Below are 120,547 nucleotides of genomic sequence, written 5' to 3'. Positions count from 1 at the left end.
TTCTGTCTGTGAGTCAGCCGACCAGAGTTGAAGAGTTTGAGCCATGTTGCTGGTGGTCATTTGGCTGGAAATGAATGTGTGTATGGAATGAAAAGCCAGAAGATGGTGGCCAAGTGTGAGACGAGCTGGCTGGCACACAGTGAACTCTGAGGGTCAGAGGAGGGGTTTAGGTCAGCTCGTGTCATGAAAGTATAGGGCAAAAAATAAAGTAAAACACATTTCCTGTTAATTTATAGTTGCATAAAAAGTATATAAAATGATAAGAAAGATTTCAAATCTATAATAATGTATTTTTTCAAAAATACACTTAACCTTGCGATGAAAATCGACAATGAAAATTACATTTTTTATATGATCTCATTAAATTTAATCTTCTCATAAGACTCGTGACCAAATCACGTCATGCAGAGTGGATTTATAACAATGTGTCTAACATTTTAGGCACCTATTTTAAAACTTATTCTAATAAGTTCCCATTAACTATACTGTGCGTAACTTTTCTTTAATAGACGAAGCAAATGAATGTTTATGATTGATTGCCTCTAACAATCAATTTTCAGTGTATCGCTAGATGGTTTCCATATTTTTCTGTGCGTTCATTGTGCTTAATTGTGTGCATCGTGTAGGAGGTAGTCAATCTAGTAACCTGTAGTAGGCTTTGGAAAATGGCTGGCAATACTTTGATGATCATCGGCTCTGCAGCTGCAGAGCCAAATGTCATACATCACCATTGTGATCCTACTTACAGCAATTTTCTCCAGCAACGTGGATGTAAAACACAATTATGAATATAATTATTTATAAAAATGCTGGCTAAGTGTTTTGCTACATTGTAAAAAAAAAACCCCAAACAACAACCATAGAACGTAGAACGCACAGTCACAACACTGTCATGTAGTTCAACAATCAATCATTATGTATAAAAGTACGCGACCGTGCATCATCTACCAATCTTGCGGGCATCTCTGCGTGTGAGTGTGTGTGAGTGTATGTGTGTTAAAGAGTTTAAAGGTGTGGTGGGAGTTGTAAGCTGAGGTCAGTTAGTTCCGACCTCGAGGAGAGCACGGCCACAACCTTGGAACAGTGTGGGGGTGGTTCACTTCCCCTTTCCCTGCCTCACGGCTTCCTGTGAGTGCTAGAACCGTTAACCACACCCTCCTCCTCTGGCCTACACCCCCACACACCACCATAGCAGGCCCTAGAAAACATCCACAACTCTCCCCTCTTTATCCTTCATTCCCTGGCCAATGAACACACACGCACGCACACTCTCCAACAATAGCCCTCTTCCCTTATACCTCTCCCTGCTCTTGAACTCGACTCTACCCTGGCAACCATCTCTGCGCTTCCCTGGCCTGGTCCGCCTCTGACCCCGGACCAGTTAATTGTCATGAAGATGATTTAGGATGAACGTACGTAGGCACGCTTCTGTTTGAGCCACTGTGGTTCTGCAGGTAGGTCTGCGCTCGTGATCTAACCACACAAACAAGACGCACAACCAGCTCGTTGAAAGGCATTCTAAAGATCCCGTCTGTGCTTAGCAACAGCTGAGTCACCGATGAAAGATGTCGGTGAGCTGATTCTCCAACACTCGCCATTATCAAAAGAGATGAAATGATCTGTTTTATGGGATTTATGACACCAATAAAACAACCACAACAAAGCACAGTCATGTTCTGATCTATTTCACTTTATGCCACCTTATCACACCTACAGCAGCAGCATTCCTACTATGCTCCCATCAGTCATTATGCTGCAGAAGAGGAGAATTGTGAACGAGATCTTCTGTGTCAGTGTGTGTGTATGTGTGTCTGTGTGGGCGTATATAAGCCTGTGGTCTGTGGAGGGACAGTGTGGAAGAGTATGTGTGTGGGGAGAGAGAGGTGTGTGTATATATTATGAACAATGGTAGTGGTGTTGTTTTTTCTTTGGGGGGGGGGGGGGGGGGGGTCTATTCCTCGAAAGGGAGTGCTGTTCCCGTAGGGGGAGAGGAGGAGTGGGGTGGAGCGCATGGTGGACTGAGTGTATGTGGGGGAGTGAGTGTGGGGGCAGTTAGGCCATCTGGACTGTGAGGAGGCTGAAGAAAGGGAGAGAGTGTGTGTGTGTGTGCGTGTGTGTTTGTGGGTGTGTGTGCGTGCATGTGTGTGAGAAAGCAAGAAGGAGGCAGTAGGGATGAGAAGAGAGGAGGGAGGGATGGAGAGCCAGAACTGAGGCTGTAGGAGACAGGATGGAGGTACACAAAGAGCAACAGAAGGAGGAATGTTGCTCATGGTCATAAACATTTCTACAGCATGGTAGTACTCAGCGTCGGCAATATGTATCGATTTCACTTGATAGAGAGACAATAAATGTAAAAGCTTATGTGAGCATAAAGAAAAGACGTGCATCTCAAAGCCTCCACATTCACTTACTGTGTTTTTTTTATATATATATGAAAGAACTGTGCTAAAGAAAAAATTCCATATACATAATGATAGGCTGCCAAAGCCATCCCACAGCTATTCTTGTGCTCACTTTGCTTTACTAGCATATATTAAAATGCAATGAAGGGCATGTAGACTCAGATTCACAAGATATGAGTACAATCTAACTGAAATCATCTGAATTCATTATTTACATGCAGTGACAGCAGAGTCTGTAGTGTTCATACGTGCCTGGAGGAGAACTCGCTATTTAGTCATTTTACATAAGTGGTTCCAGAATTTTACTTGATTTTACTGTTTAAGTTACAATAAATATCTTTACAGACAATTTCGAAGCAGTTTGTTCTTCACTCGGAGACCAAAATGAATCTTTCCCGATCCATTGCAATCCACAGCAAGCACTCTGAGGTATTAGAAAGCCTTCTGGAAAAAAAAAAAATCAAGATGGCATATTCCATGTTTGACTACTGCTGCGTGCACGTTCAGATCAAGATGCAATTTTCACAAAAAGTTCCAAAATTCAAGGTTCTTTCTGCCACTGCAGACACTTTGATTCTGTCTTTCACAGCTGAACAAACATGGCTGGTGCTCTGCAACCCCTGTCAATTCTGACAACCAAATTTGTTCTAATTTCATCCTATATTTATTTTATAGTTACAGCAGAATAACATGCAACACTGGTCCTAAGCCTATATCAAACGGTTACACAGAATGAAATCTTACGGGGTGGAATGCTTCGATTTGCACACCGAGGTGTGTTTACAGATCTTGGGAGGTTATTTCTGTAGATTGCATGCCTACGTGCAGTGTGGACAAGAAGAAAGAAAACATGCTATGGACAGCCTAAAGTGATGCTCCTTGACTCAGTATCAGTTGTGGCCAGTTGTGGAAAGAGGTGAGCTGGCTCTTCATCTCTACTTGAGGCTAGTGGCTGGAGGCCCAACCAAAGATCACACCCAAATCTCTGAGCAAACTGCCAAGAAATGAGTTGCATAGTAGCTAATGTAGATGCCAAGATTTGACAAGGAAAAAACAGTATGGAATAGAAATATATAGATATTCTAATTCTTAGTCTGCTGCAAGGTTTTTGATCCTGTTTGCAAACCCATACATCATGACTGAACAATGTTACAGGAGTGCAGTGCTAAATAAGGTCAAATCATCACGATGCACAACGTTGATGTCTGAAGAGCCACGTATCACAGAAACATTCATTTACTGGTTGCATACATGGACTACCAACCCGACCACGCTGACTGCATTATTATCTTTCAAGAATTTAAATTCAGTGTATGTGCAGCACCAAAAAAAAGAAAGAAAGAAAGAAAAAAGAATTGCTTTGGGTCCATTATTCATTTCCTTTATAACAAATACCACCACTGGGCAACTTCTCTGTCTGCAAAAGCACAAGAGGCCTTTTCAGAGCAGCCGTTTTAACTCATTATAAAGAAAAGTACAGCTGATCCTTGTACAGCAGTGAAACTGAAACAGAAATCCACCATCTTTGATTTGTGTGAAAACATGTGAAAATGCTTCTCATGAGAAAACCTACAGTAGGGGCACTGGGAGACAAACCTGCCTAGCAATCCCTTTTCAGCACAGAATATTTCTCAGTGTCTGTGCAGCAGTAGTAGTAAAGATTTTCATTTGTTGAGCCCTGTGTTTCCTCTTTCAAAGGACTAAACTGGATTTTGAACAGGGAATCATCCTCAAGACAGGGTCGCGTGGATTAGCCAATGATCCTAGGGTACAAACAAAATGTGTGCCAGTTATCCTGGCACACATTTGGAGCTTTTAGGAATGTGAAGTTGTTTATTTTGCTACATGTTAGTGATAAGAAAATAAATGTTCCTGTTATCCAGGTAGATGTGTGACATGCGCAAATGTGAGTGCGCTACCAGAACGGCCTATGAAGGAGACACACAGCTGATGTGAGTATTGAGGTGAACTCAATTTCGGAGTTGTGTACAGTATTCGTGAGAGCAAAAAGAGGAATCCCTACTGTTCCTGGATTGCCAGCTGACCCCCATCCCTTTTGACTATCAACCTCATTCCTCCTCCCATCATTTCCCTCCCCTGATGTTTTGGCCACATCAATATCACCTCCTCCTTTTCCAAACCTCCCACAAGACCTCACCTCATCCCCTCCCCTGCCCTGAGCTCTTCAGGTCCTCCAGGCTGAGAGGTCAGTATGGGTCAGGAGCTCGTGACTCCCTCATTCACGGTCTCTCCTCTCTGTCCTGACCCCCAGTGTTGTTCTATCACAGCTCTGTTCCCTTTTTCTGTCCTCCACACAAACACTCACCCTCTCCACTCATTATCTGACCTACTTTTTTCTCTCTCTTCGCTTTCTCCCGCTTTCTGCGCTCCTTCGTTAGCTCAAGCTGTTCTTGGATGCCATATTGATTGGAGTTTCTATTCACCTTCACTCACATCCTCTTCTCTCCCTCTCTCTATTCCTTTTGTTCCCCAGTGTACTGTAATGCTCAAACCTCTTTGATCCGCGTGTTTGTGTCTGTGTACTGCTTTCCTAAATGTCTCCATTTACTGTAAGCTCTACTACCACGCTATGCACAATTTCTCTCTGTCCAGCAAACGCACACATACACACAAACACACATATTACAGATATATACTGACTTTACTTTGATTTCTCTCTAACCTTAACGATAGCAGGTACTTGGTTAACCCTCACCTTAAACTGACCTTATGCTAAACTTAAAATACGGTGAATGTCTTCACTGTACAGTTTAATAATTTACATCATTGGGACTCCCTAACCAAGACATACCCCCATTATGTGTCTGCTTAAACAGATCCACAACATGAGTAACATCTGGACAACCCACACACACAGAAAAAAACATCATACACATAGTCAGGCTCACATTTTATTTATTGGTCTGTTCAGTCTGACTTTTTTCTTCATTTTTGTGTTTGCGTGCACTTTTGGATGTGTGGGTTTTTTGCACATGATATAAACCAACATGTTTCTCCCAGCGTGTTAACCAGGAGTCTTATGTGGAGCGTGTTTTCCCAAAGGCCACCAGTGTTAAATCTTCATTTTGAAGAAGGACCGCACAGCTAAAAACCTCAGGTACTTTAGGGGATTCACTCACAAACCCGCATGGGCACAGTGCGCATACACATTATATTAACAGAGAAAACACAAACACCGCTGAGGGGAGGGGCTGCACTTTACCCCCACATAGACGAAGGGGGAGGAGATGAGGTGCAGAACAAAAATTAGAAACCAAATTAGAGGAACTGGTCAGGCGAGGAGAGGAAGAGAGGAGATGGAGGGGTGGGAGGGAAAAGGGTAGAAGGAAAGGTGGACTAGGACAAACAGAGCCGGTGACCTGAGGAGGGAGTGTCTGAGAACCTTACCAGCATGGATCAACAAGAAGGCTGCTGAGAGGACAGAAATACAAGTTAAAACAGTGAGCGCAACACACTGAGAGAAAAAGAGCACGAGTACAAATGTCAAACATGTTTGTTGGTGTGAGGCGTCTTTGCCCAAACTATCACCTTTTGACCCTTGTGTAGCACCTCTAAAATGATCCCAACAGAAGCCTCTCTTGTGCCCAACACTCTTTGACCTCACGCTAAACCCCCTCCCACCCTCCACCCCCAACACATGTCATCATCACCCCCTCACATCCCAGTGAGATAAACACAGGTTTGAACACAACGAAGCCTCACAGCAAAATAGGATTTTTTAAAAACTCACACGGCACACTGCGACCCCCCTGGCTCCCGCTCGTGATGAAACCATCTCCTGACTGGTGCATCCCACGCCTTCCCATTCAGCCTCTCCTTATCGAAGAGCGTAAAAAAAAAAAAAAGAAAGACAGAGAGTCAGCAGGGTGGGGCTGGAGAAAAAACACTTATCATATTGTCATTCTGATGACTTTGCCTCTTCCCACTTACAATGCAGCGTTCTAGTCATCACACCTAGATACGTGCAATTTGCACCGGCGTAACGCTTGATGAGTATCCCCCTCACATAAAATAAACCCGTCCTTGATGTGAAGACAGTCTAACTGGGATACTTATACATTACAACCTCCTACAACCGTGACCTCCGCCCCCAACCTCTTCCAATTCTTCCCCATTCTCCCTCTCTCATCCTTTCTGTAGCTTCCTCTCCCTTTCTGTCTCCCTGTCTTCTATTGCCTCATCTCTTTCTCTTGTTGGTGTAAGTAAGCAGCTTAAACACCTACAGGGTGTGACATTGGGGCCCCACGCGCCTCGGAATGCAGTCAGTGCGGGCGGGAGAAGGCAGCGCTGAAAAGGAAAGCGTTTCATCCGTCTATTCTCTCCTCCCCGCTCTGCCTGGCATCGACGGCGCGAGTGTGGTTAAGGCATAGCCAAGGCTGTCCCCTCACATTAGCCGGGGCTGAGCCAGACAAGCCGTCATCCCCCCCCCCTGCAAGACTGTCCTCCACTGCTCATCTTAACACCCCCCCCCAATCAAAATGTTTTTTCTCTCATCCTCTCATCCTCTCATCCTCTATCCTCCTCTCCTCCACTCAGCTCAGCTCTGCCATGGGCACCAGTCCCCAATCTCCAAGGTGATTATGACAAAAACGAACGACCCCCAAGAGACGGGGCCAGCAGAGATAAGAGAGAAAGAAGAGGATGGTGGAGGGAGAGAATGAGGAGGAGGAGGAAGGGATTGGAGATGGATGATGTAACAGAGAATTTTGGCTGTGCATTATGATTTGGGTTGAAAATTTCAGAACCAGCAGCTCATAGCAGTTCATATCTATCTATATCTGTATCTCTCTATCATACTGAAATTAGTTTTGTGCAGGAAGAAAGAAGCCAGTGGTGGTAGGTTGATAGCTGTGGGGGGAATTAAACAAGTACTCTTGTACTGCAATGCATATGGATACCTTTACTTTATGTATTTCTTCCAGCTTCCAGCTTGCTACTTTCTACTTGTACTTTGCTTCATTTAAGAGGGAAATACTTTTTTGGTTTCGAACAACATATGGTCCATTGGTGTAAATTAAAATAAATTAAACTACCCGGCAGTGCATTAAAATCTGATTCAAACCAATCCAATAATATGATCCAATAACAAAGACTATTAAAGGCCATTATGTATAAGGAATACTTCTTAATTTGAATGCCTACAAGGGACTGAGGTACCAGATAGATAGATAGATAGATAGATAGATAGATAGATAGATAGATAGATAGATAGATAGATAGATAGATAGATAGATAGATAGATAGATAGATAGATAGATAGATAGATAGATAGATAGATAGATAGATAGATAGTCATTACATGCTGTATATAATTAGCTAGATACAACAAATAAGATCCTATTTCTTCTGCAAGGGTCAAAGATCATTGCTGTGGTGTGGAATGGGGTCATGACCCCACATGGTCAGCAGAGTCAAATCAAGTAGCAGTGCTGAACTCGAGGAGGTCATTAAAGAGGCAGAGTGTCCTGATGGGGACAAGCAGCATGGGGGGAGGCTGTTAACCCCTTCCTTCGCCTTTCCCTGCTGAAACGAGAGAAAGCAACGAGAAAGGAAATGTAGTGGAGGAGAAGAGATGAGAGGTCATATTATTGTAGCATAGCAACCCAGGTTTCAGTGTGGGTTGAGGCGAGCAATAATATATAATATTGCTGAGAGGTTAGACAGCTTAGAAGAACCTTTCAAGATGGATGTGGAAAGAGAGGTGCACTTTCTGCACAGAAGAGGGGGAGGGAAGGTAGGAGAGGGGGTGGGGGTGAGCCGCGTCGGTAGAAAAAAAATAGCCCAATCCTCCCATCTCCATCCACTCCCGACACTCGTCTCTTTCTCACTGTCTCTCACTCTCTAATACTATGTTAGTTTCCCTCTCTCTATCTTACTTTCCCTCCCTCTTCTTCCGCTCTGTGCATCATTAAAACAAGCAGAGTAGTGTTCAGAGCGTGGGGCTGAACTGAGACGGTGACCTCCACAATAAGAAGATGTTCTTGCTTCGGGGAAGAGAAGGTCGTTTTGTACTCCTCTCTGTCTCTCTCTCTTTTTCTTCTACTTACTTCCATTGGAGTAAATGAGATTTGGAGGGGTAGTATAGTGGAGGAAGGGATCAAGAGGGTAGACATGCAGACGGTGAAAGACGAAGAAAGAAAGATGCAGAGGGAGAGAGGGCTGTTTAATGTAGGATTCATAACACAGAGAAGAAGAATATGATAAACAGGAAAGATCTGAATTCCCCTAAAGTAAAGTGGATAGTAGGGTTAGAGCAAGGCAGCCAGGGGCTGATGCCACAGAAATGGGCATGAAAAGCCTGAATATGAGTCTGCCTGCAGTTTCATTTGGGAAGAAGATCCTCCTTGCTCGGAAATGAGTAAAATACATCTTCCTTGTCCACACATGCCGATGGACAGCATGAGGTCAGCCAGGAGCAATTGTTATCAAAGAAAGCCACGATGTTGGATGTGGTGATGCGCAGCTTGTCCAGGGGCATCTTTTCATCTTATACATACAATAGTCACCAAGGCCTGAGGCCTTAGGGAGGACAGAAATTCCTACGGGTGACACAAGGACAGGCAGTGGTGAACAGCTCCACTGCCCCCCCCCCCCCCCCCCCCCCCCCCCAACTCCACGTGGTGCCTTCACGCTGGCACAAAATGTGTGGGCAGCGAGCACAAACACATTCTCTGAATCCTCCAGATGATTATGCATCCCTTAAATCCAATAACCGCAATTCATTCTGCTTTTCCTGGTGTCATTCTACATTGTAATTCATTCATTTACACTTTCTTTGACAAATCAGCTCATTCTCTGGATTCTTCTCCTCCATTATTAATGCTACCCTTCCTTACTTTCCTCTTACCCCTCATTCCTTTCCTTCCTCCCTCCCATCCTCTCATCAGTGGACTTGGGTCCCATACTCTTAATTTGGCCTTTCTCTCCGAGGGAGGACTCTCTTTATAAAAGGCTTGTCGTTTCCCAATACTGATTTGAGTATCACTAAGCTGCACCTTCACACATATTGTTGTCTCACACCTTGTGCCAAATATTCCTTTGTAAAGCCTTCCCCCATCCCCTGCCTGCACCTGGTAGAGATAGTGTTCTTTCAGCCGCAGGCTCTGCCTTCTATACAAGCAGGGCTAGGATGGCACAAGCAGCACACAGCTGTTCCCCTTGGTAAATTGATAGTGAAGGGTAGTGGATGGGGCTTTGAAAGCGCCTTGTGCTATTTTTGTGACAGTTGTAGATTTTTTTTGCTGTTTAATTCAATGTGACCAATTATGCTCCCGCGATCCTCAGCAGGGGAGCTTGGAGAGCAAATTAATACTTGACTTCAAAAAGTTTTCCTAAAGTGCGTTTACATTCTTCATCCTGTTTTTTTGTCTTTTGTTTTTTCTCTGATTCAAATACAAGTCATTAGAAAGGGACCTGGTCTCACTTCCTGCGCTGAGATCATGTGTGTTCTTTGTGTCTGGCTTTAAACTTCTTCTCTGCCTCAGCAACAAACTGTTAAAGTCTAAACAACAAGCTTACTTTCATTATTTAATAGCAAAACTTAGGTGGGAAAAGCAGAATACAGAAGAACAGTGACTGCCCCTTTGGGTAAACAGCAGCCCACAACACACCCATCACCTTGTGCTTCAAGGACTCTTTGTAAACATAAGTACCACACACACTCACACGCTAAACCCACTGTAATACCGAAATCCCGCTTTTCCCTCACACCACTCGCTCTCTCCTGGGTGGATTGCCTTGATGAGTGCTCCTAGGAGTGAATACATGTGTAAGTGGCCTAATGACGCCTAAACCCATCTATGAGCAGACAGACGGGGAGAGAAAAGAGCGGGCGAGAGACAGGAGGAGTGGGGTTGAGGAGGGGATGCCAGGGTCATGCTTGTCGTGAGAGGCGGATTGGAAGGCCACGCTGGCGTGAGGGAGCACAGCTTTGAGTAAAGCAGCTTGTTTCAGAGAGGGATTGTGTTTGCAGACCCTACTCACAGAGAGTGTGTGTGTGTGTGTGTGTGTGTGTGTGTGTGTGTGTGTGTGTGTGTGTGTGTGTGTGTGTGTGTGTGTGTGTGTGTGTGTGTGTGAGAGAGCGAGAGGGATCTGTGCCTGGGCATTACAGACCTACAGCCTTAATCCACATGGCCTGACATCCTCTGTTATCCAGCCCTCTGCAGCCAACTACCAGACTGATGGAGATACAGCTCTACCCCCTGCTGCGCCACGCCACACATCACTCTCCACAGACACACACACACGTGCATGCACGCACAGTGCATGTTTTGCTGTACTACTCGCTCTCTTCCCCATATTTTGTCCCCACTTCCTCAAACCTAAAATGATTCCTGGTCATAGCCCATATATTCTATTTCCTAAGAAATAGGCTCATACCCAGTTCCTCATTACTATATACATCCACACACAAAGTTCACTATAATCAGTGACACACACAAACTTTAGTCTGTTGACACTGTAAAAGTTCCGAATAAAGAGACAAGTTCTATATTTAAAATATTAATAATAATTAAAGTTTCCTTATGAGTTAATATGCATTTCCCCTCAGTTTTCTTTGTTTACTTTTATACTTGTACTTATTTTAGGTACATCTATTTTATGCTACTCCTTCATCTGCTGGATTTCTGTACATCAAGGAAGGGACCAGTCATAGCAAATGCTTATACACTCACTGGAAACTTTATACACCTGTTTGACTGTTCATTAATGCAAATGTTTAATCAATCAGTCACATGGCAACTGCTCTGTGCATTTAAGCTTTTATGGTGAAATTCTAAGTGAGCATTAGAATGAGGTAAGTGATTTAAGTGACTCTGGACGTGGCGTAGTAGTTGGGTCAAATGGGCTGCTTTCATAAACTGCTGATCTACTGAGATTTTCCTGCACAACCTTCTCTATGGTTTACAGAGAATGGTCCAAAAAATTACAAAATATCCAGTGAGCAGCAGTTTTCTGGGGATAAAAATGCCTTGTTGGTGCCAGAGGTCAGAGGCGAATGGGCAGACTGCTTCAAGCTGACAGGGAGGCAATGCTAATTCAAATAACCATCCATCCATCAACCTGGAGTGGGAGGGTGGGGTGGGGATGGAGGTGGCTATTCAAATAACTACAAATATGAAGAAGAGCATCTCTGATTGCACAACACATGGAAGATGGGCTACAGCTACAGAAAACCACACAGGCTGCTCCTGTTAGCTAAGAACAGGAAGCTTAAGCTCCATCGGCTCAATCAATTTGAACAATAGAGGGCTGGCAAAAGGTTGCCTGGTTTGAGTCATGATTTTTTTCTGTGGCATTCAGATGGTAGTTTCAGAATGTAGGTAAGTAATATGGCATAAACAACATGAAAGCGTGGATGGATCCTGCTTGGATCAGGCTGATGGTGGTGTACTGGTGTGGTTGCTATGTTCTTGGTACGCTTTGGAATCCTTACTACCAACTGAGTGTCATTTAAACACAGCAGTCTACCTGAGTGTTATTCACCAGCTGGGCCCACGTCCTCATTTTAGGTTTGACAGCATTTTAATAGATAAAGGTGAATGGCTTGGACATGAATTGAGCTGCGGTTTGGGGAAGGCCTCGAAGGGGACTGGTGGCTGCTCCCGGGCCTGACAGATCCCCATGTACTAAACAGAAGTGCAGAAGTTAAAGAATTGAAAAGGGGAGGTGGGTGGGGCATGTAAACAAGAATGAACAGCTTGTAGAACTGGAGGAACATATATAGATAAGAACCGGAAGGAGTGTGTTTGGAAACATTGGTCCCACTCCTGAAATTCAGACTTTATCTCCAATTGCTGACCATGACGAACCCTATATGACCAAAGTGTAGCCATGTTTTGATGGCTGGTCCCAGAAGGATAGCACGCCGCGTCACAACGTTCAGATTATCTAACTAAACATGACAATGATTTCACTGTACTCGACTGGCCTCCATAATCACCAGATCTCAATCCAACAGAGAACCTTTGGGAGGAGGTGGAACAGGAGATTCACATCATGGATGCACAGATGACAAATCTGCTGCTCTTGGGCTAAAACTCTCTGAGCAACCTTCCCTCCTTGTTCAAGCTACTTAAGACTCAACTAGGTGCTGGAAAGAATTTATGCAGTTCTGATGGTAAAACGGCGTCCAACCCAGTACTTAATAAAGCGATTAGTGAGTCTATAGTAAAATGCGATGTAAACAGTTCTTGTGTTTGTTGTAGCTCTACAGCATAGAATACCACATGAAAAGGATGTTTGAATAGTGGAAGATGTTGGGATGAATCTTATAACTGAAGCAGAAATACACAGTGTCAGGTTTCAGAGTTTGTATTGTACCAAATGCTATCTACACACCTATGAATGTGAAAGTCAGTGTAATACATGTCAGCCAGTCGGCCAGCACAAGTTGGACTGCGATGCCCTGCCTGATCTTATGACACCTGCAGTTTATCTCAACACCCTTTGGAAGCATCTGACTCCAGGTCCAGCTGGACTAAACAAGAGTTTTCAGATAAATAAATAAATAGACAAACAAGCCCCACCTCCTAAGAGTATGTTCCTCAGAATAGCAACATCTGTGCTTTTGCATTTTGAATGAATTTGTTTTAGTAGTAACAGAGTATTTTTACATTGTTGTATTGACGTTTTTACGCCAATAACAACAGCAAAAAAAGTCCTTCTTCCGTGTCTGAGAATTTTCATCTGTTCAGTCAGTCCATCTGTTGACTCTAAACCCACCGATACAGACCTGTACTTTAACGGGAAGTACACTACATTCCAATAAATGCACTGTTTGTTTTGGACTAGCACAGAACTTCTCACATATGTCCCCCCTACCTTTTGTGTTAAATGTTTGCCACCTCATAATTTTCCCCAGAACTTAAAGGCATGCAATGAGAAGAAGAAGAAAAAATCCATCATGTGTGAAAAGGAGAGCTCAGGCCGAAAGTGGAATTACCCCTGACTTTTTGCCAAAAAAGAGACACTTGCAGGCCTGAGCATCACATGTCTGTCATAGGTGTTTTCCAGTCAAACTGTGTCAAACTGCAAAAGCCACTCTTGTTTTTGTTTTGTTTTGTTTTTGACTGATCGGTGTTTTCTTGTTGTTGCCACAAGAGGGGGTAAGTTACAATAATCCCCCGGTCACTACTGAGCCCTATGGCAACAGACGCACAAGCTAGAAGACCCACGGGGGCTCATCACAGCCCCACTGCTTACATCATAACGCATATTATTATTACTATTATTACTACTATTATTATTATCATCATTTCGGAATCCGTTTCGGAATCATTTCACATTAAATGGATATAGGCTACACACAGTGCATTCACGCTGTCTCATTTCCTGACTGTCCAGAGAGACAGCGAGAGGAGATACGGGGACACGGAGAGAGAGAGAGAGAGAGTGTGTGTAGGGTTAGAACTGAGAGAAGGGGAGAGAGAGCGAGAGAGAGGGAGAGAGATAGACATGCACAGAAGAGGAGGAGGAGGGGGAGGCTCCTGATACCAAGACACGGAAAAGCAGGGGAGGGAAAGAGAGAAAGAAAAAGGGGCTGGTGGAGGAAGAGGAGCGGGGAGTTGGAGAAAACGGGGAATAAGACTTACAGAGAGCATACAGAGGAGAGGAAGGAGAGTACCTAGTGCTTTGGACATCCCCTCCTTTCTTCTCTTAGGCTGTCACACCAGATTGGACTCCGAAGGACCGACACCACGTCCACCCCAGACCCCATGGGGTAACAGGTATGTCTGACTTCCTTATATTACTAGTAGCCCTTTAAAAAAAATACAGCGTTCAGCCTCTCTCCCTTTGGTAACAGGTTTAAGATTTCATTGAGACGCGGCGGATATCGCAATATTTCCATGGCTTCAGGCTCTATCTTACCAACAATTAGTTTTCTGCCTCACGGAGCCATCGCGTCTACAGCTGATAGTTGGTGGGCGCACAGGTTGGAGACATGACACAATGCAACTCTTCACAAATCGTGGCGCTATAGTAGTTGGCCATCGGAAAAGCTACTGTATGAAGGCCTGTCTGTCTGTTTTTTATTTCTTTCTGTTTTTTTCTCTCTCTCAGTGCTTTTTAGTCTAGTCCGTCGGCATCATGTTAGCCACGCAGAGTGCATTTTGACAGCGATATACCCGACCGAGTGAGCAGGCAACAGTCTGAAAGTACGCCTACCTGTTCCATACGTGACAGCCAGCTGTCTATTGCGCTTGTTGATATTTGGAGAAGCTGTAATTTGTTGAATGGATACGCATATTAAAGCCATATTCCACACATTAGGCGGCGAATTATTAAACAGATAGACCAAAAAAATCTATTCCTGTCCACTTTGCTGTGTTTTTCCACATGTGTTTGAATATACTACCAAACTGCTTCAAATCCAAATGAATATTACTAGTATAAATGGGTAGTAAAATATACTTTTTTCATTGTTAGCGCGCAGGAAGAAAATGCAGTTTCCAGTTTGCGTAATTTACGACTGGTTTTGAATAAAAACCATGCACCACTTAGTCAAACGTGTCCTTTTGACTTTTCGAAAAAGCCCATCTTTTAGGTTAGGCAGGTGTATGTGACACTTGCCGACACATACGTAATTTTTCTCTTGGGGTTCGTGTCAGCTCCTCGAGTTTGACGAAACCACCGGATCCTGCTGAAATTTTTTACAAAGTTTTGAAAAGCATGACACGATATCGCCACACTGATTGGGGTGTGGGAGGATTGTGAAGCGCACACGCCGTACCAGAAAATACGAGTGATGCTCCGTACAGCCGTCTGGAGGGGATTCAAAATGAAAGCGCTCTGAGTCTGGAAGACAAGGGCTTAAACCCTCCTCCTTCTCCCCTCGATTAACCTCCGTTTGGGGGATTTCTCCAGCTGGAAATTTCTGCTGCGTCAACACCCAACCCTAGAGTACCAGACAAGACAGAGGGGGGATTTTGTTTGCAGATGGTGCTCTTGGGTATTTTTTTTCTTCTTCTTTTCTTTTTTGTAATTGTTGAGGTACAGCTGATCATCATCTGATCCGCGTTGAGAGTTGAAAAGAGAGTGGCGTCAAGTGTTTTCTGTTTATTAAAGCTGAAGCGTCTCTCCCGCTCGGTCTGTCTCCAGCGCTGTGGGTACAGTGTATGTCTGCTGTCTGTGTCTGCCCTCTCAAACCGGTCAGTTCCGTCTTCCTCCATTTTCTACCATGCTTACCATGTGAGAGGGGAACAACCCCACTTCATTCACGCTCTGTAAAGAAAACGGCGGTGGGCCCCAGCTGTTGTGCATCCCCTGCACAGCCAGGTGAGCGCTCAGCAAAGAGATCTATGCATTGCTCTAATCACTGTCCATTATCACAGGGGATTTCAAACTTTAATATAACATAGGACAAACTTAGACTGACGCTGGGATTTATTCCTCATGAGATTATTTTAATTGTTTCATCTTGTTATGTATAACCTACATCAGTTAAAGCCTGTTTTTCAGAATAGGCAGAAGCAAAGTTACAAGTTACAAAAGTCAGCGAGAGAAGGCTGAGAAGACATACTTGGGCTTTTTTGTGCTAACACAAATCAAACAAAAACACTGCAGATTTAAATCGTGCCCTTTTGGCTTATAGCTTTGTAATGCCAGTTAGATCTAGGTCTTTTCCTCTGTTTGACATCATCTAACTGGATCTCTGGGATTAAGAGACCATCAAGCCATTTTTCCAAATTGTCTTAGGCCTCTCTCTGGATTTGTCTGGTTATTTTGTCCTTCCTACTACTCAGTTAAGAGTTGGCGCTTGATATGATAAATCCTCCAAAGTCTTTTATTCAGTAATTCAATTACTGTAGGCTTGTCTGTGTGTGTGTTTGTGTGTTTGCATGCATGCCATGCACATTTTGCAAAGTCCTCATGAGGAGTTGAAAGCCTAATTATCTTCTTTTAATGCCTACAATCCTCAGCTGTTCTGGCATTCAAACACATTTCAATATGCCATCCATACTGTCACCTTAGCTTCTTCCACAATCCTGTCTGTGGGTCCTGACATGACATCCCAGTGGGGCTGCTTCCCTAAAGTGGGGTTGTGTAGTATCATTATTGAGAACAGTGAATGTCAGTGTTTCTGTGTGTGTGTGTGTGTGTGTGTGTGTGTGTGTGTGTGTGTGTGTGTCTGCACCTCCATCTGTGTGTTCCACGGGGAGAATATAATACAGACCAAGACAACAGTTACAAGGATGAGTGGAGGAGGAGTGTAGGCGAGATCGGCCGAAAGATGGAAAAAATATTAGCTGCGCGTGTTCTTGTGGGACTGCAAAGCAGGATTTGAAGCACTTTACACTTGTGCATTCTCTCATGAATGGACCTTTTGAAGTTGATTAAACAAGATTAAGTGCATCAGCATGACTTTTCTGTCTTTTTCTCGGTTGAAACCAAAGTTTCCCATCGTGTTTGCTGGAGGCTGGCGGAGGTTGTTGCACTGAATAATATCCACACGCCGCAGCAGATTTTGGACATCTGTGGGAAACGGTGAGGGTGTGGCTGTGTGTGAATAGAGGGTGAGAAAATGAGAAGGAGGGCTCTTGGTTTGGGTGGTGGTCAGGTATGAAGCTCAAAACTATGGCCTCTTCATTGTGTGTGTGTGTGTGTGTATGAATGCAAGCCTGTAGCTGTGTAGGTGGTGCTCAGGTTGTGGGCTGAACTGTGTGGTAGCGAGTTGGTCGACTTCAGCTACGCAGACCCTGGGGATGTAGTGTACTACACCCTCACAACATCAAGCGTGTGTTCATATAAACAGTGTGGCAATACTCTAAACAGTAAGTTTATCTAATTTACAATACATTTTCCCAAAAGATAGAAGGATCAGTGCTCCACAAAGACACATTTGTCCCTGTTAACAACCTTGTACTTGATTCATCTCCCTGTCTCTATCTCTCCCTGCCAGTTTTCTCAACCCGATTGCCTCTCAGAGCTTACTTGTTAATGGGAACACCTGTTTGGTTAATTCACTGCAAAATGAACCACTTACTCTGGCATGTACATGTCTTACATGACACAACACATCTCTCTGGAGTTTTGTGACAACTCTGTTTCCTACCTGTTACATCGTGGATATTATAATTCTCACATCTATTTCATTTTTAGACAGTTTGGCACATATTAACCCCCCCACCTGCCCCTACCCATATCTCTACCAGTTCCATCCCCCCATTTCGTAATAGCTCCCGAGGCCCTTTAGCTTAACTGGTTCTATAGCTCATTGTGCAGGGATGAATACAGGTGTTCCTTATCCCCATAGGGTTACACGGATGCTGTGGGGGATGTGTGTGCGTCCATGTATTTGTGTGTAACAGCTGGCTTCCCTTTCTACTCATTTGACATACTCTATCTGCCCCCAGCAGAGAGAACAGGTGAGTTTAATCCATCCCCACCCCAGACCCGCACACATGTGCAGAATTACTCCCTACCTCTCACATATATCTTAATATTTCATAGCGTTGTTTGCGCTCACAGGACGTCAATGAAAATAACAATCTGTTAAGTTCCTTTCTTTCGTTACTTTGTCCCTGAATTTTAAATTAAAAGGTCGTTTCCAGTTTTTAATCTTTTTTTTTGTCTTTTACACTTCAGAAGAAAGATTGAAGTCCTGAAGGAAAATTTAAATTTGATTGCTGCTAAAAATAAATGCAAGGGAATTTTGAAAATTTTTGCTTGGGAGCTGTTGATATTGCAAAACACCTTTTTGGATCACACATTCCTGAGAAAACAGATGACGGATTTCACTTTGCGTGCTCTCACCAGGGTGTGTTTTTCTTTTATTTAGGAATGTGGAGCAGAACGGCTTTTTTTCCAGGGAGCCATCATCACACAATGCTTATCAGCTTCATGAGCAATTTTCTGGAATTGGCAACATTATCTAACAGCAGTTATCAATTGCATCAATGCGTACATTCGGGCCAGCTTGTGAAAACCGATCAGATCCTCTCCATTATTTCGTCACCGCACTTCTAATTGTTGCTTTAATATTCTGTGCGTTTTCACTTGCTCGGAAGCTGTCAAAACAAAATTGCAACAAGTGAAGTGAAGATGGCAGTTTTGCACGTCAGGTAATGCAGGCCGGTTAGATAACAAACACATATTATCTTCCAGTTAGCATTCTGTCTGTTGGTAATAAACAAACAAGAGACAAAACAGAAATTATATCTGTTTTCTTATCCCTTTAAGCTTGCTTATTTACACTACATATTTCTCCGTCTCAGGCAGTTAGCAACTGTGCCCTTCATGTTTTTTTCCATTAACGCCTTTGGTGTTAAGCTACAGATTACCCCATGTTTTAGGATATTCTGACTCAAACTTTTATATCTCTGTGGGAAGTATGAAAAAAATCAGCTTTTTAGAGTTAATCTGTCTTTTTGCATCCAAGTTATTTAAAAAAAAAGGACTGATCACAGTAATTTGCAAAAGAATGACACACAAGAACAACGTCTGCGTTATGAACCTGTGATACTGTTTCATCACTCTCTAGTAATGAGCTGACATGGGACTGATTAGCGTTGTTGTTCGCATGATTTGCTTTTGTTGACAAAAAACATATTTTATCTTACCCAGACTTTCTTACCTCTTTCTAGATGATTAAATGATTTCTGCCTCTTTTGCAAATTGTTTTACTCGTCCTTGAATATTTCCAATTGTCACTGTTTTTGGCTCAGTGTCATATGTATATATGCTGGGTAGGCCGTCCTTAATGCATAATCATTACCTGGCGTGGATGAACTGGTAAACCAGTGAGAAAATACAGTCTGCACGAGCGCGCTCGCTCAGTTGAATTATTTTATCAACAAGATAGTTGGCGTCCTCGTCTCTCCACTTTGCAGAAAGGTCACCATCTCCTTAGTCAAATTTATATAAGCCATTAGAAACTTGAAGGTTTTTGGGCTTAGAAAAACCTCTTTGTTGAGGTCTGGAGTTTGCAGACTGTTGAAAGCTTCATATAAGTACATGGTTGTTAGTTGTTATTTTCCCAGTGAAAGAGTTTGTCTTTTATACACATAGTGTGAGCATTTGATGAGAAATTGAGCGGCTTTGAGCAAATACATCTTTAGAAACAGTCAACTAGCCTCGGGCTCTGGCTGGTGAGAGATTTCCATATCAAAGCTCAGGTGAGAGAACGAGACAGGGGAGGCAGAGCGAGGAAGGAAAAGAGGGAACGTGAAGGAGAGAGAATGGAGAGGGGGGTGACTGTCTTGGAGGAGGGGTGGTGGTGGTGATGAAACAGACATTCATTCCAAAAGCGCTCTAGCCCTTGTTATTCTGTTGCTTTTTTTTGTGCAGCACAGTTTAGTCTGTGTGTGTCAGTGCTGTCTGTCTCAATCTAAACTCCTGCATAAAAAAACACACACACGCAGAAAGGAAGGTTGGCAGGACTCAAATACAAACCAGCACCTTTCTGTACTCAAATAGCACACAAAAACTGTCTCTACAACCTTATGTTGACTGGCTCTGACCGCAGAAACAGTGTGTGGAGCAGAGAATGGTTTTCTCCCACTAATACTGAATAACATCTGACCTGTAAGCTTCTGCCAATATTTGGATCTCAGTTTAATATTAGTACTGTAGCATAGAGCCATCATTTTCCCTGGAACTATTTCTCTTCTTTAGCTATAAGTATCAGACCTGACCCCATGGAATTGATGGCGACACTCTAATTAATGGATAGAGTTTTCGTTTGACGCTTTCAAAGATGTGTGTGTGCCTCCGTATGTGTGTGCGTGTTTCTGACGAACATTATTCAGCTTTGTAGAGTTTTGTAATCCAGCCATGGACTCAGGCTAGAGTGCTAAAGTGCTGCTAACAAGGCCTGTTTAACATTCTCTCCCCTGCTCAACATACAATTATTCCACTTCGCTGCCATTAACATGTACAGTAGGACTGGGCTTTTAATTGGCCTGATATGACTAATGCCAGATCAACTTGGATTTGCTAATTAGTTTTTGCTTTAAAAGTGCCATCAGGACATGAAATATTCATTGATGTGAGGTGGAGCGAGGACTGTGGGTGGTATTAGTGGGATATTAGTGGTATAGGCAGGCTGCTCGAATGTGCTGGGAGAAGAGATTGAACCTACGTTGGCCTGTTGTGGTCGGTTATTCATACTTTGGGTGAGGTGTTAGTTTTTTCGTCATAATTTCAGACACCCACACACACACACACACACAAAGAGAGACACGCACACAGATTCGTTGCGCACACCACCTCCTTTCTCAACATCACAAGGCCACCTCGTCGTCTCCAGCCTCCACCTCTTCTCTCGTTCTCTCCCGCTCTCACTTCCCCCTGTGCCCTTCTCCCCCTTCCCATTATTTCATCTCCTATTTTTTTCTTCTTGCCTTCTCATCTCACATCCTCTTCTCTCCTAACCTTTCTGCGTTCCTTCACTTTGCCCTAGCCCCCCGTCGTCCCCGCGCCCACCTCCCCTTGCTCCGTCCCAGCTGTATCAACCTGACTTTTTTCTCCAGGCCTCTTCTTCCTCATCCTCTCCCTCCACTTCCTCCTCCTTCTCCAAATTCTCCTTTTCTTTTTTTCCCCTCCCACTCCTTAATCTTCCACCTCTCCTCCTCCGTCTCTCCTCCACCACCCCCTCCTCTGCTGTAAGTGGGCCAGGTGCCTCATGTGGCCTCCCCTACTCCATTTCTCATTTTTACCCTCCCTCTACTCCTTTTCTCATTTTTACCCTTTCTCTGTTCCCTTTCTCATTTTTATCCTTCCCCTTGACCCTAGCGCATATTTATACATTCTGTTAATATGAAAAGTTGCAGGGTCCAGTTTTCTGCCAAATACACCAACAGACTTAGCTCAGATGCGGTATTACCTGTGAAGATAAGCCGTTCAACTTGCAGTAAGTTTTCTGTTAGGACTGGAGGAAGTTATTTCACTTCAGAAAGGTTTTAACAAAGCTTTTTTTTGTTGTTCCAAAACCACATCCTTTGTGTGTTTACATGTGAAATTCATAAATCAACGAAACAAGTGGACCTTTGTCATAGTGGCCGTACATTTTATGGGCTCTTCGGTGTCAGTGTAGTTCCCTTTATGAACAAAAGAGGTGAAGCCAATCCACATGGGAACAGAAGTGAGTAGGTTCACATCCCTTTTTCGGTGGCAAGGGGCAAATTTCCCCAACGGCCCTGTCACCACTCTTTCCAACACCGCATTTTCAAACATGTACGGGCACACACACACACACTAACTGAAACATGCATATGTAAGCGTCATTGTTGCTGTCTTTTTGTTCTCTTCTAGCACAGTGAGATGGCATTGAGCTTTTCACCTCTCTCTATTTTTTTTCCTCACTCTTCCTCTTTTCACTCATTGCCATTCTGTCTGCCTTTGTCTGTAGTTGGCTCTATCCCCGTGCCCTCATCTTTTTTACTCTATCTTTTTCACCCCCGCATCCCTCCCTCCCTCCTGTCTTGTATCTCACCTCCCCCCTCCTGGTTGTTTTGGTGTGTGTGCTGGTGTGTCATGAAGGGGGTGGCAGTTGATTGGTGGTTGGTGGTTTGGACAGACACCTGATACTGGCACTGGCTCACAATGTGGGAATGTGTGACTTCTTCAAAATTAGGTTTCCGTGGTGGGTGTTGTCCTTAGCGATGGTGAGCACCATGGTGAGAGTTTACACAGTGGTCCTTTTGTCCTTCCCTCGCTCATTGTGTTTCTTATGCCTTCTTCTCTTTATGAATTTACAGTTCTTTCCATTGCTGTCTGGGGGTCGGGGAGGTGGGCGGGCAAGCAGTAGTTCCAAAAGCCTGCAAGCCATGGCAGCAGTCAACAGGTGACAGTCAGCGTCACGTTCAACTTAACGCTGGCTGAGTGAAGAGACAGACAGATAAGGAGGGAGGGGGTGACAGAAAATGAGGTATCAGGACCGAAGTGAGGATTGAAGTGAAGCGTTTGTCTGATCAAGCCTCACTTTTCGTCAGTCACAGTGGACATAATGGCCTTGAGCCACTCTTCCGTCAATGCAAATGTCCTTTAAAAAGTCCCTTTTTTATAAAAAACAACAACAACAACAACAAAAAAAAACAATTACATTCCAACAAAAGAAACTTTACTTGAAACTTTACCTTAAATCCACTTCTTTTTTTTGCCAGAAGCTTTCGGAGGTATGCCATTAAAATGGAGCAGTTACTCCATGCACAGCACAGCAGCGAAACAAGGAAGACAACGAGTGTAATTGATTTTGTATCTTTGCTGATTACTCTAAGAATTTAGTCAGAAGAGGAGCTGCAGCCTTTTTGTTGAAGAGGTAGAGCCTCCATATCGATGCTATGCATTGACTAATGCCTGTGGTGATACCCTGTGTCATGTACTAAACTCTTAAGTCTTGTGGACTTAACACTAAGTGTTTAGTTCTCCAGAAGTCCACTAAGCAGTGCAGTAGATGAGAAACCTAATGAGTCTATACTGACGGTTTTCCATACTCCCTCCTTCTTCTTTTGCAGCTTGAAGGCTACTTTTTTCCACCTCCTTCCATTTCTGTTGCTTTTGTATTAGTTCCCTGTCTCTCCTCCTCTCTTTCCGTTCTCTTACATCTCCTGTCTCCCTGCCTCTTTCTTACCCTTCACTGTCTCTTTTCTGACTCCAAAATGCGAGTCTCTCTATATTTAGATACTCTTCTCCTCTCCCCTTGATTTCTCTCCCTTTATCTCACCTCCTTTTTTTTTCTGCCGTTGAAGGACAGATTTGCAAAAGCACTCCAAGATTCATCAGTGTTGTATAGCAGCTGCTTTTTGATCAGCTTGATGAGTGACAACACAGCCCCGGGCTATTATATACAAATGTGTTTTTATAAACGCTTCGCTCACTATATGTAAATCCCAGAGCTGCTCAGTAGTACAGTTAGTTTTGGGAGTGTTAGTCACGAGTGAATATTGTATGTGGAGTGCTAAGCTAATACAGTACAATGATGTGTTTTTTTTTTTTAATGTTTAGTTTTATGTGCGCTCCAGAGTGTTTGTGAATAAGATTAGCAGGGAGTAAAGTCTCGTAATATTTGCTCAGGGTGATGCAGGGTATGCCTGTTGAACCTGTGAGTACACACTTAAGCTGTCGTGGGTTTTTTTTTTTTTTTTGCTCCCCTCTTTGCGTGAGCTCATTGTAAGCTGTGGCCCAGTGTGGATTTGAGAAAGATGCCTCTGTTTGCTGTCTGACAGAGCGACAGTCTCACCAAGTTACCCTAACACACACAGACACACTTTCTGGACGCCCGCCTCGGCACCAGATAGCGACTGGCCACCAGCAGTGAGTCACCATCATTCAGTCATTCAGCTGTACATCGAAAAACCACACACTCCAACAAACAACAATTAGCTTTCAGCTGTCAGACATTTCAGACATGTAGTCCTTGAGGCCTACTATACAACGTGATTTTTTTTTCTTTTCTTTTTTTTTTTTACGTTGTCTTCCTCCTCTCCTGGTAACCCTTTGTCTCATTTCCTCCTCACTGTTCACTTGCTTTATGTGTGTATATGTGTGTGCTTGTGTCCTAGTGTGTGTTCTTGCCTGAGACCTTTGGAGCTGGTGGCTGCAGTGACTGTTTTAACAGCTCGGGAACAGCCTGCTTGTGTTCTTTGTGGTGCAGTCATGTACAGTCGTGTCTAGCTGAGTCGTGACAGGTTGCTTTTTTGCTGTGACAGGTTTTGTGTTAAGACCTATGAGAGGGTCTGGACAACCACACACACACACACAGCGAGTGGCTCGCTGGCATGGAGAGGAAGAGAGAGAGAGAGATCAGAGTAAGTGTTAAATGTGAGTTCTGAGCCAGTCCGTAGCCTTATATTGTCATCATCGCTCTGGCCACAAAGCCATTTGGTGCTTTTGAAAACAGAACTGAGATTTGCCAAAATAAGAGAAACTAGAGGAGACGAGATGAGGGGATATAAAAACAAGCCCAGGGGAGAAGAGTACAATAAATGAAAATTATGCCTTTTAAACAACTTGAGTCATCAATTTTGTAATTTTATTTCGTTTGGGCTTTATTGTGACAGGGTGGTTTGAGAGTGGACGAGAAAGTTTAAGCGGGGTGAAGATACGCAGCAAATGGCTCGGGGTAGAATCAAATCTTGGCCTCTGCAGCACATATTTTACCTGCTCAACCCAGTGAGCACCCTACTGTAGTTTTGTTTTTTAGTAGCTGCTGTAGTCCAACTCATTAATGGGTAGAAGTCAAACAGCAGAATCTCTTGCTTCTTTTATGTCGAGTTTTGGCCAAGCTTAACCTTTTGTGCAAGGAAACATACAGTGGGGCAAAAAAGTATTTAGTCAGCCACCGATTGTGCAAGTTCCTCCAGCTAAAATGATGACAGAGGTCAGTAATTTGCACCAGAGGTACACTTCAACTGTGAGAGACAGAATGTGAAAAAAAAAATCCATGAATCCACATGGTAGGATTTATAAAGAATTTATTCGTAAATCAGGGTGGAAAATAAGTATTTTGTCAATAACAAAAATACAAGTCAACACTTTGTAACATAACCTTTGTTGGCAATAACAGAGGTCAAACGTTTACTATAGGTCTTTACCAGGTTTGCACACACAGTAGCTGGTATTTTGGCCCATTCCTCCATGCAGATCTTCTCGAGAGCAGTGATGTTTTGGGGCTGTCGCCGAGCAACACGGACTTTCAACTCCCGCCACAGATTTTCTATGGGGTTGAGGTCTGGAGACTGGCTAGGCCACTCCAGGACTTTCAAATGCTTCTTACGGAGCCACTCCTTTGTTGCCCGGGCGGTGTGTTTTGGATCATTGTCATGTTGGAAGACCCAGCCTCGTTTCATCTTCAAAGTTCTCACTGATGGAAGGAGGTTTTGGCTCAAAATCTCACGATACATGGCCCCATTCATTCTGTCCTTAACACGGATCAGTTGTCCTGTCCCCTTGGCAGAAAAACAGCCCCATAGCATGATGTTTCCACCCCCATGCTTCACAGTAGGTATGGTGTTCTTGGGATGCAACTCAGTATTCTTCTTCCTCCAAACACGACGAGTTGAGTTTATACCAAAAAGTTCTACTTTGGTTTCATCTGACCACATGACATTCTCCCAATCCTCTGCTGTATCATCCATGTGCTCTCTGGCAAACTTCAGACGGGCCTGGACATGCACTGGCTTCAGCAGCGGAACACGTCTGGCACTGCGGGATTTGATTCCCTGCCGTTGTAGTGTGTTACTGATGGTGACCTTTGTTACTTTGGTCCCAGCTCTCTGCAGGTCATTCACCAGGTCCCCCCGTGTGGTTCTGGGATCTTTGCTCACCGTTCTCATGATCATTTTGACCCCACGGGATGAGATCTTGCGTGGAGCCCCAGATCGAGGGAGATTATCAGTGGTCTTGTATGTCTTCCATTTTCTGATGATTGCTCCCACAGTTGATTTTTTCACACCAAGCTGCTTGCCTATTGTAGATTCACTCTTCCCAGTCTGGTGCAGGTCTACAATACTTTTCCTGGTGTCCTTCGAAAGCTCTTTGGTCTTGGCCATGGCGGAGTTTGGAGTCTGACTGTTTGAGGCTGTGGACAGGTGTCTTTCATACAGATGATGAGTTCAAACAGGTGCCATTCATACAGGTAACGAGTGGGGGACAGAAAAGCTTCTTACAGAAGACGTTACAGGTCTGTGAGAGCCAGAGATTTTCCTTGTTTGAGGTGACCAAATACTTATTTTCCACCCTAATTTACGAATAAATTCTTTACAAATCCTACCATGTGGATTCATGGATTTTTTTTTCACATTCTGTCTCTCACAGTTGAAGTGTACCTCTGGTGCAAATTACTGACCTCTGTCATCATTTTAGGTGGGGGAACTTGCACAATCGGTGGCTGACTAAATACTTTTTTGCCCCACTGTATATGGGAACTTGATGCGCAACATATCACTGAAATGAACAAGTCACAAAAGTTAAAGAAAGTCCAATAATAATATCATTCAATAACTCTCTATAGTTGGATTTTTGAAGTTTAAAGTATTTCACCGAGTGCCCTAGAAAGGGTTAACGCTACGGCACCCAGCACCACTTTTGTTATTCTTTTTCTATGTTTGATGTGGAAGTACAGTACTTAACTCCCTGCGCAGAGTCTAGGTTGGATGATATGTTAAATGTTTCCAACTGGGTGGGTGCTGTCAGTTCAAAAACTGGTGACTGCCAATATATTCACAAAGGTGTGAATGTGGTGTGTGTGTGTGTGTGTGTGTGTGTGTGTGTGTGTGTGCGTGTGCAGGGAACCCCTACACCCATATGCACTTGCTTGTTGTAATCAAAGCAAAATCTCCTCTCAGATATTTGTTTGGTTTTAAACTGGACAAAACCAGTAAGCTTTGGGGGTCCAAGTGGAAGCTATAAGATGTTAGGAATCTTTGTACACTTTAACTATACAACCTTATATGTTATTCAATGATCAATATCTCCAACCAGTAACGTGCGGCAGTTGTTGCTTCTGTTAGCTCACATGCTTGTCTGACATGAGAACAGAGACTTTCACACCGGTTCTTTGTTCTGCAGTACTTAACATCAACTATACAATGCCAGGTCTCCGCTGCACTAGATTTGCCATTCAGAATCTCGCTTTCAATCTGTCAGCGTCTGTGTACAACTGCAGCTCGACACAACAAAAAGGAGACACTGCGCAGCTATTCAGCAGTTGCATTTTACAAGTTTGGTATGTACCAAGAGGCAGGCGGCTAGATCGGCAGAATAAAGAGACAAAAGCATAAACAACAAATATCAAGTCTCAAAAAAAGCACCCAACACTAACAGAGCCCTAAATTCAAAGTCATAAAGGGTCTTTGGGATGAGCTTAACCTTCAACAGGGAGTGGTAGTGTCGTGATGGTCGCAAATCATTTGTTTGCAGGGAACAAATCTCCAAAAAGAATTATACATTCACTACATTCATCTTACTGCACAAGCAACTCGTTGTTTTTCTTCCACTTCTCTGTCAAACATAAAATCAAATCAGCGTCACTCACCACCTATGGCCAATGACAGCCAATGATGCATGTAAGGGCATGCTGTAAGCTAGCATATGATTGGCTAAGAATTAAACCTGGGACTAAGAGGATAAGCTTACAATGAATAAACAGGGGCTGAGAGCTGGGAAATGCCAGAAGTGTAGGACTGATGGAGTTGGTGAGTTAGTAGGTGAATGAGAGCCTCAGATAGGCTACCTCTTGGTCACGACAGAGTGAGGGACACATGCTGGAAATAACCACTGCAGTATACCGTATACTGACGCAGTGACAGGAGTGAGTTGGTGACTGAACCACAGCAAATATTTAACAATGCCCCCCTCACAAAAAAAGTGAAATTTCTCCCATCACCAGTAACTGACCTTACAAATTCTCTTTTACCAAATGGAAGTAAATCCCTGCAGCTCGTTCCCAAAATCATGTGGAAAGCCATTTCAGTAAAGCGGAGACTGAGGTGTTCACTAAGAACTATTAATGTTACATGTGTTGTGATCTGGCATCCACATATTTATGCAGTTATGCAGTACAGTTGGCCAAAGTTTAACTTGAAAGTCTGTTAGCAAAAGCTGTCTTCAAGTTTTCGTCTGCATAATTTTCTTTTTCTTTTTTTTTGCTTCAGCTTGTGTTCCTTCCCCTGTATGACACACATGTAGAGATTTTGCAGTGATGGGTGTAAAGTAATTTTTTTCAATAGGACTGAAAATACAGAAATAACCTTGGTGTTTATAAAGAAAGAGGGAGAATTTATCTGTTCCAGCAGTCCAGATAATCTACTACTCTCCCTCATGAGGAAGGTAAAAGACACGATGCATTTGTGATCCATCAGAATGGATCACAAATGGGGCTGTTTTTCTGGAATCTTTTCTTAAATAAAGATTTCAAGAAGCCATGGACTAATCCTGCTATTAGACAATGCCAAACGCTAAAACCTGCACGTCCCATAAATTTCCTCAGACTATCAGGGGTTTGTGAATCAGCAGATGAGTCTCTGAACTATTCCAGTCATGAAACTTGGGTTTCACACCAACAGACCACATAAGGTGATGTGATCATTCTCACAAGTGACCTTCCCCCACCACCCCACCCCCATCTCTAATGCCACACTTACACCACTTGTCTCCACCCACCTAAAAAACCATAAACGAACACTTCCTGTTGGTGATTTCACTTCCACGTACACCGCAAACGTTTTTCACAAACCAGTAGCCTTTTCCCGTCTTTACCTGCACATGCATTGCAGGTGATTGTGGAAGATTCTAGCACTGGCTGTTAGATATTTGAATGAAACCTGCTCATTTGCAGCAATTTATTTATCAGGGTGCTCCCTCTGTCTGGCTAGTCCCGGTCCCCTTTCTGTTGATGACGGCGTGTATGGAAGAAACGACGCACTGTCTGGAGATCTGCTCTCATCCTCTCACGCGCTTCATATCCTCCCTTTCCTTTTTGTCTATCCTTGCTTCCTTTATTTCCAGCTCTCGCTTGTTTCTCCCTGTCCTCTCACCTTTCCTCCCTCCGGTATAGCCCTCTTTCGTTGTATTACAGTCCATGGCTGCTGCCTCCACCCCCCCAACCCCCCAAGCCTTGCGCTTCTCCCTCCCACTCCCCCCCCCCCCCCCCCCTTTCATTTTGGGTTCTCCGACAGTGGTAATGAGATGTTTCATTATTTGCATTTCACAGCTTTTAATAGAGGGAGAATTTAGGCTAAGCCCCGGGTCGTCAGTCAGGGAGTTACCATGGGAGACATAGCAGGCTTAGGGGCCTAGAGAGAAAGATAGCCCAGAAACTACATTCACTCACACACACACACACACACACACACATCTTGGAGTGTGAAGGAGGAAGACACAGGAAAAAGACAACAGAGAGATGGTCACATGGATCTTCTCACCCTTTTTTTAAAACTCTAAAATAATAAGTAGTGTCACAGGTTGCAAGGCATTTAAGGTGAAGCTGAAACCCAGCCAGGGTATTTAAGGTAAAGCACATCAACACCAGTGTGTTTGAGTCACACCTCTTTCCCGGTCACTCCGGGATGATCCCAGTCCATCCTTACTATGAGCGAATTTCCATTAGATCACTCTAGGCTTAACACCTGCCTGGCTGAAGGTGAGAATGCATGGTGCCGGAAAACGTCTGGAGCTGCTTAACCGTATAGATCAGTGGGACGGAATGATGGGAGGGTTGTAGAGGCTGATCTTTTTGGATGTGCAAAAAAAACCCCAAAACAATAAGAAGAAATACAGGTAACTGCATGAAAGTCTTCAGGTGAAAATAAGGGAGGTGCGGGTATTGTTTTTGGTCAGTGTGTGCAAGGTGTGACCAAGGATGGAAAAGCAAGGGATGAAGGGAGTTTTGCTAAGTCTCCCTAAGCCTCCCGGATCCTCTTTGGTCCCTCTCCACATGACATGGCTATCCTTCTTTGAGTCAATCTCTTCCTCCACCTTGGCTCCTTGGATGCCGGCCAGTGAAACAGAGAGTGGGCAGAGAAAGGGAGAGTGAGGTAGAGGTGCAAAATGTGGCATGATTAGAGCTGGTGGGGAAGGTGGAGAAAATAAAGGTGGACAGATGGAGGGCGTGTGATAAAAGAAACAAGGGGAGAAGGGGAGAAAACACAGAAAACCTACAGGGAGATTTAAAGAAGTCAGAAACGGAGATAAAATGACAGACAAGAGATTAGCAATAGTTTTTTTTCAACTGACAATAAAGGAAAAAGCAGCTAAGAACAAGCCAGCTAATAGCTTTGTTGTTTTATTTATTTTTTTTCTAATTGCTTGCATGCCTGCCTGGGCCTGGCTCTGTGTCATATGCATGTGTTTGAGTATGTGTGTGTTATTTTTGTTCGTGCCCGCCTTGTTGATGGACTGCCACCCTGGCTTGTCCCGGAAGGCTGCCAGCTCCGTCGGATTGGGGATTAACCCCGGGATAATGGCCTTGATGCCCAGTTGAGTGGAAGCAAAGCTGTTTAAAAAATATTGGCTGCCTGAGTCACTCTCCCCTCTCTTCCTGTCTCCCCCTCTTTCTATCTTCTCTCTCCATCGTTCTAGCCTTGGCGTTTCTGTGATTCTCTGCTCTAGCTCTTTTTTTTCTCTGTTTTTCAGTGGTCTTTATCTCTTCCATTCTCATCTCTCCAGCTCTACGTTTTTTTCCCTCTGTCTCCCTTTTGACTCTTCACCTTGCTCCGTTTTCGCGTAACCTCGTCCCGCATTCAACGCGACCTCTTGTAGGACCCTGATTTGTAAAGTGTTCGGCGAACATCGATAACACTCATCACACATTCAGTTTTACATTGAAAATAATAAACCTTGAAATTCAATAGAACTTTTTTTGTTTTGTTTTTTAAGTAGTGGAAGCAGTAGATTTGAAACTAGAAAGTAACAGCTGCCCTGTGCCACATGTGTATGTAAGAACAGTGCCTCTATTGTTCAGCCGAATATCATTTTAATTCCCTTTATGCATGTTCTAATTTGTTCCAGTACTTTTCTCTCATTACGCAGAAAAAAAGAGTCCACTCACATTCAAATAAACAAATTCTTACTTCCTCTTATTTTTGTCGGTATTAGTGTCAAAAAGCCACGTAATATAAACAACTTAGTTTTATTCTACTTTGTTTGAAAGGTTAACACAGCACATAATCATTCAGTTCAGACCTGCCACCTCGGTTCCTTTTTCCACAGAAACTGCCTGCTCTGATATGATAGGGTGATGGTGCAAGTCAGTACTAGAAAATATGCAAAAAGGAGCGTGTTGCCTTTTTAGCTTAACTGATAAAATTCTGTAGCTCAGGCATGAAGCCGGGGTGGTTGACAGCATAAATGCCAGCTCTTGGCTACCGAGTCCCGCTTTGATATTCCTCTGCCTACCTCCTTATATTCATTCACTTCTTCAATCTCTGGCCAGTTTCTATTGCATCCTCCCCTGCTGATTGTCAAAGACAGCGCCAAGATAATGATAGGGATGTTAAATGGGGGGAATTCAGTGTAATAAGGCCTGCTTTTGTTTATGAATTAAATGAATTGATCTTGTATTAGTAAAGATAAGAGATCTATTGCAGCACTGTGCCCTTTGGCATGTATTCTGTAATCCGTGCTGTGCTATGTTCATTATTTTGAACATAAGTCTAATATTCGATCTCGTTTAGCTGCCGTTGGTCTCCATAGACTCTTGAAAGAAATATCTGAAACAACAATGTAAATGCAAAACACAGAAAAGTGGTGTAAATGAACCAAACAAATTTTATACGCGCAAAAACAAGTTCACGCTGTACTTTAAATGTTTTTAAAATGTTTTCACTCTCATGATTTGATCAGTTTGTGTTTTTTTCTCTTGATTTATTAATGGCTTTATTTATTTATGTGGCCACTCAAAATGGGGGCTGTGTGAACTCTGTGTTCACTCGGTTTGACATGTCGAACTCATTTTATCAAATAATGAGCTGAATTGTTACATTTGTCGAGCAGAAGGCCACAATTTGAATTTGGAGTGATTAGCTGAGGGTGGCGGTTTTGCGAGCAGCACATTGGCCACTTAATGATAATTTGCCCTGACCAACTGGAAATCCTTTAATTCAAAATAAATACAACTGCAAACTGCCCAGATACTGCTAACATGCACATGAAGGAATTTTAAAGCCAGTTAATCTGTGTACCTGCTGACAGGAATGTTAATGACGGCTGAATCAACAAACACCAAAAGTAAAAGTGTGCTTTTGAGCGAGTTGTATTTGCTAAAATATGTCGTGCAATCCCATATTATCACCCTGTGCGAAGATGTTGCACATGTTGTAACTTCTTCATCCAGAGTGATGTGCGAATCCCTCGTGGAATCTCAGCGTTGGCCTGCCGTGAAAGCTCTGTGTTAAACCCTAGTACAAACAAAGTATCGCTCTGCCTTTGATCCACAAGGACCTTGCGCTCCGTCTCCCCTCGGTCCTGTGCGGTCAAGGAGGCAGAGAAGTGGCTCAGAGGGACAGGCTGCATTAAGAGAAACAGAAGAAGGAGGAAGCCCCATTCTCTCACTCCATCACACGTCTCATCTCTTTAGTCGTCTGGCTGGGGCCTAAAGTGACTTTGCCGTGATGTGACCAGGACAAACCGGTGTGATGCCATGACGGCTCTGCTAAGCGTGTGAACGTGGGTGTTTTTAGTTCTTGCATGTGTATTGTGTATTTAGGGGCAGGGACTGAATGTGTGTGCGTGTTTTGAGGGGAACGGTGCTTTTGATTTTGTATGTGCGCGCGCGCGCGTGTGTGTGTGTGAAGAAAGGAGGGGTTAAGGAGGACAGTCACTTTTGATTTGGCCTCAGAAGGGTGACAGGGACTTGGAGCTCCAGTGGCATGCTTTACTGAAACAATCTTCTCTGACCTCAAACAGGCGCACACACAGACTGTCAGCCTGCCTCCTGATGACTTGTTCCTTGCTTCTTTTTCATTATTTATTTTTCACTTTTGCAGTGAAATTTCATAGAAGGATGAAAAGCTTTTTCTTCCTGCTGTGTGACAAACATTAAAGCCTGAAAGCAGGCTTTAGTTTCTGTAGCCTTGGTGAGACTGCTAATGCTTTGGATGAGACGCAAAAGTCTCTGGCTCGCTCTCTGTATGGCTGATTGTTTGACAAGTTCATTTTACCTTGCCTTCCATTCTTGCATCAGATATATACAGTATATTTGAAAAAAGTAATGATTTAATATAACTGCAGGCTGTACTCATATTGTAGAAGGGATGGGTTTTGGTCTTGGTGATTCTGGGGTAAAAAGGCGGAGACCTTTAAGGAAGAGAGAAGCTACTATGAACACGATGTTTATGTGTAGCTCAGGATTGGTTCCTCTGGAAAAGGAGTCTTTGACTGGAGGGATTTGGACATGCTGAAATTAAACAAGCCAATTAGGCAAGCAAAGAGTTTAGAGGTCAAAGCGCTCTCCATTAAAGCTGCTTTTCTCTACCTAACGACTAACTCAGTATGTCTCGAGTCTGTTGAGGCAATAAATCTGATTATACCTCTCCCTTTCTTTCTCTTTTGCTCTCAGTCACTGCTGTTTGGGGTTTTTTCTTGTTTTACACTCCACTGGTTGCTGCTTTTGGTAAATCTAAGGCATCATTTAACATGTTTTGGGGTGCAATTCTAGCTGCGCGCTCACATTACGTTCAACCAAACTCAATGACACCTTTTTTGTACCTGGTCTATTGTATCAGAGCACTACCACAGGGCCATTATCATTAGATCTATGGACACCCATCACAGCAGAATATGAAAAGTCGCAACTATACGCTGATAAGGATTGTAAGCTGTATTTAAAATAAGTCAGATCAAATTACAATCACATTTTTTTCCCCCTCATCTCGTGGTGCGTAGCACTGATGCACGATATCTGTGTCAGACGTTTCTGACTTCTCTCAGTTATAGATGTGCAATGAATTTTGTTACAAACTGATTCCTGCACAGGCTGTAACTAATGGTTGTTTTCATCACCTGCTAATCTGCCGGCTTTTTCAACTTAGACGTTAATCCCTCTCTCTACACACCATTAAATAATAATGAACATTCCTATAGTGCAATTTTAGAAAGTCCAAGGTGATTCTTAAGATGTCCTTTGTCCAACTTTGATTTTAAAACCCAAAGAAATTTTGGTTAGTGTGACAAAGAAACACAATTTTTTTTAATTTCTTTTCCTTTTTTTCATGTTACTCATTCAGTCATCTTTGTAACACAGACGGAAACAGAGAGCTGGCTGATCCTAAATGTGTGAGCGAAGACATTATTGCTCCACCTAATGACTTGCTATAGCTGACTTCCTCTAAACTACCAACAAATCTATGTCTGAAATCGTGCTGACCGCTGCTGAACGGTGTGTGTGTGTGTGCTGTACAGTGACCCTTTATTTCTCCATCCATGTTGGTTGGGAGAAAAAAACGCCAGGCACAGAAACCACAGGAAGATATCTCAGTGAATAAATGACTCCTTTTGTGTTTTATCTGGCTCTGAGAGCAAGTCTATCTTATAGACTTGTCTATACAATTGGATGTGCCAGTGGCCCTGAGAGAAGAAGAGCAGAGGGATGAGGAGCAGAACAGCTATGTCTTTAAAGCTGCTCGGTTTGTCCTCAGAGGTGAGAGGTGAAGACTCTCAATACCTCTATCAGAGCAATGCAGAAAGGAAAAAATATTTCAAGGTTAAACTGCCAATAGATTTTTTCTGAGAAATGTGTGAGCTGGTGGATAAAAGCATTGCGTCAAAACGTACCTTTTGAGACTTTGAGGGACACTGTTATTCTACCTTCACATCCAACTTTCCTCCTCCTCGCAGTTTTTTTTTCTCTCTGACGAACACCAATCACAGCGAAAGGTTTTGAGCGTGCTTTGCATTGATTGTTTTTTTTTTCTACTTGTGCAAGGCAGGCTTCACTAGTTGTCACCATCACTCCATCCACTTGTCCACTGCTGTTCATAGGAGGTGTGTTTGTCCAAGTGGACGTGGGAGACACTGTGGATTTATCTGATCTTACAAGCCATCAGGTTGAGCAGAGCTTTGCTAAACATGACCTGAAGTGTGCCGGCCCCCGAGCAAACGCTGCTGTCACCTTGGCCAACCCGAGCTGTCATCTCTTAGAATGGCCCATGAGAGTTGACAGCTGTGGCGTTCCCAAAACAAATCACTGCTGCGTTTGGTAACACTCTGCGTCCCCACGATTTAGCCCTCACCGAGACAAGAGCAGGAGCGGCGGCTGCTAATGCTCTGGCTAATGTACTGCCTGCATGTGTGGGTCTTCTTCTTCCTCTCTCTCCCTCTCTCTCCCTCTCTCTGTGTGCATGTACATGTTTGTATTTGAAAAATCTTAATGTGGTTTCTCTTTGTTTTCCTGCCACCTTATTCCCTGGTTCAACATAACGATGTTCACGTCTCCCTTTGTCTCCTTCTTCACTCCCCTCGCTATGGCCTTTTCCTGCAGCGCTTCTCCAGTGTTTGAGCTCACAGTACATCTTATGTGTCACCTAACCTGTGCACAGCAGGCTATACTGTTTCATCTACATTCAAAGGAAAAAAATGATAAAAAAAAAAAACAAAACAAAAAGACAAATCAGAAATTGTTATTTGTGTGGCTAAAAGTAGAATCTCTCTTATGAGATAAGAGATTGTAAACATTCAAGTCGTGAGCTTTTTTATGGGATTTAATTTGCAAGAATAACAATAAAATATGACAGTCTTCCGGTTGTACCACCATGAAAGTTAGATCTTTGTTCCCTGACAGTCAAGCCACTCCACAATTTGTCATTAAGGGTCCTTTCTTTGTAGTTTAAAAAAAAAAAAAAAAAAACCCTCAGTGTTCGCAAACCTTGACTGAACCGTGCAAGATCACAAACACTGAGGTGAAGGTTCAAGAGTGGATTTCTGTCTTAACTAGACAGCTGATTGAATATTCATAGTCAAAGGGAAACGAGAAAAAAAATAAAAATAAAACAAATAGGAACCGAGGCTGTGTTTATTGATATATGTAATGGTGAAGTGGTCCGTACTAAATGAGTCTGTTTGCTCCCTCAACAACTGTTTTGTGAAAGTGTTACACTTTTTAACTGACATTTTTAATGAGCTTACACATGCTCTCTCTCTCTCACACACAAACTCACACACACACACACACACACACACACACACACACACACACACTCGCAGCCACACACACTCCCACACACACATAAATGTACCTGTCAGACACGGTTTAAACACAGAGAATTTTGACTATTTGTTACTGGGCTGTTTTTAGACATCAAACTACGGCATTTGAGATGTGGTTTCCATTGATGTCAGGTTTTTTTGTTTTTTTTATGTCACAGTCATTACTGATATATCCTTACCCTGGCTCATCTATAAAAGAGTGGTTCAGTTAAATTCAATTTTTTTTCTCCCCTCGTTACATGAAAATTAAATAAGGTTTGCAAAAGTGGATTAGATTCTATTGCTGCTATATATACATATTTATCTATTTCTCTGCATTGCAGAAACCAGATGTCCGTACTGTACATTTGAAATGGTACACTTAAAATATTTTGATATGTTTTGCAGATTTAGTTGACTGATTACACGTCGTCTTTAATTTTCCAGCAGATGTTTGGAGGAGAGGCTTTTGTTCAACTACACAGATGAACAACAGGAAGGAGGACATGGAGATCTCGTCTCACTACCGTCAGCTCCTCAGAGAGCTCAATGAGCAGAGGCAGCATGGCATCCTTTGCGATGCCTGTGTCATTGTGGACGGAAAGATCTTCAAAGCTCATAAGAATGTCCTCCTGGGATCGTCACGCTACTTTAAGACTCTTTACTGCCAGGTAAGAGACCTCGTTGGGGCAAAAAAATGATCTTTTACAGATATTTTTCCTTTATAGCATGAGGTAAATATTTTTTTTAAACCACTGCTGTTAATACTCCTTCTTATAACCCTCCAGGTTAAAAAGGGGGCAGAGCCTCACCACCAGACTACTGTCACTCATCTGGATATTGTCACAGCAACAGGCTTCAAAGCCATCCTGGACTTCATGTACTCGGCGCACCTTGCTCTCACCAGTAAGAATGTGATTGAGGTCATGTCAGCTGCCAGCTACCTGCAGATGACAGATATTGTCCAGGCTTGCCACAGCTTCATCAAGGCTGCACTAGACATCAGCATCCGCTCAGAGATGGCTGATGAGCTGGCCGATTTTGAAATGGGCGCTGTGGCTGCTGCTGGCCTAGGTGGAGGCGGGGGCGCTGGAGGTGGTGGAGGAGGAGCTGGTCTACCAGGGGCAGGGGGTGTTGCAGGAGCTGGTTTAGGAGGCGGAGGGGGCATAGTGGGCATGGCGTCTGAAGCCCTTGCTTCCATCATGTCTGGTCGCAGCACCTCTCCTTGGCTGGCTCGCCGGACCAGCCCGGCCAACTCTTCTGGGGACTCAGCCATCGCCAGCTGCCATGAGGGTGGCAGCACGTATGGAAAGGAGGACCAAGAACCACCGAAGAGCCATGAGAGCCAGGAAGAAGCCTGCCATGACTCTCAGCCTGCATGGCCTCACGACTATCGGCCTGGCATCACTGTCAAAGAGGAACAGGTATCCCCTGCCTCCTCCTCTCATCCCCGGGACACTCCCAGGGGGGCAGCCCAAAGCCAGGCGGAGCAAGGGACTGGGGGACCTGGTGGAGGAGGTGGAGAAGGGCCCTGGCAACCTCTGTCAGGATCAGGGCGAAGGAAGAACAGGAAGAACAAGGACACAGTCAGACATATTACCCAGCAGGCTGAGAGGAACTGGGACCGCGAGCGGGACAGAGAGAGAGAAAGAGACAGTAGGCCTGGATCTCCTCTGCCCTCCATGCTGGCTGTAGCTGGATGGAACTACAACGGGCAGGATATCCCAGGTAGGACTGACAAGCTTAGAACACTTTCTCCTATTTGTGGAAAGTTTAAAAGCAGTAATAGTGAAAACAAACCGGGTGTCTTTAGGTCAGAAATGTGGTCTTTAGATTATCAGGTCAACAGAACAGCAGCAGATGGAATTAAATTGGACAGGCTCTCAAAACTGGTAGGATGGAGGGAGGCCAAAGAAAGCCCTTTGTAGTGCTGATTTGATGACTTTGAGGCTTTAGGGTGTCCTGGAGTTGCTAGAGTTTTACAATGCTGGTCCCTACTTAGTTAGTTATCCAGTCATGTAATTAGTGATTACTGGTGAGATAATAAGATCAGGTTATTTAATTGGGTGAGAGTGTCACCTAACACCTAACTGTAGCAAAATCTAATTTATCTTTTAAAAGCCATCTTCTAACCAACAGACCAGTAGATGTGTTGGAGCAATTAAATTGCTTTGTTGACTTTATGTGCATTAGAGTGTGCATGACACTTTACAATACGGTGCATTAGTGCCTAATACTTTCATTCCTGCATGCGTATTTCAATGCATGTCAGCTATCCACAGTTTACTAGTATAAAATGACCTCTTTTCCTCCTCCGGGGTTGAGATTAGCGAGCTTATACACTAACGTGTTAGGCCTAAGATGATTATCTCAAATCTTGGAGGTGTGAGGTGAAGCCTGGGTAAATGCAGATGGATAATGAAATCCTCTCCTTACTGCAGTTTATGTAAGCCACACTCCCACATAAACAAGCAAATGCATATGCAAACACACTCATGAACACATATTTATTTTGAGAAAGCCTGTCTTGATCCTCGGCCTTGTGTGTTTAGTGAATTCCTTTAGACTAAAACTTATACATGAAAAACTTACCTGTCTGTGTGTGTGTGTGTGTGTGTGTTCGTTCACCTCTGTGTGAGTGTGAGCGTGTGTGTGTGTCTATGTGAAGCCCAAGGCGTCGATAGGTAGATCATTAAAAGTAAGGGAAGCTAATCCTGGGCGCATTAAGGGAGTTGGCTGTGAAATGGGCACACGCGTCGCGCAGCGAAAGAAAACAGGATAATTGAATTGACCTGGGTCACTGCACGGATTACCAGCGCGTCCTCGCCATCCCAAGCTCCTCCCCTCTCTCTGGGGTTTAGGGAAGGACCTTCTGGAAAGGGCGAGAGGAGGGAAAAGGAAGAGAGAGTGGCAGATGAGAGGGGTAATGAGAAGGAAAAACGACAGAGACAAAAAGAAACGGACGTTGGAAAGTGCATCGTACCGGGCTTACGAGAGTTAGGCTGTGCATCTCAAAGTCTTCTAAGCAAGGTTATTGCGGTTACTAAAGCTAAAACCGGGAGTGGATATGAAAAACAAAAAAATGTTTTCACAAACTGAAATGGAAATTAAAAATTATACTTCAGAAAGAAGAAGTTTAAGTTAAAGAAAGATTGAATTTGATCAAAAGCATGAGGAGACAGAATTCTTCTTAATTTCTTGCCCTTGGTAAACAACCGCATGTTATAATAAAAAAAAGGCCTTTAAAACTAATTAAACCCACTTTGGAAATCAACAAAAAGTAAACTGATTAAATTAATAAAAATGTCCCAGGTCCCTGATTTTGTGATTGTAGTACGGTGCCAGAACCACATGCACTCACAAGCTGAATGGCTCTATTAAGTCCCTTGGCTATAACCATGGTTCTGAGCTGTGGTGGAAAGAAGAGTTTAAGCCTGCCTGTGGTGAAGCAGCCATTAATAAGAAAGGTGTTGTCTCACCTAAAGGTTAGAGGAAGTCTAGTGTTGCTGCTGGTGTAGACTCGCCTGGTGCTCGCCAAAAGGCAACCATTTATCCTCGCTTTCACCCGGGTTTTGGGACTGGGCTCAGCATGGCGAAGAATGGAAGGATTGGGTCTCCTTCAGTTGGATGCCATTTAGCAGTAAAACATCATGTTACCAGTGGGCTTATTTGAGATTTAACAGCGGCAGTTTATATCAGGATGTGTGACACCATATTGTGTATTGAGTCCGTTTGCAGTGGGTGGTGTCTGTGTGCTCAGTAAAAGTTTAGGGGATTGCTGAACAAGTTTAGTGGCCTGATATTAGTCAGGGAGCCTGTACGGGGAGTGGTGAATTGTTTTGGTTGTGGGAGTGCTCCTCTGCTCGTAATGTGTAATGTCCACAAGTTTGTTTGACAAAGTCAGGGTTAAAAATATACAGGATGTCTGTGAGCTTATGAGAGTTAGTGTTCTTAAGTCCTAAGTCCCCCTTAAGTCCAGGATTTTGTCACCTCCAGGCAAAGATCACAATCAGGAGTGAAGCTGTATGGAAATGCCAAAGAATTAGAAAGTGATGCATGATTCTGTTACAGATTTTTCAAATATAATATTAGAAAGCGTTACAGCGATGGCAAAGAGTTACGTCTGTTTTATGACAGATTCTTTGCTGCTACTTGACAAATAAAGAGCTTATAATAATGGAACACTAAAAGCTCCCGCTGACACATAAATAATATTAATTTAAAGATGAAAACAAACAGACCCAACAAACGTAAAACACGTACATACACAGCCTATTGCTGCGATTGTTATCCCTACAAATAGAAAGCCCACGCTGCATTATTTTGATGATGTGACCATGGCAGGTCTGCTACTGTATTCTTTAGGCAATAAAGTCTGTAATTACTGAGTCATTCATTCTTTACTTCATTAGTTTTACTGACGTGTGGGATCGAACGCAGTTTATCCTACTGCCAATTATATAAATCAGAGCGCATTTAATGTTTGCCTGATAAACGATTTTCAAGTTTTCCAAATAATTGCCTGAGTTCCTGCTGATTGACTTATAGGCTGTTTTTTATTGTTTTTTTGTAGGGATCATTCTGAATGGTCACATCAGTTGAAAAGAAAAAGCATACATGGCAAGTATGCATAATAATGATGATGATTCATTCCATTCACTCTCACAGTAAGCCAAGACACTGCAAGCAGGCGTTAAATCAGTCACGTTGAAATAAAAATGCAGACATAATAAATGTTACTAATACAACAAAGCCTGCTAAATGTGCTTATTGTGAGGTGGTAGGTTAACGGTTTAGAGTTAGTTCGTTAGTGTGGTGAGGGTGTTGTTTCATGAAGTCCAGTTGTTGCTTGTCATAAAGGGTATCCAGGAGAAAGGGCACCTTCAGTCTTAGATTAGCTTAATTGCTTCATTCTTTATTGATGAGAAGTGCCTAGACGCACTCTCTCCCTCACTCCTTCTCTCCCTCTCTCTCTCATTCATTCATCTGTAATCAGTGTCTATGCTTTGCTATTAGAAACGCTTATATGACGCACAACCACGAGGATTTCACTGGATCATTCTCTAATATAAGGATAATGTATAGCTGCGTAAAGGCTCAGTGTATTAGCGTGCATGAAAATGCCATGTGCCCATGTTGACATAAACAGCTGCGGAAATTAGGATTTGTTTTCTTTAGATCCCCTTCCGTTGCAAGCATCTGCTCTGTTCACTTGATGTCATTATTGAGGCCAGTAAGCACTCAGCATCCTTTTCTCTCCCGTGCTAATGCTTGATCTCCGCATTTCTTACGTTCACCTTGTCTGCCGCCACGAATGTTTGAAACATCACACGTGAAGCCAGAAAAGAAACCAGCCGCGCTTACATCTCAGGGAACTGAAACATGTGTATGTTTCTTTTTTACACAACACTATATTAGAGGTGACAATTTTTGAGGAAGAGAGTTTTTAATAGTCTGTACTTCTTTTGCCTGCATACGTCTCAAACCTTTGAATAATTATCCAAGATTATTTTTAGTTTGGCCCCCGCTGCTTCGTCCAGACCTGGATTAGAAAGCTCCAGCAAATCAAAGACATTGTTTTGAATATCAGGAGTCAATTTTTTATGTTTTTTAATCAGTTTAGTATATTCTTCTGTGGGGCCTTGAGTCAGCCTCTCTTTGTGTAATCCACGCAGGGTGTGCAATCAGTTAATCAATTTGATGAATGTGGTAGCTGTGTTTAAAGGAGGTAAAGTTGGTAGTCTGCTAATCTTGGGCCGGTAGCTCAATCCCCGGCTCCTCTAGTCCGCATGTCAAAGTGTCCCTGGGCAAGAAACTCAACCCCAGCCCTGGCTGCCCTCGATGTGTCAGTGTGTTAGTGGATGCGGCTATGAGTGGTCCACAAGACTGTAGAGCTGCTACTTAAGTGCAGTTCGTTTGATTAAACAATATTAAATATTTTTTTATTAACCATGAAAGTGAACCTCAAATGTGCATATGAGCGATAATATTCTTGGCAACTCATGAAACGTAAGATTGTGCACACTACACACAATCTCATACAGTATTTATAGATATCGCCAGATATCAGGAAGACGGCTAAGTTGTGACTATATGAGTGTCATTTTGAGACATTATGTGCCGTCTGTGCTCATTTTACTTATTTTATTAAAGTAGGAGTCACTTCTTTGGTTGGTGGATATGACATTTTGGAGGCAGACGTCACCCTTTCTTCTGAACCTGCCCCCTCAGACTGAGAAGAAGCCAGAGCTGCTGAAAACACGAGTTAACGATTGATTTAAAAAAAAAATTCTTGCTGCTTTTATACTTGGGGCAAACACAAACTTGATCTTTATCCCACATAATAACGGCACTGGAAATACTTTTTGCGTGTGTTTTTGCTGGTATTAAAACACACACACACACACAGTGACCTTTAGTGGCAGCTTGGGGGATTTTGGCAATGGCCGGTGTGATATACACGCTCACATACACACAGCTTAGAGCATCTGATTATGTAGACGTGAACAGTTCAATCACACGTGGGCTGTTCTTTCCATTTCCCTCTAGCTGTTGCACATTGATTACATCGAGAATCTTTTTTGAAATCCAACATCTTTATCTGACTCTCTTCCTCTCTGCTCTGTGGCCTCAGAGTTCCCCTCCTAAACCACTTATTCACATTCGCTCACACATATACCCACAAAGATGCACTAAAAAGAGTGAAATCGTTTTTCCATAGAAACTCATCCTGTTTATTCGCGCGAGCTCTTAAGCGTTGCAGTTGGTGCTGCGTGTTTTGGCGTCCTCGAGTTCACATTTTCATCCTCTCGTGCTCCGGAGCCTCCTGGAGCCACTCGGGGGCCCGCAGACAGGTGCTCTCAAAATTGCCCTCTACTTTGCACTTCCGCATAAACTTTCTCTAATTTTTTTTCCCTCTTCGTCTCCCTGCGCTCCTCTCCCCAAGTCTCGGCAGTCTAAAGGTGAACACTTGAAATAATGAATCGGATCCCCCTTTCGCCCCCTTCCTCTCTGTATTCCAGTTAAGACTCTCCCCATAGTATTTGCACTTCATTAAACTTGAAATAGGTTTAATATTTAAAACACCATGAACAGATTTCAACCCCCACACCCTTCGAACACCTCTCCACTTTTTCCTCTCCCATCTCCTCGCTCATGGTTTAATAATCTACTCTCATATTTCGTCCCTAATTCACTCCTCCTTCATTAAAAACCAAAATAGATTTAATATTTTAGACTGTGTAGACTTAATTTTTAACCCCTTTCTTCATGGCTTAGTGTTTGACACATGACGGGTTAGATAACTACATCATGTTGAGGCCTCTCTTGTCAATCCCCCCGATTCACTTTTTCACTCACTCCAGTTCACTTTTTCTCGTGCCTCCTGGTTCATCTTTCTCATTTTTTCCGCCGTCATTCTATTATCAGTTGTGTCTCTCTGCGCCTTTGTACTGCAGACCTCTCTCTATGCCTCTTTCTGTCTCCTCCACCCTCTGTTTGCTCTGCTGCTTTGTCCTCTCTGACTGCATAGCTGATTTTGGACCTTTCCTCCCATCCTATTGACTTCTACGGCCTGTTCACCCCACCTCCTTCAGTTTCCCCCTTCTCCCCTCCATCCTCTCCTTCCCCTTTTTGTCCTTTGCTACCACACATACACAAACTCATTTGCCCCCTTGTATGGTCTTTTATGTTCTCTGGGGAGTTGTGACAGAACACTGCAATACTCTTTTTTCCCCTTTTGCTCTTTCCATCTCCTTTTCAGTCCCCACTAAATTTAAAAAGAAAAAAAGTTCCATTATCACTGTGGTAACCAATCGTTTCTCACCGCCCACCAGCCCTCTTTGTCATATGACCTCACATCCTGCTGGACATTACGGGCAGTCCACCAGCTAAAAGCCCCTTCTCCTACTCCACCACGGCATCACACCCCACACACACACACACACACACACACACACACACACACACACACACACGCGTTCACACAATTTTTCACACTCTTGCTGTCTGTCTTTTTCTCTCACAGCACTCTCTCTCTCTCTCTCTCTCTGAGTTCTCAATACTGACACCTGCTCTATTTATACTTCTCTGGCTTTAAAAGAACCATTTTGGACAGGAAGCTGCCCCCTCCCCACTCCTGACCGTGGCTTTTTTCCAGAACGTCAGCACCCCCCACCTCTCTACCTCCTGCCCCTGGAACAATCCAGAGAAGGATTGCTGGGTGGAGGAGAAGAAGAAGAAGAAGGGAAGGATATAGTTTGCGTATGTGTGTGTGTGTGTTGTTGGAGATTGGCTGAGGGGGGGTTAAAGATTAGCCATCCCACCTTGAGTGAACTTGGGTCGTGCCAGCGCGTGTGCTTTAGTCAACCACAGCCCACACACAACCTGTAGACTCTCACCCACTAAAGCGCGGGTATGTAAACGCATACACGCAGCAGCTGGAAATGTCTTCTAAAATGTTCTGTAGTATAATCCCAACATCTCACTTCAAAATGTGGCCAAATAGACCCCCCCAACACACACACGCACCACACACAAACATCTTGGCATTGATCACACAGGTCTCAGAATTAAACTACCCAGAATGCATCCTGACAGGATGTCCTGTTGGCACGATGCAGGGGTGGGTGGGTCAAGAGGTTTCTGTGGTTAAACATTCATAGCAGTACCCCCACAGCTAAAACATGGCCCCGGCACATCCACACGCAACTCTTCAAACTTCTTTGGAAGATAAATTTAACGTCTGTGGTTGCGGATCAAAAACACACACCTATGAAGTTAGACATGACGACACATTTGTTATACTCTCAGTTATCAGTTATTTGTTCTAACGCTCAGGTTCATCTTTTAAAAAAGAAGACGATTACTGATTTGTCTTTGCTTTCCTGTTGACTTTTGGAGACGCGTTTTTCCTTTCATATCAATGACCGCATACAGCTTGTTTTACTCTACTTGTTCGGTGCCTAAAAAAATCAATAATACCAAAATCTGTGTCAAACACGATTTTTTAAATAGTATTTGCCTTGCAAGCACACCTCACTATAACCATTCTATTTTTGCTTACCTATCACTTACCTTATCTCATTTTAACTACTCAGACACATTGCTGTGCGCGCCCGTGCGTGTGTGTGTCTGTGAGTGAGTGTGTGCATGTGTGTGTGTCTGAGAGAGAGAGAGACAAAAGACAAAAAATATCAAGATAATGAAAGCACAACATGAAAGAACGTTACTACAACTGGATTTTGACTCTTTGTTATGCTCGATAGAAGGTAGGCAGCACAGAAGGTGGGTATTGTGTAAAGTTAAATGTGGGCTGCATTTATTTACTCATTATTTACTGGGAAATTGATGCAATGTAACGGTTTATTAGCAGTTAGCAGCTACACTTTGAAGTGCACACGTGGATGTCTGTGGTGAAGACACACATAGCCGTGTGGTTTTTAATGCACTTTGGTCCTGTGATTTCTAAGTGGATTTAAAGGCATTTCTTTTTGATGGATTATCAATAATGATGATAGAATGAGTAAGAAGTAAGTTGCCCTGTATCATGCCTGGGTGTGCAGAACATGCCCATCATTCTGCACAGGTTTCAGAATTGCTCAAGGTGTTGCAAGATAACTGACAGGGTCATAGTGTTACAGTTAAAATTAAATTTGGGAACTTCTGATCCTAATTTGCCACAATAGGAACTTATTTACTGTAAATCCATTCTCCTTATACGGTAACATTTTTTCACACATGAAATGCTCCATTTGAATAAGTTCAAGGTGCTGCTGTGCAGAAGGCCAGGCACAGGACAAAACTGCGTAAGAAACATGACAAACTATAATTTCACTTGTAATTAACTTGTTAACTTGCAATTTAATGTTAAAAACAAATTGGTTTTACACATGAGTGATTGCTCCTGCTTCCACTCTTTGATGGAGGATCCATGACAAAGCGCCTGATTTAGACACATGAGATGTGATGTGATGTGCGCTAGGATGCCTCCCTCCTCCAGTGATCTGATATCCAGTAATGGTCCTTGTAGTCAGTGAGCCTGGATAACACTGCTAGCTCATGGTGTGTGACATGGTACCCAAAAATTACCAAGAGTTAGTCAAGCACAAGCAGGGAGGATACTGATACTGAAGTGTGGGGGAGAGCGAAAGAGGGGCAAACACGTACGCCGACATAGTGACGGACATGTAGAAGCAGAAGCTGCAACTTTAGGAAAGAGTTTAACCTTAAAATAAAGTACTTTACAGTAAGTTCATCAAGTCAAATGCATGCGCTCTCTTTCTCTCTCATTTTCAGTCAATGTGAAGTTCCTCTTTCCCAGTCTGTTTATTTTAGAAAGGTGGCTTTGTTCTATTTACTGTACCCACTCCCTCAGCAGCCTCTACCCCTGTCCGACCAGTTAGAAAAGGGGAGCGATGAGGAAGAGGAGGGGGAGGAGGGCATGATGTTTGGACAAACGGACAACCCGAACAGGATATAGAGGTCTACAGCCTGTGGGTGTGTCGGTTTGGCTGTGACACAACTCGCACACAAACACTCAAGCGTGCACACGCACAAACACACACACACACACACACAATCGTGGGAGTGTTCCCGCTGGAGGGCAAAGTCTCCCTTCCTCTTACACATTCATTCTCTCTTTTTCCCTCCTTCCCTTCATTCCCCCTTTCCGCTGTCACACCCCTCTACACCTCCTTCCTTTAGACCTTTCTTTCTCCTTCATCCCTCTTTCCTTCTCTTGTGACACCCCCCACCTCCCACCCCTCTGCCTTTCTTTCAAAAAAAAAAAAAAAAAAAAAAGGAAAAAAGAAAGTGTTAAAGATACAGAAGAGTTGGCCAACAGCAATGAGAAACTAGGAGGGAGAGGCCAAAATCACCACAGGGGACAATTATGGCTTGGGCTGTGTACGTGTGTGTGTTTGTGTGCGGTTCTTTTTGGGTTTGATAGTTACAGTGACGTTGTTGAAAACAGTCCTGGAAGCCACTATCTGTCCTTCACAAATATTCTTCCCCTTCTTCTCTCCTCTATCCCTCCTTCCCTCCGTCTGTTTGGACCTTTTTTAACCATCCTGTCAATTTACGCTGTCACTTCTGTTTTCATTCATCTCGTACACTGGAGCTACAGCCACTTCTTGTGCCGTGCGTTTGTGTGTGTGTGCGCGGCCATGTGTGTGTGTGTGTGTGTGTGTGTGTGTGTGTGTGTGTGTGGTTTCAGATTGAGTACATGGGCTTCAAATAAAGGCAGAGCTGTGGGTTAAACTTCCTCCTCATCAGCAGGATCTGTGTCAGTTTGTTTGCTTGTGTAAAACCAGAATTTCCAGGTTAGGTTCCAAAAGTTTAAAAAAGCAAGAAGAAATGCTAGTGCATAGTCACATTTGTAATAATGCAAATAATTCAATGATACCTTTTGTAATAAAGGTTTTTTTTTATTAAAATCTTGTACTTGCTTGAATTGCTGTAGTGTTTGAAAGGTGCTACAGTGGGGCAAAAAAGTATTTAGTCAGCCACCGATTGTGCAAGTTCCCCCACCTAAAATGATGACAGAGGTCAGTAATTTGCACCAGAGGTACACTTCAACTGTGAGAGACAGAATGTGAAAAAAAAATCCATGAATCCACATGGTAGGATTTGTAAAGAATTTATTCGTAAATCAGGGTGGAAAATAAGTATTTGGTCAATAACAAAAATACAAGTCAATACTTTGTAACATAACCTTTGTTGGCAATAACAGAGGTCAAACGTTTACTATAGGTCTTTACCAGGTTTGCACACACAGTAGCTGGTATTTTGGCCCATTCCTCCATGCAGATCTTCTCGAGAGCAGTGATGTTTTGGGGCTGTCGCCGAGCAACACGGACTTTCAACTCCCGCCACAGATTTTCTATGGGGTTGAGGTCTGGAGACTGGCTAGGCCACTCCAGGACTTTCAAATGCTTCTTACGGAGCCACTCCTTTGTTGCCCGGGCGGTGTGTTTTGGATCATTGTCATGTTGGAAGACCCAGCCTCGTTTCATCTTCAAAGTTCTCACTGATGGAAGGAGGTTTTGGCTCAAAATCTCACGATACATGGCCCCATTCATTCTGTCCTTAACACGGATCAGTCGTCCTGTCCCCTTGGCAGAAAAACAGCCCCATAGCATGATGTTTCCACCCCCATGCTTCACAGTAGGTATGGTGTTCTTGGGATGCAACTCAGTATTCTTCTTCCTCCAAACACGACGAGTTGAGTTTATACCAAAAAGTTCTACTTTGGTTTCATCTGACCACATGACATTCTCCCAATCCTCTGCTGTATCATCCATGTGCTCTCTGGCAAACTTCAGACGGGCCTGGACATGCACTGGCTTCAGCAGCGGAACACGTCTGGCACTGCGGGATTTGATTCCCTGCCGTTGTAGTGTGTTACTGATGGTGACCTTTGTTACTTTGGTCCCAGCTCTCTGCAGGTCATTCACCAGGTCCCCCCGTGTGGTTCTGGGATCTTTGCTCACCGTTCTCATGATCATTTTGACCCCACGGGATGAGATCTTGCGTGGAGCCCCAGATCGAGGGAGATTATCAGTGGTCTTGTATGTCTTCCATTTTCTGATGATTGCTCCCACAGTTGATTTTTTCACACCAAGCTGCTTGCCTATTGTAGATTCACTCTTCCCAGTCTGGTGCAGGTCTACAATACTTTTCCTGGTGTCCTTCGAAAGCTCTTTGGTCTTGGCCATGGCGGAGTTTGGAGTCTGACTGTTTGAGGCTGTGGACAGGTGTCTTTTATACAGATGATGAGTTCAAACAGGTGCCATTCATACAGGTAACGAGTGGGGGACAGAAAAGCTTCTTACAGAAGACGTTACAGGTCTGTGAGAGCCAGAGGTTTTCCTTGTTTGAGGTGACCAAATACTTATTTTCCACCCTAATTTACGAATAAATTCTTTACAAATCCTACCATGTGAATTCATGGATTTTTTTTCACATTCTGTCTCTCACAGTTGAAGTGTACCTCTGGTGCAAATTACTGCCCTCTGTCATCATTTTAGGTGGGGGAACTTGCACAATCGGTGGCTGACTAAATACTTTTTTGCCCCACTGCATATAAAAAAAAAACTCCTCTTGCCTTGCCTCACTGCAGTTTGAAAGCAGTTCCTCCTGATTTTACACTCCACTATTCAATACAATTCATATAATCATCCCATGATGATAACACATGTGCTATTACATTTCTAAACACAAATCAGTGCTAGCGCCATAAAAAATACCCAACATGATTCATAATTCATACTAAAATGTTCATTTCTAAATTTTCTCACTCAGTTACAATAAATGCAATATAATATATTGTTATAAAAGAGCAGCAGGGCCTATAAATGGCCTGCTTTTAGTTGCTGTGTGACTTCTTTCACATGTAAACACACATCAGGGAAAAGCTGCAGAGAGAAAAAAAACAAGTGATGTCACACTGTTGGTGGTTTGTCAGAGGTTACAAACACAGGCCAGTCTTTCCTTTCCCAAGTGTCTATATTCATTATTTTTGTATTAGCATTGCCTTTCTGTGTAACATCGATGGGTTTTTCTCTGACGAACTTACGGCGACATATTTCTCCTGTTAGAACAGCGGTTAGCCCAGAATTGACGTCAGGACTCCAGGTCTCTGTATCCTCTGTGCCTTGCTGTCCCTTAACATAGTTTGATAAAAGGAGGCCACAGTCTCCTTTTGTTCCCGTTGTCTCCCACTCTTCCCCAACCCCTTTGCCCCAGATCACCTGCCTGCCCACACTCCTCATTGTTTCCACCTTCCTCTGCCTCTCGCCTCGCAACTTTTTCCTCCTCGCTACCCTCATGCTCCAGCAGCAGCATGCAAACAATAACTTCATCTGATCCACTTAATCTCCTCTCTATCTTTTTTTCTGCCCCACCCCCAAAACCTTCTTTCTTATATGTCAGTAAATCTGAATCTGAATTGGGTCACGGGCTTGTTTCAGGTGGGCCCCAGCAACTGTACCCGTATCTTTTTTTTCCCTTCATCAAATCCCCCAGTTGACACTACACCTCGCCTGAGTGACCATAAAAAAAAGGTTAAACCTCTCTGATAAAGTCAGAGTGAATGAGAAATTAGGCAGTGGAACATGGTGGTAAATATGTAAGTGAGCATGTGTTTGAGGAGGGCACAAAGAGATAGAGAAAAGTTTGTATATGGTGGAAATGTAATTGTGACCCTGGCTTTTTTTTTTCTTTTCCCCTCTGTGTGGTTAGACTGTTTGGCCTTCCCGGAGTTTATCTAGCCTCAGAGACATCCAACTTCAAGGTTTAGTTTTGTGTGTCTTTGTAGATGTGTGTGTGTGTGTGTGTCTGTGTGCTGTACAGGAAAGAAGAAAGCGAGCAACGGGGGTGAGAGGTAGATTTGATAGCGGAGGACACCCAGACCCTTCTTCCCTCTCTCCCCCTTCATACCCCTCTGTTTAGACCTTGATAAGTGGAGCCGAAGTCTGTGGGGGTTAGGGATTCCTGTCTAGCACAAATGCATGCGTACACAAAGACACACACACACATTGGGATCCGCCCGCTCCACATTCCTGTGTCCGACTAAGGAAGCAGCCTAGCCGTCTTCCCCTCCACTCCCAAATTATCCCCTTCTTCTAAAATCACTACATACTTATCACACACACCTCTTTACCTCTCTCTTCCATTCTGACTCATACATACCTCCTCTATCTTTCTCCATCCTTCCACTGAGCCCGGTGCAAACAGCATGTCTAATCATCTCACAGTGAGCGTAAAATGTTTTACTAGAACAAGTGAAAAAGATCTGGTGGTACAGTGACATAATGTCCCTGTTTTGCAATGCAAACACAAGTTCAGATTATGTCTTGCATCACTCTTAGGATTGCTTTAATAGAAGCCGAAAAACACCAAAATCACTATAAAAGCTTACTGTATGGCCAAATATTAAGTCAAATTGACCTCTCACAGATTTTCAGGTATTTCTGCCACTTACCTATCACTCTGTTGCAGTGGGGTTTCTTTGTCTCATCTCTCACTGCTCACCTCTCTTTTTATTCATTCCACTCTTTTGTGTCCTTCTTCTGCTGTCCAACTCTGTTTATATATTTTGCCCCCTTTCTCTCTCCCCCCTCGCTTTATTCCTCCCTCCCTCCCTTTCAAGGGTGGGTTACAGGGGTTAGGAAGAGGTCATGTGGTCTCACGCTGCCCTTTCCTCTAATGGCTTCTTAATGAGAAAGAGAGAGCGAGGGAGAAGCAGGGAGAGAAGCGCTTTTGAGAAGTGGGGTGAGATATCAGCAGTTCTGCTTGGGGTACTGACTCAGTGTGTGCATGTGTGCGCGTGCATGTGTCTCTGTACGAGGCTGTGCGTACAGCTGAACATGTATTTGTGCGCGCACATAGTCTGCGCTACTTGACCGACCCTTGCTCCATTTGAAGGCCTTTCCTTGCTCTCTGTTCCTCTCTGGGGAAAGAGGAAATGACACGTTTGTAGCCTCGAATAAGCTCTGCAGCTCATCACGCGCAGTGTCCACTGGGTCTGGCACGGGGATGGGTGGGAGATGTTTTGGAGGTGAGGGAGGAGGGTAGTGCGGGTGGGGGGCTGGGCTGGGGTGGGGTGGGGGCTCTTTAATTTGCACAGCTTCTGCTGATTTGATCATAAGCAATTAATCTCAATGGCTCAGCTCGGGTGCAGTGGGGGAAGAGAAATGAACACAGTCCTCTTTATGCAGGCGTCCCTTGCTCTGGTTTTCCCCTCCGTCCATGCAGTGTGATTTTTACACTTCTTATCCCTTATATTTGTATCATAGAGGGAACAAGCTGTGGGGATTCTGCTGTTGCGGTCGTTCCCATGTCGTCCCTTGTGATTTCCCCTGCAGAACAACCCCAGCAAATTTTGTCTTTGCAGACAAATATTAGTACTAAATCCCCTTTTTTTTTCCTTTTTTCACAATCTGGTTTGAAAAGCTTTTAATGAGTCTAAGGTTAGCAAACATATGAATCACTTATATGGATTAGCAAAATTTTGAGTCAAGTATAAAAATACAAGTTGATACTTGGAAAGCCAAACTTGGATTTGCACAGTTAGTGTGTAATCAGCTCCACGCTGGTTACAGCACCACAATTCAGAGCTGCATTAGGACAGATAATCGTCGATTTTGGTTTTCAGACTGCTGACAGGCTCGTGGAGTAGTGCGAGGTTCAAGGTCCAGATCTGTCGTGATTGATCTTGAGATCCATCTAGCTTTTATCAGCTCAGGAGTGACACAGATCCCCCCTGATCCACTAGCACCAAGCTTGCAGCTAGCACAGGTGTATATGCTCATATATAGCTCATCTGTTGCGCTTCCTTCTCCTGTTTAACCCTTTGCTCTGTTCCTTCATTTTCATTCGTATGTCTGTATATGAGCCAAACAGTGATTCCCTCACTCTCCCTTTCTCTGCAGTCACCGTGCCAGCTTTCCATCTCCCTCTATCTTCCTCGCCCTTGCTTTTTCCTCTCCATGGCACCATACTCCTCCCATGCTGAGGCCAGAGCTCTCTGCCTCCATTGTTGGAGGCAGGTTGCCAAGGATACAAGCACAGAGGCACAGTCTTAATGTTATGAGATGGGAGAGATGAGCAGAGAGAAGGGAAGAGGGGCAATAGCCTCTCTGGTCACTGGGCAGCTCCACAGCAAGCTAATGCTCTCCAGAGTACATGTAACTCCCTATGCTTCCCACTTTGTGAAGTGTTCCTGTGTGGATGGAGCACAGTGACACTGGTGGGTTGTGGAGTAACTTTTGTTCTGGTCGCCCGCTCCCCGCTCACCTGTTGTGACTGTATTGTATGACTGCAGTGCATGTGTTGTGTTGTGTGTTTGCACATTTGTCAGGCAGTCACTTGGTGGGAGCATTCGAGCTGCCGTTCTTTGGATATAAAACATTAACCAAATGAATTTAAATGCAATTGTCTGCACACAACCGAGTGCTAAATTTGAAGAAATCTAAAAACATTAAATAAGAGTCTCTGTACACTTGGGTCCAGTGCAAATGATTTATTAATGATTTTTCGTTAATCAGGTGTTTTGAATTATTGGTTTCATGACTAATTGTTTCTGAAATGAAATGAAATAATCATATTGTTGTAATTTTAAGTAGGTAAGTAGGCAGTGGTATCTGTAATCAGTTCCAGAAACTTCCATCACAACTATGTGGTGAGTTTGTGGAAAGGTGAGATATTTTTAAGAAAATATAATATACCATTTTTCCTCACCACTGAACTCTCTTGAATATGTGGACATTAATATGCCATTTATCTCATTTATAGTTCCACAACCTGCTCCAGGATGTCCAGCTGGAAATATTTTTGACATTTGCCAACTTTGTTTGCTTCTTAAACTTGTCTTAAATTTATTTCCACCGAGAAGTAAAAAGATTATACCGGCTGGATAGTTAGACTCGAGCTTTTCTGTTGGTCAGTGTGAGTCAAATATTGTGTTAACCCACACACCAGTAACCCACAGGCTATACCATCCCCACCCTGAGTGTTTGTCATTTTCCTCCTCCACTTTCCATTATCCCTCCTCTCAATATCTCCGTGTCCCAACTCACCCTTCAAAATACAACCCTGACTGGGCTGGACGGGGGCATTGGAGCCGGGTCCTCTCCCATGTATAAATCCAAGACATAACCTCTCACTCTTTCTCAATCTCTCGATCTCGCTCTCTCTTTTTGCTCTTAGCACAAAGCCCTGCGTGTCTGCCTTCCTTCCCCACCCAGCATTCTTTCCCCATGCAGACCTCTCCCCCGCTCTCTTTCGTTCTCTCTCTGTCGACTTCCCTCCTGCCCGCCAACTCACTCAGCCTCACCCTACCTTTCATTAGCCCACTCTTTATCTCACGCACTTACTCGGATCGCTCTCTCTCTTTCCCTATCTCACCAGCTTGTACACTCCCCGCTCTCTCTCTCTCTCTTTTTTGTCTACCCCCTCAGTTGCTTTGGCTTTTTTGTTTCTGATATATCTTCATTTATTTCTCTCTCCCTCTCTTTCCCTGCTGACCCTATTATTTTTATATTCCCTCTCTCTCTCTCTCTCTCTCTCTGCCATCACTCCCCCTCTCTCCCTCTCTCTACCTCCCTCCCACTCCTCTCAGTCCCTCTAAGCTGCATTAACTCCCCAGATTACCTTGAGCCCTGCAATCCTCCATCCCCCACGCACTCACCCGCTCTTCTTTCCCTCCCTTCCTTCAGTCATTCACTCAGACTACGTCCACAGCTAATTTTGACAGTGTGGATAAACAACTGCTTTGTGGCATTTTGTGAAGATCTCTGTCCACGCTCAAACACTTAAACTGTAGAAAAATAGATCTCTAGTCCACTGGCCTTAACAGAACTGTGCCTCACTGACTTGTGTTAAGGAAAGAGGCATACACAGCCGTCTTTAAGATACAATTTCTTTTTCTAATTTAGATATTTTTCTCTTTCTACTGTCCAAAAATTAGCCAAGTAAAAAAAAGAACAGTGATCACAGACCATCAAAGATGAGTCAGATGTGAATACTTAGTTAGGCCTTCTGTACACACAGAGGTCCTTCAAGCCAGTAGTTTTACAAAAGCAAATTAACGATAAAGGCTCATCAAAATGCTTCAGAATTCAGCCTTTTAGAATTATAAATGAAACGAAACTCCACTATGGTGAGCATTCAAATCAACAGAAAATTGCCTTTTGAGCCTTACAGCGTTTAACCGGACGTGTAAAAATGTATTCGGTCATGACCACTGTAGTCAAAAGAAAATTCGTATTTCTATCTGTATTCATTCATATTTAACTATAAAGCTCTGTTTTCAGGTGCATATGTAGAAAGCGTGAGGCGAGAATGCTGGCAGCAAGACCGCATCACAGAACCGACTTTAAGTCTGAAACAAGATCAAAGGAGTTACAGGAGAGGGGGTGGGTTGCAAAGCGGCTTGGAGACAGCAACAAAAGCAAGCCTAAACAGCATGGCCTAAATGAGATTTTCTAATTGGATGTGTAGAAGGATATCAGCTGAGCCATAACCCCATGTCAGCTGACAATGATATCCTCCACCAGCTGGGATTGTTTGACTGAACTGACGCTACCTTTTACCTGTATGTCATTAGAAATCTCTGATACTAGTGGTTCACATACTTTCCATTATGCTTTTACTGGTGGATGAAAGTCCTGTGCATACCAGCATTTAAAAGGGCAGGAAAAGGGACATCAGGTCATTACAAAAAAAGTGCTGCTCGTATGCTGTGTTCTGACATTTTTTTTATTGAATCTATTCTGTCAGAATACAGATTGGTCCACAAAAGAGCAGACAGGTGCGAGGCAGAAGTTAAAGGTACAAATATATTTAGTGTGTTTAAAGAAAGTGTATTAAATGACAGACAAGGTCATTTCCATTTTAAAGGGAAGCATGTGACTAAGTAGATATAAAATGCATGCCAGGGTTGTCACTTGTATACGTAGAAAAACGTGGCACCTAAGAAACAGAGCATGGAGCCCTGCCCTATGTGTGTTTGGCATTGCAAAAGTTTGCAATTCAACCATGACATTTTCCTAACACTAACTACATCATTCATCAAGCTCCATTATCAACCTCAAGAAGAAAATCAAACTGCGAGTAAAAGTGACACTTAAGAGGACCTGGCTGAGACTCATTTGTGTTTGTGCCACTGCCACAACTTACATGGGAGGCTTCAGAAGGTACGAGCTAAACCTCCCATATGGACGCTAACGAGCAACCAATCTGAATATTTAGTCTGAGAACTTCTTGGAACTTAGAGCACTGATCCATTAAGGATCAAGCAAATCCAACTGTTCTCATTTGGACAGCTTATTCTTCTTAAGTCACTCCCTGTTGAATGATGTGATCTACAATGCTCAGCTCAGTGATATTTATATAACACGTAAGCCACAGAAAGGAAACGGTAAGCGAGAATAAGTGCAAAAGAGGCTGGCCGAAGTGTTAGCTGTTAGCTTGACACCTGCGGGTAGGTGGGCCTACGGATGTGTCGATGAATTGTGCTGCACTGCTTTGAAGTGTGACCGCCATTTTAAAAAGGGATAAATCCTACCTAGAAATACACGTATATCCCCCTCGTGAATACAAATGCACTGGAAAAACACTTGAGGAGGTTAACCGTGGCCAGATATTGCACCGTAGCCAGATTACGTGAGATCACATCCTGATTAATTCTGCCCACATGCTTGCATCTTGTGGTTGTTTAGCATTGCCGTCTTCATGTAGACACGGGCAAAAGCACAGAGAAAGGCAAGCGTTTTCAAATTTAGCTGGCTTTCCGTAGCCTACTCTCACACTCGCTCGTTCGCCCCCACCGTCACCACCCAACCCTCCCTCCCGGAGCCTCTGTAACCTCCCCCTCACCTCTCCTCGCTTCCCCTTCACTCACCCACCCACCCACGCTCCATCACCCCACCGTCCACCTCTCACCCCACCACTCTTGCAATCGTTGTGCTCCTCTTCTCTTTTCTCCTCTCCTCCCCTCCACCCACACTCTCTCTTTTTCCTCCGAGCCCCCAGCAGTACCACCATCACTACCAGCACCATCATCTCACTCTCTCTCTCTCTTTCTCTCTCCTGTCCTTTACCACTTTCTTCCCTCTGTCCCTCCCTCCTCTAAAGCCTTCAGGCACTGCTTGATTTATGCTTGCCCTCCCTATCCACCTCCCCACCACCACCCACCCACCCACCCATCCTTCCCTATCTCTCCTGGAGGTTGTGGCCCGGCTAGTCCCTAAAAACAACAGAGAAAGAAAGCAACAGCGAGAGAGAGAGAGAGAGAGAGAGAGAGGATAACAACCTCTTTTACTTTCCATCCTCCCTCCTTTTTAACCCAGCATTTTTTTCATTCTCCTCTCCCACACTGCTTTTTAAATTGCCTCTGAATTCTTGAGCTGTTTTAGTGCCTCACTCCCCCTTCTTAGCTGAAATTACTTTTTTACCCTCTCAAACTCTGGCATGCTGAGGAAGCAAGTTCCACCTTCCCTCCCCTCTTTGTCCACTCGAGGACAAACAGGCACTAATCACAGGTTCAGCGTACGAAACTGTTTGTAATAAAAGGTGAAGGAGAGACTTTCATTTTCTCATTTGGAAGCTTGACGCTGTGACGGCGGCGCGCGTGTTGCTCACAGTCTTGTGAGCAACACGGCTCTTGTAATGCCTTGTCCTTTTCAACCTCAGGCTGGTCAAGCCATTAACCGGGCCGACTTGGGGCAAGGCTTCTTTCTGTATCCTCCGCTGTCTCTCACGCACACATGCGCACATATATGCATGGAGAGATACACATTGAGAGAGTCTTTCTCCTTTGTTTGCGCTCTCTCATACTCAAACATGCACACAAGCCCTACTTTCTTCTCTGACAGCTCTCTTGTGGTCGTCAAGCCTCAGTAACTCGTTGCTTAACCACCCTGGACTTTTTCTCTCCATTGTGTTTGGTTACTGTCTCTGTTGATTTGAAGGCGGGGTGAGTTATGTGAGTGTGTGTTTGTGACTCGAGGTGTTGAAGGAGCGTGTCCATCATTAGCCAGGTCATGTGCGCTTGAGTGCGAAACCTGTAGAAATCTTTTTGGGGGGAGTTTTGTGCCTTTTTTTCTTTCTTTCTTTTTTTTTTTTTTTTAAATCTATTAGAATCTTTATATTTGGAAAATGGAAACTCCCTCCCAAAACAGTGTCAGGCTTCATTTAGAGAAGAGGGAGGCATTTGTAGCGCGAAACACACACAAACACCCGCCCGCACACACACAATCAGAACAGAAGATCAGAGGTCAAACTGGGTCACCCGACCCTTCCCTCCCTTTTCAGGCCTTCTCTCTCCTCCTTTTTACTGCGTCAAAGCGTGCTCTCTAGTAACACAACTCCCCTTGTGAAACACACACACACATATCACTTAGATACAGTGCAGCCTCCAACCACAGCGCATAAAACTCTATCTTCTATCCATTAGCCGTAACTCGCTCAATGGATGATAAATTCAGGATTCCTCATAACACATTTGAAGTATAGTTCAGCGCACACCTATTTTATTTCCAAGGCAAGTCTTATTCCTCCTTTGCTTTTTCCCACTCAAGCCCCTGCATAGCTTGCAGCATCGCTCATGCGCGCGCACACGCACCCAAAACACACACATGAACAAAGAGAACCCACCATTTCCACATATGTGTCTCTCTTTTTAAAAGGGGGTTTTATTTAGCATAAATGTTGAAGCCAAGGGTGCCCGGCTACCATGGCAACCAAATTAAACGGAAGATCTCTTCAGAGAGCAGAAATCTAAATTATTCGGACTCTTTTATGAAGGGGAAAATGAAAATTCCCTTCACTGTATAGAGACCGCTGCACTGTAAAGGCAGAAGAAAAGAGGAGGGGGAAAAAAAAGACGAGGAAAATGCTATTGTTTTTTTTTGTATCTGACCACGCAGTTCAAAGCCATATTCCACGCCATTGAAATTCATAGGTTGCCTCATGACAACCGGTACGTTAACACTCAGCATATGTGCACAAAGGAATGATGTAACCACAGTGTCTCTAAAACTCGGGATAAACCTATTGCCTTTGAAAGATACCACAATATGTGTATCTACAAATCCTCAACCAAACCCGGCACATGTATGATGAAATCCATAAGCTGCGCGCATGGGATTAGGTGCGACTGGTTCTGGTGTGGTAAATGATTTTATCTGTAAGAACAGGATGAGGTTTAAGTAAGACAGCATCTACGCAGGCCCGATAAAGCTTACATAAGTAAAGGCGGATTATACCGTATATTGCGATTATTTAGCGAGGAAGCCTGTTTGCGATCAGCTGAATACTAATTTCTAATATCTCCCGCTTAGTCCCGGATATGTGGGTATATCCTCAGAAAAACAGGATATGGCACTGCATGTTGCAGGCAAGGGAAAGTGGCTCACTAATGCATCAAATACAAAAATTCATTTCACACATTTTTCTGTGCAAGACAGAAGTTAGACCGGCATCTGCAAGGAGACCATGAAGCAATCACTCTTCCATAACCCTTCCATTCAATCTACAATGTGTGACTGAAGGATTGTTACTGTATGACTGTGAGGAGTGCGGATATGTTCCATCTGTAGATGCACGTGTCTAAGGGGATGCTGGGAAACCGTTCTGGGGTCATTCACTCACCCAATGAACAGATGAGTGGAAGGAGATAGGGGTCAGAGATGACCCTCTTTTCCCTCTCTCCTTCCATTTGTCTGCCTCTTCTTTCTCCATATATGTGTGTATTTGTGCAAGTGTGTGTGTGTGTGTGCTGTTGTTGGCCAACAGCAGATCTATGTTATTGATTGACTCCTGTGGCTGCTGGGCTGCCCACTGAAGGAGGGGGCAGAGCTCTAATGAATTCCTGCACCTCATGCCCTGTGCGCCAACCCCTACACCCCCTCCTTAATTAACTTTGTGTGTGTGTGCGGGAGGGACGGGGGTGTGCGTGGATGCACGCATGTGTGTCTTGTGTGTATCATCTGTGCTTCCTCCACAGCTCAACACCCCCGCTTTTACACTCCCTTGCCTTTTTTATTCCTTTATCTCTTTCTACGCTGCCCATGCCTCCTCTTTTTTTCCCTCTTTACTCCCCCTACCCTTATTTTTTTTAATATCTTGTGATACGTTAGCTAGCCGTTTGATGACTACTGATTACTTCGTATGTATATCACTCTCATCTGAGGCGGCCCATCCTCAATATCTCACTCATATCTCTCTACACCTTTCAGATCTATATGTGCAGCCATGCATACAGAACGTGTATCCATCCATCTGATCTGGGATCATTTATCTATCCCGAGCATGAAAAATGACTGACAGTTTCCCTGTGTCTGTGTGTGAGAGAGGGAGAGAGAGAGGGTGGTCAGCATTGACCTAGTAAGCTGAGAAAAAGCTGTATACCCATCGGTATTCCAGACGTGGAGCCAAACTACTGTCTTTGTCACCTTGACTCCCCTGCAGCAGACGGCCACCAGGCTGCACAGGAAACACTTAACACTGCCCAACTGTAGTTAAAATGAACAATAGGGCTATTTTGTTTTCTTGCTTCCATTAAATTTTTTCATGTTTTCTTTCCTCTTTTGCTTCCCCACCCGTTTCTGTTCTCAGTGCCCCCGCATCACCCTAGTTACTGTCCTCACTCTGTTTATTCCCCATTAGCTCTGAGTGTGATTTCAGCTGTCGCTGCATGGGCGCTGTGCAACGGTAAACTTATATATTAGGATGTCAGAAGGTTTCTGTCCAGAACAGTCACACATAATTATGTACACACACCCCTCTCCTTAAGGCAAGACTCAAGTCTGCATTAGCTCTCAGAAGTCTCTGTGTTTGTTTTAGATGTAGACAAGCCATTCTTTCAAAGACTCTAAGCCAGTGATGTGCCTGGTGTGTATTTTTGTCTACTTCTTTGTTGGAGAAAGCAACCTGTCATCAGCTAAATGTCAATTAGGAGGTAATAAAAGTGTGTTTGTGTCTGTATTTGTGTGTGTTTTTGTTTGCGTGTGTGTGTGTGCTGAGCAGAGCTGTCGTCAGCAGTGTGGTCTGACAGTCTTGTAGATCTACAGTGGAACCTCCAGCGACATGTCTACTGCTGACAGCTTCTCTCTGCTTTCAACGAGTCTGATGGCTAAATGCACACACGCGCACACACACACACACACACACAAGCACACACGCTCACAGGCATAGCGCATAAACACGCGCGCACACATGGATCACGTCTGTGTCTGCCATTCGGTCTCACACTGTCTCTTTATGATCTCTCTGTATTTTTGTTGACTGGCGATGATGAGGTATGTTAGGGAGTCGAGGAGAGCGAGGGATGAATCAGAGTGGTGACGTGTTGGTAGTCGCTACCAAAAACACTGGGTGTAAACGATGACTTGGCTGAGAGGGTTGAAAGGATTGGTTTAATATGGTGTTTTTTTGTGCTTTCACTCAGGCTGTTATCACTGTCAGGTGAAACCTAAAAGTGTCAACTTTTTTTCTTGTTTTTTGTAGTTTGGCCATCGCTGTTTATCCCCTTTGGAGATGCTTCACAGTGTCAAAAGTGATGGAATTTTCATCCTATAGAGAAACATATAATCCCTCAAATATATTAAAACAGTGCTTCAGTGATTTAAAACACCAGCTTGAGCTTGAATAGCATTTTAATGTCACTCATTTTTAGTTGTATAAGGACACAAGAACCTCACCCGTCTTCTGTTACTTCATCTCTATTCAGGGGCAGACGTGACTGAACCCAACAGCTCAGACAGCCGTGGCGAACGCCTCGACTTCTTCCTCAAACAGGAAGAGCCTCTTGCCACAGAGCCCAGCTTCCTGGGCACCAACGAATTGGAGGAGGCCGGGGGAGGAGCCGGGGGTGGAACAATCTCATCTGTAGCCAATCTGAAGGCAGCGCTGATGAGTAAGAACAGCCTGCTGTCACTGCGGGCTGAGATGATGGGAGATGATAACCCCTTGTTGTATGAGTACCTGCCCAAAGGAGGACACTCCCTGTCTTGTAAGTCACTATTTACTAACACTGCACTCACCCTGATTGTTATACACATACACACACACACACACACACCTCAATATAACTTAGACATACACAAATTTTCTACTACTTTATCTTTGACTACCTGCTTACGTAGTCACCTGCGATACATAAAACATATAGGCGTGACTGCTTCTGGCATGCGCCTCCTCTGTTGTAGTACTTTCCCTCATCAGCCACTGTTATCTGGATAACTCTGAATCCCTGTGTGTGCAATTGTGTGTGCATATTGGTGCACGCGTGTGTGTGTGCGTATGTGGTGCCACTTGAGTGTGTAACCAGTTTGTGTGGTAATGCCAGTGATGACTAGTCAGCAGTGACTCAGTGAGAGAACATTTTGCTGGGATCGCTCGTGCTGTCTCGAGAAAATTTGTTTGGTTTTATGTGACAGTTTCTTTGTGGGTATCAGTGGGTCTACGGCTGTATTTCACCGCAGCAAAATAACACAACAGTGCAGCAGCAACTGTTCAGATATTTACTTACCGAATTGCTCCAACTACAATATATAAATCTCTGCAAGCTGTTAGAAGGTCTTTCAAAATGAACAAATACATCCAAACTCACCAAATGTCATAAACAAAGAACACAATTACAGCAAGCAATAAAAAGGTGATCTTCACCTATTTGTTCGCTACAAATCTTTGCTTCTTGTTATATATCTGTGCACGACCGAGCAACCAATAATTATTCTTCTCTTTAAAATCTGATATGCTCAGCTAAAATTAGTAAAATAAGCTCTTAAATCACAGAATTTTTCCTGTTACACTGTAATAAATCATTTCCTAATCATATCAATAATAGATCAATAAGCGGCCGCATTGGTGCTTAATTTGTCTGTGTTAACAAGAGATTTTTTTTTCTTTGTTCTGTCAGTTTTTTCTGCCTTCAATGAGGGTGTTAAACTGTGTGTGTGTGTGTGTGTGTGTGTGTGTGTGTGTGTGTGTGTGTGTGTGTGTGTGTCCCAGTGTGAGCATGCATTTGCTTGAGTCCACGTCCGCGTGGGCACATTTGTGTGCGCGCGCATGTGTGTATTCAACTCGTGTGTTTGTTTCTTTAGCTTTTACAGTCTAGTAATTGGATCTTTTGTCCCGAGTTCTGCCTGTTTTTGTGAGCGGAAGAAAAGCAAAGGAAGGGTACAACTCTGTCATGTCTTTTCAGTTGAGCCCCACTCACCTACAAAATAAAAGACAGGGCCAAGACTTAATAGACCAAAACACACATTCGCAGTTGCACGCGCTCGCACATGCACGCCACATCACATCGTTCCTTTTGTGTCAGTGTTAAGTGTGTGGGATTGAGATGTTTCTGTTGGCTTAAAGAGGAGAATCGGATGCTGTCACAGCACAGATAGACAGCCTCACAAGCCTCAGAAAAGAGAAGAAGAGGCTTTCTGATACACACTCAGACTTTACAGATACACTCAGCCTTGACTATATGAATAGGGGATTTGGAGAATTCAGAGAATGTTAATCATTTGCTCTGTGCATGGAAAAAAAAACACATTGAATGAGCACTATATCTGTATTTTAGTTGTCACCAAAGAAACCTCAGGGAGGGTTTTGGTTAGCCAAACCCTATTTTCTATTCCCTACACAATAGGGGTTGGGGAAATGGGCCTGTCGAGATGGCCAACATCCTCCCCTCCCTCCCCAGGTCTGTCCCTGTGTCTAAATGAGGACAGAAAATAAACAAACACTGTACCTCAGATTACTGGGCGGAGGATAAGTCTGCCTGGTTTGACAGATCACTGCTCCCTGCCTCCCTCCTTCCATTCAGCCCTTTCCCCTCCCCTCCTCTTGTTCTCCTCCCGCTTCTCCTTCAACCCATCTTAACATCCTTCCTGTCCTTTTTCCCTCCTGTACTCCCCCTCACGCTATCCGTCCCTCCTTTCCTCCATCTATTTCTCCTTCACCCCTCCTTAACACTCATCCCTCACACTCTCCCTCACTCCCTCCCCTTTTGGCCAGCTCTTGCAGTTCCTCCATATTTGTCTCACTCTTGTCTCTTCCCCCCCTCTTTTACTTCAGCTGTGGAGCATCAAAGCATGTTGGTCTAAAATAGTGGGAAAGTATTGATCTAGGCGCGGAGGAGGCAGAGCAAGGTCACCTGTCCCAATTCCAGAGAGGCTTGCATATAAGCAAAAGGCCTTGACATAGAGCTACCACCTCCCACACCCTTTCATCTTGTTCCTCTTTCTCTCATTCTTTTTTTTCCCCCGACATAACTGACGATTTAATAAACCGGGTTTCTGCTAAACATCCACGCATCCAAAAATAAGATCATACTGGAAATATCTCTCTCTGTATGTAGCAAGTCAAACTGATTCGACCCCCATCTTGTTGACAGGACATGGAATTAAAATGCACAGCTTCTCTTTTTGCTATCCTTTGCATGGGTCACGGACCACATGCCAAAATACAGTGGAATCAGTGTGTATGTCAATCAACCTCCAAAATCCAATTAAGATCAATGGGATTTGGCCCCACTACCCCTCTGTGCGTCAGAGAGTCAATTCCAGACAATGGATTTTGCAAAACCATCCCTGCACACCTGCCCACACTGCCACCATGTACAGGATGTTAGGAACATCCAATTAACTATAGAGATTATACTGACATTATTGAACTTTTCCCTCCATTGCCAGCTCTCATCAATTCACATCTACTTTTAAAAATTGACTCACCTCTGTGCACTAGCTACCATTCATTCCACAGCTACTGCCAAGAGATTTTCAAAATTTATTTATGATTGTGACACAAATTTTGTTCCAAATTTAACAAATGGATCCTATATAGCTTGTCTTCTGGCTCTCTCTCTCTTTTTTTTGGTACTGCAACTGTAAAGGAAGAACAGTGAGGGTTAATTCAAAAAGCAGATGGAAATGAATCTAATCCAGACTTGGATTTTCAAATTGAGTCTACTTTATATATCAACTTTTTTGGATTCAACAGTTCTTACCTGCAAGTGGAGGGATCTAATACGCGGATGTGCACAAAGCTGCCATGAACCCGAACCTGCACGGTCTTTTGTTCATATAGTTTTTCAAATAATAAAAAGTAAACAACACTGTCCAAAGGTTATGACTAGCCATGTGTCATTAAGCATTTTTCCGTGAGGTTACAGAGAGGTAAAATCCAATCCAATCTTGCTATTTTCGCCTAACAAACTTACAGAGCTTTTTAGTTAATTAGTAACCTTGGTCAGTCACCTTCCAGTAATTGCTTCCCTAAAGCCTAAACAGATGTAATAAGTACAGACTCCATTGGGATGGCAGGTGAAAGAAAGGGATGACGATTGTATGTTAGTTCCTATTGAGCCATGTTTAAGTAATGCAATTATTTTACTTTTTTCTTGTCTTTCTTTTTTCTTGCCGCTGTGCAGGCAGTCAGCTGACTGCTATTTGCATACTTTAAAGCTTGCCAGACACAACTGAAATATTAAACTCAGTGATACGACACTGTAATATATTCAGTTACATGTTGCATTTCTGCAAGAGGCTTGAACCAAAACTGATTAACTATTCCATGAAAGCCCTTTCCTGAGAACCGTCTACTGCCAGAACACCATTTGTTAATGAGCTAATCCCTTTCACCTGTATCTCATCCGTTTACTCTCGGTCTCTACTTCCTCTTCGCTGTTAATGCTGTTTCCCCTGTCACTGATGGGGTGGGGAAGAAGAAATGGGGAGTTAAGCATTTGTGTGTGTTCTCAGTGAGTGGGAGTGGGGAGTGTCGGGTGCGGTAGTTTAACATTCCAGGAATCCATCCACGGCCGAGCCTCATGGTTGTGTGATTCTGTCCGTTGTGCAGAGGAGGGCAATGAATGGCTAACCCACTGCATAACTCTGGAGACATTCCCCAAAATGCTGCCCACATTTGCACACGCTTGCATGCGTACACGCACTGTCTAGAGAATCTTGCGATACATTATGCTTTGATTAATACACACTATTAATCAAAGCGAAGAAAGAGAGAAAAAAAGAAATGCGCTCTCAGTACCAGCTAATGGTGATATTAATGTAGCAGAAAAAAGGCTCTGTGTGAATAGTTGTGGAAAGCTAAAGGTTCTGTGAAAAAAATTGAAATTTTATCCAGCGTGTCTTAACTTGTTGCTGGTAAACATCTTACATGGTCGATGTAGTCGTCCTTTACCCTGCGTGCACAAAAAAAAAAATCTTCACTTGAGCTGCAAGATGGCTCCTCTCCAAAACAATCTCCTTCCACGCTACAGAGGATCCTCAAGCCCTCTCCTTATATGCATTTTACTCACACAACATGGCACATACACACTCACAAAACACACACCCGCTGCCATCCTCTGCGCACGCATGTGGGTGGAAGGAGAAGGAGAGCAGAGGAGCGAAAGAAAAAAAAGAGAGAGAAAGAGAGAAGAGAAGCCCTAACCCTTTCCCCTTGGCTGGTGGAAAGTGAAACTTCAGAGTTTTTCTTCCTCCCCCTCTGCATAGTGTTTGATAGTGTAGCACTGGCAGCCTCTGTGTGCCCCCCTGCCCACTCTCTCCCGTTGTGTTCTGGTGGCCAGCTGCTTGCAGAGTTGCAGTTGTACGTGAGTGGGTGGGTGAGACTCGTTTCCTGTGCTCCTCAGGGCTCTACTCCAACAACTACTGCAGCACGCTTCGGCCAGGGGCCACGGGGGCCACTATTCATAACAAACAGGGGGCTGGCTCCTCTCCTCCTCCTCTTCCTCTTCTTCCTCCTCATCTTCCACCATCATCATCACCACTACCGCCATCATCATCATCATCAACAACATCAACATCAGCATACTGCCCACCCACTCCACCCACACCACTGCACCCCTCTGAGCTTCGGCCCCTGGAGGCCCCCGGTCTGAGGGCTGGGGCACCCCTGCTGCACTCAGAGAGATTGGACATGGAAGTTGAAGAGGCCCCTGAGGGCCCAGAGCCCTCCACCTTGCCTGAGGTAAGTGTACCAGAGCCTGGCTCAGCTCCAGGGCACAGGCTGCTCTCTGGGCACTGCTACTCCACTCAGATAAAAGTTCTAACAGTGGAGATAAGTATCCAGGGGGCAGCATCACCCTGTTTCTATACACGCACACACCGAAGTGGTTTGAGAGGTGATGGAGGGTAGGAAGTGGCAAGTGATGTGGTGGGAGCAAGCTAGGAGTTTTTGCAAGAAGGAATTGGGGGTTAATGGGGATATTACCCTTATTTCAGAGAGAGTTCTTTTTAAAATGTTAGCACATCATTGCTCAATTCCTTTCTGTATCTCATTCTCTTTGTGGAATTTGGCATATTTCCTGCTTCGCTGGAGAAGAAATGCTATTTTTTTCCTTTGTTTGCTCTTTCTTTTCTGTATGCTTTGTTTGCTTTTCTCTTCCTTTCAGATTGCCAGTTCTTCGCTCATGTCTCCCTTCTCAAATAATCTTTTAATATAGTTAGACTTGAATTCACCTTCAAGCCAGAAATGTCTTTGCTCAACATTAGTGGTAATGTAGTCCGTAGTAGTTACATTAGTGATGACACGTCTAGTCACAATGGCAGCGTGTGCTTAGAGATGGCAGATAACAGGCAAGGTAGTGTGATGAGAGTGAGTCGAATCAATACAAGTAGACAATGAGAGGTTTGCTCTCGCAGCCCAGGAGATTGTTTGTTCTTCTCAGTGTGTGAGTGAGAGAGTGGGTGTGTGTGTGTGTGTGTGTGTAAGAGAGAGCATGGCAATATGAGCATGTGTAGCAGTGAGTTTTGTGCCAGTCTATGTGTGTGCGCTGTGTGTGCGGGTGAGCATTTAGGAGCAGCATTTGATTTCAGTGGACCTGCCTCCCAACAAGCCTCCCTATCTCTACGGACAAGCCATCTGTTTGCCCAGTGCATGGTGTTCTGTTCTTAGAGAGGAGGAAGGAGGAGGAGGAGGAGGAGGAGTGTAGGGGCTGAGCAAATGGGCGGGGGTGAAGGAATGGCAGGAGCATGGAGTAGAAGAAGAAGAGTGGAGTTTAGTTTAGTTGCCGAAGGAAAGAAAGTGTGGGGACGGGTGTTTAGGTGCACCTTGCTTACACCCAAGAGAGTTTTGAGTTTATGAGTATCTCTCCTGTAATTCATTTATTAACACTGTAGCTCAGCATAACTGTTCATTCTGTGCCCATGAGACAGCTGTAGCATCCAGAAATGATTTACTATTTTTTTCTCTGTTTGCTTTCCAGTTTCAAAGTCGTTGAATAATCATGACCTTGTTTTGCTTTACTTTTTAATTTTCTGCTTCCATGTCTTTGTTTCTCCATTTCTTACAATTATTTTTTAAATAAGCTTGCCTTCACAGCTTGTACCATCTTCCTTCCTCTTGCATGTCCAGACAACATTCCATACAGGCTGTATAAATATGCCTGTGTGACATAACGATATGTTTTGCGCTTACAGGAGGGCACGAAAGACAAAGAAGACACGAAAGAATACAACACAGGTATGGAGTATGCTATAAAAGTTGTCACAATTTAATAGTCGTGATAACTTAAGCTTGTGCTTATTGTACCTCATTATTTCTCTGACTTTCACTCTCACCATCCTTCTCACTATTTCAGCCTTGGAAGGTGACCAGTCTCCTGTCGAGAGGGATCAGATGGGCGAGGGGAGTTGTGCGGGTGGCTTGACTGTGCCTGCGTCAGTGCCCGTGGTTGGCAGAGGGACTAAAGGGCTGCTTGGGCTGGGTGAAGAGGCTGGATTAGGGGAAAGGGTTGTGCCAGAGCACGGTGCCTGGCCCTCACAGGGGTTCGCCTGCTCCCTGTGCAAACGGCTGTTCCGCAGCCTGGAGCATCTCAGGGAGCACGAGTACCGCCACACCCTATCTCTGATGGCCTTGTCCCTTGACTGGCCAAGCATCCAAGGTCCGCACCACCAACCAACCCAGCCCCATCAACATCCGCAAAATCATCCTTTTCCCTTTCAGTCTTTATACCGGCCTGCGGTAGCTGAGCCTGCACCGGCGCGGTACCTGTGCTCGCAGTGCCCCGCCAGCTTCACTCTCAAATCTAATGCGGACCGACACGAGAAGACCATCCACTTCAAGAAGAAGTTGATGCAGTGTGTGTACTGTCTGAAACACTTTAGAGACCGCACAGACCTACACAGGCACCTGTCATCCGTTCACTCCAAAGAGAGAGGGCACACCTGCCCTGCCTGTGCCAAGGCTTTTAGCACCCAGAAAAACCTGGCCACACATGTAAAGGTGTGCTGCCAGGTGGGGTCAGTGCCAGGAGCTATACTGGGAGGCAACATTGGAATGGAAATGTCTCAGGGTGGGACTATAGACCCACTGTGGCGAGTAACGCAACAGATGAAGGTTGACAATCACAATCACAGTATCAATGTGGAAAACTGAGAGTGGAATTACAGGCAGCACGCTACACAATTTCCTACCCATCAGTTAGTCGTGTATCCTCAAATGTGTTTTACGTTCATGCCAAAAAATACTCTGTGGTGTCATCGCAGTAACAAAGTAAGAGTTCCTTTTAAAATCATATGTCTGTTGATTATGGATATAAATATCTAGGGACTTTTTCTATTGCTTGCAAAGTTTTATGTCACTATTTTTTTTTTAATGGTGACTCAAACTGACGACTAATGTGTCAAAACTGCACAACTGCTATGCAAAAAAAAAAAGAGAGATACGTTTAAAACAAACCTTTGACTGAAAATATATGTGGTCTTTTTAGACTGAGCGAATAGTTTTAGTGAGCACTGAGTGTACCCATGAACAGGTGAATTACTTTCCACTGCAGTGCCGGGTTGAGAGATTTGGGGGGGGGATGGGGGTTTCCACCTCCCCGACCTTAACCACTTGTCTCACTCTCTGTCGCCAGCCACCAGTCTGACTAAACTCTTCTCTCCTTTTTAGGCAGAGAGATCTTTATCTTTCTGTCCACCCCTGCATTAGGGGCACAAAGACATTCAAAGATATCTGCCAGGCATTACTCTGAGTCACAGCCCACACAACCACACCACCTGCAGGAATTTTGTAGCATTGCATCATAAGGACAGAATAAAAACCCAGGCGAGAATATGACTGATGCCAGGGGCAGTACGCCTCAGCTGATAGAAGGAACTGTCATAAAAGAACTGAAACACAGAACAAAAACATTCGATTTGAGAATTTGACCCCAAAATCCACCGCTATTGAGCACAGTATCTTGAACTCAGTGCGACATGACAGCTTTCAGTCAAAGACTGTCATATCGGTACAGATGAGGGGATGTGCTGAACGAGACAAAGCCAGCTAAAACAATAGATCAGTAGCAGCTAGGAAGGGGGGGTTGGGTGGTGTCATTTTCTCTTTCTCTGTCCATCTCTTCTCTCCCAGATCTGTAATTCTTGCAACGGCTGAGTGTGGTTGGAGCTGGACAGTAATTGGTCCTTCACGGCTCCGGCCCCTCTTAACCTCTGACCCCTCATCTGAAGAGGAAGTGGGCAATGAAGGGCAGATTCTGGATGATCTTAGTGATGTCACGGCTGCAGATAGATAATGGTGTGGTTGTGAGCACGGGGTAGAAAATGAGAGATCAAGAGAGACAAGTAGGCAAATGCAGGAGAATAATAAGAGAGGTGGTGGAGGATGTCGATGGGCAGAAGCAGGATTATTGGAATCAGCTTGAACACTGGCTTGAAACCCATTGCTAATGTAAATTTACACCAATTTCTGCCAAAATTTTCGCTCTTTCGTTTACAGCAGGCCTTTAACATGCAACAAGATACTGTCTTGATAAAACCCAATTACAGTAAATAGGTTTATTGTGTATACGCATACTGTGATTACTATGCCCAAAGAGAAGCTATTCACCTGTGTTTACTTCTAATTATCACTTGAGCACACTGAGCTGCAACTTCTTTGTGCTTAGAATAGCAGAACTGGTGTCAATTGGGAATCTGTCCGCTTCCTGTTGTGTGCATATCCTGTGGGGAATTCCTAAATGCCAAATCCTTTCTACCACAGAATCCCACATTTTCAGGTAGCACGCCCTGTCCTAGCCAGCAGCCGGGACAGAGCAGCAGGCTCGCAGAAGTCAGGAAATAGTCAGAGCCAGTCACTGAGTAGAAATGAAAAATACTGAAAGGCTGTTTTTGAGTGCTGTTGCAAAATGTGAAAATACTGAAAGATATTTTGTTCTATATTCTAGATTTTCTCATTGACATCCCTGTGTTGTACAAAAGCTGTACTTTTCAAACAAGATTCTACTTGTAGATTTTATGCTGTAATTAAACTATGATGGAAATTTTTAAACGTTGCTGCCGTTTTTATTCTTCAATGAAGCTATCCGTGTTATGTACACATGTGCACACATACACACACTGCAATATTTCTCTCATTACTTTTGCACTTTAACCAAAAAAAAAAACAAAACTGTTGTGCAGTTCATGTGTATTTGCATGCTTTTTTTGTGATGTGCTTCTTGAATATTTAATCAGAGCAGAAGTCGATTTGCAGATGGAGGTAAATATATTGTAAAAGCTTGTAACCCCTACCGTATGTTTGACTCCCAACTATACGTGATTAGTGTTTGTTGTGTTTTTGTATTCGTAAATCCAATTCCAGTCTCCCCGAGTCATATGCTTTGTGTCAGTGGCTAGAAACAGACAAACACAGAGAAACAGTTTACTTCGATGTCTTTTACCTAAGCTACCACTTAAATCTAGACTTTAAATAAAAGATTCACCAGACCCCGACACAACACTAAGACATGGTATTAATATTTGTTGTATTTTGCCTCCCCTTGTGTGACTCAATATTCCTTCTTTGTGTGGGTGATTTTATTTTCTTGTCATTGTCTGTGTTTGTCTTTCTGTCTGTGTTTTTCGCTGTCCATAGTAGAGACCCTCTAGTGCAACTAAGGCAGACTGGCTGTTGTGTTATGTGTTTATAGTATCTCTTTGCCTTTATTACTTTAGTATAGAGGAAGAGCTGTTGCCAGGGCAACCGTAGCTTTGACGGGGATTGGGGTGACCATGGGAATTGATGGTACATTTCTAGACCATGCCGCTAATTAAATGCAGTAACTAAAAAGTGACATGTTGGTTTATTTAAACAAGCTTGACTCAACCTTCAATTCTTTTTTTCTCTCCCCCTTTTTTCTCTCTATCCTCCCTCCCTTTCTCTCTCCTTTCAGTGAATGACTTCACGGTGATCCGCAAAAAGTTCAAGTGCCCCTACTGCAGTTTCTCTGCTATGCACCAGTGCATCCTAAAGAGGCACATGCGCTCCCATACTGGTGAGAGGCCCTACCCCTGTGAAATCTGTGGCAAGAAGTTCACCAGAAGGGAGCACATGAAGAGGCACACACTGGTGAGTGCAGGCCTTCATTTACATGTAGGAGGTAGCAAATTACACCTTACTCAAAGTGAAGATTTAAAGATGTTATATATAAGAGACAGACAAAACATTATATATACATTACCGACTCGTTTGTTAATTCCTGTGTAGAAGCTTTGATTTAACATCAATGCTATTACCATCTTGGTTTTTTTGGGGGGGGGGGGGAGCCATAAGTGATTTGGACAAAAGGCCAGCTTATTTAGATGCTATAGTGCATTCACAGACACCAGCTACTTAGTTCAAAGCAATCTTAGACAGTATAAAAGATGGACATAGCTACCACTGGGTTCTGAAGTGCCCCTTTTGAAGCCTTGGGATTAACGTTTCTACCATCGCCATCTTGTTGCAAAATACTGGATGTGATGTGAGGTTTACCGCAGACTTTAAAACCACTCTCTTGTTCTTAGCAATTTATTGTGTGTCATCACAGAAAATACTCAATTTCGAAACACAGTATGAGCAAGATTTACAAAATAAGCAGAATTTTTTATTCAGTGTGACCCAAAACGAGTGACACAGTGAGTGTATAAACTCTGTGGGAAAGTGTTTACAGAGGTCAAATTAGGAGGCCCTAGATCTCTCTTGAGGTTTTACAGACATTTGACCATCCATCATATGATGTTAGCTTGTCTGCCGGAAATGTTACAATCATGGTCACAACCTAGCTCACAATTTAAGTAAACAAGGCCCCAGTCACAGAGACCTAAAGAGTGGTCCAAAACCATCTCATAATCACCGATCGTGAGTGAAAATATTTGTATTTCCTGACTTGTTATTAGTGGTTGCTGGAGGTTGATGGCAAATGAAAATTGCTAAAGCCCCATGCACACAGGTCTGCAGACTGGTCAATGACCCCCCTGGCAGTCACCTGTTGCCAGCAAATAAATTGTATTCCTCTTCCTCTTTATTTATTCTGTCACTAGCATATTGCTGCAATTGTAATTTGAATGGATTCACATTCAGTTTCAGCTGTGAAGTTGCAGGCTTTTGCTCTTCCACTTGGAATTTAAAAATTTTGCAAAAATGTTGTGTTTCCATCCCACAGGTCCACAGCAAAGACAAGAAGTACGTCTGTAAAGTCTGCAGCCGAGTCTTCATGTCAGCAGCCAGTGTTGGAATCAAGCATGGCTCCCGCCGCCACGGCGTCTGCGCTGATTGCTCTGGCAGAGGCATGGCCGCACTCCTGGACCACAATGGTGAGGTGGGTGGCGATATCTCTCCGGAGGAGGAGCTGTATCCTGGCGACCGTTTCCACGATGACCAAGCAGAGTGTGATGGAGATGGAGAAGGGGAGGAGGAGATGATGGTCGAAGGGGACGGAGAGATGCTGGGAGAAGGGGAGGAAGACAGAGGGAAGTGGAAGGACTCAGGGATGACCGCTGAGACGCACGGAACGCTGGACAATGAGAAAGAGGAGAGTGACTCCTCGGCACAGGAGGGGGAACAGCAGAATGGGAGCGAGAAGGACTTTGCCTGGATCTCATAGAGTCTGTCCGGCTCCTGTTAGTGACCCATCGACCGATCTCTGAAGATCTTTTGTGATCTCTCAGGCAGAATCCTCTGCTCTCTTTACCCATTCGTCCCACTTGGGGCAGGCCTTCCTTTGAGTGGAAATGCTGTAGGGTGATGCGCGACAATGATCTAATACCATTACGAGTAACACTCAAATGCACACATACCGACATGCACACACTTTTACCACACACACACGCACACACACACGCACGCACGCTCTTCTCAACCTTGACTGCCATAGTAGAGGAAGAGATGGCTCAGTGCAAGGCTTTTTCTGCTTACCTCCTTTAATTCTGATGCAGTGTTTTTGTGTTATTTTTCTCGAGGGTTCAGGCCAGAGTCCAGTAGTTTTCTACTCTGTCAAAACAGGAATCAATGGCGGCGCTGCCAAGGACATGGCCAACGCCAGACTGCTATGTATGTTTGCCATCACAATCATCATGGAAATCAAGGATCACTGACAGTGTAGGGAAATAGCCAGGAGGAAGGCTGTCTTGGTCTTATAACTATGACTATAATGCTTCTGGGAAAAGTGTCTCCCTATGAGTGAAGGGGGGGTCTAAATCTATTGCAAAGCTACGTGTGTCAGAGGACCGGGCAGCCCAATGGCACATTGTTGAGTCCTACTGCCACAGACTTGCACTTTAATGACAACTGACTCCTATCAATACCCTGAACCCGTGGTTTACATTTTTGATCTGATCTTTACTTACCTAAACAACTCGGTGACCGCACCTACCTTTAAGGATATACTTTATGTCCTCTTGACTGTTATCACGAAATAGAAATCACTGAATCTTTGTGCAGATTGCTGTTTATATAGCCTATGCCTTTCAGTGGGGTCCTTAATCTTTTCTTCACTTAAGTTTACCGCCTGGTTTCTATTGATCCATTCCAAGAAATACTGGAGTTTTGAGAAATGTACATAAAGTTTTGTTTTGGTTTTGGGGTTGTTTTTTTGGGGGTGGGTGGAAATTTAAAAGGGGCTGTAGGCTGTGCGAGACAGAGAGAGACAGAGAGACCGAAAGATGCTTTTTAGCGTTTCAGCCGTCTTCACCCACAGAGTGGACATCAGTTTCTGCTTCCTGTTTTTAAAATCAATTCAAGCACACAGTGGATGCTCTACACTAATAACTCTTTCCTTCTCTCTCGCTTTCTCTGGTCCAGATTCTCTCACACTGGAGGTTGTGACGATAGGACCTGAGAGCTAAGTCTCTCACACTTAAGGAGGAGCTGCCTTTGTGTAAATTTTTTTTTTGGTTTGTTCGTTTGCCGTGTGCGCGTTTTAAGTGAGTCATGTAATTCCACTTGCTGGAATCAGAATATGCAGACTCTTTCCACGATTCTTTTGCTGATATGCTTTCTCTGGCTTTGCAAGGTTAAAAAAACAAGAAGAATTGCAGAATTGTGCTTGAAATTCAGAGTTTGCTCTTTGCAGAGAGTGTAATTTGACTTTGTTTTGTTTGACAGCTATTTATTGAGAAACCTGTTTGTTTATTTGTGGATTCCTAATTTTCAGAAGTCCTTCCCTTGCTCTCGCCCTCTCTGTACGTGTTGAGTGGAACAGGATGGCTGCTTGTATGCAAGGATGAGTGTCCAGTGGCCAAAAGATATTCTATATTCAGTTCTTAAGATTATTTCCATGTTTTGTTTTGTTTTTTGGTTTGTTTGTTTTCGGCAAAGTTGACAATTCAAGTGAGTCAGATGACATGTCTTATTATTATGAATATCAGAACTATGATTACTTGTCGTTGATGTTACTATTATTAATTATTATTAAGTGCTGGATGCTAAGCTTTATGGTGTGTTCTTTTTTTTTGGATATTTTATATCTTGTATAAGAAAAAAAAAGCTTTTATACTTTGCCTTGTTGTGGACAGCAAGCCATGGGGCTTTTATCAATCTTTCATTGTGCCAGTTTATGCTTTCTCTGTCGTATTTGCTTTTATTTTTATTTCTTCTTTCTTTTTTTTTTACCAGGGGGGAAAACACATTCACTGTCAAACATCTCTGTTAGATATTGATTGAAACATGTATTCAGCACATGCTTTTGCATCACTAATGTACACTAATTGATTAATATCGAACCAAAAACAATCTAGTAATTTGTATACATAAAGTGCTTTTGTTTCACGGTCTGTGTGTGCAGGTGCTTCTGGATTTATTGTTGTGGTAAACAGTTTTGTTGTTGGGTTGTTTTTATTTTTTTGAACCTGTCATTATTCGTCACAGTTTGGAAAAACAAAAAACAAAAAAGTGCACGTTATGGTATTATTGTGAATATGAAGGGCTGTGTGAAAGGACCAGCTAGCTTTTGAAGACCGCATCCTAAAACCAGGCTGATTCTTTTTCCTTTCTTTTTTCTGGCTACTGCTGTGTCTCACGCCTTTGATGACACGCAATCAAGTAGAAATGCAATGTGCAGACGAAACACGTCTATCGGACAGTAGAGCGTTGAGTCCACATGCTGTATTCCTATATGTCAGTGCTTTCCTGGCTTGACCCCAGTTCATTTACATAAAGGGAAAGAGTGCTGCAGTAGTAACTCTGGGAAACATTTTGTTGCCAGTGCTGGTCGCACACATTTGGCCTCTTCTGTAGGTGCCATGGACTGCACTTCCCATCAGCCCCTGCTGAGAGACTCTCAGTACAGTGAGATTTGTGATGCTTTCTTTATGTCTGACAGATATCTTTATTTTATTTGCATTATTTATTGTGCTTTTGTTTGACCCACTTATCAAACAGTTGTACTTTTCTGGGGTGAAAAAAAAAGAAGAAAGACAATGGGGTAGAATATGTTTATGAATGTCAATGGTGGGTGTGGAAGGAGCCCATAATCGGTGGCAAATCTCTGTCCTGTGGTGCTGTTTTGGCCCCTGAGAGGCATCTGGATGTATGTGTGACTCCCCCGGCCCCCGCGCTCTTCTCACGATCTGTACTGTACGTCTTCTTCCTCATTCTGGGTTGTACTTCAGGAAAACGTCTGCCATCAACCCCTCAATATGTGCCTCAATGACATTTCACCTGTGTGCTTGCAAGAGTGTTTGTTTCCAAGAGACGACTGAATATTTGTAACTCAATGGATAGAGATTATCGAGATGCGACCGATCAGATTAGAGGGCCGAAACGTTCGAGGATTTTGAAAACTTCAAAGAGACAAATCATGATGGGCGACCAGATTCTCCTTCCCACTGTGTGTTGATGACCTTTTGTGCCCTGATTCTGTGGTCTTAACTGCATGCCTATGTTCATTTTGTCATACCAAAGCGGCATCTTCGGCATCTGCACACAACTGTCTCATTCCACACGATGCAAAACTGGAATTTTTTGCTCTATTGCAGATGAATATGGGTATTCTTAGACATGTACAAATTGCAATCCTCATTTAGCCTGTATAGCTTGATTCACACGTGCAAATCATGAAGCCATAGATATGGGTATATCTATATTATACTATATTTCAAAATTGGCGCTTTTTACTTTAGATTTTGTTCTTCTACTAAGAGTGATGTGTGTATACCTTCATATATATAAATTTATATTACTATTATATATTATTTATTTTCTCCCTCAAGTTTCAGAGGGTCTCTGATTTGTAAAAGGTCGCACTTGAAGCTTGAGGTTTGTTTATTTTCATTGGGAATATTGTTCAATATGATGCTGACTTTATATTATCATAATCCTGTGTTTGTAACAAAATGTGCTAAATAATCAAAAAAAAAACCTGTCCTGTTTTTACACCTGTTTTGTTTTGGGCAGATTTTAAGTGCTCTTGTGCTGATATTTTTTTGGTTGATAGTACTGATCACAAAACATTTTTACAGTCAACCATGAGCCTCCTGTTTTGATGTTGGGACAGGCCCGCCAGCCGTCCAAGCCTCTTTCTAATTCATGTTTAGTGGAAGAATTAGCTTGACTATTATTTGCAAAAACCAATCAGTCTCAATAAATTTTGAAATTGCTGCTGTAAAGAAGTGACCAGTGTGTGCTGTGCCTTTTGTTTTCATGAACACAGCTAATAGCAATGGTGCTGTCACACCACCTGTTGTCCACAAGGGGGAGGAATACACAAGTCAAAAGACAGCCGAGGTAGCAAAAGCAGAAGGAATGAATCCACTGTTGCCTTTGAAGCTTACACTTCGATAGTCATAGTCATCTTCATATAAACAAATGAACCCGATGACAAGGCTGCTTCCATTTAGGTTTTATTTTCCTTTCTGTCACATTACATCACAGAGATCACATTATCGACATCATACATGTTTCATCCATCTTTCCAAGCTCTCGTCATGAGCTTGACATTCACACAAATACTCCTTGAGTGCACCACTCCTCAGAAAGTGCTTCCTCCATGTGCGTGGGACTGCTGATGAGGACCAGAGGCCAAGCCCACACACAGGAGAAATCTTGCCCTCCAGTGAAGACCCAAGACTGACGTCAAGTTTCCCACAAAATGCTCTTAGCACTGTGTGTTTGTGTGTGTTACGGGTTGCAATGAGCATTTTTACATCTGGTGAAAAACAGACTACATCAGCCTTGGGTTATTGGATACTTGGAGGGGAAATCTAACACATAAAACCCTTCAGTGTTGTATCTCCTAACGAAAAAGAAAAAAAGGGGGGGAAATGAGCGATACTAGACATGCAAAATAACCTCAAACTCAACCAGACAATCAATCAATCAATCGAGAAATAAAAAGCAAAGGTTGGTTTTTATGCCAGCCAGCGTAAGGCTCAGTAAAAACACGAGATGGTACGGGGAAAAAATAGGTCATCGGATGAGAGAAGTGACAGACGGAGTAAAGTCCCAGACAAACAACACAGCAAAGTAGTAGAAGAAGCAGAGAACTGTGTAGAGCTGCCATTGCAATGCATTACATTTGATTTGGAAGGAGATCTATTGGCTTTGCTGCTGCTGGTTTACAGACGACATTCACAAAAGCACCACATCAATTTTGACGTAATTGAAAAAAACAAAAAAAGAACAAAACAACAGCAAAACAAAGGCTTTCTGATGCACATTTCAAGGGTTTAGTTTAGCTTAATATACTGGGTAAAGGCTTGGGTGTGACCACAATAAAGCTGGACAGGACAAGAACAGGAAGTGGAAAAGGTGATCGGGAAAATCGCTGTAGTAAAAAGGAAGTGGAAAGGATATGTTTTTTTGTTTTTTGTTTGTTTTTATGTGAGAAGTTGGAAGACACTAAAAGCATGCCATCTATTGGAATGTGCAAGGCAGGATCAAAAATTTCCATGGTGCCCCATGATGAAGGTTATCCTGCCTAACAAAAAACTTAACATCAAATCCACAAACAACACCTCTGACAATGATAACCACACAGAAAAACAAAAAAAAATGCCAGGGTAAAAGAACAGCAACAGTGTGAACGTCACCAAAAAGCAAGTTAGTTCTTGTTCCATTGTAAAGCGTTTCATTGCACAAAGTAGGATAGTAAAGCAATACTGCAAGGTCGTGCCATTTTATATGATTTAGCACTGCGGCAACAGCTGTCTGTGGGTGTTAAAGATTTGGATACCAAAAATCAGGACATGTTAAAGGTTCACTACAGGCCAATACCAACTAGCCAGCAACTATTACAACAACAAGAACAAAACAAAAAAAAAAGACTTTATACTTTTTTTTTTTATAGGTTTTACATTCAACATGTTTTGTTTTTCTCCCCTTTGCCTCTAAGCTACAATATACATTGAATCTGTTCACTATAACTTCTCAAACAACTTTAAAAATGAAAGAAAAACATTCGGTACTGTAAAAAAAAAATTCCTTTTCATATGACAGTTACAACAAACAAAAGAAAAGCGATATATGAAAAAAAACCCACAACAACCTCACGGTTCTCTTTATGTTGCATATGTACAAAAAAGCCCTGAAAATGCACAAAACCATCTATATCGTCACTGCTTTCCATCTACTGCTAATGTGCACACCCACAAACAGTCAACTTCTATCTCCATCTCTCATTATGTAGCTGAAAAGGGGTAATAGCTGATCTTGTCACCACAAATCTTCTCTTGTCTAACACAAGAGCAATTTTGTTCCCATGTTTTTACCCAAGATTCACTCAAAGAACAAAACTCCTAATAAAACAAGTCTAGGGACTTACCCTCACACGCCAGTTTAGTGCAACTTAAGAAAAAACAAAAAACCTGCCTCTGTGGCAGGCAGAGGGTCATACTAGCTTAACAGGTGCTAAAAGTCCCATTCTCTGCCTGCTAAAGCGCTGGCCTGTAACCACCGTTGGTGGAATCTGAAAGTGCTTGCACTGCGGATGGGGAGGAGAGAGAGAGAGAAAGAGCTAAAATGGGGTGCATTTGACACTAACCCAAAGCTCAGCGAAGGATACAAAATAAAAAAGTGGTATCCAGCACTAATAACATATGTACATGTTACTTTTTTCAGCAAAATGTAAAGAAGCAGGAACTTGTTTTTAAGTAAAGGAAGCACAAGGCTGAGCTTTGTGGATAAAAATTGTACTGTGAAAAGAAACTCCAGGCAATAAAACACTGTAAAGCATTTGTTATCAAGCTGATAATGTGTAGCTACTGGCTAAAACTGGTGTTTTCCCATCACTGAGACAAGGCTGGTGCTGCGTTCATCCCTTGGCACTCTTCCAAGGAAAGGCAAAGTGACTACCGAGTACCTCACTGTACTTCCAGTACCACGCTCCTAAAGCTGGCAGCACTGCCGTGTTTAGTACAACAACTCTGACACAGAGTGCAAGACACTGACTCTCAGGATCACGTGCTAATAATGGGGAACCGCAGAGGTTCGCAACCCCTGCCCCTGACACCCCATTTATTCCATCAGGCAGTGACGATACGCCTCCCACCCACGACCCCGCCCAAAACAAAATACCCCTTTCACTTAAAAAGTTTCGTATATAAAATTTTCAGTTATAAAAACGCGTCTTTGCACAGTGCAACCTAGTGCAACTTGATTAGTTCAGTATATCTTTTCCTTTTTGTGTTCTCTTCATTGGCACTTGGTGAAATGGTTAATTTTCTGACGTTAGAGGCCTGCTGACCTAGCTTATGTGAGATGCCACTGGAATAATGCTTTTCTTTTAAAAGGTGGGGAAATTAATGTTCAATAACAACAATAAGTGCTCGTGTGTGTTTAATGCTAGAAGGGGGAAGTGCTACCATACACAGTGGGGGAAATTATTATTTCATCCCTTGCTGTATTTACAAGTTTGCTCACTTACAAAGAAATAAACAGTGGCTAATTTTTAAGGGAGAATACCAACCAACCAAAAAAAAAAAACAAAACAAAAAATCCCCCCCCCCCCCCAAAAACACCAACATTACATAAACATCATAAATTTATTTGCAATCAGTGAGTGAAATAAGCATCTACTACAACCCAGCCAGAGTTCAGGCTCCAACAGATTGGCTATGTGCCCATGTGGCATACAGATTACAGCCAATCAGTTAGAGATAGTCCTTTATCTCCACTGATTGGCTGCACTAGACCTGCACTAGGCTGGAATGAGCTACAAGACCATCAGTAGGAAGGTTGATGAGAAAGTGACAACTGCTGGTGTGATTTTTGGGAAATGGAAGAAATATAAAATGACTCAATCGCCCTCAGTCTGGAGCTCCTTGCAGGATCCTGCCTCACAGTGTGAGGATGATCATGAAAAAGGTGGTGGATTAGCCCAAAACTACACGTGAAGAGTTTGTTAATGATCTGAAGACAGTTGGGATCACAGTCACCAAAAATACCATTGGTAACACACTAGTACGCTGTAATAGACTGAAATGTTGCAGCACCTACAAGGTCCCCCTGCTCACGTAGACCCATCTTAAGTTTGCCAGTGAACATCTAAGTGATTCACAGCAGGCTTTGGAGAAAGTGCTGCAGTGAGGCATCAACGCAATCTGTCATGTTTGGAGGAACAGAAATGCTGAGTATCACTCAAAGAAAACCATCCCTACAGTCAGAGGTGGAAACATTATGCTTTGGTGCTGTCTTTCTGCTAAGAGCACAGGGCAACTTCACCGCATTAAAGGGGCCAATGGACAAGGATGTGTACTGTAAAATCTTGGAAGAGAGCCTCCATCAGTCAGCCAGAACACTGAAGATGGCTCGTGGATGAGTCTTGCAGCATGACAATGACCCAAAATATACCGGCAAGGCAACAAATGAATGGAGTGGCCTAGCTAGTCTCCAGACCTCAGTCCTAGAGAAAATCTGTGGAGGGAACTGAAGCTGAAATTGAGCTTTAAAGTGCCAAACAGAGGCCAAGAAAACTGAGTGGATTTAGAGTTTCTGTAAAGAGGAGTGAGCCAAAATCTCTCCTGAGATGTGTGCAAACCTGGTGACCAACTACAAGTAACGTCTTACCGCTGTGCTTGTCAGCAAGGGTTTGTCCATCGAGTACTAAGTCATGTTTTACATGCAAACTTTTATGTAATGTGGGTTTTTTGTTGGGTTTTTTTGGTTGATATTCTGTCTGTCTCCATTAAAATGTAACTACCATAAAAATCTGTTCATTTCTTTGTAAGTGAGTGAACTCAGGAGATAAAGTAATTGTTTCTCTCACTCTAATGTGGCATCAACCAACAACAGACAGCACATGCGACTCTGCGATGACAAAGGACAGCACAGGTGTTTCTATGGCGACAAATGTCTGAAGTCATCCTGTACCTCAGTCAAGGAGACAGTTCAAAGATTGCATTCTCATACGGAGGACAGGCACTCTGTTTGTCATACATTTCTACTGAGATCAGGTAAAGGCAGTGTCGCTTAGAGAGTCGAGGGCATGCTGCCGAGCTGCATATAAAATCTGCTAACAATAAACACAGAGTTGAATCTCAAAAAAAAAAAAAAAGAGAAAAGGAAAAATATATATCTGTTTTATGTCTCTGAGAGAAAAAAAAGTTACCAGTTAAAAGTTTTTTCTTCTTAATGGAGTTGGGTTGTATCAGAATTAGCAGTCCAAAGAACAGGAGATATTACAAACTACACAGAAGATCCAGCAACACTTTCAACAGTCACATCCTGACACATGGGTCAACTACAAGAGCTCATGACGCCTTACTCACTTTCAGACTTCACCTTCTTTTCTGTGAAAGTAGGTGAAGTTTTGCCAGAAACCTTTATTTTGTCACTAAGAATGTCGGCACTTTTATTTGGCTCAATGGTTAATGGGAAGTATCTTTAGAAGATTATCTTTCATCTCAGTCATCTAAATCTAAAAAAATACCTCAGCCAGCTCTGAGAAACCTGATGAGAGATGTACACTATGAACGGGGAAGGGGAATATGCATAAATAATAATGCACTCTTAACAATTGTTCCTGATTTTTTTTTTTAAATTAATATCAAAAACAGATCACTACATAGATTACTCATGTCATTTATTTGTCAATTATAAGTGCTTTTTGCCATTGAAGCTCACAATTTAAAGCTAGTTAACCTTTAAACAGGGACAACCTAAAAAATATCTTGTTTTTATTTTGCTCTCTGTTGCTTATTTCAGATAAATGGGATTTTAAGACGTAACCATTTACTTTAAATTTCCAGTAGTGATGTAAAACGTCCTTAAAGGGGCTATGTTGAGCGGGAAAAAAGAACAATAAAGAATTTAACCTTCTAAAAATCTCCCACTTATATTTTATCTAAAGCATGGAAACCTTGGCCTCTCCTTTACTCTTATAGGCCTAATCTGAAAAGTAAGACTTCATTTTGGTAAAATATTGCTACATTAATTGTTTACATAAATCAGTCAATCTACAAAAACCCTGCCCCGCACTGACTTGACTTAATCCTGCTTATTTATTTCCAAATGTTACACCAGAGCAAAAGATAATTTCAGACCTATGAAATTAACTGTGGTGTGCAATGCTGGTTAATGCTAACTATTCCAAATATGGCAGAGTGAGTAACCTGTCCTCTTAAAACTGTAAGAATATGAATTAGAGCGCCTGATTGTCATCATCAGGTGGCAATCAAGTCAGATAATAAGTCAGACTGTAAGTTAAAGTTTCAAAGGGCAGTTCTCATTCACGTATCGTCGTGGTAAACAATCTCTTTAAGAGCATCAGCTGTTAGAAGAAAAAACTATCAGCCTTTCAGCCTCAACTCAACCACAAAGCAAGACAGATGATAATCAATCCTGCAACTCTGCCAATTGCACAGTGAATCTACTTGTTGCGTCAGCAACTCATTGCTGAAAATAAACTACACAGTATAAGAAACAGATGTCCACTTTTTTTTGTTACCGTGACACTTTAAAAGAAGGTGCATATTTCTAAAAGTAGAGAGAAGAACAGAGGGAAATACATATCTTGAAAACATTTTGGTGCATCACAGGAAATATTTTTGTACCACTTAGTGTGAAGGGTTTTTGTGCAGCTTTGCAAAACAAATATAGCTGTTTGGCTACTCTGAATCTGTGTAACAAACTAGTTGTTTGATACTGGACAAAACGCATTTCGACATGCAGTCAGCCAGACTGCTGAAGACAGAGATGGTAGAGCTTACGCCAAATCTGCTGGCTGTAAGTGAACAGGCTTTTTGCACCTGGTAGGTTTGGAGTCCCTTAAACAGTGACACTGAGAAACAGATATGCTACAGAGGTCTTACAAAGCACATCAGGTGTTAACCCATGATCCGACTCAAAAACAGTAGCTTGCATGATGCTCTTCTGATAAACAACAGAGCATGCCCAAAAGCTTATTTGTAGTCTTTAAACAATGCCTTGAGTTGAAGCAATTTGAAAACAAAAACTCAAATCAAAAGGCTTATAATCGAATTTAAATGTTTCTTTTTTTTTCCTTAACTCAACAGAGTGAAAATGTTTCAGTCTTAGAACAAAGTATCCAAACCTGCATAAAGATTTTTTTTCTCTCTCTCTCGAGAAGTTTTTTTAAAATGTTTGTTTTGAAGCATCAGTTTTGTTTTGTCTTTGTGTTTGGAAACGGAAAAGAGTGAAGGCGAAACCCACTGCTGGGCTGGAGGAAGCAGTGCTGAGAACTCCATTGTGAAGAGACTCCCCTTATTTCCTCAGTGGAAGTGTCCACCTCGCTGTCGCTCCTAGAGGGGAAGAGCTCATATCGCAGACCGAGGAAGGGGACTTTATTAGTCGGTGAATCTCTGACAGGCCTTTTTCCAACGACAGGCTGTGCACCACATGTCTCTCTTCTCCATGCCGTACACCTTTCGGCACTTCTTCGCCTCCCCACGGGGTTTCCTTGGTAACAGCAGATGTGACAGCATAAGGACATGCACATAGACATCCAGACACACACATGGGCAAACGGCAAACATGTACGTACAATGTGCTTAAAGGTGAGTAGGTACAGTATCTCTCTTTTAAATAATTCAGTGATTCAGTACAAGAACACCATTTTTGAAGAGGCCGATATTATTATACCTATACACATGTAATATCTGACATGGTTCAGCACCTTGAAGAGTAACACAGGCTTTTGGCGGTGCACAATTATAATTACACATATGATCCAAACGCCATTATAAGAATTTAAAACAGTCAAACTACTTATCAGCAGAATTAAATACCCAGCCCAATAACATCACACAGGTACGAATGTAATCACATTCACGTTTCAGAAAGTATATTAGTGCAAGCAGCAGTTTTATTCATTTAACCTACTGTGACCCACTGAAATGATAATAGCTTTGTAGCTACAATAGCCAAAATTTTTCATTTTAGTTCCCAGCCTGAGGAGTTTGCATGGACTTCCTGCAGACTCCTCTAAGGGAACTAATGGGAAGTGTGTTGAAAGCATAGACAATTAAAAAAAGGTGGACGCAGGTATCATGACGTCACCAACTGGTTTCTGAAGTCCAGTTTTACACCCTCGAAATGAGCGTTTCTTGCCATCTGACAAGGAGGGGCACGTCTGACTGTGAAACCATGTGCTTTGTCGGCTATTGACTTGTGTTTTACAAGTTGTTAGCCAATGACTACGCGGTTTCATACCATTGATAATGCTCCATTTTTTACAGTATGGCCAAGATTTTCAAAATCTTATTTTTTTACTTCAGTATGAGCTAAAACAGGTGAGTGAGCCCATAAACTCACCAGGAAAGTATTTACAAAGGTCAAAACAGAGAGTCATTTCCCCATAGATTTCTATAGAACCATAAGTCTTTTAGCAACCACAGCTTTCGCCATCTGGTGGCCTTTAGATAGAATGCAGGTTTAATTTTTATAACCCAGATGCTACGTAGATGCTTTTTACTGTATATATTTGTAAGCAAAAGTAAGAAAAAAATGCAAAAGAAAGAAAAGATTTCACATTTGATATCAAATGCTGAATCTGCAAACAGAGAGAAAGAGCCAGTCATTCACACTCCCATCCACACCTATAACCAATTTATAACACCTTTAGAACACACATGCACACTTCACACAGAAAAGCACCAGCTGACCAACAGTTTAAAATCCCAAACATTCTTCCTATGAAGCAAAAGTACTTTTAGCACTTTGACTCAAGCAGACTTAATCAGCACTCTAAGTAAATTGTGGATGCATACCTGGCTCCTTGTGTTGATTTAGGCGATGGCATAATCAGTGGGTGGTTCTTGTTAACAATGGCATGTGAGCTAGGTGCTGGCTGCCGCTTTTCTCCAATGCTAACTGTACGAACATGAGTTGTTGCCCCCTGTAAAAGAGTCATTAAGTCAATACTCAAAATCATACTGACAGAGAGCAGACCAGCTTCATCAAGAGAAATGATCAGATATCAAATACTGATTGAACAGACACATGATGTTTATGCAGTTACAACCACACAATGATGACAGCTGAAAAACAGAAAGACACAACCTGGATTTTTCTGCCCCTGTCTTAATGAACTACAGTACCTTAGTGTAGCACAAGACCACATCGTGTCACTCCTGTTAGTTAATAATAGGACAAAAAAAGAACAATTGGATAACACAAGATTTGAACAATGTCAGCTGGTCTGATGATTGCCAATTTCTGCTGCCTGCAGATCGTAGAGTGTGATTTCGGCTTAAACAGCATGAAAGCATGCCGCCTTCTATCACTGGACTCCTGAGAAACTTTTTAAAATTCATCACTTCAACAAAGCCTTCAACCTCTAGACTTTTTGATTATTTATACTCTTTTGTAAAGTGTCCTTGGGTTTCTTGAAAGGTGCTATACAAATCTAAATTATTAATATTAATATTAAATCAACAGTTCAGGCTGCTACTGATGGTGTAATGGTGTGTTGCTATACTTGGGTTCCATAGTATCAAACTAATCATACTAATCATAACTAAAACAGCATGACATGAGTATTGCTGAGTATTGTTTCTGATCACGTCAATCTCTTCAGGATTCTGGTGAACCAATTCTATCATGACTGCTTCCAGTAAGATAATGCAGCATGTCACAAAGGTCAAATCATCTCAAACTGGTTTCTTAAACAGGACAGTGAGTTCTTTGTATTCAAAGGGCCTCCACAGTCATCAGATCTCAATCCAATAGAGGTAGTGGGATATAGTGGAGATTCACATCATGGATGTGCAGCCAACAAATCTGCAGCACCCGTAGGATGCCATCATGCCAATATGCACTAAAATGTCAGAGGGATGTTTCCATCACCTCATTGAATCTATGCCATAAAAAATTAGGCACTTCTACAGACAAAAGAGAGCAACGCAGTACTAGCAAGGCGTACCTAATGAAGTGGCAGGTGAACATACTGTTCAGTGGTCTGAGCACCCTTTGGCAAATTACATATATTTCTGAAGTGAAAAGTAAAAATAGCAGTCTTTTCTTTGCATTTTAATGCAGAATTAATGTTCATTTGATATACCCAAAGAAATTAAAAATACAACAACAAAATACCAATCTAAAAAGTCATTTTTTTATGTCTATGTTTTTCACTGTTTTTGATTACTAAGAGAAACAAGATCACTTTGTGGAGCAGTGTACTGTGCAACACCTATAAAACACACACACACAGGTTTATCACAAATATACAAATGACATTTAAATTTTGCATTTGTTTGGTTCAGACACTGGCACGAGCATGACTTAAAAGTTCTCTGCAACACAACCGTAACAAAACAGGGGAAACTGCCTTTCCATAATTACTCTGCTCCTTCTTCCAGCTCCAATTTTTCCTACCAGTGGGAAAACTACCACTATCTACAGTGGAAGACAAAAGAACTCTGCTTTTCTTTTGCTGGTTGTGCAATCGAGCCTTCATTCAAAGTGGTGGTAAACTCTGTTGGTATCATGTTATAGCCATTGCACTGAGCAAACAAATTGTATTAGATAATGATCATTTGAAACCAACAGAGTCGTCAACTGCTTTAGGTACAGAAACAAAGACTGACACTTCTCTGTATAAAAAGAACATAGCGTAAAGAAGCAAGGACAGGAAAAACAAAAAAGTGAAAAAAGCTTCCATGAAAAGAGCAGTGGAGAAGTTAAGATGAAGTTAAAAGGGTTGTGAGATAAAGCCTCACTCACCGGGATGCCTTTAAAAATGACAGGAGGGGACTGCCACGACACACTGATGCCATTGCCAGTCCCAGTTCCAGGCCCGATCCCATTACCACTGCCTATCCCAGCCAGCTCAGGACCCACTGGGATACTCACTGGAGCGGTGGCCTGGAACATGGACAGCCACCCCACATAGCCAGGAGAAGACACAACAGAAACGAGAAGGGATGGGAAATGAGCAAAGAGAAACAGAAAATAAGAGATCACAGAGGGAATAGGTTGTATAAATTAGAAAGGAAGGCATATCTTCAGCTTTTAATCTGAAAGGTGCCTTAAACTAAATACTGATCACAAATGTACAACAAAACTGCTAATATTTTTAAATTCACACAAATAAAAAGATTTGAGTGAAAACTTTAGTTAACCAAAACTGGCAGGCACTTGCAAAATGTTGCACAAACGGCAGTATAAGGAATAGCAGGAAGAATATGAAGTTAGGATAAATAAAAGAGTACGCATACAGTACAATACAGAGAAAATGAAGTAGTCCTATTCAGTTTCTTTGCATAAAAGAAACATTGCTGTTTCTTTAATATGTGTATTCAGTTGTCATGGCAACTAAAAGTGTGATCCTGCCTGAAGCCAATGAAAAGGACTGAATTCTGTGAATTCCTAAAGTATTTAAACTTTAACCAAACTTCCAGCTGACACCATGTAATTTTACCTTCAAGGACGGGTCAATAGAAACGGCGCATAGACAGGCAAGGAAGGCCAATGAGAAGAGGTTTAAGAAGGCATAGACACCTAAAACAGGACTACACAGGACTTTAACCATGATCTGAAAATCTAATAACTAAAACTTTTCTGATATCAAAATGAGCAAAAACTGGATTCGGACTTCATTCGTCATGTGAACTTCTGTCAATATTTGCCAGAAAGTTTTGCTTCTCTCCTTGTTACATACTCCCACACTGGCGTAGGAGCTAAGTAACTCACCCTGGCCTCTTTATTTATTCATTTATTTATTTGTTTGTTTGTTTGTTTTCACTGATTTGAAAAACTGCCTCTGCACATTCCACATATTAGAATACTGAATCCTGGATTTATCTTTGCTGTACTTGCCAAATGTTTAATGTTTTGTCTTGGTTTATTTATTTATTATTTTTTTAAATGCAGCTTCAGCTATTCTGTGTGTCTTGTCTCGCGCTGAATGTGAATTACCTGGTAGGCATGGTCAGTGCGGATGTGGCAGAGTGTGGAGGGAGCTGACTGACTGAGCAGTGAAGGGGCGTGGCACTGCGAACCATTCATGTTGATGTGCTTGGAGTGAGGGACATCGGTGAGCGGTGGAGGGAAGATGGGCGGCGGACCGGCTGTGGTTGGGGAAGTGGGTGTGAGGTTGGACAAGCCCTCCGTGAGGCTGTCCATGTTGACCTCAATCTCTGAGTAGTAGAAGTCCTCTTCTCCATCACTGTAGTCAGAGTCGCTGCTTCGCCTACAGGGGAAGGTTATATATTCCCGATTTAAAATAAACATTTAAATTGTTTTTTAAGAAAAACTGTAAACATACAAGTGATAATGATAAGAAACCACAAACAGGCTCTCAATACATTACGACGGAATCAAGATAGACACCTATAAATACGGATAGACAAGTTGTTGATTATAACAAAAAAAAGTGTACTCTCTCCAACAGAAGGGGGCAGTATAACCCAGTGTGCTGCAAAGGTCCTTAAACATACAAGCTGGGAATTAAACTAACAAAAACAAAAACTAAGTACAACGCCCACAAGAGAAAATAATCCTTCGAGTAACAGTGTCTCTTTCTCTTAACTTAGAATTGCATAAAGGTATGAAATCGCTTTCAAGCCTTCTGTTAGTGATTTCTGATTACCCAAGGCGTACCTGCTGCACAGCAAAAACAGCCACAGCATGACTCATCAATGCCAGTTGACCATATATAATATAATGTGATGTCTTGCAAAAGAAACAACATCTCCATGCACTGTAATAAATTATGGGTTAAGCTGAGAAAAATTGGTCTTAACTGGGCAATGCACAGTTGCAGTCATAATTATTCACCTCCATAAACTTGTGATGTGAATACAATGTGAATACATTTTTCCTTTTGTAATATTCACCTAACCTTTTATGTGCCCTTTGCTTAAGAATGTAGAATCTTCCTTCAAGCACTGCCTTTTTTGGTGTAATCAATTTAGTCTTTCTATCTTTTGAGACAGATCATTTATCTTTGCTGTACTTGCTTCTTGGCTTAAACACCTGTATTTTCAGGATTTATATCTGCACAGCAGGTCTAAATCCCCTAAAAAAAAAAATCTTATTTTTGAGCAGTTAGAAATTCATGCCAGAAAATGAAAATGTTTTACTTGTAAACCTTTGCATACGTTCCATGGCTGAATGGTTTTTGATAGCAAATGTGCCTGTGAGCACCTGTGCAGAGGCACAGTAATTCAATAGCCCAGTTGGACACCATCCAAACTGTGGCAATGTGTGTCACTTTTCTTGTCTTACCACACTATTTTAAAATCACAAGGTATGGGAGTATTATCTGGAGCTGCAGAAAAGAGATTACTAACACAAACAGAAAACACAGCTTTAAACAATGACAGCTTCACAAAAAAGAATATCCGTGTGATCTCTTGAGATTATAAAACACACGACGGTGGCATGGGTATGTTTAGGTGTTTAGCTAAGAAAAGCATGGTGCTAAGTGCATGATACACACAATATAAAAAAAAAAAAAAACTATCTTTGAGAGCCTACAATTTTCTAATCATTTAATCGTTTTTTTAAACATCTGACAGCACAACATGAATATGCAGCTGTAATCTGGTCATATTTTACACAAATACAGTCTGCTGAGCCCCGAAGGCAGTAACTCAACACTGTGTGGGTTTACTTTGTGATGACTACCAACTAACCCCAGGTGGATGGTGCGGATGTGTCGCTGGATCCCTGAGGAGGTGCTGAGGACCTTTTCACAGTTCTTCCACAAGCACTTGAACATGACCTTCATTGAGTTCTGCAAGAGACGTTTACCAAAAACAAAACTAAAGTTAGCTGGCTGTTGCAAAATCTTAGCAGTTGTGCTCTGGTTTCTGAGTGAGAATCAAGCTGCAATTAAAACAATAAATAAATGAACACATTTTCTGCATAACTCAGTTATGCATGGGATGGCCTGTGTGGCCTCCTCAATAAGAACTGCTCTGTTGAGAAAGAGTAAGAGTACAGTGGGAACTCTTTGGGATGGAATGGGGATATATAGCACAGGAAATAATTCGGTGATTACATAAAAGGCTGGTCACACTGTTTAACAAAACATTCAAGACCTCTCACAAAACTAGACGTGTAATTTGGAAATTTTTCTCATAGCTGATCCTCTTGTTTTTTTTGTGATTTTACCAAAAGAAAGAACAACAAAAGAACAAAACATAAGACCTTAGTTCATTTAAATGGGAAGCTGTTAGTTGATGAGAGATAGATTGCCACTTTTTATTTTGACTTATTTTCTTTTTCCACATATCAGGCCCTGGCAGCTGTCCCTTTAGCAGGCAGGGACTTGCATTGCTGCTAATGAAAGACAGTGGGTGAAAGACAGTGGGTGTGTGCTTTTATTACCTTCCAATAGCCTCTGGAGAAAAAAGGGCAAGAAGAAGAGAACTGAGGGAGGGAGCACGAGAGACAGAGGAAGCAGGGCAAGAGAAACGAGTTTAAAGCAGGTTTTTAACAATAGTTACATTAACTTTCTCCTGCACCGCTATTCCTCTGAACTACTTCTCACTGACTCCTACAGCATACACTTACCCCTAAACCCTTCAAAAACACAAGAGGCCAAACTCCTAAACTCTTTGACTGCTGCTAGCTTTATGCACGTACCCCATGAAGCTGTTTGCAACAAAAAGTACACAGCAAAGCTAATCTGTAATCCTACAAACAATCACAAATCACTTAATTCTCAAAGTGTTTTTCTTGCCTCTTACCACAGTAACATTAAGACTAGTGAATGTCATGTTAAATAATCCTCTTAATTCAATGCCCGCACAAAAATCAGACAGCCTAAAATCCAGTGGGGGTAGTTGCTGTTAAGAGTTTGTGACAGCTATGTCACAACACAAAGCTAACCAGCAAATTAGCCAACCTTTAAGCCCACTTCCACACAACTTGTTTTTCTATACTTGCCCCAGCATCATCCTACTTAATTTCCTGTCTGCTTATCTATAGAATGGCATGTCCTTGGAGTCTCTATGGTTTTCATATATTCACTGCTGCCTCACTCCAGGGAGGCTCAATTGCAAACTCCCACATATACAGTATATGAGCTCTCCTTTGTCACCGTATGGCCGGAGGAAATATTGAGATTGATTTCTCCTTCTGCTGCTACCCTGTGCATCAGTTCTCCTTTCCGTCTTTATACCCTCCAACTGCCCTCATTTTTATGCATCCCTTGCATGCTTACTTCCTGCTGTTCATTCCTACACAGTCTGCCGATTTTCTTTCATTGTTATAAAACCCTACCACCTCTTTCCCTGAAAGGACTGAAAAGGCAATTGGAAGCTACTTGACAGCAAAAACATTTTGCTGTTCTGGACTGCTTCTGTAGTACAAAACGGAGGAGGTGAAGTAAAAGCAAGAATATAATCAATCGTCCACACAACCAGAGAGTGGCAGGCCATATGTAAGAGGTTATTTAACCTGCCTAGTGCTTATGTTTGACTGTTTGTGTTGTGGATTTTCTATCTCCTACCTAGTACTTAAAAATTAGAAAGGTACAGAGCTGTTTGTATACAAGCTCAGCTTGATTTACTATCTTCAGGATGTACTCTATATATTTAGCCTAGACATGTGTTAAATGCTCTTACCCTATAACAGCTGGGATAGCCTCCTGGCCCCTGGGACCCTAAGTTGGACAAGTGGTTAAGAAAATAGATGGACAGATGGGTGGATGAACCACTGATTATTTCCTATTCAAAACTAAAATTGAATCTGCTTTTTCCTCTTTTAAACTTCTCTATGAAACTTTATCAAGTTGACAACAGTCACTTCAAGGGGCTTTATATTGTGAGGTAGAGACCCTACAATAATACAGCAAACACTCCCGCAATCAGACGACCCACTAAGAGCAAGCGCTTGGCAACAGCAGGAAGGAAAAACTCCCTTTTAATGGGAAGAAACCTCTGGCAGAACCAACCTCAGTGCAGCCATCTGCTGCAATCAGCTGGGGGTGAGACACCACTGCCTCAAGCCTCAAGCCGCTTGGATGCCACAAAACTGCCCAAGTTAAGAAAGAAAGTCAGGACGTAAGCGTTTATCTTTACCTTTCGCTTCCGAGGTATGGGGTCTTCAAACATGAAGTGCGGGCTCTCTGTGACATCCTCACTGCCATCATCACCCTGGGACGAGAGCGGGAAGCTCTTGTTTGTATCGTTTAAAAGTGGTGGGGACGGAGTGGAGGGGACTGAATGGTCACTGGCATCCCAGCTCCAGTTGCCGCTGGTCGAACTGCTGTAGCTAGCTGACAGCACCTCTTTCCAAGCTCTGCCGGCCGGCTCGGGGGCTGTAGTTTATACAACACAACAACTTATTGTTATTGGCAAGACGTGACTGAAATGAGGATGTTTTATGTTTGAAGACATACAAATTTGACCATGAACTAAGAGCCAAATGTGAACCAGTGAGGTATGAGAAAAAAATAGAAGTTCTGAGAACAGGTCCATAAAAACAGCAAACTTAGCTCATTTAAATCTGGCCATCTCATGGATGAGAAGACAGCTTTGAGCTTCCAACACAGCTGGTATTTTCAAATCACTTCCCGTCATCTTCTGACCATGCTGCATACCAGAGTGCCAGCTCAGAGCACTTTGAGTTTTTTTGGCCAGACAACATAACAATTTTCATTCACCATATGGGCCCCTCATTAGATTTGCCTCCTGCAACTTTCTCCATTCCCCAAAAATAACAATGAAATTGAAGGGCAGCAGTTTTGGCACACTGGACCAGATTCAGTGGCCATCGCAGACACAAATTAAGTGGACAGCTGCCCTACAAAAAAACAAAAACAACCAACAGTCCAGGGGGTGCACAAGAAGATGGCCTTGAACAGGACAACCAATTTTAACTTGATCTGTTATAAGAACTCTTTGATAATACCTCTCAATTTTAAATTTGTATTACTGGAAACATAATATTGGGGCTCTCTTGCAAAACAATCCCAATTCTAATGTCACAAAATAATTAAAACATATGTCTTAATCTGTAAACCTTAGAAGCTTATTTCCACAAATTATATAATATCTAAAACAATGGATTCTTTACTACACCACATATTTTTTAGCTACTGTATACTGAAACTTCAACCATTGAGTCCAAACTTTCTTTACTTCCCAGAACAAACACTATACGATTTCCAGTGTGTAGGCCCAGAAACCCTTTCAATACATTTGTTAATTTGTTGATCAATTATATAGTGCTTTAAGACTTGATTATCACAATGGCTTTATCTGACTTTTAATCAGGCAAATTATAGTGAAAAACACAGAGCAAGGACTAATATCATACATTTTGGAGAGACCTTCTACAATTCAATAACTGTTTCCCATATAAATATAAAGAGATAAGGGTTATCAAACTATTTTTCAGAATTATCAAGGGGCTTCAGTGGACTGTGTGTTTTCACACAAAAAATATAAAAATAAAAATAGGATATCCAATCCTGTCTCAACTCATAAAAACAAAAACCTGCCACTTTTTTAAACAACCAAATGCACCAGGAGCTAAACAAATAAATAAATAAACAATTTAATTTTTAAGTTATAAAAATATAAGGAAAGGTTTTGGAGGTTGCATTAAATTAAAAAAAAACTATCCAATCTCAACAGGGATCCATACAGCCATGGATACTTTTTATAAAAGCACCACTGTGATTTACCACAGAGTAATCAAGCAACACCCCCTTTCTGAAATATTTTGTCAAATAAGCATTTCATCAAGCATTGCAATCATAAACTCACAGAATCCTCTGATCTGATCTAATGACTGCATCACAGATCATTTCTAAAATGAAAGCTTACAGTTCTTGGTTTATTTCTATTATGTCCGAAATGGTGCAGCAGTGTCAACAGGGTGCTTCTAGCCTTTAGAGATAAAAACTATAGAAGCTCTTCCTGAGAGCAAAAAACCAGCAGCCCGGGTTTAGCGCTGAGCTAAAAAGCTGTCAGGACTTTGACCGTCTGGTGGTTGGCATGGTAATAGCAACCACAGCAACACTGGAAACAGCAAAAGGAGCTGTGGTGAAATGGTCAAGGCTAAACAGTTGGCAGTAAGTGCTGGGCTTGGGTAAACATACATGCATGGAAAGATGATGGAATAAAGTGCTAATAACACTGCGTGACCCTTCTCTGGGATAAATACATGTTAACACATCAACGAGTCAGCAGCTCAGCCTGTGTCAGGGTAAACTAACATCAAGTGATTTGTGATGAGCACCGTCCCCAGCGAGCAACACAAAGTGAATGTCCTTGATTTTGTTAAACACAGTGGATGAGTCAGTGTGTGACAAAGCAGCTTGCACTCAAGGAGCAGTAGGTGCATGGGTGCATGAATGCAACTGATGCCGAGCCAATGGTGTTACCTGTGGGTGCAGACGAAGGGTAATGCACCAAAGGTGATGTGGACAGTGAGGTCAGGACGGTGGCAGCCATCACCTCCTTATCAGCGTGACCTGACGGCTTCCTGAAAAATAAAAATGCACACTGAGCACAAGAAACATATCTGGTGTAGTTTTAAGGGGTACTCTTGTCTAACCAACCCCATGCTCTATTAAACAGAGGTTTGTCTGTTTTTTAGAGTATTGGAAAATATTTAAGGAAAAAAAAAGTTTAACCTTGTCCCCAGAGAAACATACAATTCTCTATATAGCCACAAAATACAAACTGTGATGTTAGAAGAAATTTACATTAGGAGGTAAACAAGTCCAACAAGCAGCCAGAAGACAGAGAGATATGTAATTTCATGTACAGTAAATCTTAGACAACTTACTATTGTGTGTGTTCAAATATGTGCTTGTGTGCATATATACAAACACGGGGACAAAGCCTCTAGAGTGAAAGTGTTTTGTGGTGTGTTTCTGCACAGCTTGTGCAACCTCGCTTAGAGGGGAGAACCATGCTTTTTGCTCAGTTCCTTCTCAGAACGCCCCATGCAAAGCAATCCAACCTCATCTTAAATCTTATTCATACTACTCACTTGAACTGACACCAGAAAACATTCACAAACACAGGCACAGACAGCCTAAACAGTGTGCTTTGGCATAAGGCATTCTTGTTAAAAAAAAAAAAAAGAAAAGAAAAAAGATCCTGCAAAGACAAATAAGCTTATCTGCTTCAGACACACACTTATTATTCCTGTTGGTTCTATTTAAGACTTCTACTGTCCTTGAAAGCAAAATGTGGGGAAAACTATTTGAGGCCAGGCCAAGCGTTCATCCCCACACAGTTGTTCACATTTGCACACACATAAACAGATTTCAATTCTCATGTAACATCCTGAAAAAGATATACCAGTGTCCGTACCATATGTATGTAAATAAATATAAATCCAAATTTACCGATCTGTGCTATACACAGTAGACACATACTCATATTCTCATAGAGAATAGAGTCTGCAGCTTTAAGAGCTCTAGTCCCGCCCCAGACCTCTTCACTACACAACCAGAGTAAACTGGTTTGAGGCATTTTCTCAGCCAAGCCCTAAGCCCTGGCAGAGATCCACTCTTGAATTCTCGGTGCGCGTACACACACACACACACACACACACACACACACACACAAAACACAAACTTCATGCTGGAATCAACAAACAAGAGAAGTACGTTTCAAAATCAGCAAGTCTACGTGTATCTGCGCACATTCACACACATTTTCAAATGAGAAGTCTCTAAAACATTTTACACACGCAGAAAAAAAGTTTAAAAAGTGCCTAAGCTCCCACGCTGATGAGAATGCGTCGGATAGGAAGCAAACAGATCAAAATGGAATGTACCCGATACGGAGGAATCTTTCAGCCAGTCTGAGCACAAATGTGCTCCCACAAAAGTTGTTGGTTTTACTCTCTAGCATCCCAAAACTTGTGTGTGTTTGTGAATTCAACGCAGACATTTGGAAAAATGGTAGGATATACTCTATAATATTCAAATACTGCCAAGATAGAAGCCATGGTGTCTCACACACACACACACACACACACACACACACACACACACACACAAGAGATAAAGAGATAACAAGATTAGCTGTGTCCTATTGCAGTCATTAGCCTTGTTTTCAGCAATAACTCGGGCCAACCAGGGACATACTTCTGATTTTCCTCCATCTCTCGTTTAATAAAATCCATCTATAAAATTTGTGTTAGGGCTCTTGGTTACCTTCCATTTGGCCTTCATATAGTGCAGTACTCTGATAGCATACCACTGACAGTCATGCATGTCTGTTTTCTGGTGTGTGGCCTTAGCAAGAGAGATTAGGAAAAACAAACACAAACTGGGAGGACAACAATCCCTGTAGTTGATGTATGGCCTCATTCAAACTTTGATATTCCCCTCTCGTACACATTGATATAGACACACCCATTCCAGCACACCCCAGCACTCATTAATACCCATCCCTACAACCCACCCTGATTTCCTGACATTGAGTGTTTTCCTTCCTCCTTACCAGAAAAAGCAATGATAACTACACCACAGATTCATTGCATCTGGTTCAAGTTTTTAATGTGTGTGAGTGTGCATTGATTAAACAAAAACAAAACAGTAAAGGCCTCCTTCAGAAACCTTTTTTAAAAAGGGCACTTGTTGATTGACTTCTATTCTTGCTGACAGCAGCAGAGCTAATCTGATATCACACAGACTTTGATATCAATGTTTACATCAACTTAGAAGCAGACAGCTGTCACATTTTACATTTTATAAAAACCAGATTAGAGAGATAACCATCCCTGTCTGTCGCTCACTCTAAAGCAGATATTGCACACTAAATGACACGGCCTGCTACTCTTGTTTTCACTTCTCATCTGCCTGTGAACTAACTAAGGAGCCTTTAAACATGGTGAGAGTGGATGACAGCTGAAAGAGCAACAGCATTGATGTGCCGTAAATCTGTCTGCATCTTCTTATGAGAGGCTTTATTTTGGAGCAAGTTAAACTGGGGATGTCTTTATTTAGTGCCCAGAGTGAGGCAAAGAGAGAACAACGATTGCTGTCAACAAAGTTGGTCTGTGTGTGGTATATATGGGGTTTTGGTTTCCAGGATGTTTACACGAACCATTGAGGCTATCCGTGGTGCATTTATGGCATGCAGTAAATTTAATAGTGACATGATAAACATAGCAGCCCTCCACCCTCCCACACATGAACATGTGTAGGCACATACTATGTGGTAACTCTGGTATTTGTTGAACTATAATGACATAATTTGCAATTGAAGCTCTTAAATTTACAAGCAGTGCCATTGACAACTCTCTTTTATGAGACAGGTAATACATCAGTTGGGAAGTTCTAACTCTATTTTACAGTACTTGCATGTGTGTGTGTTTTGCATCTAGTTTGGTTGAAGCGTTTGGCACACTTAAGTACATGCAGAAACAACACCATTCACTCAATCTCGCTCACACACAACCTCTTACCTTCCTTCCTCCTCAACTTATATTGGCCTTGGCTGGGCCAAAAACACTCCCCTCTGGCAGTAGCACAACACAACCAGCTAAAAATCAACAAGCCAGGCCCAGGCACATACAGGGAGAGGGAGAGAAAGAGACTGCCACTTAAAGCCCAGCCAAGAAGCAGGCAGCAACAACAAGGTGTGATTATGGAAAGGGCGGGGAGGGCGGGGAGGGGGGGGGGGGGGGAGTTCAAGGATGTGTATATTTGTATATTGTGTGCCAAAAACAGTTACGTTTTAAAGATGACCATTTCACCTAATGTGCACTGCAATAAGCCAGGCAAGAGCGGGCTGTTTCCGTGGGATGATTTTCCAGCTGACTTTTTATTACTTGGATGTGGAAAACATGGGGTTTTTCCAAGTTTCCTAAGGGGACACTTGAGGACTCTGATACTGCCGAGTTACGATTTGGCACCACCAGCCGGTACTATAGTGGGCTCTGTGCTGTTGTTGGGGAGACGACAGGGCCTCCCCACTATATTTAACACATCACCTCTGCTCTAGTTACCATTCCAGTCAAAATCCCTAGGATCTGCCTGGTTTATAGAACGATAGCCCACTTAAGATCCAGGTCAACAGCTACAAAACACATGACTGAAAAAGCGATACACTGTGTATATGGCTGAAGATTTGTCATACTTTATTGGCTTTTCTAAAGTACACCTTTCATCTGAGTTTTTCCCAACCTAATCTGATAATTGCATGTGTATCCAAGGTGCTTCTAGAAGTGTCTCACTACTTGGTAATGCCTTTGGGCAGTTATTTTGAAGCCTCTGTCAAATAATTGGAACAAGGCCAATTATTATATTAGGTTCTCACTTTGACATAAAAACTACGTGTCCCATTAGAGTACTGTATAAATCTATACAAATTCCTGTTGTGGATCAGTAAATATAAATTCATGTCTAAGATAACAACTAGATATGGCTGCTATTACACAGTTAAAACTGCTGTGAACCTCTACTGTCCCTATCTATGATTGGCTCATGTATTTCCCACTTCAACTGTTGATTTGCTCTTTAGAGGGGTAAAACAGATTTCTATTTAGGATTCTCTATCTGCTATTTCTTCTTCATGTAATGCCACTGATGTATCTCACCTGTCTGCCAAAGAATATACTCATTTTATAAAAACTGACTACCAACAATCCCCCTCTTATCTAGGGCTTCTCCTGCATGTCAATGAGACTACATTGATGTATCTATCTTGTTTACCAAGAAAGAAACTGTGCCTCACTTGACTCCAGTTTTAGAAGTTCAAAAAAAAAAAAAAGAGGAAGGCAGAGTAGGGCTGTGCGATATGACCAAAATCTCATATCCCGATATAAGAATTCTATCGTCCGATAACGATATAAATCACAAAAATGTAACATTTTCTGTAAATTCTGTGAATCTCGGGCAGCTCGACTTGCGGGAAGTGTTTCCAGCTGCGCGTCATGTAGCTGGAGTCGAGTGTTTTAACAGATGCATGAAACTATACATTTCTAGACATAAGTTGTAGCGGCCGCCGCTTTCTTTGTGAGTATTTATTACACGGCGTGCTGCGGAGAAAAGCCTGTTTTAACGTTTGAGTCTAAGGTTTATTTTTTAGCACCTGGCGGCTCTTTTTTACTTCTCATCCGTAAACAATCTGCTCTTTCACGTGATTCAGTTTATTTTGAAAAGTCTCAACAGGATCTTGAGCTTTATTGTGAAAGGTTTATGTGGAACATAAACAAGCGGACACGCGATGGTGTTATCGTCGTTGTTGCTAACCAAAACGCATAAAAACAGGCGCTTGTCCGTCTGTAGTGTGGTTATATTAAATATAAGAGAAAGAGAGAACTTTAAGAAATTAACATAGCCACTACAGTGACCATCAAAACGATGAAAAAAATATTGCCCTAAACAGTTTATTTTGCGACACCACGAAACAAACGATAGCGTAAAATGAAACGTTAGACGTTTTTATATCGTCATCCGATATATATCGTTATATCGAACAGCCCTAAGGCAGAGGGACAGGGACTTGGCAGTATTTGTAATATTTATCGTTTGTTGTATCACTTCAGTATGACAGGTCCAGTTTTTACTGGAGCAACACACTGCCAACAATAATCTCTGATCTTCCCCTAAGCCCCGGTGGTGGAGGTTTTAAATAGCACTTATCTGTCCAATGTGATCATGTGTTCAACATGATCCCCAAAACAGGCATCAGATAGCTTTTTTGTGCCTGTATGTGCTGTATGTGTGCTGACTTCCTCATATTCAAAGCAGGTGCACGTTCCTTAAATTGGCAGAGGCTTGCGTGTGATTGGCAGTTAGAAAGACAGCAAACACGGCATCACAATCACACGAGTAAAATAAACTTTGAAGCACCTCTCTGTTTGAGTCATCATGGAACCTAACCCTACACATTCAGCATATGCTGACTGGTGTTTTTCCTGTTTTCTTATGAGGTATCGTTACTGAACACAAACAAATCCAAATGCACATGGGGTAGAGAGATATGCACACCAAAAATAAAGGTAATATCTCCGCCTGCATTAGTCATCCTCATGCACACACTCTGTGAAGGAGGCTGACAGGTAAATAGATGGCAGCCACAAAGTGTGTTGCTAACATATTTTTTTCCTCCCTTGCTGTAATAGGTGTTTTCTTTCTTTTTGATTTCAGTCTATTTCAGACTAAGAGGGTTGTAAATGCTGCCCTCAGAAAATGAGGACTGTTGTCTAAAAATGAAGAACATTCAGCAAAATGTCATCTAACTGGGATATTCTGTCCAATGAGGTAACGTTAAGACAATAGAGGCTATTAGAAAAGACCAGGCTTTTGTTGATGTTCCTCTTGCCTGGGGTGCAGCTCGGACAGCTGCCCCTTCCACACCCACACCCACTACTCTCAATCCCACACTCTCGCTGCCCCTCATCATCTTGCCTTGACTCCACAGTATTACGTAATGCCCTCTGTTCATCTTTTTCTGTCTCACTATTTTTGCTGCAGGCAGATGGTAATGATTAGCACACTCTATCCCTGACCCAACACAAGCTGGTGTTAGTGTCCACTCTGCCTCTTTCTAGGCTTCCTGCTTTACACTTCTATGTAAAGGTACTATGCACTGTATGAACTGAATGAATACAATGTAAAAATATGTGAAGTATATAAATATAGAAGTGTGGGTAGGCATTAAGTATGATTATCATTGTGCATGTAACCACACATGTGTGTGTATATTCCTAAGTCCGCCATTATTGTCCATTCAATACACATGTTGCCGCTTACGTAAGTCTCCGAGCTTTGAACCCCCGGAGAGAGAGAGGCTGTCAGACAGGAGCCGTGTCTCTTTAAAGTGGGTTGTGAGTGTGATGGTTATTCAGTGGTGGGACAAAAAGCCCTCTCTTTCTCTCTCTTGATCCTAGAATGCAATCTGTGCCCTTAGGGAGAAGCACAAACAACAGATAGCTTTATTCTGGCAAAATAATACCGGCTAGATGTTGAGAAAAAGGCATGATTCCCTCTGTGGCGGTGGCGATTCACTCAAGATGTCATAAACTACATGATATCTACAAATTTCAGCTGAACTACAAGCTCGCATTGATTCAAACCTCAGTGAATAATGGTTATTTCGTGTCGAGTAACCGCACATCCCATTTCAGGATCACACAGGTGCTTGTGACGAACATGCCTCAGTGAGAAAATGTTGACTCAGCAACAGCACTTAAAAGGATGATGACAAAGTAGATCATGACACACTGCCTGACTTGCATACCATGCTCATAAACTGTGCATGGGGTAATCGTAGGTGATCAGATTTACAGTGCGAGCTTGACACAGTCCAGTGCAACCAGACGCCGAGTGAAGAAGGGTTGAATTTAAACCTCACCTCACCTCGTCAATGAATACAAAAAAAAAAAAAAATCCACAGTCACTTTTCCATAGCCACACTTTAGGGTACTACCACCTCACGTAAGACATTAAATCTGTATTATAGCTGTATATTGCTTATACATGTAATATTATTACAAAGTAATAAATACTACAATTAGTCAGTAGTTTTATTTTTAGACATCTTTATAATAGTGTTAATGTCTCTCATAACTAACTTAGTTCCCTCCAATAACAATGCTGTTGCTAGGGGGAATGTGGGGTATTCACTTCTGGCCTGTGCCCTTATTTTCCTCTAGGAAGTAAACAAGAAAAGACCTTTCTGCCTGAAAACCTCTACTCCTTATCAAAACAAATATGAATCTATATTTGATGTAGTAAGAAGTCATCAGTGCATATCACATGTATGGGTCAAACTAATTTAAACCACCCAGTCACTCAATGTACTCACATTAACTGGCAAAATACTAAGTAAATACTAGAAATGCTACTTAGTGGAAATGGTGAAAAGGCTTTGAATAACGGTCAAGTTCTCTTCCTGAAGAAGTCATGCTTTTATTTTGTTTTAAATTCTTCACTTCTCACTCCTACACTTGCCTACTCCTGAGATTTGTTCGTCTGCCATCACAAGCCAGAGCAGGCCTTTGCAAAACACAGGAAACCAGGCAAAGGCAAACCAAAGCTGTTGCAAAGCCACACTGCTCTACTTACTCCTATAAAGCCAAATATCTGCAGGGCACCGTCAGACAGACAAAGACTCCAGCCAGTAAAATAAACTGACCCCTAAAAAAGATAGGGGTTGTACGAAGCACATCAGTAGAAGCACTCTCGCAAAAAATTTGAAAAAAAAAATAAAAAAATAACTAAACAAAAATGAATGTGAAGCAAGACGTTAAAAGCAAAAGTATTACCTGGCTTCTAAGTTGAATGTTTGTCTACAGCCTGTTTGCTTACTGTGCAGTAAAAGCAAAGATGTGTTAGGAGTTATGTTTGTCATCTAAGGACGACCTTTGACACAGTTTCGTGGTGGACTGATAAGCATGCACAAAAAAACTAATAATTGTGGATTTAATGTACAACAAAATCCACAATTTCGTGGTAAATGTACAATCACAATAAATGGCTATTCTATTCTATTCTATTCTATTCTATTCTATAATGATCATCCTAATTTTTGCGCGACATGTATTTGAACCATTAGCAGAAATACATTTAAAAACTTGCACAGGGATTGGATAACTATCTATAGATTAAATTATAAAAATGGCATGAAAACAGACTCTCATTTTGTTATATATTATTTTGTATTATATGTAACAAAAATTTTTATTTTTTTACTCAACCCAGATCTTCACTGAATATCATCCTACTCTCAGCTCCTCGCTAATCCTGCCAAACTGTACCGGGTAGTGACTAATATAGAGGAAAATGCCATAAACCATATCTTTTGGTAATTTAAGCCTCCCTGTGGAGCTTCTGGCCTTATGACAGTATTGGGAATAAGGTAAGGAAAATGGTCCCTTTATCACTCTGCCACGTCAGGAATGGAATAGTTAATAAGATAAATGGTAGCAATAAGAGCACATCATGGAAACACTAGAGAGATGGTAGTGATGATGATAAAACTGTCACAGATTATTGAAATAATATTAAACCTCACTGCTGGTCCAGCCTCCTAGCTTTTTCTGTTTTGTTTTGTTTTTTAAAACATTTAGCAGCTCACTGAAAAATGAATGTTGGATGTAATATGATGAGGAGTATGACTAGCTGAATGCAAATGCTGGTTCCCCTCTGAGAGTTATGCATTTTCCAATAAGGATAGGCCGAGTGGTTGGTCAGACTAGGACAGACTCGTTCTCTCACACAGACAAACAAACAGATGGGAGAACTTGCCCCGATGGAGCTCTGGCCCAGTGAAAGTCATGCTTTGTGCAAGCAAGATGTCTTTCTGTCAGACATTCAGATCTTTTTCATCCAAGTCTCTGGGGTCTCAGACTCGGACACACATGCACACACATAATTTCTAGAACTACATATGGGAATTGTGCATTAATGACAAACATTAGCAGGCTTCAAGGCATAAAAATTTTAACATCTACAATTCCATGACAACTTTAACTTTTGGCTTTTATTTTTACCTTATAAATGTGTAAAAATCTTTACTTTAATCTTTACTCCTACACATTACAACTTCCTGCACATAGTGCTTTTATTTTTTATTTTTATATTTCCATGCATATTATTTATTTTTTCTTTTTGGTAATTTTACTATACAATTACTTTAGTATCTTCTTGAGGATGTCACTTCCTTGACAGCAAGCAAAAAGCATAAAACACAAATGTTCAGGTTCTATAGAAACCTTGGTGTAAATTTTATATAAAAACTAAGCATATGGTTTCCTCTCTTTTCTCTCTCTCTTGTTTACTCATGGGCCAACTGTGGTGAAAAAATATAGTGTGAAACATATTGATCATTGTTTTGAATCTTGGCCCAAGCCAGGTCACGGCAATTCGGACAGAGCAAAAGGTGTTAGACAAGAGACTTGTGATCAGCCCAGTCTTGTCCTCTAAAGAGGTTGCAAGCAAGATAGATTTGATGAAAAATGCTGAGCTTGGAGAGACTTCACCATTGGATCTATCATATATGAACCAAAAAATAAGAAAAAAAAAAGTTCAGTTTCAGATAAAAGCCAGAGTTGAAAATCCAGCAAATCTGAAAAGAAAGACTAACAGGAATATGAAAATCTCTCAGTATTTCTGTGCTTCGGAACAGCTATGAAAGTTCTACAGGTTAGTCAGGAAGTGATCGGTGCTGTACTTTACACCTCACTGAACAGCTTCACACACTCACTGCTTTGTGCAGTGGCATGTTGGTGCTGGAAGCCACTAAGATTAAGAGGGGTTACTTTCTGCATCTCCACAGGCCGGAAATCTCCACATTATCTTGGCAGCAAACAGGAGTCCAGTCACTGTGTTCCTGAGAGTACTCAGCTAAAAAGTAAATAAATAAATAAATAAATAAATAAATAAATGCTTATAACCATCTTCATGTGTTATTAATAGCAACTAAAATTAAATTCAAGTAAAGCAAAATACTATTGTAGTTATAAAACAAACAAACAAAACTTGGAAATATGGGCTGTGTGAAGTGCTTTCTCTTCAATAGGACTGATAAGATTTAGCTAGCACAAAGACAAAAAAAAAGGGTGTGTGGAAAAAAAAATCAATCCAGTCAAGTGGAGAGCACAGATCCCAAGTTAGCAGGTGAAAAAGCAAACAATATGCACATAAAGCACCACTTCTTTTCCCTTCTATTTCTCTGTTACACACAACCCACACACATACATTTATCAAACATTAATATGGAAACATCTGTGTATCATGTGGCTAAATCATGGAGTCATCTATAATTTGACTTTGTGCATATAACTGACTTGTGTGTAAATACTGCTGAATAGCTTAGCAGGGGAGAGCAAACAGTGTGACGCATGAAGCAATAACCAGGAGGTGAGAGGACAACAGCCTTACTGGCAGATCAGTGCTAAATGAAACCTGACTACCTCACTGTGGCTACAGAATGAAAACGATTGTTTGTGTGTGTGTGTGTGTGTGTGTGTGTGTGTGTGTGTGTGTGTGTGTGTGTGTGTGTGTGTGTGTGTGTGTGTACATCTGTGCATGAGATAAAGAGAAAAATAGGGGGGTGAAAAAGGAAAACACACATCTGTTCACATGTTGCTTGACTGCTCATCTTGTCCACCAGCATGAGGATAAGTGATTATCAAAGCCTGTATACTGTAGTTCTTTTGTTCAGGATGCACATGTCTACACACACTTAAGGATACACACAAAGCGTAGGGGGTTTCTAGAAGCTTGTGAGGATTTGGGCCCACTGGTTTTTTGGAGTCTGGGCGTGGTAGCTTTTATAATCTGTTTATCTAAGCCCTAATCTTTGAAAATTATTTTGAAGAGAAGACTTACAGTCTATGTAGTGCTTCCAGGTATTTTCTTCCCATTTTGATGTATTGAATTGCAGTTCCTGGCACTTTGCGAAGTCAGTGCCAACACAAAAACGACTGAAATGCCAGTAGCCCAGTACAACTGAATTTTTGACTAAACCAAAAGACGGGGCTGTCAAAGTCGTTTACTACAAGTGAGATCACGTTCACCTGACATTTTTCAGGACACTACCCGAAATAAGCTTTTTCCATGTCCTGCATACTACCAAACTGAGATGCAGATAGCCAGTGTAACAAAGAAGAGACAGGAAAAAAGAAGAGGAAAATTTTCTGACATTATGTGTAGAAATTTCTGCTCTAAGTTCAGTAATGGCCAAAAGCTATCAAGAAAAACCATCATAAGGACACACCATTTTAGTTAAACAGAAAGAAATGTTAAATAAGCATCCTGCCAAGGAAAAAGGGGGGTGCTAATACAAAAGTACCACAAAGAATATCAGCCAACATATGGATTTTTTACAAATATTTTTATTTCCTAAAAACTGTTATCAGCAGTGACATCACCAAACCCAAAAACCATTATCAGTAATTTAAACAAATATAAGACCCCCCCCCCCCCCCTCTGCACAGGGCAAAGTACGCAGTAAGAGTCCATCAAACTTTTAAGTTTGCAGTACTGTCTGAATTTCACTCCTTGTTGTCAGCAGAACGAGATGACTTCGATAGAGTTGTGTGTGTATTTATAAGTGTTGTGATTTGAAACAAGGGAAAGGAAAACCCATGAATGTGGCTTGCTGTCAGCCATCCTGGAGCTGGTTTTGGATGCCATTTGCAAATGCACCGAAGCATTACGCAGCATACTCAGAACATTTTCATTTTCCTGCTGTGTTGTGCCAATCTATCTTTCACAGGAAGGAGTAGTAAAATTGGCATATTTAGCTTTGCCATTGGATTTTTACAATTTAAATGTATAATACTGTCAGACTATATGCTTTGGAGGAAAAAAACAAAAAAACTTTTAACCTTGCACACCAGTAAACACATTTTCTACTCAAAATCACTCCTTGGCTTTTGAGTCTGCAAATCTGCAACTGCAATGCCAACAAAAACAATGTGAAAATTCCAGTGATGAGTGTGCCATCGTTTCCACACCTTATGGTTGGTGGTTTGATCCCTGGTCTGCATGCCAAATATCCTTGGGAAAGTTGCTCTCAGACGCATCCATCAGAGAATAAATGTGTGTGAACGTTAGATAGAAACCACTTAAATGGAAAAAGCACCGAAAAAAGTGCTTGTATGAATGGGTAAATGAGGCAGGTTGTGTAAAGAGCTTTGGTAGTGTAGCTCAGGTAGAGTAGAAAACTGCTAAATAAGAACCAGTCCATTTACCAATTACGTTATTAAGGGTGTTTTCACACTTATAGATCATTTCCTCTGGGGGAGAATCAGCTCAGGAGTTGGTAAACTCTTCTTTTCACAGAGAGAAAACTCCAAGCGATCCAAAATGTGGCACTACAAACCATGTGAGAATGTCTGGTACGCTTACTGGCCGGATATGTGAGGGGAGGGAGCAACCAAAGTAAATACGAGAGGAAGGTGCTGTGGTCTGAACAAGTGGATAACATGAAGAATTTACTCTTAACATTCGTATTTACCTGGTAATATTGTGCAGGTTTTGTACTATACACAATCAATAGTGCTCTGCTAGCTCAAAAAACTTGCAGCATATACTGAGTCAGATTGAGGTCGGATCATAAACAAACCTCTCTGGAGCCTGTTTGAAAGCAGGCTGAGACCACCTTGTCCAAAGAATTTTAGTAAAACTGTTTTGGTCCATATCCGACTGTGTATTCACATCTACAAAAGCAAACTGCACAAAGAGAGAAAACAAATGAGCGTTTGACTTGATTTGATCTCTCTGACTGTCTGTGTTTGTTTCTTTATCTGTTAATTCCTCCTACGCCATCAGGAGTTGCGAGACCAAGTGCATCTTAAATCTCTGGGGGTTGTTATCTATGTCAGATATTACGTAATCATCATGTTGCCTAGAAATGGTAAATGGCCTGTATTTGTATAGCGCTTTTCTAGTCCCTAAGGATCCCAAAGTGCTTCACACTACATTCAGTCATTCACCCATTCACACACACACATTTACACACTGGCGATGGCAAGCTACATTGTAGTTACAGCTGCCCTGGGGCGCACTGACAGAGGCGAGGCTGCCGGACACTGGCGCCACCGGGCCCTCTGACCACCACCAGTAGGCAAACATGGGGTTAGTATCTTGCCCAAGGATATTTGGCATGCCGCCAGGAGGCAGCCTGGGATCGAACCACTGACCTTCAAATTAGTGGCTGACCTGCTCTGCCACCTGAGCTACAGCCACCCTATAACATGATAGCAACATGATAAAAAAAACTTTATCAATCTACAGCACATTACAAAAGGATCCAATTGTCCATATAAGCTGATGGATACATTATAATCCCATGATGCTGCCGAATAACAACAAAACAATGGGCTAAAATCATATTTCATTTTATTTTCTTACATTTAGACACTAATAACAACTTAGAAAAGCACTCTTACCATTTTCTTTCACAGCCAACAGCAAATGTAGACCAAACAGTGCTGCAGTATGGTATGCACATACCAGTAATTGTAATCTGGTGCAATTACGGGGGAAACAAGTAAATAAATTAGTTACAAATAAAAATATTGGGTTGCATCCAAATACATTATGTCCCATGCAACGCTTCTGTAAGAATACAGAAGTTATTCTTTTTTTGTTGCATTTTCTATTGGCCCTTTTGCAAATCACGCGGGTGAGCAAAGGCCTGGGACAAACATCAGTGCAAGAAAGCATTCAAGAACCTGTCTCTACATTGATGCAGTGTCCACTTATTCCACAATGGTGATATATCTTTTTGCATTTTGTTTCTGATTCCGCCCGCATGTCAAAATGCATTACTTGAACCAACCCGAGTCTGTCATGCGAGTAACCAGCTGACCATGTCAAGGCAGGTGGCCATGTCTTGGGACAAGAATGTCTTTCAGAGCTTCAAATTCCAACCAAAATAAGGAAAGGCCTCTGACATTACTGTACAGAGTAAAGCGTTTTTTGTTTCTTCCAGCAGAAACTACCTCTCTCCAGCCTGCAGATGATTTGTTTTTGCTTTACACTCCTCTCTGTTGATTTGAACTGGTGGGAGTCTATGTGCAAGTAGTGTGGGCCACATAGACATTAGGATGCAGAGATCTAAATGATCGAAAGTATGGCTGCACCTGACTAAGAGTTGATAGGAACAATAACAGTTGTGACAAACCTTATGCTTGTATGGCAAAAAATTGAAGATGTCTTAATAAAGCTGGAATAAACACTAACATAAAAGGGATTTATTTCTGAAAAAAAAATAACAGAATGATAAATAATCTGTAAAACTTCAAAAGTAACCTTCCCAACACTGAAACAGAGAATGTTAATGACTCAAGAGGGAAGGATATCGAGGGAATGATAACAGTTGTTTAGATAAAGCAAAGTTAAGGGAAGGATATAATGACACACAGGAAAGAGAAAGGTGGCAGTTGTCGGTGGGTAGGAGGGGATTGCACAGCTGGTGGTTGGTATAAAGAATTGGGCAGAAGGACAGAGAGACTGACTGAGGAGAAGGAGAGATAGTTGACTTTGGAATCTTTAAACGCTGCTGAGGCAGAACAGGAGGCGTTATGTAAGCATCTATTAGTGTGTGTGAGCAAGCGATAAAGCATTTTTCTGCAGCCTTGCCAGAGCTGCGCAATGAGAGTTTCCTTCCCTCGTGATAAGCATTTCTTTCCCTGTCCTTAAGGCATCTTGCCCGAGGACACTATAAAAACTGACATATACACTAGCGAACACGAAAAAGCAATCCAGGCCTTTTAACTGAACATGTATCCAACACATAATATAGAGAGCAGTGTTTTTACAACAGAGCGCTGTTTGCAGAAAACATTCCTGCATGCCTCCTACGCTCCTCCTCACTTATGAAACTGAAATGAAATTTTGCCTCTCTTCTTCACCGCATATCAGGAGATGATTAATGTCTCATTAGAGCTCTGTACACATACACACACAGTGCAGATTCCCCCCATTAGTCTGCGCTTCTTCCAGAGACCTTTATTAGTATTAAAGAAGGAGTGATTCAGAGACAGCCACAAAGGTGCACCCTGAAAACTTTTTACTTTGATAGTAGATCCTCATTCCTCCGTGCCCCTCCAAATCAGTAGACAGTAAAGCTGCATAGTTAGATGATAAGCTGTCTGCTACAATCCTCTGGGGTTATAAATCACCTATGTAGCTCATAACCCAGATCCTGAGGCTGACCTAGCAGACATTCCAGATGCCTGCTTGCGTCCTGATCTGACCCTCCCCACTTGCATGACTCCATTCATTGAAGATGACCTTTAACCCCTGCCTATCAGTGCAAGAGGTTTAACCTCTTGTACTCTGGAGGGAAGAAAGGAGGCTACAAGCAAGGATGAAAATGTACCTTCTAATTCAGAAGGGATTTTTCAGACATTGATTTTATGAAAAAACAAACATTTTTAACATACAATTACCATTTAAAGTCCTAATTATAAATGAAATCATGTTTGATTGCCATATTTTGAAAAAATAACAACAGTACTATTCACCATTAACCAAATTTAGCAACAGATGCAGCTGAACCAGCACAGCGAGTTTGTTTGGCCCAAAGACAGGGCAGATATCTTTTTTAGCTTTTTAATAGTAGGACTGACTTTTAAGTGTGGTCGTATTTCGTTTTTCAGCATAGTGCTGAGAAAGATGTGATTAAAAATTGTCACCCTGTCTGCAAAAGACAGGAAGGAAATCCCTTCACAAGTACTTCCCACTATTTAAAAAGAATCAAAAATGGGAAATATGACAGTTTGCCAGTCTGACTTGTTAGCACATTGCCAGCGATATAAACTGAAGCCATCTTTGTAACCAACACTACATGTTGTCCTGTTGCTGCATGTGTAATGTGTGTTTTTTATGTGTTTTAACAGCACTGCAATAATACTGATAACGGTCGTCACTTTCCTCACTTTAACACTGACATTACGGTAATTTTTTTTTATCTCAAATCTGGAAACCCTAAAGTGTCATTTCAAGGCAACTATGCAACTATATCTCCCTCAATCAGGACGAAATGTCAGCACCCTGAATGTGGGTTAGACACCTCCACACTACAGTGGGGGTGGGTTAGATGTTCCTCTGACCTTCAACAATCACCAGTAATGTCTCCTTTGGGAGAAGTGTATTGGTAATGAGGTGGATGAAGGGGGATTGAGAGGTGATGAACTACATTCTGCCTGCTCGCCAGACCTAAAACCTGCTGGTGATTCTTATACAGACTGAGTCAGAGGCCGGTCAGTAATTATGTTAAAAACAGACCTGTTTTTCCCTCCTGGTGTCTTGTTTATGCTGATTCTATGTTTTCCATTCATGTTACCCTACTGTGGTAACAGTGTACCTGACCAAGGACCGATAAGAGAAAAGCTTTTCATATCGCAACAAAACAGCCCCGCCCCTTCACTTCTTAGAGCTCTTTTAATGTTCATTCAAACTGGTCTTTGTTCTGTTATCAGGGTACTAGATCTCACACTGATGACTACTGACAGGTTGACGTGGTATACTTAGGATGTGGGTGAAAGGGAGACTTTGCAGAGCGAACATAAAAAAGAGAGTTAAAAGGAGACACACACACTAAGACCGCAGCTGACAAGACAGGTGGGAATGTTTAAAAATGTGCTGCAGTTTGACTATGTTTAGATGACCATAACCATTTGTGCCCAAGTAAATGTGCTGATTCTTCCTCTTCCTTCCTGCAAGATCTTTGTCCAGGCTTGTCTAAGGAATAGTGACCTACTTTGCGGCATTTGCAAAATAACAAGACAAGGTGTAAAAGTATCAAGTCGTATTGAAGAAACAATATGCAACTGACAAAGCAGTTAATATAAAACACACAGAGGACTGAGTGACATCTTTAAAGTAAGTTCTTTTTAAACACAGTTAATGCTGTCCCACACTGACGGTATTACCCAAGTCGGTGGAGAACCAATGAAAATAAATGGCTTTGTTGACATAATCTAACGCAAGGCAAAGAGTGCTACAAATGCACTGGGGGTTACACCCACATAGACAACTACCACTTTCCAACTGTGGCCAACACTAGCAGAAAAAACAGGTACCTTACACTGCAGCGCAGTGCTGTTACTTTGTGAAGGTCAAAGCCAGATTTGTCAAAACCAAATTACTGTGAGTGGGTTTGTGTGGCAATAAGAGTTCCCTTTTAAAGTGCTCTTATAATTTGTGATGAATACCACATGCATGCACATCTGGGTAACAGAGAGAGCTGAGATGAGCCAAGAAAATCAAACAAGCATTATGAGCTCTCCTACTAGAATCAGTACAAAATTCATTTTACGTATAGATATATGTATTAGCTACCAAACAATAAAATATTGATAATTTCATATTACCAATATTATCTTGAGAGCTGGAAGTTCAAGTTTCAATACTTTCTTATGTTTTATAGAGCAAACAACTAATGAATCAATCACAGACCTAGTTTAAATCCAAATATGAATAATGACTAGGTAAACAATTTCATGGAGAGAGAGAGAAAGGAGATTCTATCACCAGCAAAACCAGTTGGAGCAGAGTAGAGACTAGAAGTTACTCCGAAAGGTCAATGGAGCAACAAAGAGGCCTCGCTAATATCACTGCGCAGTTATATAATGTTATGCAACCTCTTTTAGCCACTGCATAGTGTCAACCCAGACTATGTTCTTGTGCCTTGTGGAGATAAAAAGAAACATAAATGTTTCTAAACTGAACAGATCAGTAAAAAAAAAAAAAAGAAGAAGAAGAAGAAGAAGAAAAGAAAAAAAGAGCCATTTTGTCTTTGTTTAACACTATCACCCTGGTTTTTAACGCACGCTCAGTCTTGCATGTTCCCAGGAGACACTCCCTCACATCATACATGACCAGCAGCACGTGAAATTCATGTGATGATGAGAGAAGGACGGAAAACAGTAAACGTGCGCTGTGCAAACCCCCAGACCCATACAAAAACGATGCCTGCTTACTATTTGTACCGATGAATGTTATTACATTTGCAGAAATTATCATACAGAACCTCTTAAAGAATTGTGACATTTGCATATAAACATATTCAACAAGAAGGTGCTCAGTTTTTATACAGCTAACAGGTATTTCAGCGTGAAAGTGCAGTCTGACAGGCAAACAGTTTTTGGACACGGACAATAACCCCAGCAGTTGTATAAAAAGAAGGAAAATGCTCTTAGGCACCACCTACAGCCTCTCCCAGTCCGCTTTAACTGTTACATAATCACTTTAGTGCAGTAGGCTTGTCTCAGGGTGCACGTTCTGCATGTATGTTTAATGAAGACCAATCACAGAAGGCTCTGGGCAGGAATACTCATGTGTCTCTGTGTGAAAATAGTGTGAAACAACTGGAGGAAAAGCAAACTGCAATGCACATGAAACATCTAATAAAATACACTCACTCGCACACACAGCAAAGGTGCATTTTACTGCCTGACATACAGTGAACACATCACGCTGATATATCCACTAGCCCGTCAAGAGAGGGTCAACAAAGATGGCATTGAGCTTAGGTGCAATCAATACATTTAGACATGCGAGTAGTAAAAAAAAAAAACTTTCCGAAATCTAGATAGTGGAGTTATCAGCGAAATGCACTGTCACTATTTCATGCAGTCTCCTTTTCACTTGGTCAAGCGCTTGAGCAATCCTGGCCCTCATAAAGCTTTGGCTCTTTTAAGACGAGTTTCGAAACCATTCTGGATGAAATACCAAACATGCAGTCAGTTAACCAGCACGCCCCCACACCATTCATGCCCAAACCACTGTACAGTTTTAGCCAGATGTCGAAGCATTGGCAAGGAACAGAAGTCCAGAGCTGTGCATGAAAACTGCCTGCAACACTTTTATCACCACATATTCAGTGCCAAACTAGTAGTGGGATGGGGGCTTAATAGAGATAAGAGCACAAAATCTGGTTTGATTGTTTACAATGTGCTGCATAAATCTATAGCTACAATCTATTCACATATGCCCAAGCTTGTGAATGAATGCAAAGATAAAAGTAGGAAACACATCAGATAACTATATTTCTTGAAGTTCTCTTTCATGCAACAAGGAACACTAGAGAAAAGAAAACCAAAGATTCACCAAGTGTCCATGACTATAGATGACATCAGCCTCTCCATACCTGTTTCTGGGGACAGGGATGTGGGATGATGAGAGGGAATATCTCTCTGTCTGTGGTAGGATCTGCCCTTGCGCTACTCTGAAGTTGTTGGTCGGGTCTGGCTGCTTCCCAGGGTTTCTGATGTCCAAATGCATAAAGCCACCTGGCAACTGCCCGTTTACACCCAGGCAGTGAGTGGGGCTTGCCCTTTTCAGGATCCCCGTGGAACCTGTGTCTTTTTGGTCCAACAGGCCATTCTAGAAAATGCAGCAAGAAAAAATTACAGTGAATTTATCTCTGTTACAATCAGGCCTCGATTAAAAACATTAAGTCTAGCAATACCATTAAGTTCTTATTTAACTGAGCATAAGATTACTGTTTTTCTCTAATTATATATATATATATATATATATATATATATATATATATATATATATATATATATATATATATATATATATATACACATACATACATATATACAAGCCAGGGTATGGTGTTTTTTAGTGTAACCGTTTGCCTTAAATAGCATCTTCTTTAATTTTTCCTTCCTCTCACTTAATAAACCCAAGGTTATTGTCCTCTCCACTGGACATGAACGCTGCTGAACCAACCAGAACAGAAGCAATCCTGGGTTAGAATATGGTTATCATTTCTGTTCCTGCCACCTAAATTACAAAACAACACAAATCTAGAAAAGTAGCTGTGTAAATCTGCTAAATACACATAACTGCCAGGTCCAGTGTCCAGTTTTGTGTATTCTGCGATGCAAATGGAAACTCTATTGAATATTACATGATAATATATGAAAATAACTAGCACGTACAGTGTAAAAGTAACTATATGCCTCATTGTGTTATCTATATAACTGATTAACCACTAACTTTATAAAATGTTACAAATATACTTTGGCAGTCCAGAACTGCTTTCCACATGCTTTTTTCAGATTTAAAAAAGTTTTTAAATCTGAGGTGACAGAAATAAGGGCATGGCCACGCACACCAGACCTCTGGGATTGTCCTATAGTGTCTGCCACTGGGATGCAGAGTATCCATTGGGTTTTGTGGGTTGTGGGGTGGGGCTCCTGTGGCTCTGGCTTGTTCTGCTGGGACAATCAGATTGCGATCTTGGGAATTTGGTAGCAGGGTGCACTATCCTGCTAAAGAGAGGCTGCTGCAACCGGGGAGGGCCCATACTGTTACGGGGTGTGCTTGGTCTGCAAAAATGCTCCAGCCGGCAACAAGTGTCAGAGCCGCATTCATATGAATGGCAGGACCCAGTATTTCCCAGCAGTGTTACATTGTGAGGAGATTATTTTGATAAGTTGATGTCGTGGTTTTAATATCGTGAGTAACTGGCATATTTATTATGAGATTTATTTGCTGTCTGCATAAAGGCTCACAAATTAAATACAGGCACACACAATGCAAGTACAAGGCCGACGCAAACAACAACAACAACAACAACAATATATCACGTGTCTTTACTGTTAAGTCCGTGGCGTATGTGTAGTTATAGTCGGGCCTTCCCATGTCGCCAGGAAGCCCAAACTGTAGCTTCACCCTTAAGTTATGGGGGAGGGGGGTTGGGCTTGTAGTTTGACGTCCCTGCCCCCTTTTCTGTAAACTTTGCAAAGAGTGAGCCGCCATTAAAAGCGGTTACAGTACGATGGAGTTAATAATGATAGGAACGGGCAGGAATTGAAATAACGGGCGCTTAAAAGTTATTTAAAAATAACGACACAGTAGTGACGTATAAGCCTCACAGTCGCAACCGTTAAAACGTAATAACAGCACATGAAAATGGCGTAAAATGTCAAAACTTTGAAGTCACACAGCTTGCAGACACGCTAACATTACGTGGGCGATATTATCTTGAGCGGTAACTCGGGTATATGAAGGGACTTTACCGGCTAATGGAGTCGTGCGCACACGCGTAAAACATCTCAACTGCACTTACTTTTTCCACGTCGTGCAACAGCCGACCACCCAGAGACAGCCCGTTCCCTTTTAGAGGGGTCCTCTCGCTTTTAATCTCCGCCGCCAAGCCGCCGTCCATTACGTTTTTGTACGGCACGGCCCCGTTTGTGTACGCCGACATGGAACCGGTTTTTTCCACCGGAGGGACCCGGGTGTCGCGGAGCACCGAGCGGCCGGTCCGACAGTTAAAGTCCGCACCGCCAGCTCCTGTCCCAACCGACGACTTCTCCACAATATATTTGGACTCCATATTCAGACAAGGCGAGCAGGAGAAAGAAAACCAGCTTTCTAGAAATTTTAGTGCAAATTGCTGGAGTCAGATACATTTATTAGGATTGTCGCAAGTTGATGGGAACTGTCTGTGTCTTTACTTATATCCTAGCCTACATGTAAAGTTTTCTACCACTGCCGCCGCCGCTGCCCCAAAAAGCCGCCCGGTCAGGAGGATAAAAGATTGTTTTGCCTCTTTCCTCCAAACGGCTGCCACGCCCCCTCTGCTCCACTCCTATTGGTGCTCTGCATATATAAACATTACATTCTGGCACGCGTCCACCGCAAAGCTGCAGGTGATTGGCTAGTTTCACTCTGTCAATAACATTTTTTTCGAAGCTAAGTACTGTGGGTGGAAGAGAGAGAGGGGCGTGTTCTCAGTTTACCGGCCGGTGTCTGTCGACGCTGAGCCGGTCTGCGAGGGAGGCGAGGTCGAGAGAGTACAGGAAAAACAGCGTGCAGGCCTCAGCGGCTAACTGCGCATTTATAATTTTGCAATTCAAATAGCACTTTAGCGAGTTGCAAACTATTACACCTGAACTTCTCATTGTAGGCGAGTTATTATAGAAAAAATGCATACACTGCTTTCTCCTTATAAGTGACTTGGCCTGCATTAATGGGGAAATGTATGCTAATTCAAAAGTTAGCATTTTGGAAAACTAACACCGTCCGGACACAGTAGCATGAAACACTGCAACTCACTGCAGTAAATAAGGTCATTTGCAGAAGCAAGGTACAGATTTATGGTGATTAATTCAAATCTGCGTAAGCTTGACTTGCACTGCATTGCACGAGAGGTTTCAGGTCATATTCCTCTATTTTTATATGTCGTCCATGTGTCTGCTTCCTTTTTATAAAATGCCTTTTGAGTGTGGTCGGAAAGAAAAAAAAAGATTTCAGCAACCTTTCTTCATTCAGCATAGCTCCTGTTATTGAACGACACAGTACACCTCCCAGCTGTTCCTGCTGTATTGCTTAATTTCTCACACAAAAAAGCATTTTCTTGTAAGCTGCACTTTCAAATGAGAGGCCGCTGCAGAGCAGGAACCAGGTGTAGTTTGAAAGCTGTCACAAAGCAATGAAACTACAGGCAAAACAAACACTTTCTGATGTGCCACTTTATTAGAAAAGTAAAAACTCACTTTAATGTTTTATGAAGGTTAATATAAAACATTACAATCTTCTGCATACAGTATCTGCACTGTCACACTATATTTTAATATATGAATTATTTTGAAACTAAAACCTGTGCTTTAGGAACATACAACATTGGCTACAGCTGTCACAGCAGTATTGGCCCATATTTATATAAGAAGACAATTAAGAAACAGGGTCTGTATCTGCATGGAAAGCATGAAAGATTTTGCATCCACAAAGTACAATGTGTCTGTGACAACCATCTCTTTTTTTTCAACAAATGTATACTGTATGTTACATTGCAACAACATCAGAACAGCAACAGTGTATTTTACACATTTACATCATCATACTGTATTTGTGCAATGAACATCTGTCTCGATGTGTGTATAACAACCAAACATATCCATCAGTGCTTTTTTTTCCTCTCGGGATAAAGGAAATGTGACACATTAGGTGACAGCCAAAGAAAAAGGATTAAGTGCGATAGCGGCTTCCAGCCGGCATTGTTTAAGGGAAGCTTCAGCGGAGCTTGTTAAGCGTCTCAGCTGTTGGCCATTTCTCACATTAGATAATAGTTGAGCCGAGGGTGCATTGTTGATATCGGACTGGGGTTGGCGTGACCCACAGCCTCTGCCCTCTTCCTCAACTTCCATTTCGCTCCCAGTCCCTCAGAATAGCACATCAAACACCTCACCTGCACAGCGAGGGAGGAAGGTGAAGCTAAGGAAAAAGAGGTCTGTATTATAGAATGAACACAGCTGGAAAAGGGAGCATTATGCAAGAGCTGACCAAATGTAAGCAAAATGTGCTTCCTCCCCTAAACTGGAGAAGCACATGGTTGAATGTTGCTCTCTGTGCACACACTAGAGGAGAAAGAGGAGGAGTGTCCTGTGGGTCTGTGTCCATTTGCAGTGAGCCTCATCCAGCTTTATACTGCGTGTGCACCCTCACCCCCCACCCCCTCAACATGACACTTTCTTGCTCCCCCAGAGCAGAGAATAAACACAGCTCTACCCTAAACTCCCAGCGGCTCCTCCCTGTTAGCTCTCTTGCTCTGCTCCTCCAAGTTGTTGCTTTGGAAAAACTGCTTTGAGTCACATGGCAAAAAAGAAAAACAAAAGTACAACAGAAAAGATTAACAAACAAGATCAGTTATGTACCACAATATTTTTCATCTCGATATATTAAAGCATGCACTTTTTTTTGACCAAGCAGGAAATATTGCACCAACAACATAAACATACTGTTTTTATGGCAGTGGTATGAGCTATTCAACCAATAGAATTGTCAGTAGGTAAGAAAAAATAAACAGTGCATTAAAATACAGAGTGCATTTGTTTTTACATACTTTCTGACATTATTAATTTAATTTACTAACCTTACTAAACCTGTCTTCTCTCTGCATTTGGTCTCACAGTGAGATCAAATACATCTTATTACTCTCAGCCAGCGAGCAAGTTTGTATCCCTCTTCACTTCATATCTTTATGCCCATTTATTAAGCCTCAAATATTTTGTTTTTTTCCCCTCTGTTCCTTTTTTTTCTTCAATGTTTCCCCACAGCTACATGGGAAAGACATTGTTTATAATGGAAGCAAACTCAGGACAGAGGCTGGAGACATGGGTGGGGAGAGGGGCAAACTTCCAAAAGACACTCACTGGTCATTTTTATGCCCAGCTCTTTATTTTCCTTGGAATCCAAGACTTCTGTTGCTATTTCAACCACAAGACTTAAATCTGGTAAGCTACCGGGAGTTCTGGGTTTAACTTAAGTCCAGAAAACGAATCAGAGCTGTGCTTTTTACGGCACAATAATGCACAAATAAGCCCAGCAGTCCTGCAGCTGTCCAGCGCTAAATTACAATGGTCATAAAATCAGATGTTTACAGTGCCCAAAAGATATGACATTAACTGCGCATGATGAAGCATCCTGTATTATTTTGGACACTCTTTCACTTCCTTTTTTTTTTTGAAAATATTTTTCTCTCTGTATTCACAATAATACTGTAAAAGTCTTGCATTGTGAAATCTATCATCCATATCACTCTTGGGAGATTCTTGCACAAGCCATTCAATACCCCTGACCTGATCACTTTTCCCTGCATCACTGCCAAATATGTGTGCATGTGTGTGTGTGTGTGTGTTGGGGTGTGTCAACATGCCTCTAGCTACAGATGTCAAATTTAGGTGGATTTTTAGCTAATCTCTTCATTCAAGTGGAGGTTACACTATCGAGCCAAACATATGCGTCGTGATTATTAAGTGGGCTATTACCAAAAACTGCTAAAAAGCTTGGGTTGGATCATTTCTGAGGACAACATCCTTCACATTTAAACAGGTCTACAAATCATAAGCCAGTATTTGGACACAACACCTCAATCGCGTCTTCCAGGCAACAGGTCGGCGCACAATGAAAACCTGTTTCGAGTGTT

The 120,547-nt window shown here is 42.4% G+C and overlaps 2 protein-coding genes across 7 annotated transcripts; one reads left to right on the top strand and one right to left on the bottom strand.

Moving 5' to 3' along the window:
- The first annotated feature begins 13,682 nt into the window (after positions 1-13,682).
- On the top strand, positions 13,683-77,419 carry zbtb46 (zinc finger and BTB domain containing 46). Of its 5 annotated transcripts, XM_085259817.1 has the most exons (9): positions 16,570-17,791; positions 36,492-36,715; positions 36,833-37,772; positions 61,279-61,560; positions 66,199-66,536; positions 67,988-68,030; positions 68,149-68,274; positions 71,725-71,900; positions 72,976-77,419. In XM_085259817.1, the coding sequence occupies exons 1-9, from the start codon at positions 17,716-17,718 to the stop codon at positions 73,414-73,416; spliced, it is 2,646 nt and encodes an 881-aa protein (XP_085115943.1). In that variant the 5' UTR covers positions 16,570-17,715; the 3' UTR covers positions 73,417-77,419. The 5 variants fall into 5 exon arrangements, with proteins under 5 accessions (XP_085115941.1, XP_085115940.1, XP_085115943.1 ...); XM_085259815.1 differs by lacking the exons at positions 16,570-17,791; positions 71,725-71,900; positions 72,976-77,419 and adding an exon at positions 13,683-14,152 and having other exon boundaries at positions 36,495-36,715; positions 68,149-70,144; XM_085259814.1 differs by lacking the exons at positions 16,570-17,791; positions 71,725-71,900; positions 72,976-77,419 and adding an exon at positions 13,683-14,152 and having other exon boundaries at positions 68,149-70,144.
- A 218-nt stretch (positions 77,420-77,637) lies between these two features.
- Positions 77,638-117,191, bottom strand: slc2a4rg (SLC2A4 regulator). Of its 2 annotated transcripts, XM_085259818.1 has the most exons (9): positions 116,687-117,191; positions 114,749-114,984; positions 95,548-95,648; positions 93,236-93,474; positions 90,842-90,942; positions 89,121-89,394; positions 87,927-88,067; positions 85,973-86,100; positions 77,638-84,662 (listed from the first exon to the last, which is right to left on the bottom strand). In XM_085259818.1, the coding sequence occupies exons 1-9, from the start codon at positions 116,954-116,956 to the stop codon at positions 84,551-84,553; spliced, it is 1,602 nt and encodes a 533-aa protein (XP_085115944.1). In that variant the 5' UTR covers positions 116,957-117,191; the 3' UTR covers positions 77,638-84,550. The 2 variants fall into 2 exon arrangements, with proteins under 2 accessions (XP_085115944.1, XP_085115945.1); XM_085259819.1 differs by lacking the exon at positions 87,927-88,067.
- Between the last annotated feature and the right edge of the window lie 3,356 nt (positions 117,192-120,547).

This window comes from Mchenga conophoros, linkage group LG20 (assembly GCF_057382185.1).
Source record: "Mchenga conophoros isolate Kocher_MC1m ecotype Shallow Benthic linkage group LG20, M_conophoros_male_GT1.1, whole genome shotgun sequence".
NCBI lineage: Eukaryota > Metazoa > Chordata > Actinopteri > Cichliformes > Cichlidae > Mchenga > Mchenga conophoros.
Note: the sequence above shows the minus strand (reverse complement) of the source record. Positions and strands in the feature narration are given on the sequence as shown.

What these genes read in the sequence shown, in the direction of transcription:
- zbtb46 (XM_085259813.1), top strand. Translation starts at nt 17,716, where the DNA reads ATGTATTTGTGTGTAACAGCTGGCTTCCCTTTCTACTCATTTGACATA. An exon ending in GCCCCCAGCAGAGAGAACAG is followed by an intron (nt 17,792 to 36,491) that starts GTGAGTTTAATC and finishes TTAATTTTCCAG; the next exon opens with CAGATGTTTGGAGGAGAGGC. An exon ending in TTAAGACTCTTTACTGCCAG is followed by an intron (nt 36,716 to 36,832) that starts GTAAGAGACCTC and finishes ATAACCCTCCAG; the next exon opens with GTTAAAAAGGGGGCAGAGCC.
- slc2a4rg (XM_085259818.1), bottom strand. Translation starts at nt 116,956, where the DNA reads ATGGAGTCCAAATATATTGTGGAGAAGTCGTCGGTTGGGACAGGAGCT. An exon ending in CCATACCTCGGAAGCGAAAG is followed by an intron (nt 90,943 to 93,235) that starts GTAAAGATAAAC and finishes CGTCTCTTGCAG; the next exon opens with AACTCAATGAAGGTCATGTT. An exon ending in TCATTTTTAAAGGCATCCCG is followed by an intron (nt 86,101 to 87,926) that starts GTGAGTGAGGCT and finishes ACTCTTTTACAG; the next exon opens with GGGGCAACAACTCATGTTCG.